General features: G+C 40.2%; 4 protein-coding genes across 4 annotated transcripts; all 4 read right to left on the bottom strand.

Annotated features, from left to right (window-relative positions):
- Positions 1–36621: 36621 nt before the first annotated feature.
- On the bottom strand, positions 36622–37392 carry LOC147603383 (polyphenol oxidase latent form, chloroplastic-like). The gene has a single exon (XM_086796954.1). It carries the CDS (start codon positions 37390–37392, stop codon positions 36622–36624), a length of 771 nt encoding a protein of 256 aa, XP_086653080.1.
- A 147-nt stretch (positions 37393–37539) lies between these two features.
- On the bottom strand, positions 37540–38538 carry LOC147603382 (polyphenol oxidase, chloroplastic-like). Its single transcript, XM_086796953.1, has one exon. It carries the CDS (start codon positions 38536–38538, stop codon positions 37540–37542), a length of 999 nt encoding a protein of 332 aa, XP_086653079.1.
- A 26093-nt stretch (positions 38539–64631) lies between these two features.
- On the bottom strand, positions 64632–65030 carry LOC147603381 (chlorophyll a-b binding protein of LHCII type 1-like). The gene has a single exon (XM_086796952.1). The coding sequence runs from the start codon at positions 65025–65027 to the stop codon at positions 64632–64634; it is 396 nt and encodes a 131-aa protein (XP_086653078.1). The 5' UTR covers positions 65028–65030.
- Positions 65031–88507: 23477 nt separating this feature from the next.
- On the bottom strand, positions 88508–89143 carry LOC147603380 (uncharacterized). Its single transcript, XM_086796951.1, has one exon. The coding sequence runs from the start codon at positions 89141–89143 to the stop codon at positions 88508–88510; it is 636 nt and encodes a 211-aa protein (XP_086653077.1).
- Positions 89144–144179: the final 55036 nt, after the last annotated feature.

Raw genomic sequence — 144179 nt, 5'->3', positions numbered from 1 at the left:
GACCGTCTTGCACATTGAGGCCACTATTCTAATTTTAAATGAAAAGGTGTCGGGCCGCCAAAAAGTTCAAATTTTAAATGAGGATTATATTGACACATATTTTGACACTTATTTCAACTTTGGGGATTTTTAACAGAATCAGTTGGGTCACTTATCATGTTTTTTGCATTTTTGCACGTTGCAAAACATAGGCTTATATCTTTGGTATTCTCTCCTCTCTCCACCTCCCCCCGTCGCTTAGGAATGAACCTAAGCCCTTTCCTCAACTCTTGCTTCTGATTTTGTGTGTGTCTGTGGTGTGTGTGTGTGTGTGTGGTCTTTCAAAATTGCTAACATGTGTTTTTTTTGTTTTGTAGGCTCATAAGTTTTCGTTGATCTCTCATGCTACAAACCCTAAACCCTTGAGACTCTAGCTAGTAGGCAACACTTCTACTTTGCCACTTGCTTTTGATTATGTGTGTGGTGTGGGGTGTGTGTGTGTGTGTGATTTCACTGTTTTGCTACTATGTCTTGTTTGTGTTTGTTTTGCATGGTTTTGACTCATTTTCTCTCAAGGCTCAAGCTCTTTTCTGGTCTCTCTCACTCAAGCCCTCCCTCAAGACTCTAATTAGCTTACAGACTCCTAATCTCATTGTCTTTGGATTTTTTTTAATGCATCTTCTTGCTTTTGATGTTTCCCGTGCATGTGGGCTTTGGGCAGGTAGATCTTTCAAGACCATGCTCCTCTCCTTATTAGAAGCATGGATGTAACGATGCCCTGTGATTATGTCATGCAAACCCTAAACCCTAAACACTCGCACCCTTGTATAATCATGTGCATAACCACCTTTAATTATGTGTGTGTAGACCATGGATTGCACACCAGATGACACACGTGCATATAGCCCCAACATCTCCACTGTGCCTACTTCATAGGCAATGTCCCGGAGTCATTTTTATAATTTCATCTCCCAAATAAGTCCCAAAAAAGGTCTATAGCTCAAGCCTACTTTGGCGGAAGGGCTGGCACTTATACACAACCATCACAACCCACCACCACACAAGCCACGTCGATGGACACTACACGGCAAGTCACATAAACCCTTCACAGCTCACTCGACTAATTTGAGTCATAAAAGATGGGATCACTCATCGAGTTTTTGCCATGGTGGTGGCTCCATAGATGCTTCTAGCCCTCCATGCAAGTGCCCACCCATTACTAGTTGTGAGGGGACACTACCCTCACACTCATCCTGCCACTTCAACACAAACCCCTCTACCCCCAATCCGGCTCATTTCAATACCAAGTAGTGGAGGGAAATGTGGTCCTCAATGATGTTGGTAATGAGATGAAGACTTGAATCCATGAGTTATGCCATATACTCTTCACTCACGACTTTATGAGTACATGGCATAAACTTGATTAAGTAAAGAAGGACCACATTATCAATCAAATTAGGAGGACCACATAAACTTGATTAGGTAAAGAAGGATTCCATATCGATAATCAAATCACGAGTGAATTTAGGCCATCACCAGGTAGCGAAGAGGTCCATCTTAGATGGATTAAAGATCACATGGTGAATGTATTGAAGCACTAGCACAGTGACGTTACACACAGGGTAAGGATAGGGGGAGAAAAACCCTACAATTATATACAAGATATTTGGGAAGATAGGGGGAGAAAAGCCCTGCTATTGTATAGAAGAGATTTGGAAAGAGGAGTGTAGGAAGCACAACACAAATCCTCGCATGTATAGGCAGTAGGAGGAGGCTACAATAAAGCAGATAGAGAGCTTAGGGATCTCCCATCTTGGGAGTGGTGGCCTGGGACACTTTCCACACGTACTTTGTAAGTATTAATTTAGTACACTCACTCACTTTTGTTGGCATAATGTGTATTTTATTTTTGTTAAGTATTCATGCTTCATGCTTCCAACAAAGAGTGTCGGTTGTGCAGCGAATGATACGGAGGAAGGGTACTCCTTAAAGAATGGCATGTATGTCCTCCTTAACCAACTTGAGAAAGTGGGCATCAACGTCAATTGGACATATGTGGTCAATATGGTAAGCCTCTACACTTTGCACCCATCAAATAGTTTTGCATCACATGCCATTTTTCAGTTTTTTAGTTTTTTAGTTTTTCAGTTATATAAATATTTTTTAAAGGGAACAATGCCAAACCCTGACTCCACCAATGATTAGGTTTATCCTTACTCACAATGCACTATGTACAGGAGCAATACCTTTAAGTACTTTTTTGTTGGCTCCATGTTTTTGAGCATATATAGTAAACATAAATAAAAGACACTAGTAACTTCTTCTAAGTAATAAAAATCCATGTTTTGTGAAATTTGAGTATAGTTCTTGTAAGTACTCTTTAACGTAAGTATAGTTCTTGTAAGTACTCTTTAACGTAAGTATAGTTGTTGTAAGTACTCTTTAATGCTGGCATAGTTCATTTAGACACAAGACTGCACGTGGATGTACCATTATGCAAAAAATAATTTAAAACCTACATCTGTCAAAGTACTAGTTGAAATAACAGTTGAAATAATCATCATTATTATTGTCGATAAAAATGTTGAAAAAAACATTATAAAATAAAAATTATTTTGACGCTTATTGTAATGCTTTTTTCGACACTATTTTGAATGCTTATTTAGGGTTTAAAGGATCTTAAGCTTCTTATGGTCACAATAAGATTATTTTTCTTTGTGGCCTTGCTTGACATTTGCTTGCTTAGTTTGAGCCATATGCTTCAACTGGTAGAGCATCGTGAAAAGCGATTTCAAGGCTCCAAAATTGGTGTTCTTGAAAAATCGCTTTTCATGGTAATTGGTGTCCAACCCTATTTGAAGCCCTCTCTTGGGGGGCATGCGTGTGTGTGCTCCATGCCCTACATTCCATTCTTGGCCATTCTAGGATTTGAGGTATTTGGTGTGTCCACCCAGTTTGCAACCCTATGTTGGCCATTCTAGGATTGCTCTTGAGCCATTATGTGTGCTCCATGCATGCCCTACAACCCATTCTAGGATTTAAAGGCTCTTCAGCCACCATGTGTGCTACATGCCTAGAACCTACTCTTGGCCATTCTAGGATGATTGAAGAGCTCTTGGACTATGTGTAATCCATGCATGCCCTAGGATTCTCTTTTTAGTCTTTATGGTGTGCTGGAAAAAATACTTTAAAAGTGATTTCAATCCTATATCAGCTCTCTATCTATGATTTCAGTCCTCTATCTCTTATACACCTTATGGTTTTCACAAGTTGCAAGTTACTAGGCACGTTTTTTTGTTTGAAGCCCTTATTCCTTATTGTTAGTTTTGGTTGAAGGATCTCACTTATATTCATGATTTCTATTGTACATAAAGATATAAAGAGTAATTTTGTATAAGGTTTTTGGCAGTTTCTTTCTAGATTATATGGCAAGAAGAAAGAAAACTACAAGGGTTGACGGAAAGGGTCCTCAAATATAAAAGATAGCCACCATGAAAAGGGCTAGGAAAGGTGCTGAAAAAGGGAAGCCTATGTCTATTATTCAAAGAAGTAGGGAAAAGAAAGTGACACAACACTTGGGTGTATCAAGGGACATCAAAAGGCAAAAAGAATGCTATGGGTTTAGCTATACCAAAGGCTCCTTTTCAAAGAGAAGTGAGGGAGATTTGTGATGAGAGAGGAGTAAAGTTCAAGTTGTTCTCAACTCCGCTATTGTGTTTATAAGATGCAATTGAGGATTTCTTGGCTCCTTTTCAAAGAGAAGTGAGGGAGATTTGTGATGAGAGAGGAGTAATGTTCAGGTTGTTCTCAACTCGACTCTTGTGTTTACAAGATGCAATTGAGGATTTCTTGATTGAGTGGTTTTAGGATACCTTTGTTCTTGCAGTACGTTCTCATAGGGTGACTATAATGGAAAAGGATATGAACACTCTGAGAACTATGAGATATAGGTATGACAAGCTTTTTACACCTTGTCGATGTTACATATACAAAAATAAAAGGCATCCTAGTAGTTCCTCTTGCAAGGAAGACTATAATGGAAAAGGATATGAACACTCTGAGAACTATGAGATATAGGTATGACAAGCTTTTTACACCTTGTCGATGTTACATATACAAAAATAAAAGGCATCCTAGTAGTTCCTCTTGCAAGGAAGCCTAAGGATGAGGTGAAGATTACAGAAGTAACACATGAAAGAGACACAAGGTTGCATGTTTAGTCTGAAGAAGATAAGAAGAACTAAAAGCTACCAATCAGTGCTCGGGGGGTGCACTACTAAGAAACCCTATGTATCACGTGCTCGGGGGGTGCACTACTAAGAAACCCTATGTATCACGTGCGTTCAAAGGGTATTTAAAAAACCTCTTAACCTGTAACTTTTTCATGAATAAAATGATCCCTTTTTCTTTATGGACTTATGGGTTCTTTTTCAAAATCGATTTTAAAAACACCTTTTGTAAATATATTTCTATAAATTTACCTTAAAATTTTGAATTTAAAAATCCCTTCATTTGAGCTCACTTGGTATGCTTACATATTTTTTAGGTGAACCCCCTGAGAATAAGTGCAACACATAATGTAGTGTAAATCAGAGTGCTATAAGGGGAAAATTGTTGAGAAATGTGGTGCCAAAGAGCACAAGGAAAGTATGAAGTAAGTGTGAGAAGGCACATCACTAAGTGAGAATTATCCCACATGCAAGAGCAAAGATAAGTTATACTCTCCTCATATAAAAGGGGGACATTTTAAGCAATGGAATACATGCACAACATGTCAAGTCTTTTTATGAGTACAATTTTCCATCTTGTAGCCTAACTGAACTTCAGTCTAGACTTAATTAGCACACACTCATCACAATGAGTCTTGTTCATTTTTATCCATCGTATATTAGTGTTGACATTAGTGTAGGATTACTTTAGGATTAGGTAAATGTGTTGTTATTAGGAGGAAGTTATTTAGGAGAGCTTGATCTATGCTTCTATGATATCAGAGCTATGGTGAGGCTCTCTATTAGCTTAGTTGTAGATCATTAACATTTGATTACGATTTGCTTAAGTTCCTTCTTTGTAACCACTTTAGGGTTTATTAGCTTCAAAACTGTGAGACCCCTACCCTCTCTGTGCATCGAACTCTTAGAGTGCTAGTAGTGGAAGTAGCAACCTCATGCGAAGGGTAGAGCTTCCCACTCGGGGCCTCACCCCCACGAATGTTTGAACAAAAGACTAATTCCTCTGTTCTTCCAATACTGAACCCGGAAAAACTTTCCTCACCCAGAAAGCATAGGCGATTCCTCCAAGAAAATCTTATAACAAAAATTTATCTAACGGGGTCAAGAGTCTAGGCTATCCTTCACTTGGATGCGCGACTTGAAGGAGAAACAATCTTTACACTTGGTTCATAAAGATCAACGCTTTTTTCCCCTCAATGACGCACAATCGTTGATTCTTTCACATAGAACAAGAATTATCCCGTGACTTACTTTAATTATCGTAACTTTGAGCTAAATTGAACTTTATTATTGGAATCCACCGATCTAGCCTACCCCATCCAATCCCATGGGTTAGCCAACTACCCAACCACTGTATTGATGGGATACTTCTATAAAAATTTGGTTTTGTTTTGTCCTGGGTACCAAGGAAAAGAGTTCACAGGCCCCCTAGTAGCCGGCACTCAAGGAAAAATTAAATAGACACACCACTTACGCACCAAATATGAAATTACCAAAACAGAATTGCAATAAAACCACAGTGTTTCCATCATAATCCTCATTATTCCAGTTCCAAGGTCCAAGTTCCAACTTTTCCAATTTCCAACCATAAAATCCAAATTCCAGTCATTCCTTCCTCTCGACGTACCTATGGCATCATCGGCGACCAGAATGCTCACCACCTGGTCAGTCCCTCTAGGCTCACCTAGTACTTCACTTAGGGGCCTTTTCAATAGTTTCTAGCTCATAATACCCAGAAGTATAATCAATTTTTTCCATAAAATCTACATGGACCCTCTATTGAAGATTAGCTATATCAACCAACAAGATCCATTTACCAGATCCATGCCCGTGTTCAGAAAACAACTCCAACTCGGTGTTCCATTTATCTTTCTTGATGCACGTGTGGGTATCCTGGGTGACCAAGAGCCCAAGCACCGTATGGTCTCAGCACACCCTCTAGGCTTCTTCACATGACCTAGCACTTCACTCTTTGACTCTCCGTCTGGCTATTGCAATCTTTTCCACTTAGGTCTCCACCACCTCATTCCATAAGATAGTCAAAATGCTTCCCGAGCATTCTTAACGTAAAAAATCTTTTAAAAAACAAGTTTCACATGCAGATATAGTCTCCAAGAAAAATTATCGTCTTTTCACATCATTCCACATCAATTGACATCATTTCACATCATTCCACATCATTCCTCATCATTTCACATCCTTCCTCATCATTCCACATCATTCACATCATTCAACATCATCGCACATCATTCCAAATCATTCACATCATCCCACATTAATTCACATCATCCCACATTAGTTCACATCATCCCACATCATTCCGCATCAATTCACATCATTCCACATTAATTCACATCAATCCAGATCAATCCACACATCAATCCACATCAACCACATCAACCACATCAATCCACATCAACCACATCAATCCACACATCACTCCACATCATTCCACACATCACTTCACATCATTCCACACATCCTACATCAATCCAATTTCTACAAACAAGATGGTCTCTTTTCGCTTTGAGCGAATCAAGTTTGATTATCAACTTTCCTTGATCTAGTTATCAGAATTTTTGTTCCACAACCAGGTTAAGAGTACAGTTACTCTATTTTTGATACTGACAAAACTTTCTAAGTCTCAGCCAATTACTTGGCTTAGTTAAAGGTAACTTTTTCTCAACTCAATTTAATTAAATCTAAATTTCTATTCACTTTTGGGATCCTTGATCCTTTCAAGAATTCCAGAATCCTTTTCTAGGGAATCTAGGAATAAGTCAGTCACCAGTATTTACATTTATCTAACTAAGCATGTTTCTGGTCTTTTTCTAGGAAATCCTTTTTCCGTTCAGAGTATACTCAAGATTGTATTTTTCGAGAATCTAGATGTATACTTCATAATTCCAAAAGTTGAATATATTCATGATTCCTCTTTTGGATTAAAAATTTATCCATGTTTTCTGGATGCATTCCTATGAATATTTTCACATTCGTTTCTCTATTTTCCCAAAATAAAATATCATGAAAATCCCAATTTTAGCATAAAATATTTATGCACACATACTAATTCATTTTTATCTAAATGAATTATATTCATAATCCTTTCCATAATTCTCATAAATTGAATAAATCTGGAAAAAATTGTGCATAACCTTCTTTATTTTTATGGTAAATGAATCATTAGGGGAAGGTTGAGGTCTATAGGGACCCTTTAAGCTGCCATATTATGATTTTAATGACTTTTTGTTAAAATGTTAAGTTTCTTTGACTTTAGATACCTTCTTATTCTTCAAATGGCTAGAAGTTTGAATTTCAAAGTTTCTCGCGAAAATTGAATTTAAGATTGAGTGGGCAAAACCATATCATGTGATATATCTATGGAAAGAGCTCAGCGAGTAGATTCTGGATCTCTAATGTGCGACAAATTTTGAGCTCATATGTAGAAGTTATGGATGTCCGAAATTTCAAAAACTTTTCCCCCCACTTTTTGGGAATGAAAAGTACAAAAAGGCATCTTCTAGAGAATCTTTTGACCACCTTTAATCACCCAACATTTTTGTATACATGGCATCACATGATTGGCCCTTTTCCTTAATAACCTTTTAATCACATGGCATCTTAAAGGGCCCCTATAGACCTCAACCTTCCCCTAATGAATGCTCAAAACTCCAATTTTAGCATAAAATTTACTATGCATAAATTCATTTTCCAATGATGAAAATTTGGCCATAGCTTTCTCGCATTTTCTATGAAATGAGAATGCTTAAAATCCCACTTTTAGCATAAAATTTATTATGCATAAATTCATTTTTTACTAATGATAAAAAGTTTGCCATAGCTTCCCCACATTCTCTATGAAATGAGAATGCTCAAAATTCCACTTTTAGCATAAAATTTAATATGCATATAACCTTCATCTCTAGCTTGATAAGCTTAGAGTTTAGGGTAGGAAATGAGATTAGAATTAAGGTTTAACCTTCCAAGAAGGATTTAACCATAATAAGTGAGTGAATATAAATCATAAACAATACACTTAAGCATAGGAGATTAACATTACTTTACCTAAACAACAACATAAATCAAGAAGGGCATGGTTTTAAAAGGAAACCATGAAATAAAATGCTTCCCAAGCATGTAGAGAGGTTGGGAAGAAGATTAACATCTAAAAAGAGAGTAAACATCATTGTTTAGGCTTACCCTTAGTGTGCTTGATTCTTTATCTTGCAAGAAGTTGTGTAGCCCTCAAGGAAGAGGCCTGGCCACCACCAAGAGAAGAGGGTAATCTTCATGAGAAGAAGAGGTTTAGTGAAGCACGAAAGCTTCACAATGGAGAGGCAAGGAAGAGGGAAGAAGATAATACACGAAAATGAAAATTACGCTAGCACCAGAAATGTTCTAAGATGAAAATACAAAGAAATGGGGTTCTTTTTATAGGTGAGGGAGGCAACCAACCAAGCCCAACTGGGATCTAGAGGCTTCCAGCTTCAGTTTGATCCAATTTGGACAAGTTTTAGACTAGTTATGCCCACTTTTTGATCTAGTTTAGAAGAGGAGAGATGAGATATGAAATATCTAGCCACTTTATGTATTTTTTCAATTAAAAATGACCTCCTTGATGTGATTTCTAGGCGCTCCTCCCACCCCCGGAGGTGTCACAAGGCCTCTAAAAAGTCTTCTCTTTAAATATCTGAAACTCATGATTATTGAACCTTCACCTCATGTGAGTCTTTCTTTACTAATTTCTTGAGGATAATTCTAAAAATTTTTATTTTTCTTTTAATAACACCATATTGGGAAATTTGGGAATTTCCTAAGTCCCACTTTGAGAAATAGACCTATTTTTTTATGCATTTTGTATAGAAATATTTGTATTTTTATAGCCAAACCTAAAAGTTTACCTTATCTATGAGAATAAAGCAAATTAAATGTTGAAAAAATAACTAGAAAACTATAGAGTATGTGTGTTTTCCTAAGGAATTTCTTCTTTACTTCACTTTATATTAATACATGATGCTTGGACATCAATGCATTCTCTCTCTCTCTCTCTCTCTCTCTCTCTCTCTCCAACCCTTGACCTTTGACTACATATGCATAGACGCCATACAATATAATAGTATGGTTATAATTCTGGTTAGCTCTTTCTAGTAAGTTGGAAAGAATATGTATGTGTGGTTAATAGTCTCGAAAAGAAAATCCCCAAAAATATTACTTAGAATTATTTGAGATCAAAGCACACTATATTCTTTTTGTCTATATTTGTGCTGAATGTTTCTAAGTTGGAAAAAGGATATCTACGTTACCCTTGAAAATAAAAATCAAAACAACAATAATGAGACTAATTTGAGATTTAATATATCTAGTATACTTTTCATTCTTACTGCAATCATTTAATATCAAAGCATAGTTGGTATATTTTTTCATCAAAGCCCGTTCTCTCCATCAAAATATAGTTAGAATATCACTCTTCCACGATGATCTTGTTTACAAAACAATCAAGTCTTCTATGAAATCACAACCCAAAAACCTTGAGCTAGTCCCCAATGTTGAAAGAATTTATAAACACCAAGGTATAAGTTAGAGACATGAATGTATTGTTGCCTTGTCACATCATTTTTGCGGAAGGTAAAATTCTAAAGTTTTTTAATGAAGTGTCTAGCTACATGACCACAAGATACTTCATAAAAGTATATTTTTGACCGTGTGGCCAAAGATCACAAAAGACAATATTATAGGACTATTGAATTAAGAAGCAACAATGCATATAGTTGCAATGAACATTTTAGAATATATTTCCATACACACATGCTACAACACTTCCCACATTAATATGCATATAGGACATATGTGTAGATCATACTTAGAAAAACATATTTTAAGAGGAAAAATATTCGACCATGTGGCCAAATATCAATAGACACCAACTTGATACCTTTGATAATATGAGTCATACCAATATTTCAATCAAAGCAGTGCAATTGCAATTGGTAAAAGCATTGTAGCTATATGATACAAAAAAAATTCTTCCTATATATTTGACCATGTGGTAAAACATCAAAAGATCCAACACTTTAGACAAATATTTGGATCAAAGTAATGCAATTGGAATTGATTCAAGCATTCTAGCTACCATAAAGGAAATTGCTTCTTCCAATATAACTTCAACAATATACTTGAAAATAAAATTCAAAACAACAATACCGAGACTAATTTGAGATTTAAACTTTTCTAGTATATTTTGCATTCATGCACGCATTCATTTAATATCAAAGCACAATTAGTATACCTTTTCATAAAAACACATTTTCTCCATCAAATTACATTTAGAATATCATTCTTCATTGAGGAGCTTGTATATAATACAATGAATTCTTCCATGAAATCACAATCCAGAAATCTTGAGCTAGTCTCTCTGATGTTGAACGCATTTATAAACACCAAGGTACAAGTTGTAGAAAAGAGTGTATTATTTTTGTGTCACATCATTTTCGAGGAAAGTATATTTTTTGAAGGTTTTTTATGAAGTGTCTAGCTACACGACCATTTATGTAGTCGTCCTTATATCCTAGCTGATGAGCAAGTTGCATTGCTTCCATATCCTTTAGAGTAGAAACCAAAGGAATCCGCTTTAACCTATATACTTGTGAGACACCCAATGGATGGGTTGGATGAATTGAGACTCTTGATGATGATCCTTGTACAATTGATGATCTCTTCAAGCAAGAAGTGATTGAAGATTGTTTCATATATATTCCATCTCCACGATTGATGTTCTTGGGTTGTACTGATGATGAAGATGACATAGCATTATCATCTCCTTTAAGCCATGTGTTAATCACAACCTTGAATTGTGTGTACAACTCATGTCCATATTGAACTGGCTCAAGTCCATATCGATCAAATTTTTTGACTTCACGTGCATCATGGGATCCACTTAAGCGAGTCAAGTAGGGTAGAAGTTCCTCAATTAAGATTGAGTCTCCTTGGTTAACATCAAATGTCTGTGGATAGATGCAGTTCTCAAGAGGGTTAGGACACCCCTTGTAGGGACTATCATCTATCAAAATAGTCTTGCTATGTTCACAAACATTGCCATATTCATTCCACACATACTGAAGGGGCTTGAACATTGCTTCTACCCCCATCTTGTCTGGCCGCCGATAGATGATCTTGAGTGGATGCGTATGGCATTTCTCCTATCCCCAAATCATGAAAAAAGGATATCTCCTTTTTGCATAGCTCTCCAAGCAATTGATTATTGTGATGACATTTTTGTGTGAAGCTGTAGACCAAACTCCCACTTGGAATCTTGCAAATGTAGCTTCAAGAAACTCAATGCATCCTGGTCGAAGAACAACCCATTGCTTGCCCACTCAAAAACTTTGGAACCTCTTTGATGTGGAAAAACAACATTGTAAAAGAAGACCATTGAGATCAAGTATCACACATAGTTTGGTAGCACTTTTCGCCAAGGCCACATCACTTACTTTGTTTGCTCTGCTCAAATCTGCCAAATATGCAAATAGACTATTCTTAGTCAAATTTGAATCATTCTATCATACAACACAAAGGTAAAGAACAAAATAGACATCTAGTCTCTTATAAGTTTTTTTTTTTCATTTTAGAGCTAGTAAGCTAAGATAAAAACATTATATATAGTTCAATAGGGCTAAGTTTATTGTACTATTCCATATGTACATTGTATAAGACATTAAATTTAATATGCAAATAGTATGCATGGATGTGGTAGATACTTCATCAAAATATATTTTTGACCATGTGGCAAAAAAATCTCAAAAAGTAATATTATATGACTATTGAATTAAGATACAACAATGTATATAGTTGCAATGAACATTTTAGAATATTTTTCCATACACACATGCTACAATATTCCATATTGATGTGCATGTAGGACATGCATGTTGAGCATACTTAGAAAAACATATTTCAAGAGAAAAAATATTAGATCATGTGGCCTAATATCAATAGACACCACATTGACACCTTTGATAATATAAGTCATACCAATGTTTCAATCAAAGCACTACAATTGAAATTGAAAAACTCAATGTAGAACTGTATGACACAAAACATTTTCTTCTAATATATTTGACCACATGGCAAAATATTGAAGGACACAAAACTTTAGAGAAAACCAATACCAACATTTGGATCAAAGTAATGTAATAGCAATTGATTGAAGCATTCTAGCTATACCATACAAGAAAATATTTCTTCCAACATTATCATGTACTTCATACTTGTATTTTAATACAGAAGCACAAACTTTTTGCAACCAATTTTAGGTACAATATGATGAAAATATTTCTAGAAATAAGGACTCTTAAACAATAAACACAAAACTGAGAGAAATAGGCTTGTAAGGCTTGCTTTAGATAGCACCACAAAATGAGAAAATATGTAAGAAATGTTATGTCATGAAATCATCCTCCAAAACACAAGTTCAACCTTACACCATAGTGTTCTCATTGACAAAAGTTAGAGATAGAGAGGTTCAAACACTTGAAGTAGCCTTCAACCTCTCTTTCATAATAATATTTGCTATGTCTTGGCTTGATTCATCCACACCCTCCGGCGGTAGGTCAAGAGCTAGAGCACCAATGGGAGGAACCTCTTGAGCACTTGTAGGTGGGTTGGCGCTCTCATGGGCTCTCCAACATGCCGCTTCAATCTCTCTTTGCTCTTGACTATTGCACACCACTGCAATAGTCTTCATGTGATGTTCCAATGCGAGCGTTGATGCAACACCACATGAGAATATATCACATACAACCTCATGTGCATCATTGAATGCCTTGATTGTAGCCTTGATGACCTTCTTTTTCTTTCTAAATATGGCCTTTGCAATAGTTTGTTCTTCTTCAAGCTCTCCATCCTTTCCTTCTTTGTCAATGGCTTCAATGGATTCATTATCCAAAATGCATGGCTTGTTGGAATTTCCAACATATCGATCTAGATTGATGAAGCTTTTCTCCATGGTCACAAGTGTCATCACAACAAATGAATCCATGGCCCCAAAAGCAAAACTCTTGGCCATTGGTAGGAAGTCAACACTTCCAACTTGCATATGGTACTTGCATGAAAGATTCTCAAGGGCCTCCTCCATAGCTACCATTTGTTTGCGGTTGAGAAATGACAACAAAATGAATTGTTTAGGCTCACATGTCATTTTTAACAATGTGAAGGCCACCTTTCCAAACATGATAGAATCCCATGTCATGCCCGCAACTCCATGTGCCGCTTCTAGAACAACCACACCAATGGTAATAGGATCTTTATACACATTGTATATAAGATCGAATGCCTCAAGGTTGCACCCCACAATATATACTTGCCAAGGTAAGCTAGCAGAAGAATGAAGAGGATCTTGCTTCTTCACAATAAGAAAGTTCACAATGTCTTTTGCACCATTTGGCAATGGTCCTGCATCAGCCCCATGTGTGAGCTTTTTTGACACCCAATCACTGCAAACACCTAAAATCTTTGTGTATACATCGTTGGTGATGTCGTATTCAGCAACAAGATCTTCCCAACTCTTCATCATACTATTGCTAGCATGAGTTGAGGCATTGAAGAGAGAAACTAGCTCCTCATGGAGCACCCTATCTTGCTTGATTTGCTTTGCCCTTGTCTCCATGTCAACAACATCCTCTTTGTCCCATTTGTTTCTAAGAAAGACGATGTGTCCATCATTAACTTCCTTTTGTAATGTGAGGATGTCCCCATCTTTTAGACCCATAAGGCAACGAAAAGTTGTGGGAGAAGGCTGCCTTCCCTTCTTTGTGGTGGTATCCTCTTGAGATGAAAGCTCCCCCTTTGAGTATCTCTTCATGATGGTAATCCAACCATCAAATATCTCTTGTGTGCTCACTATCATATGACAATCATGTGATGCACACTTTTCTCCAATGTATTCTATAAATCTCTATCAAAAATAAAAATATGAAATGAGAAAGAAAACACCAAATGCATCTTGAATAAGACAAGCTAAGGTTGTACATCATTACCTCCCATGGTACTCTTTGAGGACTACCCTTTGGAAGCCCTTGTTGAGGTTTTGGTGGAGACCCAAATGCTATCCATTGATCCCTTACTTGTTGAAGTTGCTCAAGATAAGGACCATTCTTCATAACATTGTGGGATTCCATATTTGTCACCCTAGAAAGCTCAATGCACATTTCAGCAAGACAGTCCACCAAGATTCTTACATTCCTTGTGGCATATAGATGTTTGGTTGCTAGGCAGCATCGATGAGTGCTACTTAGGATATAGATCTTTGCCGCATGGATTGAGTGAAGACCTGATATGATCCAATAGGAGTAAGAATGTAGCTTATCCACTTCCACCTCGTCACGATGCATGGGTTGCTTCACATCACTCTCCTCCACCAAAAAGGGCATGAGGTATGCTACTGTTGCTGGATTCATGGGATTCTTTATAAAAGATGATGTCAACTTTTGCACATAATCCCAACAAAGTGTTTTATAGGCATATAAAGGTGGTGCCTCATAGCATCTACCAACATCAATAGGAAACTGTGTGGTTGAGCCAAATGGAAAGTATTTTTCAAACATGTGAAATCCTGAACCATCCTTTTTACCCTTCTTCTTAACCATGTCTGGAAAGTCAAAGGTTCTTTCAACACCCTTGACTTCAAGTGACACCAAAGGTGTTGCTTGGATTACTTGTGCCTTTGAAGATTGGTTTGTGTTGTCTAGAGGAGTGTTAGGAGGTACACTCACACCAAGAGCCTGTGAGTTTGAAGCTATTGATTGTGCTTGTGCATCTTAAATCTCCCTCTTCTTTGGTCGAACACCATGTTTTGTAGGAAAAAGAAGTTCACTATGCTTGATAGACTCAAATGTAGCTATTATGTCCTGTGTGCCTGATATCTCCTCTGGGAGGCTCCAACCCATTGCTCTCAAAGAGTATACTTCATCCTCTTTTATATGTGTAGATTGAAAAGATAAGGGATCCAGGTTGTATTCAATGTTGTTTCCCTTGATCTTTACTACAGTACACGGGATCCCTTCCTTCCCAGCACATCCATCCACAATGATCCCAACTTGATCATATGTTGAATCCTCAAGCTTTGAAGCATATAAAAGGACATTGTTTGCCCTTTTTCCTTCTTTGTCATAAACATCCATAAACCAAGGCCACACAAAATCCCCACTAACTCCATCAATGATTTGATTCTCCTTCCTTGCCAAAGTAGATTTCTTTGCCATTGAATAAACCTACATAAGTACAAAAAATAAGATATATTAGAAACAAATCTCAAGTTTTGACCACATGGCCAAAGCTTTACTCAATAGTGTTATGATTACTATATGCATGCATAGGATTTGACCAATGTATGTCCAAATATCATCATAGAAAGGGTTTAAGTTAGAATTTAACCATATGGCAAGATATTGCATAGAAATATTAGGTTTTGACCACATGGCCAAAACTTTATTCAATAGTGTTATGATTATAATATGCATGCATAGGATTTGACCATATGGCAAAAACTTTTCTCTTTCTAGTTTTACTCTGAGAAGGAATCTCTACCTAGCCTTGAGGCTTTTCCATATACAAGTGATCTTGATCCATATACAATTTCAGAACACAAAAAGAACCATCTTTGTAAGCTAGGTGCTCATAGATTTTAGCTATAATTTCATGCAACAATCAAACATAGGTGAGCATGGATTTTATCCATACTCTCATGCCACAATGAAAGGTTTATTTGTAATGCCAATTTTCATGTAGACATGGTCATAGGTTCATCATGGACCTATTATAGTGGAAGTGGCCAATTGATAATTCATATTCATCATGGGCTTTTGAAGAGATGTCTTCTATAGAATTTGACCATGTGGAAAAAACTTTGCTTTGTTTAGTTTTACTCTTAGAAGACACCTCTACTTGGCCAACTTCCTGGAGGCCTTTCAATATACAAGTGATCTTGTAATTAAGATGATTGAAAAAGATTTTTAGAACAGAAAAAGAACCATCTTAGTAACCTAGGTGTCCATGGATTTTAACCATGATTCCATGCAACAATCAAACATAGGTGCTCGTGGATTTTAGCCATACTATTATGCAAAATTGAAAGAATACATGATATTCTTACTTTTTTCCCATAATTTCAAATTTTGTTTGACATGAAATAGAGAGACAATGTGTTACATGTAACAATTGAGATACAAAGATTTGACCACAAGGCAAAAGCCTATGTGTCCAAAATGTTGAATGTAATAATTATAAGGTAGAATTTGACCATATGAACAAATCTTGTGACAATGGAGAGCACCAATGTTAGAGATCACTAATGGATATACAGAAGTGAGCATGGATTTTATCCATACTCTCATGCCACAACGTTTGGTTTTTTTGTAATACCAAATTTCATGTAGACATCGTCATAGATTCATCGTGGACATATTGTCATGAAAGTGGCCATTTGATAATTTATATTCTATGTGTAGCATGGGTTTTTGAAGGAGATGTCTTCTAGAATTTGACCATATGGTAAAAACTTTGCTATGTTTGGTTTTACTCTTAGAAGAAGACAGCTCTACTTGGCCAACTTCCTTAAATCCTTTCAATGTACAAGTGATCTTGGATATAAGATGATTAAAAAAAATTTAGAACACAAAAAGAACCATCTTAATAACCTAGGTGTCCATGGATTTTAACCATAATTCCATGTAACAATTAAACATAGGTGCCCATGGATTTTAGCCATATTATTATGTGACATTGAAAGTATGCATGATTTTCTTACTTTCATCCGATTTAGTCTGATATGCAATAGAGACACAACATGTTACGTGTAATAGTTGAGGTACAAAGATTTGACCACAAGGCAATATCCTATGGCTATTTCAAAAAGAAGCTTTCATATTGACCATGGCTTTTGGCCACAGAGTCACTTTTGTTTGAAGCATCATATAACCAGAAGTATATTTTTGTTACCTCTTTTCTAAGCACAAGTATATGTGTGTCTTGAAAAAGTCATTTCATGTGAAATGCATACATATACAGAGAATTATTCTACAATGTCCAATTAGTCTCTATTGTGCTACATGGATAGATCACTATTTTCTGCATAGCGAGTGCAAGTAGTATATAGAAGTACGCTTATACAAGCAAGGTCAACGCAACATACAAGAAGAATCAGCAAGACAGAAGCATACAAGAAGAATCAGCAAGACAGAAGCATTCTCAAGGGACAAGGTCGCATCTTTGCCATAACAAGAGTGTTGAAGGTTAGTTTCATACTTGTTTTCTTATTTGTGCATTGTTTGTTTTTTCAAGTAGGCTCTTAGTCAAGAAACATTCTCGATTTTAAGAAAACTGGGTGTGAAGTTAACCATATTTTTATTTTTATGTCATGAATGTACTATATGATCTCATTTATCTAACTAGGCTAATTATGATTAAGAAAGATTAATTATGTAATTAAGTATTATGAACCAAAAAATCAAGAAAACAAAGAACATGCATGAGGCAAAGAGCCTACCTTTAAATGGCTATGGTTACGATGCTTGCTGGCAAAGTTCTGATTAGCGTCAATATTGTGAATGGCTGTTGTTGTTGGCGAAGATTGCTGGCAAAGTCGCTTCTGATTAGCGTCTAATTAGCGTGTGAAGACAAAAACAAGAAGATGAAAAGAAGTAGATATGCAGGTGAAACATACATGAAGGGTCAAAATCCTACTAAATCTTTTGATTAGAGAGCTTAGGTGAGGCGTAATGTAGAGAAAACATCACAGAGAGAGCAAGAACAAAAACGAGGGTCGAAAGTGCGAGCAAGAAGAAGAGTACGTTTTTAGGAGAAGAGGGAAACCATAGAGAGAGAAGATAGAAAGAGAGGGCCAAATTCAAATTCTTAGAAAAGGTTCACATCAGTAAAGAATATCTTCTTTAATGAGGCATATATTCTCAAGAATATATAACATTTAATGAGGAATGTTTATAAAAAATGGACGTTTGACAATAAATGGAATTATTTAAAAAATCACTTTTAGGTATCATTAAAGGATATCTTCTTTAATGAAGCATATATTCTCAAGAATATATCACATTTAATGAGAACGTTTATAAAAAATGGACGTTTGACAATAAATGGAATTATCTTTAAAAAATCACTTTTATCAAAGTTCGTAATAAGAATTAAGCAATCGATTTTTTTTCATATCACACATAGGTCTTACCATGGGGCCGGGGACTACTGGCAGCCCCCGGATCCCCCGCTGGGGGCGTTGCCCCCCGTCCCCCACCGGGGGGCGTTGCCCCCCAGACCCCCCACTGGGGGCGTTGCCCCCAGACCCCCACCAAGGGTGCTGCCTCCTAGACTCCCATTAGGGATCATTGCCCATAGCAACTAGTGCCTCAAATGTCGTTTAGAGTTTCCAAGAAATCCACCACTATAGTGAACAATATTATAATATTATTATATTTTAAAATATACTATTATAATATAATATTATTTTATATTATGATAATAAGTTATATTATTAAATAATAAATATTAAAATATTATGTTATTAAATATAATATTAATTTATTGATATATTTTTTATAAGACAACATAGAAAGTAATAAGTTAGTTACATAGGATTACTCATTTTGCATCATTTATTGCTTTGCTAAAAGAGTTCCTATGTCTACATTTTGCATCATTTATTGCTTTGCTAAAAGAGTTCCTATGTCTACATAGGAGTTCCTATGTCTACATAGATATTTCAAGAGGTGTTGAGGCTATTCTAATATTAATGCCATATAAAATACGATTCATATCTTGCTATTCAATTTTCACGACCTTTACTTTTCATTATATGGATAAATCTACTCTTTTCAAATCTACTTTTTAATTTGACACAACTCATATTAGTTACGTCTTGATGTATATTACTGACAATGTGCACTACATTTAGGCCATAATACCAACTACTGGTATATGATTATTCAATTTTGCATCCAAAATTATTGCTTGTGCATGCACTAACATTTGTGCTTCCCAATATATTAATAACTATTCTACTTACCACGTGGACATAAACTTTGCACCAACCAAATCTTATTCATACTATGCCTGCAATACATTAAACCTTGAGAGGATTTGACTATGCGGCTAAAACATTCTCTACGCAAGCACACAATAAATTGTCTTCCTTGGAAAAGTTACATATTTTAAGAACGATAAGCCTTGAGAGGATTCGACCATGTGGCTAAAACATTCTCTAAACTTGCACACCATAAATTGTCTTCCCATGGAAAAGTCACATATGATCTAAGTATATTTTAAGAATGATAATCCTTGAGAGGATTCAACCATGTGGCTAAAACATTCTCTACACTAGTTCACAATAAATTGTCTTCCATGAAAAAGTAACATATGATCTATAGATATTATAAGAATGATAAGCCTTAAGAGGATCGGACCATGTAGCTAAAACATTCTCTACACTAGCACATAATAAAGTGTCCTCCGCAAAAAAGTAACATATGATCATATATGTTTTAAGAATGATAATCCTTGAGAGGATTCAACCATGTGGCTAAAACATTCTTTACACTAGCACACAATATACTGTCTTCCATGGAAAAGTAACATATGATTTGTACATATCATAAGAACAATAAGCTTTCATAGGATTTGATCATGTGGCTAAAACATTCTCTACACTAGCACACAAGAAATTGTCTTCCCATGGAAAAGTAACAGATGATCTACCCATGTCTTAAGAATGATAAACCGTGCGAGAATTTGTCCATGTGGCTAAAACATTATGTAGACCATCACACACACCATGAATACTTTTTATACTAAAGTAAGATATGATGTGCATATATTATAGGCTATTGAAGTTTTGGCCATATGGTCAAAGCATCCATTTCAACTAAGCAATGATGACTACATAGACCTTTTTTATCTAGTAACTCAAGTAATCTAGATCAAGGATATACTACCATGTTCATTGAGAAAACAAGTTTTGGCCATGTGGTCAAATTTATTCTCTCTCTTATGATGTTGGAAAATGGAATACTGCACTAATTTTGCAATGTATACTTCAGCTTGTCATCTATTAATGCATGTTTTCATTATCAATGCTATGTGATTACTTGATGAATATAAGATCACTCAATCTCTTATGATTAAATGTCTTATGATGAATATAAGATCACTCAATCTCTTATGATCAAATGTCTTATGATGAATATAAGATCACTCAATCGCTTATGATTAAATCTCAATTTTTTTCACTTACTCAGGCAACATGGACCAAGACTTTCATTGTGGGGATCATGTCAATTTGATGATGGATCGAGATGTTGTTGCACTTGGAACAGTATGTGCAATACGTCCAACTGACACATGCCATGGGCAAGTCCTTGGAGATGGATTTTTGTCAGTTTCTATCGACAACTACCTAAATGATGTAGCTTGCTTGCCATTTCCAAACAACAATGCAACAAAGGTCATTCAGGCAGTGGGTAGTTTTGTAAAGTGAGAAAAGAAAGATGTGGTGGTTGTTGCAGGTGCCATCATGATTATTGATGATGATCATGCGGTGCCACCTTCTAATGATTTTAATGCTATTGGAGATGAGGACACTCCAAGTATTCGTGAAAGTTGGAAAAAGCGTAAAGTGATGCTCTGGACAGAAGGCAATGAGAAGTACGTTGGAACAGGGATTATTCTCTTAACATTTCCATATGATGTGATTAACTTTGATCTATTAGGAGAAGAAGATGTGGGTGTGGTGGTAGATCAGATCCTTGATCCAACCACAGGGACAGACACATGTGACATGCTTCAGTGCGTCAATTTGGTTAGGTGGCCTATCAAACAGGTCACCTTTGATGATGGTACACCATTGCTACATGAACAGGAAACACAAGCTTTCACACATCTCCAAACGAGAGCATAAAAGATGTGTGTGAGGAAACTGAGGACTTTATTTCAGGTTCAAAATCCATTTTCTTACAGAAGAGATCATATTGTATGATCAATAGAAGGAATTCTTGCTCTCAAAGCTTCAAACTTGAGAACCTCAATGGAATCAGTTTTACTTGTTGCTACAATTGATTGTTGTCCTGCAAAGTGTTGTCAATATGCTGATAGAGATGCAGTACACCAATTGCGGCTGGGGGTTACGTTTGGAAGAATGTACCAACTATGTTTATGATATTTTGGAGTCATCATGCCGCATTGACAATATGGGTATACGAAAATATAGTTTTATATTCAATGGGAAAGTTGTATGCAGTAGGGCATGGTATGGGATGCATGGCATCCCCAAAACATCTTTCTATAGGTATAGGTTGCATTTTGAGAATGGTGTAAGGAGGGTAATGCATGGCAATAAAGGAGCAATTAGAGCAGCTTGGGATCACACACAAATGGGCAGGGCAATCTTGAGAGACTTTATTGAGAAGAATGCAGAGCAAATGCCACATAAAAGTAGAACCATGCAGGATGGTTCCAGAGAGACACAATTGGTCATCCCAGATGTTTATAAGCAAATAGACATATGGGGAGAAGTGAATGCCACATTAGATGCTATTGGATGTAAGCAAATGTCTTTGTCCACATTCAATCGAATTTAGAATACAGAGTTCAAGCATGTCACCTTAGCAAAGACAAGCGAGTTCTCCAAATGTAGTGTTTGCTCAGAGATCAAAGAACAACTTGCAGCAACCAAATGCCTTGAAGAACGCAACATACTATTGAGGAAGCATCGAAGTCACATGCTGCAACAACAAAGTTGTCAAAACATATACTATGGATGGCGTCTAGCATCTGTGCTAAATCCTGAAAAGAACTTGTGCATCATACATGACAAGATGGACCAACAAAAGACAGCTATCCCGAGGTTGAGAGTTCGATAAAAAGAGACAGATAGATCCACTCAACTACCAGTTTCCTTGACAGGCATGGGGAAGGAAGATAAGGGCACTTTGCGATTGATCTTTGGCCCCATGATCCTAACTTTACAGTTGCCTCATTGTCTCTGTGTTTCAAGAACTTGGAGCGACTTGACAGGCATGAAGCTGGTGATCTACAACTAGATGGAATGCCAAGATCAAGCTCTTTGTTGCTAAATGCTTTAAACTCAAGGAAAGCACTAGACTACCATCAACAAGGTTCTCATACTACTATACAAATGGAGGACATAATACTACAGGATGGACAACAAGGTTTTAAACGACTACCAGAGAACTTGTTGCTACAGCTAGATAATTGTGGATCAGAAAACAAAAACCGTTATCTCTTTGCATATTTATCATTGCTTGTGGCACGAGGGACCTTCAAGATGATCCAAGTTGGGTTTCTCATGGTGGGTCACACACATGAAGACATTGATGCAATGTTCAGCAAGTTCTCAGAGAAGCTTAGAACAAGCATGACATTCACTTTTCCTCACCTTATGGGGCATTTTCAATTGTGCCAGTCAACAAGGCCTTCTCCTTTTTTGTTGACACATGTACCAGACTTCAAGAGCTACATTGAAGGATACTTATGTGACTCCAAGGATGCACTTGTTGGTCACTCAAAACCACTTCACTTTCGTTTCTACATGCAAGGGGATACACCTCTAATGCAATACAAGATCCATCCTAAGTCAGTAGATTGGTTGCCAAGAGAAGGCGGTATTGAACTATGGAAAAGAGACTCAACAACAGGAAAGCCTACCCTTCCAAAGGGTCTTCCAACCTTGCTACCCATGTTTGAGTATATTAAAGATCATCAAGAGGTGGTAAGTGGAATCAAAGACTATCTCAAGTATTGGGAAAGATGGTCAAGTGTACAAGGTCCTGAAGCGGAGTACACAAAGTTCATAACACCAGTGATTGATTATTAAAAAACCATGCTTGATGCACTTCAAGCTCCAAATGTCCAAGAAGCAAGAGTATTCATGGACTTTTGGCCAAGGACACAAGGTGATACATTATTTCAAGACATAGATGATGTGGATGACTTTCTTGGCTTGGAGGAGTTGAATGACCACTACTGTAGTCCTCTCAACAAGCGACCAAAAGATGCATTTCAACCAATGATAGATGTCAAGAAAGACGACTTTGTACTTGTTCGACCTTTAGATCCAATATATCCAGTATGGCTTGTTGTTGCACAAAGTGAGGTTGATACAAATAAAAAATCAAGCAACTATCAAAATATCTGTATACAATATTGGGCACCAGTTCGTGGTCGATAAAATGCTACAGATGAGGAGGTATATCAGAATTGCTGGGATAAATACTGGATGCGCAACAAGAAAGACCCTCAACATTGGGAGAGAGTGGATACAATTGTTTTCTCTTGGATAACAAAAGCTACCAAAGTTCCCAAAAAAAATAAAATCCCTCCAAAGGTTGTCTTGAAGGCTAAAGCCAATCTACAAGAATCATTAGGCTAAAGACTTCCATGCTGGAGAGGTTGCCAAAGATAAGGTGTTTATCAACACCACCTATTTAAGATTTTATCAATATCTTCTACATATACAATAAATATACTTCACCAATATTCAAGGTTCCAAATTAATGAAATTCCCAAATTCACGGGATTCATTTTGATTTGGAATTCCCAAACTATTGGGAGATTCCCAAATTCTCGAATATGGTGTTTAATTTTATTTTCCAACCTTTTTGGTTAAGAAAATCACATTTTTAAATTCAAAATAATTTAATAAGGCTTAGAACTTTGAACTAGGGGACTCCTTGGTTCACCCACTGTCCAAATCTATCCAAATCTAATGCAACTTAGAAATTTTTGATTAAAATTCTGTTTCAGGGGATCACTTCCTATTGGCTAGAAGAAAATGCTGATCCAAAAATATTTCAAATTTTTATTCTCTCTAAACAGGGTTAAACAAGATCTTTTTCCATTCTGAAAGGGGGGATGATTACAAGAGACTAAAGAGGAGGTTCTTACATCTTTACATCATCAAAAGTTGGAGGGAGGAATCTTACAGAAACTCCATCTCTCCTCCTTGTTTGCATAAACTAGAGATCATTATCTCAAATTGAGAGAGATAGAGAAAGTGAACATTTGGGGCAAGAGAGTTTTTGTTTTTTATACCCTTGAGTCAACAACAACATAATCAAGGAGGAGATATTAACACAAGAAGTCCAACCAATCAAGGGCAGCCATCTAGAGATTAATGCATAGTTCATAGCAGCAAGAAGACCATAACGTGGTCTGTTTGCACAGGCTATAAAAAGGCAACTTCTGTGCAGTTACTGCATCTCCCATAGGGTAGCGAAAGCACCTACAACACAAGTAGCCTTCAAAGAGCAAGTCGAGAAATAGCTTGGGAGAAGTAAATCTCCACAATAGTAAGCCCGACAGTATCATAGAGACAGAAAAGCATTTGTGAAAAAGAAGAGTGAAAGAGTTAAATAAAAAGGAAGAAGTGAAACAACACATCCACGTTAGTTTATGTGCAGGACTATGAGCATCATCGTGTAGAGCCACCCATTAACAACAGAAAAGACACCACACATAAGCAATTGAGATGTAGCTCAAGTAGCACTGTAAACAAGTAGCAAACATACAGCAAAGCAGCAAGCGTAACAATTCGTCGTCCATAGCCAAACACGACAAAGATTCATGCACTTGAAGAAGTAGAGCATAGAATGAGAAAGACATAGGATGCAACACATGTGTAGGACCTAATGTGAAGGAGAGAACTCAATGCCCTTCAACAACATGGTGAGTTGACAATGTATTTGGAAGCAGGTGGCCGCTGTGTGCAGAGAAAACCCAAAATGCCATCACCGATCTCTAGCAACGTAAAAAGATAAGGTTGTATGATTATTATTTTTTTTAAGGAACAAAAACTACAAGACATTGGTACTCTATTTGATGTAAATATAGATGATGGAATTGGTATACTTAGGTTTGAAAGATATTACATCCAAGCTTTGAAAATGGTTCATGGAGAAGCCACTGTGACAAAATTATCTTTGCATGCATGAGATTTATGAGGTCAAATCTCGCAGATGGTGATGAATTGTTTTTTTTTTTGAATCCCCTTATATCTCCTTTCCTAAGGTCATCTAACCACATGGATACTGATCTACAACCATGGTTTACATATTTTGACTCTTTAATTACAATAGCCATCATTTTTCCCTACCACCAAACATATGTGGTTGATAGCTTTATCTATTTATATTTTTTGAGTATTTGCATACAAATATGTTTCTCCATCTAATGTGGTATATTTATTTTATAGGAGACATTGGAGTCTAGCAGTGCTTGAGTTAGGATGGCATCAAACATACTCTCTAAAATATACACCAAACTCCCATCTAGATGTAATATTTTTAGTAGACATAAGAATAAGTTGCGACTTTTTATTTCTTTGAAGTGGTGACACTACTTATAGCATCAATACTTTTTAGCTGTTGTAAGAGAATAATTTCTGTATTGGAACTTTTTATGGAGGATGAAATCTTGCATGAGTATTGGTCGTATACAAAAAATCAAGTAAGTATATCGTTGTTCAATATTTGACAATTGAGATTCATGCCATCATTCACAATAATGTGGATAAATTAAATAGGTAGTAGAGTAACAAGACATGTTTTCTTATAGATGGAGAACACTTTTTAATGAAAATTATATTCTTCACGCTTACATCTCCCTTGATGTAGGACAACTCAATGTAAGTCTTATTACATTTCCTCACAAAATTTAATATAATGAATTTTTTATATTTATTATTGATTATATATTTATAATACAAGCTAAAGATGTAAAACATGAGGACATACAATTGTTCCATTGCAAATTGATATTAAAACTTTTGGAAACTGTATTAGTGGTGGTTGTAGAAGAGGAAACTTATATTGCTAGATAGAAACCCTAAGGTGCTAAACATGATCTAAAATCAACTATAGAAGAGCCTAAAGTGGGTGAAGGAGAATATGTAAGTGAAGAAGAACCAAAAAGAAACAAGATTAAAGACAAAGCAAAATGAAATCCAAGCCAGAGCGTCAACCAAAGGGAGAGCATGAAGAAGAGCCTAAGGAAGAACTAAAGGGAGTGGAGCATCATGCCATGGAACAGCCTAAGGAGCCCGAGCTACCTCAGACAGAGCTTGAGCAGGATTAAACGCCGAAAGCAAAAACCAACACAAGAACTTGAGCCACATGAGGAGCAACCAAAACAATATTTTGAGCCAAAGCAAGAATAGAAGTGTCCAAGGAGGATTCCAACCCATAGGCAAATAGTAATGATGAAGAGCCACAAGTAGATGATACTAGAGAGACTGCACCTATAAGAGCCTAACAAAGAAAATTTTGTATATTGTATATAAAAATTAAAGACTTGTTGAATACTACTTGTAACTAAAATACACTTACTGTTACTCACGAATCAATAAAACTAAAGACTTTTCTAGATTTTTACATGTCATTGTTTGTTATTTTCTCTTTGGTACCTGAATGTGAAAGCAATGTAAATGTCACTACTCACATAGATACAAAAATTTAAATACATACAAAACATTGTCTTGTACCTTTCGCATTTCATTTGAAAATGAAAATCTTTCTGGCAAGTTTATATTTTAATTTTATAAATCTTTTCTAACCTATATAAGTGTATAATTTTTCATAATTGTAATTATAGTTTGAACTTCACCATGCACTTTCACTTGAACATCAATAACCTACATGCTTTCTAAGGCCTAGTCAAGAAGCACAAGCAAATTTTGAACTCTATGTACCCTTGTATAGAAAAAAATAGTTTCAAATTATGGCTTCCAATGATGTGTTTGCATGATAATGTTTTTTCCATAACCATGATACAAATGTCCATGCAAGAAAAGAGATCAATAAATACATTGATTGGTGTGAATAGTGTGATTCTACTAGATTGGGATTTCAAATTATGTGGAACATCTCAAAAAAGATTTCAACAAAGACTCTTCGTACTCTGGCTACTAGGTAGTTGCCATTTTGGGCTATTAAACTCAACTAGAGAAAGATTTTTTGAGCGTACCATAGTTGTGTTTAAAAAAACTATCATAGAAAAAAACACCATTCTTTCTAAGTGACCTTCAGCTCCTCCCCTTGTACTATTGCTCACCAATGAAAGTGTGCATAACATCAAACAATCTAATTACAGATTCTATAGGTTACCATTCTCTGTAAAATAATGGATAAACATCTCTGAAACACAAATTTAGACTTTAAGATTAGTTCTCTTCAACAAATTACCTCACCAAATTACCATAAAGATACCAATAATATGTATATTCTACTTACAAATTAGCCTATTCTTCGACAAACCCTTTGGCGGCCAGCTCTCTAAGTGGGCTTCTTATGCATGCATACGTGTTGTACATGTAGATCCTTAATTTTGCTGTTGCTTCCTTGCCTAAAGTTGATCACTCTTGCCTTCCAACTTGAAAGAAACTCATTTTGAAAATCCTTCACAATTAAGATGCAAAGTATCAACAATTCAAATAATACTCGTTCACAAGCATTATTATCGATAAGAGTACATTTTCTTTACTTGGTTAATTATGTTGTAGAAGTTTGTTGAGCAATCTTCTTGCATTTGCTTCCCTTAATGTTTCTTCTTCAGCATAGTGACATGGACTAAACAACTTTGTTGCATTGAAGAGAGGAAGTCACAAAAACATTAGCATTCAATTCTTCTATAAGAGCTTGAACATATTCTTTTGTCATTTTAGGGAAAATCCGAGCTCTTTCTTAAGCCTTTTAAAGTTTGAAAAATAATATTATCCACCAATTTCAGAAATAGAGAAATATTCAAAAAAAACATAATTGTAACAGTTTTTAATATAATTTTTATTTTGAAAAAACAAAAAAGGGGAGAGAGAGGGAGAGAGAGAGAGAGAGTAGCAAATGGTAGGTACATTTAGATACTTTAGATACGTTCTGACAATCAGGCATTTTTGAGTTCTGATGCATAGTAAATGATTGAACTTTTTTAAAGCCTATTGGTTTTGGTGTCCTACCCATTTTGTATTCTTTTCTCTTTTCATTCACCATTGCCATGGCCTCACATCATATGTCTTCATCTGTGCACTTTAGTATGTATTACAAACACACATAATGAACATGGAGAATGGATACTATTAAGGGAAATTGGATTCTTCTACAAACAAGATCAAGAAAAAGGCAAAAGATTCAAAATGAGATTCTCTCAAGCTGAAAGGACAGAGTGATCAACTTCAAGAAAGGAAGCAATAACAAAATCAAGGAGTTACATATACAACACCTATCCATGTAAACAAGATCAAGAAAAATGCAAAAGATTGAAAATGAGATTCTCTCAAGCTGAAAGGCAAGAGTGATCAACTTTAGGAAAGGAAGAAATAACAAAATCAAGGAGCTACACATACAACACGTATCCATGCATAAGGAGCTCAATTTAGAGAGTTGTGGCCAAAGAGTTTTCCAAAGAACAAGGACCATAAGTAGAATATACCTATTGTTATTGGCTTTATGTTAATTTGGTGATATAATGCTGAGGAAAACTATTTTCTTAAACACTAAATTACAGATGTTTATCCATCATCTTACAGAGAATGGAAACCTATAGAATCGCTAATTGGACCGTTGTTATGCATGCTTTCATTGGTGAGCAACAATAAAAGACGAGGACAGGAAGGTCACTTGCACACAATGGTATTTTTTTCTACGATATTTTTTTTAAACACACTTGTGGTACACTCAAAAAGCTTGATCTATCTGAGTTTAGTAGCCCAAAATGGCAACTATCTAGTGTGGCTAGAGCATCGAGAGTCTTCATTTCAAGCTTTTTCAAGAGGTCCAATGTAATTTGAAATCCCAAGTAATAACAAGAGTTGTTAGAATCACAATGTTCACACCAACCAATGTATTTATTGATCTCTTTTCCAGCACAGATATTTTTATTACAAAAATAATGTTTACTTGTATGGATATTACATGGATGGGATCATAGAGAGACATATGGTATAAAATGCATGATATTGGTTTTACAAAAATAATGTTTATTTGTATGGATATTCTTGACAATGGATGGGATCATAGAGAGACATAAGGTATAATATGCATGATTGTGATAAAAACACTATCGTGCAAATACATCATTGGAAGAAAGGACTTGAAACTCTCTTTCTCTATACAAGGGCACATAAAGTTCAAAATTTTCTTGAGCCTCTTGACCGTCTTAGAAAACATACAAGTTATTGGTGTTGAATCAAGTGAAAGCACTTGCATAGTGAAGTTCAAACTATAATTTCAATTGTCGAAAATTATAAACTTACACAACTTAGAAGTACCTTCATGAAGACTAGGAGTACCTTGAAATGTGATCTCACCAAAGCAACATGCACTTGAGCAGCATATATTATGTTTAGGGTACTTTTGAGTGCCCCATAGATACTAGGTTTTTGCTAGAAAGTACTTTGGATGTGCAAAGTAGTGCCCTTCTTTTTTTTTGTTTAATGTAGAGTTTTGAAAAGGTGATGGATATTCCTTTAGATTTATTTTCACCTTAAATGTATGCTAAGAAATTGACATCAACTTTGAGAAAATGTAGCGAGATAGAGTTTCTCTATTGCTCCAAGGGGATCCTATCCTATTGCAAAGATATGCCTACTTAGAGGCTCAGGATCTCAACTGTCAATGAAAATGCATTATAAGTACCTTCATAAAGACTAGACATACCTTCATGAAATGGATTATGAATACCTTCATGAAGACTAGAGGTACCCTAAAATGCAATCTAGGCAAAGTAGCATGCTTGAGAAGCCTATATCACGTTTTAGGGTACTTTATGTGTTTCTAGAAAGGCATTACATTTATGAAGAAAATTTGATCAAGAAAAGTTTGAATTATATACATACTTTATAATGTGTGATATTAAAATCTTCCCATGAATCCTTCATGGACTTGTGAAATACTTGTAGTGTAGTCATTATAAAAATTGTTTCAATGCACTGGACTTCCAATATTTATTTTCACAAAAATGAAAGATCTTGTTAATTGACTCCCCCACATCTGCTTTTTTTGTTCTTGAATTACCGTTGTTAGCATGGTCTTTCATAGCATTATGTAAGGCATATTATCTAAACATTTTTATATGTCAAGTGCGCTAGAGACCTCTAAGATATAAAGTCTTCAATAATTTATCTCCTTAGTGAAAAAGGGAGAGTCATTGGATTAAAGCTTAGGAGTAGTGAACAGTTGGTAATTCAATGTTTTGCTGATGACTCTTTTTTTTCCTGAGCGTAGATAATGATAATTTGAGGCAGGAATTATGCATCATACAAAAATTTGCCGATGTTTCAAGCTCCAAAGGCAACATTCAGAAATCCAAGATAATTAGTTTGTCGAGAAAGATGGGGATGTGAGGTGATTCAGAGAGGTCAAATCATTAGGCTACACCTGGGAATTCCTTTTGGGGTGGAGGTGACAGAACAAAACATAACTGATTGGGCCCTAGAGAGACTCACCCTAAAATTGAACAAATTAAAATTGAAGAAATGGGAGGGGTAAGGATTCCATTTCATGGGAGGGGTAAGGATTCCAATTCATGATAGGCTAATCATCTACAATGTTATTCTAAATGCCTACATCATGTTTGAGAGCCCTGTGCTCAGGTTTGGTAAAGCCAGTGAAAAAAATTAAAGGACTTGTAAGGGACTTTCTATGGAGAAATAGGAGTAACAACAGCAGGAGAGTGGTAGCTTGGCTTACTTGGGACAAGCTGAGTATGCTGAGGATTGAAGGTGGCATTAGTATCCTGCATCTTCCCAAATGTCTACATTAGGAAGAGTCATGGCCTAGAATGTTAAAGGAATTAGTGGAAGATTCCCATGTCCTTCAAAAAAACAGATGGTTTGGGCTAAATTGGAAAGACAAGTTTTCCTATGCTCCTCTTAAAATTACAAGCTCTCCCATTTGTAACTTTCTATGTGGTAGATGGAAGGAAGTGATGAATCTGATGTGTTGGGATGGTTACCCCAAAGTTACAGGAGGCAATTCTTTTTTCAGTTTGAGGCTATGGTGGAATCCTAAATTTAATCCCCCTCTTGTATGCCTTAACATTACTCTAGCCAAAAAACTAAACAAAATAGGCCTAAGAAGGTTGGCTAATTTGTTGGGACTTGTCACTAGTGGGATGGAAGGATTTGGATCAGATGGTGGTATAATTTGGATTACTACCAAGGGAGAGGCAGTTGGTAGGATAGGTGTTGACAAAAGTGCAAAAAGAATGGGTATCCACACAAGTTGGATAAAGGAGTACCGAAGACTCTATACCTTGAATTAAGAAAGAGAAAGAAAAATGCAGTATATTGCAACAAAGTTTGGAAGGTAAGCTAGAATATTGGTTTCTAGAGGAAGAGATGGAGATGTGGGAGGCAAGTATCCCAATGAAAGCCCATGTCTTCTTATAGAGGGTATGCATGTTGGCCTTACCATTACGACTCAAGCTATTATAAAGGAACTTCACTTCTAGAATTTTCCCAAAGCGTAGAGCTGCTTTCGAAGATGGGAGGCATGCCTTCAGGGATTGTTGAGCTATTAGAGGGGGGTATGGGGTAGAATTGGGAAATGGGTATCTAAAAGTGTAGGGGTTTAGAGATTTTGGGAAGATTGGGTTCTTGGAAGGTTGGCTGATGTTGATAGAGAAATAAATCTAGTATTTAATGTCATTATATTTTGTTATTTGTGGGAAATTTGGATTTCCAAGAATAATATAGTCTTTGAGAAAGAGGTCAACATTGGGGTAGATGCCCTAGAGCTACTGTATAAAATTATCCTAGTTTATATATTATGTTAATAAACTAAATGATACTGACATATTTCAATTAATCCAAACCCTGCAAAACAGACGTGTATCAGATGATCTGTTCCACAGATTGGCACACCCTTGTACATACTAGGTTTTTCCTAACTATTGACATTATGCAGGGTTACTCAGGACATGATATGAGAGAAAAGCTTTGTAAGTTTGGTTCAAAGATTAGAAGATGGTACCTAAAGGAAAAATAGCCTACCTACACCTTTGTGGATTTCATTGAGAATCCTCTAGGAACAAGACTAGTTGTAAAGATCTGGGTAGGTGGGAAAGTTTTAGAGAAGCAATGTCCCAAAGGATGTACTTATGAAGCCATGATGATTGCCTATATGCAATCAGGTTATCATATCTCTTGGGATCAGTCTTCCTTTGTTTGGTAAGAGAAAAGGTGGGATCTCATATGCAAGCTACTTAATTGTAAGTTGAAAGATCTTGGACTGGAGAAGGACCCCTCTGGCTGATGATTCTGATGTATTCAAGAGAAGAATTGTAAATGAACTTTTTGTAAAGGATTGGATTTGTTAATATTATATATATTTACTGTTCCCAAATAAAGAACTTATAGCCTTTCATCTTTCTGGCATTTGCACGTACAAAAGGACAATAGTTTAGATCTTGTTTTCCATTAAAAGAAATATATGCATATAATAGACATTACAATAAAAATAAGACTAAGAATCAAAGAAAAAGTAAAATGTGTTACCATATAGGTCTTCAAAGAAGATGTTGACAAATTAAGGAAATACTTAGACTTGTAGCCACAAACATGCAAAGAGAAATATCATGGAAGATTATTGAAAAAGTAGAATGTGTATTCCCAAAAAGAACCTAAACACTACTTATTATCTACTCTTAAAAACATCATGCATGATTAACCTCCAAATCTAAAGTCTAAACTTAATTAAAAACCTAAAGATTGATTATTACCTACTTTAAGAAAATCCTGCCAAACATCATGAAAGTTTACCCTCCAAATGTAAAGTCTAAACTTAATTAAAAACCTAAAGAGTGATTATTTCTTACTCAAAAACAATTCTGAGTAGCAAACCTTTTGAGCACAAAAACTTCAAAATAGAAAGCTTAAACTTAACATGCATTATCAGTAACTTGGAACCTAAAAAACTAATCAAATAATGACATAAACATCAACAAGGTATCATAAAAAATTAGAATCATAAAGACTTGAAGGCTAGTAGACTAAGCAACATACTTGTAAATATTTTCCTAACAAAAGAAGGAGAAACGCAAAAGCTATGGTAGATTCGAATAAATAGTAGAAAAAAGAGAGACGAGGGGATAAGGGGGGTGGGGTGGAGGGGGGACTAAAAAAAAGAGGAAACAAAAAAAGTGGAAATGAAAGAGTTGTAAAAGGAGTAGAAAAAAGAGAGGCAAGGGAAGAGGGGGAGGGAGGAACTTGAAAAAAGAGTAAACAAAAGGGGGGAAACGAAAAGTAAGAAGATAATTTTTTTGAATTACAGTCAAATCACCTTGTTGTTAAGAGAGTATAAGCTACATCTTCCACTTCCTTATATTTTAATATAAACCTCTTAATATTTTATTTGAGAAACTTTAACTTGTCAGAGTTGGTGGTAGAATATTCAAAAAGATCCATGTTACATGGATATCTTGAATCTTAGCTCTCTCATTGGTTGGACCATTCTTTTTTTAATACTTTATTATAGGGCCCTTTTTGAGTCCAAATTTCACCTAATGAGTGCTTTGCTCTGATAGGAACATGGATCCAAAAGAGCAAGTGATTTTATATTATTACCATCATCTTCGATGCTTACCCGGATACATACACATCACTTTCAAAGGCATGATTGATACCTGAATGCCCCATTTGTATTTTAGACACACTTTATGCAATTTTTAATCACAAAGAAATCATTATAGATTCAAACTTAGCAAGAAGGGTTGTAGATTCTTATCTATACCCAAGCAAGATAAGAATCCCATGATGGTTGTAATCTATTTCATTGTTTTCAAGAATGGGTGAGTTCTGTAGAGAGAGTAGAAATAGTCCATAAAATTTTGAAAGAATTCAAGTATGAGCTTAAGACCAGCATAGAATAAGATCTTAAAAGCGCCTCTTGTTTGGATATTTAACATATATAGTTTGTTGTCCTTGTCTAGCTTCAAAATCAAAATCTTCTAGTTCATTATCGCTCATTGTTGAACATGAATCTTGACAAGCTTTGTTAGAATAGCTGTCAACTCTACCTTTTAAATGAATAGCATCTAGTCCATGTGGAAACAACCTCTTATGGGATTTTTTGGGACTCAACTAGTATAAACATTGCTCTTGTGAATACACAACTCATGGCCATGGGTTTGGACTTGGACATTCAGTGGAAATGATGAGTTTTTATTTGTGGGCTCGGGTTTTGTGTGACACTTGGGAGGTATGTTTTGGTTTTTCACCACCTAAGATAGGACTTCTAGGATGCCGAGGTCTTTACCCCCTCAATTGGACATTTTCTCCCTACGTTCAATTTATTGTGCTTGTTATTCCGAGCTCCTACTCTCGGCATTGATTAGTATTGCATCACAAAAAATGTATATATTTAATGTTATTAAATGTGCTATTTTGTGTTGATTTGATTTTAGATGATTAAAAGCTAGGAATTTGTTTAATTTTGCCTAAAGAGGTTAAAGAATCCCTAAAATGAGTGAGCAATAGATTATTTGTGATTGATTTTGATTAATCTTTTCTTTTTTATTTGCTTAATCATGTTGGTTTTGGATGATTAAAAGCTAGACAATTGTTAAATTTTCCTTAAAGAGGTTCAAGAAGCCCTAAAATGAGTGAGCAATAGATTATTTGTGATTTATTTTGATTAATAATTTCTCTTTTATTTGCTTCATTATGCTGATTCTTGCTTACTTGAGTAGTTTCGGTTTCCAATTTGTTAAGATTAAAGTATGTTTTGCTTAATGTCTAGCTTGGTCATCGTAACATTTTTATCACATTGGGACTAAGCTTAGTTTAAATCAAACGTGCTTAATTGGGTCACTAATCACAGGCCAAATTCAAAGTAATTATTTAATAAATGTGCGTAATTGGGTCACTTATTAGAGGAATCACATAAAAAAGTTCATCTTGCTGCTCAAAAAACAACACAAAGGGGATTTGAAGAAGTAGGTTCTATGCAAATACTCATTTTGATTAATAGGCTAATAGCCACATGTTTGAGAATGACAAGGTCTCTCTCCTAAAGCGGCCACACCTGTGTGCAACAACCCCAAAAGCCCTTGCAGTCTGAAGCCCTTGAGTAAAGGTAGTAGCGATGCCAAGGGAAGATGTTGAAGTGAATTTGGAGCTCGGTGAATGCATAGGATGAGTATTTGCACAATCTGCCCCTCCCTCCCTCCATCGACCTCCTCTTACAGGCATACTTGATGTTGAGTTTCACCTTTTAGGCAATGGATGCTCACATGCTACAGGATGGTCACTACTGTAGCCTGTGAGCATCTTTCTAGTGTTGTTGTATCACTAGAATAATCCATGATATAAACATTGCAATGTAGTGTGTGCACATCAACGTTTATATCAACGTTTTGAGATCGGATAATTTTTACCTTTTGTACACACCATGGTCCCGATATTCTAATTGCATATTAGAATATTCTAGAGAGCACATGCCACATATTATTCATAATGGTAGATGGTCCTTTCTATGAGATCAATGTGAGATTTTGTTTACTCAATTACTTAGAATAAATCCTTACGAGGTTATATTTAAATGGATTTAGTGTGGAAGCTTAGGAGTCTATTTTTAATTTTATGTTTCATTAGATGGCTACTTCCTATCAGAGATGGTTCATGCCACTTCTTACTATATATAAAAGAGGACACATCTCTCTCCATGTGTCTATGTATGCCAAGCACCCATCAAACTTGATGTGTCTATGTATATGCCAAGTTCAATGGTGCTTTGTTCAAAGAAAACGAAGTGCTTGAGGATCTCCCTTTGTGGATATATATGCAAAGCATAGTGCCTTGATATACAAGTATGCCAATTTTGATGCTTTCTTCATAGCCGTCCATCATTGCCAAAATGGTCTTCAAATTTAAGGCCTACTCTATGGTATCCAAACCACTCCCGTCCCGAGGATGGGTTGGGGGACTAGTATTGATAAAGATTCTATACACACCATAGTCTCTATATTAAAATTGCATTGAATTAATTCTCTTGTTCATTTTCTTATCCCTTTTAATTTTATTTTCGTCCTTACAAAAAAATGTGAATCTAGTCAAAATAACTCATGCAAGTGGAAGGAATGGGAACCTCATTTGGATTTTCAAGCATGCTAGGAAACCACGTTCACTCAAAACATAATCTATATACTATGTGTCAAAGAGTAATTATACTGTAATTATTTAGTGATCGGCAACATGGCCCATCAGCCAAGTTTAATATCCGGCAATATCCTTACCATGTCACCAATCGAGGACCACAAGGAAAACAAAAGCGTACAATATAAAGCATACTCAAGATCCGTAAGCACTGCCTCTTCCCAAGACATTCACAGCACAACGCTGTAGGTAGGCCGAGCTCTAAACATATACGATCTTAAAACCTGCTATGGTCACGGGAGTGGCGCTGGTAGCTGACACTTTCACTACGACGGTGACAGTTATCTTCTCCTGATCTTCGATGCCAAGCTTCGTGATGTTGTCGCTGATGCTGAACTTCACATTGATTCTGCTCTTCGACATGTCCATCCCGATGTGGGGCACATTCGCATAAGAGCCCACATACTCAGCACAATCCAGAGAAGTTGTAGAGTCTGCATCCGGCAGGTTAATGAAAACTGCCAAGTGGGTTGCTGAGGTCTTGGGCACCTGCACGTCTTGCAGAACCAGCACCTCTTCCACTTCGGACTCACTAAGCCCCTTGGATTTAGCATACTCTGCTAGATTAGTAGGGCGTGTTACGAGGGAGGAGAGCGTGGTAGTGAGATCTTGAGCTTTTTTACCTTCGGCAGCAGACCCCACTTCAGCAAGCTTGTCCTTGCCTTTTGGAACAACCCCTTTCACCTTAAGGAGGGGCTTGGGCTCAAGCTTGAGCCAAAGCTTGTCGCCTGGGGCTTCCTCATAAGTGACCCCTAGCTGCTTTTTAGTATCCAGGCAGTCTTTCACATACACTTGCACCAGCTCTGACTTCTCATTGTAAAACACAAATGAGGAGTTGAGGAAGTCGGAGTCTGTGTAAAGATCTTTGCGACGATTCGGCAGTGCATCCCACACGGTCCACATCCGATCAACATTTGCATGATGGCTATAGAACAAGGGGTCCCTCCCAGCAGAATAGAAGTTGCCCGTCATGATTCTAATTTTAGGCCCCGGCTACAGCTAGTCCTGCACTTTTAGCAGACGACGAGCATCACCTGGAGTACTGTTTCCAGGCTACTACAGTCTATGATTGGTAGGTTTACTTCATGTCTAGCGGCTAATTAACAAGGCGCTGATTGCTTACCCGAAGAGGGGGGCTGCTCCCATGAAGAGGGTGGCGGTGGTGGGTTTGACGGTGGACTGGTACATGACACTGAGATTGTCGGCGATGATTTGGCTGTCGGTGAGGTTAGCAGAGGTGTCGGAGACGCTGAGGGTGTTGATGGAGGGGGGCAAGTGGTTCTGGTTGCGCTTCTCGTCGTAGAGGGCAGGATAGGTCTGGGCTTGGGTGAACAGTGCAGGCATGACGTTACCGCCAAACTTCTGGTCGTCCCAGTTCCAGAAAGGGAGGGCAAAGGACGGGTCATTGATGAGGCTGGCTAGAATCTTCTCGTGGAAGTAGAGGTAGTAGCGATGCCACGGGAAGAAGGTGTAGGAGAAGTGTATTTGGAGCTCGGCGCTGCTGTTCTGCGGGGACGGATACGCCCCATTGCAAAACGCGCAGTGCACGTCGGCCTGCTGCTTGAAGCTGCGCGGATCAGTATCCGGCAACGCTCTCATCAGCTCATAAGCCTTGTTGTATTTCGCAATATAGGCAGCGTCCACCTTGTTCGCCGGTTTCCTTACCTTGAGCACCGAGCCCGGACTCGGCGTGAACACCTTCGGCGCACTCGCCGACTCCGGCAAGCAGCACGTCACGGTCGTTCCGCTCGTTGTGCTCACCGTCGCCGGCTCACATTTCGCGAGATCCGGCGGCGTCACCGGCACTCCCACTGCTGGGTAACTCAGCAACGTCGACACACCCGCTACTGATGCAGCTAGCAACTCTCGTCTCTCCAGATTAAGTGATCCATCCTCCCTACGTCCATCTCTCACATCAACTCTACTACCCTTGTCAACCTCAGATTCCTTATACCCTTCTGCTCTCCATATTAAACGCGTTCTCGAGCCTACGCCGGCACTATCACGGACCCCCCTAAAAGGGCAACGCACCTTGAGAAACGGCGACTCACCCACACAAAGGCGAGACTGGCTGGATGAATGCAAGGTGAATGCGTGAGCTGAAGCTAACGAAGCCATGGCTACGAATCTCAGAGAACACAAGCTGCCCCTCCCTCGAGTATTTATAGGCATACTTGATGTTGGGTGCCCATGATAGCCAAGAAAACATAGAGAGAGCATCCATTTGAGCATGACGTAAGCATAGCACCAGTCGTATGATGGCATGTATTATGGCCTCTCTTTACATAGCATCGTAGAGATGTTGTATAGCACGATATGACCCAATAAGAAAGGGTACAAACATTATAACTCGCAAGCTCTTGAAGCTGCAAGCTCGTGACGCTCTTGAACGTCGGGCCATCCAAAAGCCTAGATTCCCTTTGTAAGCTTATATCCGTAGTACAAAGTGTGACATACTCACGTTCTAGTTGCATGGACACCTTATAATCTTTGTTTTGGGGAAATATAGTCATATTTATATTAGTATGCTATCCATCTACATGTAAAACAATCATCCTTTTACACATACCAAAGGAACAGTTCAATTCTCAACAAAAAAAAAGGGAACCTAGCATCCCCATACTCTTCTCATATTTGCATCCATAATTCTCCCCCCCCCCCCACCTATAGCACTAGTAGAGCTCTTTATTATTTAGCAACTGGGACAACATATTAGATGGGATCAATCATCTTTTGTGTGGGACAATGAGAGGTGGGACCGAATTTCTGGGCTTCTAAATAGGACACCTTGTAATCTTTTATCACTTACTCATATTGAACTAAGAAGTACTTACCAAATATGGTTTTGCATCGACATCTTGATACACAAGAGTAGGTTGTTGTAAAATCATGCAGAACAAGCTTAGAGGTGAATACTTGGAGTTTTCAATGTTGCACACATGAAAGTTTTAAGGCATGCCCAAGCTAATAGTCATTGCTATAATCTTAGTATGCTTAATTATCTATCAAAGTATTTGCTATTATGAACTTTCCATGATACATTGTAGGCTTAAACATATAAGTTGATGAAACACATCTTTGTACTTCTCATGTTTATAGTAAGAAAAGAACGCAAAATTTTCTTCATGCATCACATCAACCTTTATTATACCCCAAGAGCATGACGTAAAATGTTGCATAATTAATATAAGGGATGGTCTCTAGATTTAGAATTCTAGGAGATGCAATTTTTTTTGGGCTTCAATGTCTTTGACTTTAATTAGAAATGGAGCTAGCATTTCATTTTAAAACTATGTGTACTTATAAGGTATCTTTTTTTAAAATCTTCCACACACTTCACATGAGAAGTTCTGTTGCAATGAGGCAATAGGTGCTTGGGTGTTGTTCGCACGTTAGGAGTTACAACTTCTATGCAATGCATGTGCTCATTCTTGGCTCTATTTAGTTGACATAAAAAATGGTCGGTTTGCTTGGGTGTTGTTCGCACTTTAGGAGTTACAACTTTTATGCAATGCATGTGCTCATTCTTGGCTCTACTTAGTCGACATAAAAAATGGTCGGTTTGCTCGACAACAAGTTATCTCAAGACTTCAAGAAGAAATAGAGTGCTATTGCAAACCATTATATTCAAGTGCTTTTACATTCCAATGAGAACTCATGGAAAGTCTCACCTCATCACACCATGCTTGTACATAATAAACTCTTGAAGAAAAACCTTCTAGGGAACTATAGAAAACTAGTATTAATACATAATGGACAACCTTCTAGGGACCAGTGAACTATAGGAGACTCGTATTGATACATAATGGACTTAATTAAAAATCCTAGGTAATATTACTTTAGTAGTGAGTTAGATTTATTAACCTATGATATTGTGTTTCAAGTGTTTATAATATTACACTCAAGTTTTTTTCTAATTTGATATGAGTGTCGATTTTTCAAAGGTATCTTTTAAACTATAAAGCTGAAGAGGTCTCGGGTGACCCTATGGGAATTAGTAGCGTCGCTACATCCAAGGACAACCTAGGCTATTACGACCACTAGGCAATGCACTACCAGGTGACGACCCCACTATGAGCATGAACACCACCCCCCTTTCGGCACTGCAGCAAAGCCCCCATCGCGCTCCCACCTCCTAGTGTGCTTCCCTCCAGAAATACCAATCGGGGGTATAACTCTAGCTTATATATGGCTCTTCGACTTCCTATGTTTCTTCAATGGGATATTAATCTAACATATCTTCCAATCATTTCATGCTCGAATTACCTCCACACCTCCTCCATTAGAGCCACCTGAAAATAGCAGTGCTAAGACCACAAGCCCGAGCTCTAATACCATGTGAAAATTCATAGTAGCACTCCCACATCCAAGCATAACCCAGGCCATTAGGATGATCAATTAACACACCACCACCAGGAGCACCAATACCACTCTCCCTTAGGTTTTTATTATATAATATAGAGTTTTAAATATTAGAACATCGCTGGGCCTGTTCTCGTGGGGTGGCCACCCGTGGTACTGGTGGTAGGTCAGTGGCTCTTTCCTTGATATTTGTTTTGCTGTAAACTCACTTGCTCAGTTTATGCAAAGCCCAAAAATGTCTCATTGGGTTGCATGCAAAAGAATTCTACCTAGAAATCAACGAGCGTTTCTGTCAATCCTGTTGGCCACTGGTTGAAAACGATGGAAAACCATCCACAGATGTGAAACCAATGACACTAACCGACTCCCGAGCCCTACAGAAACCATCCTAACTCCACGGACCATACTCCACACTGACCGTTCTCAGGAACCTCTCTGCGCCTTGTTTCAGAGGCTGTAAATGCAACCAGAAGTGAAGCAACTACCAATCAAGGCTGCTTTTGACTTCTAAAGACCAGAATCTAATTTTGAATATCCAAAGAAGTAGAATGGCCAGACTCTAGCCTGCACAATTCTGAGTAGATTTGCTCTTTCTTTTCCTCTCATTCTAGTCACAGACTTTCTAGTAAAGAGTGGAAGAAGAGTTGGCCCTCCAGCACTCAACTCTCTTTTTTAAAGAGTGGTGGGCTGGGAAAGTAGACAGGCCCTCAAAGGAGATGTTCAAACTCCTGAGGAAGAAGAATGTCAAGGAACTCATGCCAAGATTGTTGACTGAAAATGGTCCAGCTGAATCAGACACCCACAATTTGGAGTTTGTGAAAAAACACTTTGAAGCTCTCTTCAGCCCAAAAGAAGAAGTTACAGCAGAAGTAAGAGCCAATAGGGATCTAATATGGGAGGTTAGGAATAAAGTCATCCCAGCAGCTGAGGCTGTTCCTCTGATTGATTCTCTGATTACTCAGGCTGACCTGTATGCAGCTATTGAACAGTTGAAGCCCAATAAAACCCCCGGCTTGGATGGACTACCTGCTGAATTTTTCCAGGTGTATAAAGAGGAGTTAACTCCCTGCTTGCTGAAAGTGTGGGAAGAATCTGTGAAGTACAAGGCACTTCTTGACCTTATAAACACAGGAGTTATTAAGCTGATTCATAAAAGAGGTCCAAAGGATGAGCTGGGAAACTGGAGGCCACTTACTATGCTGAACACTTGCTACAAGATTTTTGCCAAAGCTATTGCCAACAGAATTTCCAGCCACCTCTCCAAGTGGATTACTGAAAAGCAGAAAGGGTTCATTAAAGGGAGGAGGATTCTTGAAGCAGTAATTGTACTTTGGGAAGGGATTGAACATGTTGAGGAGACTGAACAAGACTTTGTGTTTGTCAAAGTGGATTATGACAAAGCTTATGAGAGACTGGAATGGTCCTTCATTTTGGAAAGCCTTTCCCACATGGGATTTGGGGAGAACTTGGTGGATTTTGTCCAGACCTTGCTGGGAAATGCACATGCTAAAGTTGCCATCAATGGCATGCTTTTTGAAGCCTTCAGTTTGAATAGGTCAGTCAGGCAAGGATGGCCCCTAGCCCCACTGCTATTTGTCATAGCAGGAGATGGCTTTAACTGCTTAATCAACTGGAAAGACAATTGATAAAGGGAATCAACCTCCCCAACTCCTCCAAACAGCTTTGCCTATCTCAGTTTGCTGATGACACAAATGCTCTGCTGAAAAACGAAGAAAGCTCCCTGAAGAACTTTTGGAAGGCATTGGGTATTTTTTGCTCTGCCTGAGGCTCCAAGATCAACCACCATAAAACTGGAGTCAGGTCCTTCATCTCCCCCATTCTTGAATGGATGGCAAGTCAGGGATGCACTATTATTCCAGAAGGACAGCCCTTTAGGCTACTAGGCATCCCTATGGGCTTTGGCATTACTATGAAGCAGAGATGGGAATGGGTGCTGGAGAGATTTAAAGGAAAGCTGAACAGATGGCTGGGATATCATGCCAATATTGCAGGCAGAGTGTTTGTGCTCAACCACTTCATCTCTGCCTACCTTCTATTCTTTCTCAGCTGTTGGAGACCCCCAGATTGCCATTTGAAAGAAGTGGTCAAGATATGTAGGAATTTTTTGTGGTCTGGAGATCCTAACAAGAAGGGTGCTGCTAAGGTGAAATGGGAAATCTGCATCCTCCCTAAGAATAAAGGTGGCCTAGGAGTCAAAGATTTAATAGGGTGGGCAGACAAACTTGCTATCAAAGTTATAATCAGAGCGTTGGACCAGCCCTCTGCTGACTGGGCTTTCCTTCTGTTTAGGAAGCTGAATCAGTTTTATCTCAAAGAACACAAACAGTGGGCCAATCTCCCTTGGGTTACCATCTTTTTTGGCCCAGCTGAAGTCACTCCTATGGGGTCCCTCCTTCTCAAGTCCCTCTGGCAGGCTTGGAACAGATGGAGACATTTGCTTCAGTTCAGAAATGATAATAGAAAGGATCAAACCATCAGAAAAGAAGAATCCATCTGGTGGTCCAAGCCACCTATTCCTCTACTTCCCCCACCCTAAGTTAGAACAGCCAGAAGAGTTCATGAGAAAGGTATTAGGACCTGGTCTGATCTATGGGATGTGAACAACAACAGGTGGTATTCTTATGAATAGTTACTCATTTCTATTCCCTTCCAACCTTGGAAAATTCAGCTGATAGCTAACAGAATATCTATGTTCCCTAAAGATCTGTATTGGATATTTGAGACTGATAGCTCTCCATCCTTCAGAGATGTAATATGGAAAGGAGGCGCTCTCCTTAAAAACCCTCCCTCATGCTCAAGAGACTTGGTCCCTCCTTTACATGTCACATTAAACAGGAGATGGCACTTAGCACTGGACAGACAATAGTGGGCTTTTAAGTTCCAGAGCATCTGGCAGAGTAACATTCAGCCCAAACACTCAGTTTTGCTGTGGCTTTTGCTCCACAAAGCTGTATGGACTGGTTCCAAAAGCAAGGAAGTGGGTCAGAGTGATGGATTATGTACAAGATGTAAACAGTCAGTTGAGGATATTCCCCATCTTTTCCTCAATTGCCCAACTAACTCTCCAATTTTAGCCCCTTTGTTCAGGACATTAGGATTTCCCACCTCTTGGAAACAACTGATATTAGGAGACTCAGTGTCTTTGATTTCTGAATATTGGAACAAGTGTAGGGCAGAATTTCTCTGGGTCATATGGTCCTTCAGAAATAATGTTCTATTTACTGCTGCTTTTCAGGCTCTCGGCTTGAAAGCCTTCTTTTCTGGATGTGTAGTGCAGGATTCTACTCTCAAGATGGACAGGGTAAGAATTTACAGGCAGCGCGTTGGGGTGATTAAAGATGCAGTGAAGTTTTACAGTGAACAAGATAGTGACTCCCATCATGCATTGGAAGAGGATGGAACAATGAACATCACACACGAATGGTTACAGGAGCTTTCTAATGACATACATGACCTGGCAAGGAGATTTGAAAAAGCTCATGAATTTGTGGCTAAGCTACAGGCGGAAATTGACAATTTGTAATTCACTGCGTAAATCAAGGCTGCTTTTTGAGAGGCATCATACTCCTTCAGTCCTCGATTTTGAAGGGCCCTTCCAACATTTCATAATTCTTATTTTATCAATATGCATGCAGCATGTCTTAAATAACAATTTTATTTTTTTATAGTTAACAAAATAATTAAAATTAGTAAAAATAATTCAACACTATTGAAGTGACAAATACACATAATGGTATAGGGAGAGAAGGTTTTTAATCATTTGAAGAAAGTTAGCATTACAACTCATGTTACTTTTGAGGTTTTCTTTTTTTTATACTTTTCCATATCTCAAATATTCCATCCCAATCCACATCTCCCATGTTGAGTGGAGCTGAAAGCGAGATGAACATTACCATGTCAAGAGTTTTCAAGGCCAAACAACATCTTCCTATGCTTTTGATCCTATTCTGCTTAGAAAAACCTCTCTCATATATTGCTGAACTAGCTGGTAATGTCACAACAATTTGCCACAACTTGTATAGTGCAGGAACCATTTGTTGTTTGCCATTCTACTTCAAGTCCACATATAGCAATATTCAAGTTAGTAAAAACCTTAGAATCTATATTAATCATTCAAATGAAAGCTTGTATAACTAGTTAAACCAAAAAAAGACATTACCTTCTCATGACTTTGCCTCTCGATAGAGATCGAACACCATGAATTTTTAAAACTTTCTATTGCCTTGTCAAGAACATATCCATTAGCTTTCTCAACTCTTCTCTTCTCAAACATGAATCCCCCAACAATTCACTAACTTTATTGGCAAACTAATCCACAGATTTAAATTCAGCAAAATGATCACATGTGTCTTTGATTACATGTGCTTCCCTATGAGTAACACAATGGAAACCAATAAGATGTCCAATCTCCACTCTCATGCATTTACACTAACCGTGGCGAAGCACCATCCGAGGCAAACCCCACCATTTTTTGAAGTGGTAGTTGCATACTATTTCTTTCACCGCTTAAAATAATGTATCTGCTTTGCCATCTTCCACACCTATGAGTTTCACAAATTTTGTTGCACATTTTCCTTTCCCACCATTTGTTAAAAAGGAAATATAAAGAACCAAATGCTTCTCATATCTCTTATTCAAAATCTCATCCAATAAAATCGAGTATACGGAGCATTGATTTCTTTCTTTAATCTCTCCCAATATAAACAATATGTTGCTTCAAGAAATTGTTTATCAGCTTTAGGATTTATATAAGAAGAGTATTCATTAGTAAGGGGCATATGAGGAGTTTGTATATACATGTGAAATAAGCATTCATCTTCAAAAGCCTCTAGTGACATATCTTTCTTGTTTGCAACATGGTACAAAATCTGCATCACACTTATAATTCTATTGGGCATATGAGGAGTTTGTATATACATGTGAAATAAGCATTCATCTTCAAAAGCCTCTAGTGACATATCTTTCTTGTTTGCAACATGGTACAAAATCTGCATCGCACTTTTGGATGGTTGAACTATCTTCATGGGCAAAAATTGTTTTCATTTGACATTCAATGCAAATTCTACACTTAACTCTTTCTTTCCCATATTCATCTTTTCGTGGATATGCCCACTTAAATTGTAATTTCCACATGGGTAAAAATGTGCGCTTGTAAGTTTTCTTATCCTCAACTTTAGTCATTTTCACCATCATTGTTAACATTGTTGCTTGATACACTTGAGTGGCCATGTGATCGTGCATTTTGTTTGTCGCATTGACACACCCAGCATCGAATGTAATTTTAATTGCTTTGTATCCTTCTTCATACACCCCATTACCTATATAATTTATAAAAATAAAATAAAATTGATTAGTATGTGTGTGTGTGTGTGTGTGTGTGTGAGAGAGAGAGAGAGAGAGAGAGAGAGACTTAAAAGTATATGGTTACTTTATGTAATCAATAAATCATATTGCATTTTTTCAAGGCATTAACAATTTACATTGGAGGTTAGATCACCAAAAGGGAACTGAAACATGAAAAAAAAACAATTAAAGTAAAAAAATTACCAATTTTATAAAAATTCAAATTTATACTACACTCGTAACTCATGACTCACCACTGACCAACACTGGAGGTTAGAATCTAGATCACCAAAAGTAAATTAAAACATGGAAAAATAATAATAAAACTAAATAAAGTACCAATTTATTTAAAATCTCAATACACATTACTTAATACATTACTTAATACTCACCCCACCACTGACCAGGCGTCTCACGAACTACTGGACCAGTAGGGCGACTTGCGAGGGTGGGCCCGAGGCTGAGGTTTGGAGTCTCAAACGATCGTGGGCGTCGGGTGGCTTTGCCGTAAGCTGGTCGAGGCAGTCTGGAGAAGAGTCGTGGGCGCCGGGTGGCTTTGCCGTAAGCTGAGGCCCGACTCCCGAGGTTGGGTTTTGTAGCAGTGCTTAAATTTGAAGCCCGTTTTGGGCTTCGATGGCTGTGCAGGGCTTCATTTGAAGCCCTGCAATATTCTAAAGGCTTCAACCATGAAGCCCAATTTTTCATGCAAGGCTTCAATTGGCTTCATTTGAAGCCCTGCAATATTCTAAAGGCTTCAACCATGAAGCCCAATTTTTCATGCAAGGCTTCAAATTGAAGCCCTCCTAAATCACCAAGGCTTCAAAAAAATATAGTATGTGTGTGTGTGTGTGTGTGTGTGAGAGAGAGAGAGAGAGAGAGAGAGAGAGAGAGAGAGAGAGAGAGATTTTTTTTACATATCTTTCTAGCATGTTTAGTGTAAGAGTACATGCATGCACGTGTAGTGTGTGTGTGTGTGTGAGAGAGAGAGAGAGAGAGAGAGAGAGATTTTACATATCTTTCTAGCATGTTTAGTGTAAGAGTACATGTATGCATCTGTTGTGTGTGTGTGTGTGAGAGAGAGAGAGAGAGAGAGATTATGAATCCCAAAATTTTGTATAAGGTTGCAATTTGAAGCCCATTTGTGGACTCCACAGCTTCATTTTTTTTTCCATGAAGCCTTACATTAGGCATCAAATTTAAGGCCTGTTTTGTAGTCTAGATTATGGCATATGCAATGGTTGATACTCGAGCCAGTGAGCACTGAGCAGGCTGCAGGACTCGAGGAGTGAGCACTGAGCAGGCTGCAGGACTCGAGGACTCAGGAGTGCGCTCAGCGCTCAGGGAGACTCAGAAGCCGGGAACCTGCCTCAGCTTTATCTTACACGGGGTCTAAGGCATGGGATCAAGGGCGCCCACCAAAAGACAACCCCGTCGCTTGATTTCGTCCGTTGATCCTGGAAAAATTAATCTCGGGATAAAAATTAATCTCGGGATCTCGAGATTAATTTTTAAGTTTTGAATATCGGGTTGAAAAGGCGGCGAAAGGGTACACACAATCATTAAAGGCTGAGCATTCAGAAAAGATTTCATTCTCTTAAAGAATATTTGGTGGAATTTAATGCCAAGACCTATGGAGTAAATGCCACGAACTACCAAACTAATCTCGGGATCCCATAATCTCGGGATCCCGAGATTAATTTTTACAGGAAAAAGTTTCCTATTGCGCTTTTCTTTTTTTCTCCTTCATTCTTCTTCATGTTTGTTGTAGGGTTCTTACAAGAAGCTAAGAGGCCCATTATGGTGGTATATCTACATACTCATAAGGTACTTCACTAAATAGCATTCGTTGTTCTGTTTACATAAATGCAACAATGGATTATGTATTTGAAGAGGAGAGTAGTGATGACAACACTTCAAATGAATCTAGTGAGGATTTTAGTGATGAAGAGCTTGGGTTAAATGACACCCTAAACGAACATGAGAGTGTGTCAAATGATGAGGGTCCTCATAATGACACCCACCATGGGCATGACTCTTATCAAAAAAATTGGGTCGATCCACTTGCACATGTATCTCAAACTTATTTATATTTTAATAGAAGTACGTATGAATTAATGATAAGAGCATTACAGCATGATGTTTCCCTATCATTAGAAGATCTCAAGGTTTGTAGTCCATTGCTTGATTTGAAAAAGTGGCGAAGATTGAAAGATGCATTGGTCCTTAGAACTAAGGAAGACAATAGTCATTGTCTTTGTCTAAAAGACACGCCTAATCTGAGGATCTCATGTATTGAGGATTGGGAGAGTATTGTTGTTGGAGCACATCAAAGTGAAAGTGATAGTGCTCACCGCAGTCTCAGTGATACAATAGACAAAATCAAGTCAACATGGTACATTGGTATTCAAAAGCATGGAATTCCCCAATCCTACATTAAAGAGTTTATCAATGCATGCGGATGTAAACGCCCTAAATGTAATACCGTTCCACAATCTCAGGATCTTTCAAAAGTAATAAGCACTACTAAATTTAAGGTACAGGAGCAGTTAAAGAGTATAATGATTGAGTACAATGCTAGATTAATAATGGTGAGATCAACAAAGACATATGGTTCTTCTAAGACCATGGTAGACTACATTTGTCATAGAGGAGGCAAGCCAAGAAGAAGTGGAAAGCAAAAGCGCCTGCGAACATCCAAGAAATGTGGTTGCACATTCAAAGTGCAAGTGGAGTATATAGAAGGGATGGAAGATGTTCATTTATTTGTATATCCATCACATAACGGTCACACACCGGGCACAAGAAGTGATTTATATCACCTTCCAGTTCATCCATCAGTGATTGAGTGCTGCATTCAAGATTTGTTTGATGTGGGAAGCTCTAGACATGTTTCTCAAATATCATTATCTAAACAGCGACTCCATATGGAAAAGGCTTCTCTTTTGGATTGCAAAATCTATAGGTTTTTCATGATTCCTCAAGAAATTGCCATGTTGTCATATCAAGTCCGTCACCAAGGTACTATCTTCTCCCTACAGTTTACAACCTTTGTCATAATGTTTTTGGATATTCTCTAAATTGAATACATTGCAGCTAATGTGTCAACTGATGATTGGACATCAATGTTCATGGAGGCTTTGGCTCTACAGCAACAAAATAAGGTACCACTAACTATTATTATATTTAAATCCAATATAGTCATTGATACCGAAAGTATTATTATATTTAAATCCAATATAGTCATTGATACCGAAACTATCATCAAGTTCGCTTCGTTTCTAAATGTGTAGGTGGTTTACTGTCAACCATATAATCCCCATGCAGAGAAGATCAAAGAAAGGCCTTTCATACTTATCATTCAAGATGATTGGATGTTACAAATGGCTATTCGATTTTCTCACAATAATGCATGGGCAATTGATAGTACTTTCAAAACCAACATTTATGGATTGCCTTTATTTGCTGCAGTAATACCAAATCAACTTGGTGTTGGCATGCCAATATGGTTTATGATGTGTTCATGTGATCCAGGGTCTCATCATGAGGTCATTGCTCTAGAGATGACACTAAAAATAATTATGCAAAGGATGGGTAGTGTAAGGCCTAGTGCTTTGGTTATTGATAAATGCCAACAAGAACTTGAGGCTATAACCCAAGCTGTAAATGAAGATCCTCACTCTTGGATTCTCGATGATAATGGGATTCCAAGACAAATTGCATGTCATGTGCTACTTTGTTGGTTTCATGCAAAGAAGGCATGGGTGGAGAATCTACTTCCACAAGTATGCAAGCACAACTTTCGTCGCTCTTCTTTGGAGTTTGTTGAAGTAATACTTACTTATCCTAACCCATTTTGATATCCAGGTCCCAAAAGAGAAGCGAAATGAAATTTATTCTTTGATGTCTAATTTAATGCAATGTGCTACCATAGAAGATTTTGAGGGACGCTACCAAGATCTCCTGCGAAGGTATTCATCTCATCCTAATGTGCTTCGATATGTCACAAATGGTTGGTGCGGACCTAATTGCATGTGGAAAACACGGTGGCCAAAATTTGATGTCAATACTGCAACGTGTCATGATACACATGACCATGTGACAATAGAGGAATTGTCCAAGCATATTGGAAAGCTTAAAGAAATCCTCTCCACAATTGAGCAAGTAGCGCCTACAAAAGATCCAAGGGAGATGAAAGCTGCTCTAGCACAATTGAGGGCTACTGAGGATCTACTCTTATCCGTGATGACACCAGGGAAAATCAACATGCCAGCTCGAGGAAATGTCCGACTTATTCAAGCGCATGTGACTCAAACGCGTCTTGGCCACGGAAAACCACGCAATGAAGATGATGATGTGATTACTATGGATGTTGTAGCCTCTTCAAGTCAACCAAAAAAGCCAACATGCCAAAGTGGTGTTCTTCGAAAAAGGCATCAACGTGGTAGAAGTCGAGTTCGTTTTGATAGATTTCCTCGCATATGGTGTCCACATTGCTGCACCAAAACACTATTGGTGGATCCTATAGCTATCTTCTCATGCCATACCTGCCATGCATTACTACCTTTGTCTAGGAGACATGTTAGTGAAGGAGCAGAGAAGTGTCTTCTTGGAAAATCTATTCAAGTATGTAATGATAATGATAGTTTTATGGGTATCATTTCTTCATGTCAGTATGGGTCTTCCAAAGATGAAGAGAGAATATTCATATTAAGTTCTAATGTTGCACAATTGCAACAAATCAGGGCATCTCAATTTAGAATCATACTCATGTACACTGGACATGTACCTCAAATTTTGGATTTCATCTAAACATATATTTGACTTGATCTCAATTTTAAAGTTATATGTGCATCTTTTGTCTCTCTACTAATTTCAATTCTATTACAAAGGTTACAAGTTTAATTCATCGTTGGTTAGGGTACTTTGCTTGCATAGGTCTTGTTTAATTATGATTATGACCTCTCTACAACTGGTTTTGGTTTAGGGTCTATAAGTATTAAACAAGACCTGGTTTTGATGACTGTTCTCTGGAAAACTTAATCTCGGGATCCCGAGATTAATTGTTCCAGAGAATAGCCATGAGCATTATAGTGGTTCTGGAAAAATTAATCTCGGGATCCCGAGATTAATTTTTCCAGAGAATAGCCTTAAACAACATTAAGACTCTGGCAAAATTAATCTCGGGATCCCGAGATTAATTTTTCCAGAGAATAGCCTTGAACAACATTTAGGCTCTGGAAAAATTAATCTCGGGATCCCGAGATTAATTTTTCCAGAGCCTAAATGTTGTTCAAGGCTATTCTCTGGAAAAATTAATCTCGGGATCCCGAGATTAATTTTGCCAGAGCACAACATTAAGGCTCTGGAAAAACTAAACTCGGGATCCCGAGATTAGTTTTCACAGAGAACAGTCATCAAAACTAGAACCAAGTTTAATACTTATAGACCATAACCAAAACCATGTGCACACTTATTACCCTAACCAGAAAGACCATAATCCTCACTAGACTATAATCATAGTCCTAAAGAGACCATAATCATAAGTAAACAAAACCATAGTCATAGGGGGATCGTAATCATAGTTGTAGAGAGCCCATAATCATAATTAAACAAGACCTATGCAAGCAAAGTATCCATAACCATAACCATATTTGATCATAACCATAACCATACTTGAGACCAACAACATAACCATATTTGAGACCATAACCATATTTGAGACCATAATCATAATTAAACAAGACCTATGCAAGCAAAGTATCCATAACCATAACCATATTTGAGACCATTAACCATAACCATAACCATATTTGATCATAACAATAACCATACTTGAGACCAACAACATAACCATATTTGAGACCATAACCAACAAGATCTCATGACCAAAACTATAACCAACAAGACCATAACCATAGCCATATTTGAGACTTACAACATAACCAACAAGACCATAACCATAGCCATATTTGAGACCATTAACCATAACCATAACCATATTTGATCACATAACCATAACCATACTTAAGACCAACAACATAACCATATTTGAGATCATGAACATAACCATATTTGAGACCATAACCAACAAGATCTCATGACCAAAACTATAACCAACAAGACCATAACCATATTTGAGACTTACAACATAACCAACAAGACCATAACCATAGCCATATTTGAGACCATTAACCATAACCATAACCATATTTGATCACATAACCATAACCATACTTAAGACCAACAACATAACCATATTTGAGATCATGAACATAACCATATTTGAGACTTACAACATAACCAACAAGACCATAACTATATTTGAGATCATTAACCATAACCATTACCATATATGATCACATAACCATAACCATACTTGAGACCATCAACCGTATCCCGAATCGTCATTGACATAACAATACTATGATAATAATCCAACAAAACCATGGAAAACCACTAAAAAGACCATAACCATAAACTATAAAGCCGTAATAAAAGTGTAAAGACCATAACCATAAACTATAAAGCCATGGGATCAACGGACTGCAAAGCGGGTTGAATGGAGGCCGTCCGATTTAAAACCCAAGCTCTTCATCACTAAAATCCTCACTAGATTCATTTGAAGTGTTGTCATCACTACTCTCCTCTTCAAATACATAATCCATTGTTGCATTTATGTAAACAGAACAACGAATGCTATTTAGTGAAGTACCTTATGAGTATGTAGATATACCACCATAATGGGCCTCTTAGCTTCTTGTAAGAACCCTACAACAAACATGAAGAAGAATGAAGGAGAAAAAAAGAAAAGCGCAATAGGAAACTTTTTCCTGTAAAAATTAATCTCGGGATCCCGAGATTATGGGATCCCGAGATTAGTTTGGTAGTTCGTGGCATTTACTCCATAGGTCTTGGCATTAAATTCCACCAAATATTCTTTAAGAGAATGAAATCTTTTCTGAATGCTCAGCCTTTAATGATTGTGTGTACCCTTTCGCCGCCTTTTCAACCCGATATTCAAAACTTAAAAATTAATCTCGGGATCCCGAGATTAATTTTTATCCCGAGATTAATTTTTCCAGGATCAACGGACGAAATCAAGCGACGGGGTTGTCTTTTGGTGGGCGCCCTTGATCCCATGCCTTAGACCCCGTGTAAGATAAAGCTGAGGGGGAACCTGGGTCCTGGAAGCCATGACAAAGGACACAGGTGACAGTAGCCAGCCTTGAGAAAGCATGCAGGCGACTTTCAACTCTGTGCTCAGTGGGCTGTGCAGCAGCACAGCGCTGAGAAATGAGACTACCTAGTACTTATCGACAAGCGCTGAGCAGTTTGGGGGGCTCTTAATTTGACACTCGGTAACTTGGAAGTGGGCACTGGGAAGAGCGCTAAACTGATCTTTTTATAGGCTGAAAAAGGCGCCAATTTCCAAGCCTCAAGGCTCAACTTCCGCTCAAGGTCTAAATTGTCTAATTATTAATACTGCCAACCTAGTTTCTAGATTCTAATACTGCCAACCTAGTTTCTAGATGCTACCTAGTTTCTAGATTCTAATACTGCCACACGGAAGGCTACAACTGCCCACAGTGCCGAACGGCCACTGGCCAGTCTGTCAAGTTGCAACTTGCCAACCTAAATTCTAAATTTCTAAAAACTATTAACCTATTTAGTATCACCTAATAACCTTAATGCTTAAACCTATTAATGTTACAAACTTCAAAGTTCAAACTTACAACTTACAAAGTTGAAAGTTACATGTAATAGTTGAAGGGTATTTTTAGTTTTGATGTTTTATTTGAAGGTCATGTATCAAATGATCCTTCTTGTGAAGGGTTAGACCCCCTTGAAAGGGTACTGCAACCTTCAAATTCTGGGGCTGTATTCGTTTCTCGTTTCTGGGCATTTTGACTTTAAAATACAGTCACATATTTTTAGCGATCGTTTAAAAAAAATGGATTTAAAAAAGGGGCATTTTCTCTACTATACCCTTTATTTTGAAAGGTAACCCAACCCATCAAAAATCATCCTTGGGCCGTGTCACCAAGCACCTGTTCCCATCTGCCCATGGAAATGCATGCATTCGAGTGAACAACAGCCCCTTAGTGCTCTACATCCACATCCTTATTTCTCTCCTCCTCTTCTCTTCATGATTTCCTTCTCCCACATCGCATGCTGTAGTTTCTTTCTGTTTCTCTCTCTCTCTCTCTCTCTCTCTCTCTCTCTCTCTCTCTCTCTCACGCTTGTGTGCCCACACACAAACAAAGCTTGCATTTCTCTCTCTCTCTCTCTCTCTCTCTCTCTCTCCCACACACACACACACACACACACACGGCTGGATACTCTTTTTCTCTTTCTTACCTTTGTGACAGATTTCGGTCAGAGCAACACATGTGCCCAGCCTAGGATCTGTCTCTATCTCTCTCCCTCCCTCCCTCCCTCTCTATCTCTCTCTCTCCCTCCCTCCCTCTCTATTTTTCTATGTCCGATTGAATACACAAAAGAGAAACATGGTGGAACTACAAGAGTTGGAAGAGGTTGAAACTTTACATTAGGTTACACAGAGGCCAACAAGTGGAAATTAAAAAGGATGAAAAGGTGTCAGGGGTAAGTGGAAACTTACCTGGCAAGCCATGCTTGGGTGGAGCAAAGGTTATTTCTTCACCACAGATTGAGATTTATTGGTGAAGTAGCTAGAGAAATACAATGCACGAGAAAAGTTGCATATAGTTGTTTCTGATAGGAGAAATGGAGGAAAGACTCAATTGGAAAAGGCAAACATATGGGCTACACTTGACCAATTGTTGGTAATTCTTTTTCAAAATATGACATTTACAATGGATGATGCATTGAATTTCAAGAACGTGTTAGAAACTTTTGCAAATCAATGATAGAAGCTTGGGGTCATAGTAGTATCACACCCACTACATTGTAAGAATTTTTCCAAATTTGTATTAAACTATATTTAAAAGTGTTTTTTTTAAGTTTTAAAGTACCTATGATATGGACCTTACTTTGTAGCACGTTTTGGAGGCTCATGGCCTTACTTTGCCAAAGAGGGAAGCTTAAGCATATGGTCTTCTCAAGGCATGCAATGATCTCATTGGCAAGCTCGATGTGGTTTTCAAAAGGGGACATCACATGGAGGTGGAATACATGATGTTAATCCAATGAAGCAACTTGCTCAATGGTGGTACAAAAGAATAGAAATTAGAGGCCAAGCAAGGTATACCAAAAAGTAATATTTTTTGTCCATGTACTATGATATACTTTTAACCAAAAAATAGTACTTTTTGGCCATCAAGATTATACTTTTATATCTAATTATGGGTCCTCGACCTGATTCCAACCTCTCTCTCTCTATATAGTACATTGATTATGGAGCCTCGTAGTTTAAACTAATGATTGTAGAGCCTCCATAGTACATATAGTACATGGCCAAAAGTACATACACCTTATTGTTCCTGGACCAATTAGATATGAGAAAAAGGTGTTAAATTCTACTCTTGATGAATCACATGAAGATCCAAGATATATTGTTAATGAGAAGAAGGTGTTAAACTCTACTCCTAAATAAATAACATAAATATCCAAGATATGTTGTTAATGATCACCATTTATAAATCAAGCGATAAAATTGGAGCTTAAGTATCATCACAAAAACTTAGTATTATGAAAATTATACATCTTAAGGTAAGTACATAAAGTTTACACACTAGTGGTATGCTGATAAGAAGATGATTTCATCTTTTGGTAGCTTCTTTTACCTTTGATATTTCTTAAGGATGTAGATGTAAACTCAATTTCACCTCTAAATCTTAAAAGTTTCAGTTTTATACATCCTACAAGGATATTTTCATCCATCTCATTAGCCACTTGGTGTAATTTAGAAAATAGGTTGATCTAATAGTCTGAACCCTAAATCATAATGGCTTTAATTTTTTCAACAAGTATAAATTTATGAGTATTTCAGGGGACTATAGACCAACATAGATACTCTTGAGAAATAGGGATCAAGCTCTTATGTTGACAAAACAACTACCTAATGAACACTAATTCTACACTAATTTAAGGTCGATAAAAATGGAGAAAAATCATCATGAGTGTGTGCTAATTAAGATGAACTCAATCAAAATTAGACACCGAGGTGAATTAGCTTAGATACATAAAGACTTGAGATAAGTGCAAGTGATATATTTTCATTTCTTGAAATGACCCCCTTTTATATGAGGTGAGTACATATTATTGACTTTGTTAGCTCATGTGGGATTATCCTTGCTTGCTCATGTGGCTATTTGCTAGTTGCTTATCACTTTTGCTCACTCCCTACCTTACGTTTACTTCATGGCACCACATTTCTCAACACCTCCTTGGTGTCGTATTCTTAGGCTACTACTACAAGGTGGTTGGATGCAAGGTTTACAACTTCAAACTCCCCCTGATGCTCGACTGGGTATAATTTTTAGGATTTCACTCTTCCTCTCTCCGCCCTTATGTTAGGCTACTTTGGCCCTTGTGACACTTTTGTTGGAAGTCAAGCTCCAGCTCCACCCCGCGTGTGTTGTCTTTATGTTGTGTGATCATGACCGACACCAGCTAGGTACAGCTGGACATGTGTGTTGTACTAAATAAGTCGGTAGACTTGACTTGACCTAACCACAATTAGATATTGGTTAGTGTAAAGCCTAAGTGTAAGTCTCTTTTCTACTAGTCAGTGTGATGAATAATGTGAAGTGGAAGATGAGCATGTAGGCTCTTGGTTCTGCTCCATTCTCTGTCTGTCTCTCCCTCTCTTTCAATATGGTATCAGAGCGCAGTTAGGTGGGCTCTCTGGAGCAGGAGGCACTGAAGACAACTCTGAAGACTGAAGAACAAAAGCATCGTTGAAGTGCAGGCTGACTATCATTCTGTCTTGGAAGGCATGTATTGAATCATAGAGCTTGCCATTGCTCAAGCCTTGTTTGTGGCTTGTCTGTGAGGATACTAAGGCTTCATTGAGAGCACATTAGAGTGCTTGGTCGTCATCATTTGGAGCAACACGTGCTGCTGTGAAACCCTGTTTACCTGCATGGGCTGCACCTGGATCTTGCTGAAGCTCCATTGATGGAAAGGACAACACATTGGCTGCATACTAGGTGAGCAAATGCTTGGCTATACCTTGTGGAAAGTGTTTGATGTACGCATCGCCCACAATTGGAGCACCTAATAGGGTTTGTGTGGCCTCCTCCATGCTTGTTATGAGACCACCATTGCGACGTTTGACTGTCATGGCTGCTTCAGCGAACTTGAGATCTAGCTGAAAAACGTGTGCGCAGGAGTTTTGACACTTGTACTTGCTGTCCATGAATTGATTTGTGCCTGTATGGTTATGTTTGGACTGCTACATGTACTAGCAGATGTCTATGAAGGTTTGTGACATGTATGACATGTATACGACTCAGTTTTGGTATTGAATAAGCTGCTGGTCATCACTGACAGTTTACAGTTTACAGACTGGATGTATATACTCTGACAGTAAGGTTGCAGGAGATAAAGCTGAAGCAACTACATAGCATATGTATTGACCATTGTACCTATAGGTGGGACTACTTATTTATGGATTGTTTTGAGTTGCTGAAGGACTGAAATACCATGGTTTTGATAGTGAACTTGCTGCAGAAAAACTGTCATAAACAGTTAAGGATTGCACTTGGTCAGTCATACTTGTTGGCTTGCAAGAAGTCAGGCAGACATAGTCTACTGAACCATGGCTGCACAGGGCACCGACAATATTATCCAGATCGTTGGAGAGAAGTTGGATAACAAGAATTTTGCCTTGTGGAAATTCAAAATGAAAAACTTTTTGGTTGGCAGAGGATATTGGGACCTATGTATAGGTGATGAAGCTGAACCTGAATTGCCTGAACGACCGACACATGATCAGAAAAGAGATTATAAGCAGTGGACTACAGAGAGAGCATGCAAAGTGCTACACTAGTTTTCTTTATGTATATCTGATGCTATGGCAATACAGATCACTGGATGTGAGTCCCCAAAGGATGCTTGGGACATACTCATGAAAAACTATGGAGGCAAAGGGAAAACAGCATGGGCACTATGCATCTTCTAGTGGTGCTCATGATGAGCAGGTTGACAGATTGTTTGCCATGCAGCATGTGTCCAAGAATGCACCTAGACAGAATAGAGATGAGAGATGGTACATTGACTTTGGGGCTTCTAATCACATGACACCCCACGGAGAGTGGTTCGATGAGTTGGTTGCAGGTTCACATGGTTATGTGTGTACTGGGGATGACACCCAGCACGATATTCAGCACACAGGAGTTGTTCCGTTTTGATGATGCCTAATGGCAAGAAGAAAAACCTGCATGATGTATTGCATGTACCGTCAATAACCAGGAATCTTTTGTCTGTGGGACAGATGGCAGAACAAAATCTGCAGGTGAGATTCAATAAAGATGGATGCTTTATTGAAGAATACGGTAATGACTGCAAATTATTTGCTAGAGGCAGAAGGGATGGCAGGATGTTCACCTTGGATGCATCCATTCCTGAACTTAAGGCAGCCATGTTTGCACATGATGAGGGTGCTATTCGGGATGTTGAGATTTGGCACAAGAGGATTGGCCATGTCAATGTACAAAAGCTGAAATCTATGTAGCAGAAGGAAGTGGTACTTGATTGCCCAAATTCAAGTATAATGACTTTGGTCATGTATGTCCTGCATGTCAGTTTGGAAAGCAGGCGAGATTTCCCTTCATGAAGCATGTAAAGAATAGCTCGAGACCCTTACAGTTGGTGCACTTTGATGTTTGGGGTCCGTCGCATAATGCTTCGTTTGGAGGAGCTCGTTACTATGTATCTTTCATTGATGATTTCAGCAGGTACACTTGGCTGTACATACTGAAGCATAAAGATGACGTGTTTGATACCTTCAGAGACTTCAAACAGCATGCTGAAAATGAGTTGGGCTGCTACGTATCTTGTCTTAGGTCAGATGGAGGCAGAGAATATGTCTCTAAGGAGTTTGACAGATATCTTGCAAAGTATGGGATAAGAAGGCAGCTCACTTATAGCTATACATCGCAGCAGAAGGGTGTTGTAGAGAGGAAAAACAGGGTATTGATGGAGTCAGCTAGAGCTATGCTAAATGAAAAATGTCTGCCTAATGCTTACTGGGCTAAAGCAATGATGACTGCTGTCTATGTGCTGAATCGAACCCCTACAGCAGGGATTCATGATGTTACACCTTATGAGAGGTTGTATGGTCATAAACCTGACATTAAGCACTTACAAGTTTTTGGCTGCATTACGTATGTGCATATACCAGATGAAAAGAGAAAGAAATTGGATCCTAAGGCAGTAAAGAACGTGTTTTTGGGTTATGCACAGGAAAGAAAAGCCTATAAATGCTATGTTCCATCTACACAAGAGACACTGATAAGCAGAGATGTTGTCTTTGACGAATTAGCTTCCTGGTATGGGAATCCAGTTGTTGTGCCTACTGATGGATCAGCCAACACAAGTAATGCTGAAAATACCCCTGTAGTTAGTACAACCATGAGTGGTCAGACAGGTGATGTATCATCTACAGTGAGTCCTTGGTTTGGCAGATTGCGGAATCGCACTCCTACGTCCACTAACACGGACATGTCAGTGGGGGAGATTGGATAAGGGAAAAGAAATTTTTTTTGAAGATGTAACAGGACCACTTACTGGCAGGTTATGAGTCGTCCAGTAGTGATAGCTTCTTGGACAGTGAGTTGGGGATTCCGTCTGTCATGACGCCAGGTGCTAGGCAGAATCGTTATGTGCCGCCTCAAATGAGCCACGAAACCAAAAACCAACACAAGAACTTGAGCCACATGAGGAGCAACCAAAACAATATTTTGAGCCAAAGCAGGAATAGAAGTGTCCAAGGAGGAGTCCAACCCATAGGCAAATAGTAATGATAAAGAGCCGCAAGTAGATGATACTAGAGAGACTGCACCACCAACACGATAGAACATTATCTACAAGAGCCTAACAAAGAAAATTTTGTATATTGTATATAAAAATTAAAGACTTGTTGAATACTACTTGTAACTAAAATACACTTACTGTTACTCAGGAATCAATAAAAGTGAAGACTTTTCTAGATTTTTACATGTCATTGTTTGTTCTTTTTTCTTTGGTACCTGAATGTGAAAGCAATGTAAATGTCACTACTCACATATATACAAAAATTTAAATACATACAAAACATTGTCTTGTACCTTTCGCATGTCATTTGAAAATGAAAATCTTTCTGGCAAGTTTATATTTTAATTTTATAAATCTTTTCTAACCTATATAAGTGTATAATTTTTCATAATTGGAATTATAGTTTGAACTTCACCATGCACTTTCACTTGAACATCAATAACCTGCATGCTTTCTAAGGCCTGGTCAAGAAGCACAAGCAAATTTTGAACTCTATGTGCCCTTGTATAGAAAAAAATAGTTTCAAATTATGGCTTCCAATGATGTGTTTGCATGATAATGTTTTTTCCATAACCATGCATATTATACCATCAGTCTCTCTTATGATCCAATCCATAATCTAGAATATCCATACTTATATTTGTACAAATAGACATTGCTTTTATAATACAAATGTCCATGCAAGAAAAGAGATCAATAAATACATTGATTGGTGTGAATAGTGTGATTCTACTAGATTTTGTTATTACTTGGGATTTAAAATTACGTGGAACATCTTAAAAAAGATTTCAACGAAGACTCTTAGTACTCTGGCTACTGGGTAGTTGCCATTTTGGGCTATTAAACTCAACTAGAGAAAGATTTTTTGAGTGTACCATAGTTGTGTTTAAAAAAACTATCATAGAAAAAAACACCATTCTTTGTAAGTGACCTTCAGCTCCTCCCCTTGTACTATTGCTCACCAATGAAAGCGTGCATAACATCAAACATCTAACTACAGATTCTATAGGTTGCCATTCTCTGTACAATAATGGATAAACATCTCTGAAACACAAATTTAGACTTTAAGATTAGTTCTCTTCAACAAATTACCTCACCAAATTACCATAAAGATACCAATAATATGTATATTCTACTTACAATTTAGCCTATTCTTTGACAAACCCTTTGGCAAGCTCTCTAAGTGGGCTTCTTATGCATGCATACGTGTTGTACATGTAGATCCTTAATTTTGTTGTCGCTTCCTTGCCTAAAGTTGATCACTCTTGCCTTCCAACTTGAAAGAAACTCGTTTTGAAAATCCTTCACAATTAAGGTGCAAAGTATCAACAATGCAAATAATACTCGTTCACAAGCATTATTATCGATAAGAGTACATTTTCTTTACTTGGTTAATTATGTTGTAGAAGTTTGTTGAGCAATCTTCTTACATTTGCTTCCCTTAATGTTTCTTCTTCAGCATAGTGACATGGACTAAACAACTTTGTTGCATTGAAGGGAGGAAGTCATAAAAACATTAGCATTCAATTCTTCTATAAGAGCTTGAACATATTCTTTTGTCGTTAGGGAAAATCCGAGCTCTTTCTTATGCCTTTTAGAGTTTGAAAAATAATATTACCTATGGGAGCAACTCTGGGAATAGAAACTTTGTGCCGGGGGGGGATTTACCAATATCGCAAGGCGTCCTCTACCTCCCCCAACACGCCCATGCAGAAGTTGGGGAGGTAATCATTATGACAGTGAATGCCCTTGCGACCCGCACAAAGTCGGGTTACTACCGTTTAGGCCCAAGGGCAATAAGTTAATTATGAACGGATGGATCGACTCAGGATCACTGAGATTGAGGATGTAGAAACCTCGTTTCGACGACGAGGCGATAGCCCACCAAGGGTAGGCACAGTGCAGGCAGTACCAAAATGCATGATGGCAGCACAGTTAGCGTCAATGAAAAATGTTTATTTTGAGGCCAATGTGAATGGCCTGGAGCAAAACATCATGTTGGATACAGGAGCCACCCATAATTTCATCACCCCAAAATGCGCTAGGAAGCTGGGAGTGAAGGTGTGCGACTCCACTAAGATGTCAATGTCGTTTGCACAGGGACAGGATGACAATGTAAAGATGGCATACAATGTGCAGGTGCAGGCAGGTGCATGGAAAGCGCGACTGGATTTTATATTTGTGCCAATGGATACTTTCAAAGTGATTGTCGAGCTCACTTGGGTCGATAAATATCTCATTGCCTTTATGGGAAAAGGTGTAAATAACATGATATTAGATATGCGGGGTGCAGGAGTCAATGTGCCATGTATTCGTCCTCCTCACTCGGGGGACAAAATAGTCAACAAGAACATTGGAAGCAAAATCCAAAGCACTCCAATGTATGCAGTAGGGGCAAGTAATGCTCTCACAGTAACAGATTGTCGTGGCAAGGTGCCGGAATGGTGCAGTGCAAAGCAGGCAGAGAGGGTAGCCAAGCAAGGGTGCCAAATACACTTATGCATAATGAAGGTACAGGATGCACATCCGACAAAATGCAAAATTGGCAAAGCAGAGATACACGAAGTGCTGAGGGAGTTCCAAGATGTCTTGCCTGAAAAATTGCCAACCGGGTTACCGCCAAAACGATCAGTAGATCACAAAATAGAACTCTTGCCGGGACATAGTCCTCCGGCTAAAGCTCCTTATAGGATGGATGCTACTAAGCGGAGCTCAAGGTTCAGTTAAAGAAACTGGCCGAAAATGGTATGGTGCACTCCAGCAAGTCACCGTATGGTGCACCTGTGCTGTTTGTCACAAAGAAGGATGGGTCAGCCAGGTTATGCACCGATTATAGAGCTTTGAATAAAATTACTATCAAGAACCGTTACCCCGTACCAGTAATGGAGGAACTCTTAGATTAACTGGTGGGGGAACAAAGTACTTCAATCAGATCGACCTACGATTCGCATATCATCAGATACGAATCGCCGAAAGATGACATTGAAAAAACGGCGTTTCGCACAAGGTATGGAAGCTACGAATGGCTGGTATTGCCATTTGGGCTAACCAATGCCCCGGCAACCTTTTGCACGATGATGAATGATATTTTCAAAGAGTATCTAGATGAATTTTTGATCATTTATATAGATGATCTACTCATATACCGCAAGACTTTGAGTGAGCATAAAGAATACCTAAGCAAGGCTTTTCAAATATTACGGCATCACAAACTGTATGCCAAGCCCAAAAAATGTGAATTTGCAGTCACCGAAGTGGAATTTCTTGGCTTCGTAGTCAATCAAAAAGGGGTGCAGGTAGACCCCAAGAAGATCGAGGCTGTGGTGAAATGGAATGCACCCCGAACTGTGCGTGAAGTTCGCGAGTTCGTAGACTTCACACAATTCTGTAGAAAGTTTATCAAAGATTTTAGCAAGATCGCCACCCCACTCACTGATATAACTAAAGGCATCAAGCCTTTTAAGTGGCCGGATATAGAAAAGGATGCTTTCGAATAAATGAAAGTCACCATGTGCAGTACCCTGGTGCTTAAGCTTCCAGAGTTCAACAAAGAGTTTGAAATCCACACAGACGCATCGGACGGGGTCCTTGGAGGAGTTTTATTACAAGACGGGCACCCTGTCGCATATGAATCTTGCAAGTTCAGCAATTGTTGCGTGACAAGTGGTGATCAAGGCAAGGATGCAACACAAAGATTGAAGCATGAAAACAAGAGACTTGACATTGTTATTTAGGGCTCTTGTAGAGAGTTCCAAGTTGTAGGTGAGTGTGGGAGTGGGCTACATGGGAGGTTTTGGGAGTTTTAGGAGTTTTAGTATAAATAGTGGCTCATTTGAGAGCTCACAGACACTTTGGGCTAAGTTCATGCAAGATCTCCTTTGAGAGAACTACTCTCCCTCTTCTCCATAGAGGTGAAGACTCTTCTCTCACCCCATTTACATCTTTGTATGAGATAAATCTCTTCATTGAATCAATAGCAATGTCATGAGTCTTTCTCATCCTCTTCTCTAATCATTTTACTCTTATGCATGCTTTTAGTATTTTGTGGTTGTGTATGTGGGCTGATTTGAAGCTTTCATGGAAGCTTGATGCTTGAGTGTGTGCATGCTTGTAGGAAGATAAGAGTGGAGTGAGGTCTTTCTCTTTGCTTGCATGCATAGTGATTGTGTTCCTCTTGTTTGTATTCGTGAATGAATGGGTGTGTAGGAATGAGGGCAAGTTGAGCTTGTGTGTGTGCTTAATCTAGTGTCTTATGATGGTAGCCATAGGTATCTCTCCTTTAGAGGATAAGCTTTTGTGCACCTAACCGGGTTGAGTCCCTAGCTCGAAAGGAGTGCTTGCATTCCATTCGAGCTAGGCATAACCTCTATTCGCCTGTATTGCATCGTAGGGAGATAAGGGTCTTTCCATTGGCACCGCTGTGTCGGGGATACGACCTTAAGTTGGTTGAGGACCCTTGGCAGCCTTTACATTCTAAACATCATTAGGAGTAGGGTAATTAGACTCTAAGCTATTGCAGGGAAGCGCTAGTAGCAGGCAACGAGTTTATTGGCCAAGGTAGAGCGGGCGAAGTTGGTGGCGAGGCGGCCATCCTTGATCTCCTTTACTTTCAGCTCGGCGAAGGCCTCGGGATCGTCAACCAGGCCCAACAGGTCGAAGCTTCCGCCAGGGTAGATAGGATCGGTCACCTTCCCAAGGGGCCCGCCGGCAACTCGGTAGCCCTCCACGGCGCCCATGAGGACAACCTGGCAAGCCCAAATGGCGAGGATACTCTGAGCGTGGACAAGGCTGGGGTTGCCTAGGTAGTCCAGGCCGCTGTCGGAGAAAATCTGAGAACTAGCCTTGAACCACACGGCCTCGCCGAACCCCACACCGCCCCCGGCCAGCAGCCCCGGGGCGACACAGCCCAGCGCGCCCAGCATCGACCACCGGTAGACAGACCTGCAGTGTCCCAGCCGTAGTCACCTGGGAACTCGCCCGAGAACGTCGCCATCATCTACACGCTTGGACAGCGGCTGGCCACTGAAGGCATCGGAGGAGAGGGCGACGGTGGCGGCAGTAGAGAGTGCGGGAAGCGATAAGGTGCCGGATGATTCAGAAGCGATAAGGTGCCAGGCGATAAGGTTAGTGTTTTATTTTTTATTTTTTATTTTTTTATTTTTATTAATCTTTAATTTTTCAAAATCTACAATTTCTGCATACTAGGTAATTTTCACGTTTTTGCATTTAAAAAATAAATAAATAAATAAAAATTAAAAAAATCTATAAATTATGTGTTTTCTTTAGAGTCCACATTTTCTGCATATTCTGTAATTTTTTTAAAATTTTTGTAATTTTTTACATAATTAGTGTAATCTGCATAATTAGTATTTTTAGCATAATTCGTATTTTTGTGTAATTATTAAAAAAAATATATATATATATAAAATAAAACATGTATTTACACACATATTCATGTTAGTTGCATTTAGTGGTTAGGTAGGGTTTAAAATATATATATATTAAAAAAATTCAAAAACTGGACACTGCAACATGCTAAAAATAGCGTATGCATCTACGCTCGAGAATAATACTAGGGGGACGTAACACTAGTGCACCATCTAGGGTAACCACTCAAGGGAGCGGCACTCAATCGGTTGTTGGTAACTTGGAGAGCAATCTCGAGACATCTTCGGAGTCTCAAACAGAGAGCCTCTCAAGAACCGAGAGTGATATTTCAATGGACGTAAACGAGTCATTTGGCATGAATAGACCATCCACACCCATTGGTATGGCAGATTCTGCTAATCCATTTGAAATCCCAGATGGGGAGTTGATTGACAACATGAGACTCCATTTCTTGTATACAAACGCGCATGGCAGTGAGATCTACAAAGATCCAATGAGCCGGTTTGTTGTTAAAATTGCAGACATTCATTTTGTGTTTGAACCAACACCATGGGTAAACTACCAAGACGATATGTACATGGGTAGAAATGGAGTACGCTACGAGGTCACCAAAAATCCTGAACAAGTGGATGCTTTGGGTGTACTTCAACCTAGCGCACAAGCAAAGCAGAAGAAGGAGCTTCCATCGGACCCAAATGTGCCAGGAACATCGCGCAGACCTAGTACGCCCATTTCTTTACTTGAAGAATTGTTTTTTGACAGGAATTGGGAGGATAGAGAAAGAACGGGAAAAGAAAAAGAGACCAAGAAAAACCCATGGGACATAGTAAAAGAAATTCTAGTAGTTAAAATCTATCAAGACGACCCAATTAAAGAGGTGTATAGGGATGTGGTAGAAACCTACTATGCAACCACTAAGCACCCGAGCTTAGAGCTTCCAGTCACGCATACAATAATTGTAGAGCATCTAGAAGGTTTCACTAAGCGTGTTCATGATAGATGGGGGAACGACTTTAAAACCCTTGAATGGCCAGAGGTTAGGGAAATGACATGGAAAGGAAGGCCCCTTTTCACTGAGGTGTCTACCTTAGACATGGCACGTCCAGATGAATCTGCCTTTCGAGGAGAAACACTAGCACCACCATGGGCTAGAACCCCAAGTGTGGCTCGACTAGCACCTTCGGTGCAAGCTTTGTAAATGGAACTACACACGTGACTTCGGACTGCAATCACATTGCAAGGATACAAAGGGAACAAGCAGCCAACTCTGCACCTAGGCAGCAAGTTGTGAACCATGAGAGAACCTTAGTTGCTCAAGAGCAAGCACGGTCGGTGCTAGGAGCTCAACCTCCTCCACTTGGCACAGCTTCCTTTAGATATGTGGAATATGAGAATCCTGAATTAGGAATGGAGATGGTTAGCTCTCAACCATACTACATCGAAATGGAGCATCCTCTTGTCGAACCCTACTTTGAGAACCCAACCGGACCAAGCCTAGTTCATGACTTTAATGGAGACCCAAGCTCTTTGATGCTTATAGGATCTCAGCCAACCAAGACTCAAGGTTATCCAGGACCATATCCTACAAAGAGACTATACCCCACGCAACAAACAGGACCATGCTACGAATGTGGTGGACCACATTGGGCGAGAGAATGTCCAAACAAGAAACGACCCCTCTTAGCTAACATAGGCACAACAGCTACATTTCCACCTATAGAGATGTTTTGCCAAGGTTGTAGCATTGACCATCTACCAAAGGATTGCTTGTTGAAGCCTGTGGATCTGGCAGCACAAAAAACTAAAGCGCCCCTCAACTATGTTGAAGTGATTCTATCACCCATGACATCTGAAGAGGATAACGAACTAGTGTCGCTAAGAGTAGTGACTAGAGCCCAAGCGCAAAAGAATGTCAAAGAGGTTGTTGAGAAACCCTCTGAGAGTTGTAGCATTGACCATCTACCAAAGGATTGCTTGTTGAAGCCTGTGGATCTGGCAGCACAAAAAACTAAAGTGCCCCTCAACTATGTTGAAGTGATTCTATCACCCATGACATCTGAAGAGGAGAACGAACTAGTGTCACTAAGAGTAGTGACTAGAGCCCAAGCGCAAAAGAATGTCAAAGAGGTTGTTGAGAAACCCTCTGAGATTAAGGTTCTATCCAAAGATGGAAAAGAGAGAAAGAAATCAACTCGACGTAAACCACGCAGCAAGGGGAGTAAGAAGTCGAAGGAGCAGAAGAGCTCTGAGATGGAGGAAACTCTATCCCAAAAGAGCTAGAAGGAATGTTGAAAATGAAACAAATCGGAAAGAAAACTCAAAATGAGCAAAAGGGAAAAGCATCCGAGTCTGAGAAAAGCTCAGGAGGATCAGTCCTTGTGGACAAGGTGTACGAGCCTTTAGATGCAATGCTTCAAGCGTATAATAGTAGGATCACAGCTCTGACCGAGCTGCCTAAGAAGCTACAAGAATATCCCAACCCTCGTGAAGAGACAATCAACTTGGCTATCCATAAGAAGTTGATTAGGGATACTCAAACTCTAATAGACGGCCCACCACCTATGTACGCAAGAGGACCTGCTTCTCTGAAGCCTAACTTAGAGACGATACCAAAAGCCACTCCAAGCATGGAAAAGGGAAGTGAAGTTGTATCTCTACATTTCCCAGAAATGCTTGAAGGAGATGATTTACCTCATACCAATGCAGATGAGTCAAAACCATTGACTACCACGGATTTTGGAGATGAAATTTGTGAAATAGAGGAAGCAGTAGCAAGGGAGATGTGGGAAGTGGTGCAAAAACAAGTTGGGGATCTTGCATCTTCTGACACGTCACCACCGTTTTCTATAGTAGAATTCTCGAATCAAAGGGTTCAAGAATTAGATGCTTTATCTCTACCAGATGATGCTAAGACTGTTGTCTCAGCTCGGAGCAACAAGCTCACATGCAAGACACTGCCCTCATATTTGGACTGTACGAAGCACATAGCCAAATCATACGAGTACCATCAATGACACGACAACCTCATCATCAGGAACGAGACATAGGGAGTTTCTAGCTTTACTGTCGGCACCAGTTACGTGTACCATTCCACTCGGAGAGTTCTTAAAGCTTAGGCCAAGATTGTGGAGAGAAGTGGCTACACAATTAACTGAGCAAGGATTGTGGAACCAGAACATTCAGGTTAAGAAGTTGTTGAAGGCAAAGGCTTCTGAGCTAATGCTTAAGCAAATAATTCCGGTTCTTGTGAACAAAGTTGGCAAGCATTGTGAAGACGATGAAGGAAATACTACGCTTCCTGTGGAGATCAACAAGATTGAATTTATAGCTATTCTAGATAGCGGAGCAAGGGTGAGTATAGCAACTAAAACTGTATGGGAAATGTGGGGAAAACCTGCACTTAGAAGTACAAGGATGAGTTTGCAATTGGCAGACGAAAATCTAGAGAGTCCCATAGGATTGCTTGAGAACGTTATAGTCAAGTCATGTGGCATTGAGTACGGACATACCTTTGCTATTGTAGACTTTGGCAAGAACACAAATTACGAAGTGATCCTAAGACGGCCATTCATGCGCCAATTCAAAATGATTCAAGACTGGGGTTACAATTACTTGTACCTTAGACATGAGAATGTAACCACGAGGGTGAATCTGAAAAACCATGCTTATCGAGATGTGACCCACTCTCCTGTGGATGAGTTTGATTCCGCTTCTTCAGAAGCATCCGGAGCAACTATGTCTGACACGGAAGAGCTGATCTATGGATCTGTGGAGCATCTTGTCGAGACTTACAACTTGGAAATGTTACCATAGACGGAAGTGTGACGGATGAGGCATATATCCCTATACCTTTTCTTGATAACTTGATAGATCCCTTAGAATGGAACCATGTTTTAGCTACCATAGACACTTGTGCATTGCCAAGGCAAACACAGTTCTGTGATCCAGATGGGTATAACATTATTCCCGTAAGAATGCTAAGACCAATCTATGCAGAGGAACCTCAAGAAGCCCCTAGGAATGAAGCAAACAAATCATTATTGCTAGGAGATATGGTATCTGTAGAGGAAGTATCCCCTCTTGAGTACAGCTCAGCTGACGAAGGAGATGAGGATAGATGCTTAGAATCCTATGATGGGAAGGATTCTGATGACGATGCCATAGTCCCGGAATCAGAGTTAGAGAAGATAAGATTGTTGTTAAAGGGTAGAGAGGTCTTGCTGAGTATTCCTAGTGACAAACTGAAACATAAGTTTTGCAAGAGTCACCGGAAGTTTCGCAAACAGAAAGTCAAGGAAAAGAGACAACAACAAAACAAAAGAGAAGATGTGGTTAAAGAAGACTTTATTCCACCTCCAACCTTTGTAGGGAAGAACGAGTACTTGTACTACTTGGGAGCTGATGATTGCATCAAAGACGAGATGAAATGGAGATACGGCTTTCAATTAGTGCAAAAGCTAAACAAGAAGGAGAGTGACAACCCAAAGAAGAAGAGGAAAAGGAAACCGAAGCTAAAATCTAAGGCTTCAGTGCATTCAGTCAAGACTGAACAAAGCACAATGACGAGAGTGGAGCGTAAAGCTCTAGTGCAAGAACGGAAGAGAATGCTAGATGTATTAGCCACTAGAGAGGAAAATGTTGAGGAATTAGAATGGCTAATTCGCCTATTGACCATGACTGTAGCATGGTCTTCCATGAGTGATGACTCAAAGGAAGAAGAGGATACCACAAATATCCCCTCAAACTTCAAGAAATTCACCATACAAGATCGAAAAATAGTCTTGCAACAACCTATTCGACAGAAACCTGAGGAACTAGGAGTTTCCTATGATGATGGCCCTGAGGACGCCAAGAAAATAGACCTGGCGGGGCAGAACCAAGCGAAGAGCCACGTAACATGTGCATTGCCAACAGACTTAACCCAAGCGGAGGAAGAATTGCTAATCTCTACTCTGAGAGAGTATCGAGATATATTTGTTTGGAGTTACAAAGACCTTAAGGGGGTAGATCCAAAGATCTGCTAACATACAATTCCCATGCGAGAGGATGCCAAGCCATCCAAGCAGCGTCCTTACACGTATAACGATAATTTTGCCAAAAAAATCAAAGAAGAGATTGACAAGCTGTTAGCGGCTGAATTTATTTATGAGATTGAACATACAGAATGGGTTTCACCGATTGTGGTAGTACCTAAGAAGAATGGAAAACTACGAGTATGTGTCAATCTAAAGAAAGTAAATGCTGCTACTGTCCGGGACCACTATCCGCTTCCACTCACTGATCATGTATTGGAGAGGGTAGCTGGTAAGAAGGCATACAGTTTTCTTAATGGATTTTCGGGCTACAACCAGGTATCTATTGATCCCAAGGATCAACACAAAATCGCATTTGCTACAGAATGGGGAGTGTTTGCATATAGAGTCATGCCTTTTGGTTTGAATAATGCTCCAGCCGCCTTTCAGAGGTTGATGAGCCATGCGTTCAAAGAATACCTCCGATAATTTCTTGAAATATTCATGGATGACTTGTGTGTGCATTCCATCGACAGAGAAGAACACATAGAGCATCTTAAAAAAATCTTTGAGAAATGCAGAGTGTATCACATATGCCTTAACCCTGATAAATGCAAGTTTATGGTTAGGCAAGGGAAGATTCTAGGCCACATTGTGTCTAGGAATGGTATATCCACGGATGCGGAAAAGATAGCTGTTATTGTTGAGCTACTAGACCTTACAATGCAAAAGGAGTACAAGTTTTCATGGGTCATTGCGGCTACTATCGTAGATTTATCTACATGTACGCTGAAATAGCACGGCCATTGTACGCACTCCTTGTTGTATTTGAATGGACAGAGGATTGTGAAGAAGCCTTTGAAAAGCTGAAGAAAGCATTAGTGACGACACCTATTCTCAGGTCGCCGGATTGGAATAATTTATTCCACGTACATATAGATGTTTGGCTTTTGCAATTGGCTGTATTTTAGCTCAACTAGGCGAGAACAAAATGGACTTTCCAGTCTCATATGCTAGCCGCCAATTGAATAGTGCTGAAAAGAATTACACCACCACGGAAAGAAAAGGCTTAGCTATGATCTATGCTGTGAAGAAGTTTCAGCATTACCTTTTGGTGGCCAACAAATTTACATTCTTCGTAGATCATCAAGCTTTGCTTTACCTTGTGAACAAGCCATGTGCAACCGGAAGGATTGTACGCTGGTTTGTTATTCTACTTGAATTTGAATTTGAAGTAGTGGTAAAGAAGGGAAAAATGCATCAGTGTGGGGGCTGATTATCTTTCCAGGATAACTTCACGAGAAGCACCCACCATTGGTGTAGATGATGATATTCCTGACGCTACTCTATTCTTGGTTGAGACAGCACCAAGATGGGCAGAACCCATCATTCAAGTTTTAATGACAGGATTTGTTAACTCCATTAGTCCCACCAATGAAAAGATAATGACCTTAGAGCATTGTGCTCCTTATAAGCTTCTTTCTGGACGATTGTATAAATTAGGAAAAGATGGAATACTTCGTCTATGCCCTGACCCTGATCAATATGATGAGATTATCTCATATGTCCACGTGAGCTTAGGAGGCAAACATGTCTCTGGAAAGGATACGGTTAAAAGAGTTTTGTGGGAAGGATATTGGTGGCCAACATTTCATGCTGATACAGAAGAGTACGTACGGAATTGTAAAATTTGTCAACAAAGGAAACCCATTCCTCATGTGACTCTATTTTATATTTCAACAACACCCAATTGGAGTTCGTACATTGTGAAGTATTTGACACAGGGTCATACGGACGATAAGATGCCTAGGCATAGAAAGAGAGCCATAGAGGTAGAAGCAGCGAGTTTTCAGATTATTGAAGGCCAGCTGTACAAAAGGGGAAAAGATGGAAACCTATGGACTTGTGTTTGTGAGAGTGACTACCTTAGCGTATTAACTCATGCACATTCAGGAGTTGGGGGTGGACATTTCTGTGGAGAAACAACTGCCAAACTTATACTATGGTCAGGACCATGGTGGCCTACACTTTTTCATGATGCAACAGAGTATGTCAAACGATGTGATCAATGTCAAAGAGCCAAACCTCCTACCAAGTATGAGGACATGCCATTGAGACCAATTATGGGGGTTAGAGCTTTTGCCAAATGGGGAATTGATTTTGTGGGACCGATTAAACCACCAGCATGCCATACACATGCTGAGTATATCATTGTAGCCACAGATTATCTTACGAAGTGGGTAGAAGCAAAAGCCAGAGTAAAAAACGATGCTAGGACCACTGCAAAATTTTTATCCGAACATGTGTTTACACGCTACGGTTTACCTATTGAGATTGTGAGTGACCAAGGTGTGCATTTTATCAATGAAGTCATTACCTTTCTTTTGGAAGACTTTATGGTCATCCATAAGAGGTCAGCGCCTTATCACCCACAAGCAAATGGTCAAGCCAAGAGCACAAACAAGACTCTTTGCACTGCGCTTACAAAGATTGTTGAGGGACATAGAACAGATTGGGAACAGAAACTTCACTCGTTCTATGGGCTTACCAAATTGCTTACAAAACGTCCATAGGCACGACACCTTTCAATCTAGTTTTTGGATTAGACGCTATCCTTCCGATAGAATTTATTGTACCTACACTTCGAGTTGCAAAACTTGAGTGGACGGATCATGAATTCTCTACACGGATCGATGAATTGGAGAGGCTAGATGAAGACAGACTATTGGCAGTCATTGGCATGTATGCTGAAAAACGACGCCAAAAGCGTTGGCATGATACGCATGTAAAGAAAGGTCACTTCAAGAGAGGTGATCTAGTGTTGCTTTACACATTGAAGAAACAAAAACGCAAGCTAAAAATGCAAGGACTTGGTCCATTTGTGATCAACGAGCTTAGTGCGAGTGGTGCAGTAAGGTTGGAAACCTTAGATGGAGAGCCAATGACTAACTTCATCAATGGTAGCCGCTTGAAGCGCTATGAAGAACCTCTAACAAATGATATGCTGATACGCATACATGCTAGTCAGACACGTAAAAAAGCTCAAGCTTTGTTACAAAGTCAAGCAAAAGAAGAAGCTAAGGCTAGAGTAGCACTAGCACGCGAGCGCCGCAAGGCAGCTATCATGGCCATCCACTTGAATGATGATGAAGACTTTGTAGATCCCTTTCATATTGAAGTAAGGATCCCTACTCAAAGAGCAATCTTTGCAGCGTCTGCACTTATAGATTCGAGAGCCGACTGCAATGTTTTGTCTTATGAAGCGTGGACATCATTAGGCCAACCTTTGCTCACCAATGCATCATTGAACTTCCAGAGTTTCTCTGGTGATGAAATCCTAGCCCTAGGCAAGTGCTGTATTAATATGTCCATTCAGGATCAATCTATGCACGTGACTTTTTATGTTGCTAACAAGAGCCAAGCAGTGGTCGATGTTGTTTTAGGCAGATCATGGATTAGAACCACCAGATGCGGTATGGACTGGAACTCACGACAATACACCTTGTTGGTAAATTCTACTCACCTTACAGGATCAAGTACTTTGGCACTCCCATCTTTTCAAAAGGTGGAAACCATCACTACTGTGATAGAGACAACCTCAAAAGATCCAATGATTTGGGTGAATAATGACAATGACAATGACAATACTCAAGGATGGCATGTGCCAACATCTCTCTTATATGCACAAGGCTACGGAAGGGGGGAAGCACTTAGAATTCAAATCTGGTTACCTAAAGCAGCTCGCAAGCCAAGACCCAATGTTGCCAAGGAACATCCAAGGACTACAAAGCTAAAGAGGAGGTTCACCAAAACCAACAGTTCCACCTCCAACAAGACCACTCAACAACGGTGGATCCCAAAGAAGGTTCTACAAGCACAAGGCTACTACGAGGGTGCTACTACCTTGTGGCTACCAAAGAAGAAGGCAGGGACTACTGCAGCAAAACATAATTATGTTCTTGAATCTACTCAAAAACAAAAGCAGTCAATACCACCTCACTTACAGAAACCAAATCAATACTGGAAACCATGCCTTACCAAGCCTGAAAGAGTCCAGGTGGAAACACAAGCTGACGCATCAATCGGACATCATCAGAAGGTCTGGAACAAGAAGGGATACTCCAAACTCACATGGGAAGAAAAAGGCAAGTGGGTACCTTTACTCACTTCTATCTCAGAGGCAACACATCAGAAGGAGGATATTGCAACCGAATCAAGTTCAGAGTCTATTCCTCAAAACACAAGCAATGTCAAAGTTTGTCTTACAAAGCCGACAACTTTCAATCAGGCTCCTACACAAGTAGACTCCCTGACTATTAAGGAAAGAGCGTTCTTCCTACTACAACTCCAACTATTTGGAATGTCGTCGGTATTCTACTCTTTCCCTAATCAAATTACATTACCAGCCTTAAGTCTACAGGCATAGGTGTTAGAGTTGGGCACTCTGAAGACCCAAGAAAATTTTGAAAGCCCAATGGGATGGCAAGAACACAGCTGCCATATGGTTGCCAAAGCTCAGAAGTGTTCAAACATCTCCATTCACACCTCCTCCTATTTGTCCCAATGCATTTCCTATGCCTATCGCTAAAATCTCACCTCCGACTAAACTTCAATCTCTTCCACGTACTCTGAAATGGGTACCAAAAAGAGTCCAACAAAAAGGAACCTATGCCATACGTCAACACCCCACAAACAATTTGCATAATGTTACATCCAAAAGCAAACTCATTCTTGAAAGAGCTATCATGCTACAAAAGCTACTTTTTGGCAACTCATTGATCGAATCTATTAGCTCTATTTCTATCATGCCTGTATATACTAGCATTCTTCGTTCAACTTGCATTAAAAAAAAAAACTGAACACTTACTTATGTGTTGTGTAGAATAACCAAATGGAGACTTGGCTTGACACATGCAGTCCATCTTTGGACCTAGATAGCACTCACCCTGACCATCAAGGGGGCTACAGCATTGCACCTTTTCAGACGCACTCTTGATATTTTTATGCCCCAGTGGGTGAGGATTGCTGTGGAAGACAATTTGTGGAGTTATACTACCAGCAACATCATCCGTTTCCACACTGCCGTGATTGTGCTCGTATGGTATTGGGGAATGGTTCCCATATATGTTGGCAGTGTCGCACATATTTCCATCGCTATGGCACTGGTATGATGCAGCAGATCATGGGGGTCACACGTCAATGACATAATCTCTAGGCAATTTTGATGCCGCAACGTGGACCCAACCAACAAAGACTCCCGGAAGAGGAAAGAGCTCAAACATGGCGCGAGGACACCCTTCGTTTGCTAACCCCTCCCATTTTGCAGGTTCTTCTTCCCCATGAATCTACATGTCAGTTTTGGCTCAATGTGAGTGAGTCTTTAGAACAGTTTCAAAACCATAGGTGCCTCTTTAGCCTTCCTAATGTGCCCATACCATATGTTAGTAAAGATGCACTTCTTCCCTTGCCATCTTCTCCCTGGGTAGGATTACGTTCTGGGTTATCTTTACATCCTGAAGCTATTGATGTCCACCCACCTGAGAATGCAGACATACATCCACCCCCAGTGCAAAACTAGCACTTGTACTCTCTTAATAAAAACTAGAAGCCAGGGCACTTTTTCCCATTGGGTTTTTCCCCTCGGCCAAATCCGGTGTTTAGCATCAATGTTTCTTATTTTTTATCTTTTTAATTTTCTTTCTCTTTAGTTTGTTTTGTCGGAATAAAACAGATACAAGCACCAAACTACTTCTTCCGCTTCAGTACCGCAACTGACAGTCATACAATCAAGTACAAACAATTCTTCACCAACCAGCGCTTTAACAGAAACAGGTGAACTCATGCCAATCTCTAATGTTTTTTGTATTTTTCTTGTTGCTTGATTGTTTATAAAATTCACTTTACTAAGCATGGCAATATGCATCTCCTTTGGTCTAGAGTAGGGATAGCATTTTAGTGGCTTTAGACTTGATAGTGCAAGTTTGACCGTAATTGTTTTTACCCGTTTTTAGCAATACAAAGTAATTAGTGTTTTGTGCTAAAGGTAGAGTTCCAGACCTAGGACAAAGAAACTAAATTAATCATAGGACCGTCAGTGGATATCTTGCCCTTACTAGGACATTGCTTAGGGACAATCTAATAAACCTTCCATAACAAAAATTGGCATGACAAAAATAAAAGAAAAGTGTATATGTTTGTGGCCTATTGCCTTGTTATTCATGGTAGGCAAGGGAGGTCTATACCCTTCCCAGACCAATGCCTTGTGTACTAAGGAATAGCCATACCGTGGCGGCGGGTGCGCAAACATACTCTTCAGGAGAGCCCTGTCCAAAAAAAAAAAGAAGTAAAAGGGACAGAAAGAGAAATGCTTGTCTAATCCAGGATGGTCGCCGTTGTGATTAAAATATTAAACCAAAACACTAAGCAATATCAAGAGTCTGCCACTACATAATTATGTTAGATTTATTAGTGTTGAACCGACATCTTTGACTTAGCATAGGCTCAGTATACTAATTGATAGTCCCTCGATTAACTGTTGTCTTTTGCCTTCTAGGAAAAGAATAATACATTTGGCATAAAACATTCTTTACTTTAGTTAGCTCTGCAGGTAGTAATTATTAAGGCTTGAACTAACCTATTCAATCTCTACACTGCTTCAATGTTTCCTTCCTCTAGCTAATTGGACATTTATTGCCATGTTTTATCAAGTAAAATTACTTGTTTTGTTATTGTCTGTCAGTACTTTTGCTTTCACACAAACCACCTATCGTTTTGCTTGCAGGTACACACTGGAGATGCTATTCTTCCTTGGCATCTACGCGCTCGAGGACGTGCGCAAAATAGAAAGGGGGGAATGTTGTGTGACAAGTGGTGATCAAGACAAGGATGCAACACAAAGATGGAAGCAGGAAAACAAGAGACTTGACATTCTTATTCAGGGCTCTTGTAGAGAGTTCCAAGTTGTAGGTGAGTGTGGGAGTGGGCTTAAGAATAATCCCACATGGGAGGTTTTGGGAGTTTTAGGAGTTTTAGTATAAATAGTGGCTCATTTGAGAGCTCACAAACACTGTGGGCTAAGTTCATGCAAGAGCTCCTTTGAGAGAACTACTCTCCCTCTTCTCCATAGAGGTGAAGACTCTTCTCTAACCCCATTTACGTCTTTGTATGAGATAAATCTCTTCATTGAATCAATAGCAATGTCATGAGTCTTTCTCATCCTCTTCTCTAATCATTTTACTCTTATGCATGCTTTTAGTATTTTGTGTTTTTTTCAGCATTACTTGTGCTGGGGGCTGATCCATCAGTAGGCACAGCAACTGGATTCCCATACCAGGAAGCTAATTCGTCAAAGATAACCTCTGCTTATCAGTGTCTCATGTGTAGATGGCACATAGCATTTATAGGCTTTTCTTTCCTGTGCATAACCCAAAAACACGCTCTTTACTGCCTTAGGATCCAATTTCTTTCTCTTTTCATTTGGTATATGCACATACGTAATGCAGCCAAAAACTTGTAAGTGCCTAATGTCAGGTTTATGACCATACAACCTCTCATAAGGTGTAACATCATGAATCCCTGCTGTAGGGGTTCGATTCAGCACATAGATAGCAGTCATCATTGCTTCAGCCCAATAAGCATTAGGCAGACATTTTTCATTCAGCATAGCTCTACCTGACTCCATCAATACCCTATTTTTCCTCTCTGCAACACCCTTCTGCTGTGGTGTATAGCTGCAAGTGAGCTGCCTTCTTATCCCATACTTTGCAAGATATTTGTCAAACTCCTTAGAGACATATTCTTCGCCTCCATCTGACCTAAGACAAGATACGTAGCAGCCCAACTCATTTTCAGCATGCTCTTTGAAGTCTCTGAAGGCATTAAACACGTCATCTTTATGCTTTAGTATGTACAGCCAAGTGTACCTGCTGAAATCATCAATGAAAGATACATAGTAACGAGCTCCTCCAAACGAAGCATATGCGGGCGATAGACCCCAAACATCAGAGTGCACCAATTGTAAGGGTCTCGAGCTATTCTTTACATGCTTCATGAAGGGAAATCTCGCCTGCTTTCCAAACTGACATGCAGGACATACATGACCAAAGTCATTATACTTGAATTTGGGCAATCCAAGTACTACTTCCTTCTGCTGCATAGATTTCAGCTTTTGTACATTGACATGGCCAATCCTCTTGTGCCAAATCTCAACATCCCGAATAGCACCCTCATCATGTGCAAACATGGCTGCCTTAAGTTCAGGAATGGATGCATCTAAGGTGAACATCCTGCCATCCCTTCTGCCTCTAGCCATTACCGTATTCTTCAATAAAGCATCCATCTTTATTGAATCTCACCTGCAGATTTTGTTTTGCCATCTGTCCCACAAACAAAAGATTCTTGGTTATTGACAGTACATGCAGTACATCATGTAGGCTTTTCTTCTTGCCATTAGGCATCATCAATGGAACAACTCCTATGTGCTGAATATCGTGCTGGGTGTCATCCCCAGTACACACATAACCATGTGAACCTGCAACCAACTCATCAAACCACTCTCCGTGGGGTGTCATGTGATTAGAAGCCCCAGAGTCAATGTACCATCTCTCATCTCTATTCTATCTAGGTGCATTCTTGGACACATGCTGCATGGCAAACAATCTGTCAACCTGCTCATCAATGAGCACTGCTAGAAGATGCATAGTGCCCATGGTGTTTGCCCTTTGCCTCCATATCTCTCTCTTGTAACAATCATTTTCAATGTGCCCATATTTGCCGCAGTAATGACAGTCCTTATCCCTATTGGATTGATCATTCGACTGCCATGATCCACCACCTCTGCACAGGGTGATCTCCCCCTGCCTCTAAAGCCGCCAAATCCACGCTGGCTCTGTGTATCTGTGCCATGCCAATTACTCTGTTGTTGCTGTCCATAGGTGTTTCGAGTATCACCACGACCTCGAAACGAACCATGGCCTCTACCGCCTCTGCCACGCTAGCTAGAGTACAAAACAGTGTCTCTACTCTGAGACGCACTAGAACCTGTATTCAATCCAAGCTTTACCTCCTCATGCAACATCAAAGCAACTAGCTCATCCCAGTCAGGGGGTTCAGCTCTAATAGAAATAGATGTATCAAATGCTTTGTATTCTTTGCCAAGTCCATTCTGTGTGACAGCAATCATATCATCTTCAGATACCTATGATCCAATGGTGGCAAGCTGGTCTGCTATGGTCTTAACCTCTGTCGTATAAACCTGGATGTTTATGCCACTTCTAGACATGTTGTTGAACTGCTGTTTCAGTTGAATCTTCCTTGCATGTGTTACATTTCCATAGTTCTTCATGAGTATGTCCGAAGCATCCTTTGGGGACTCATATCCAGTGATCTGCATTGCCATAGCATCAGATATACATAAAGAAAACCAGTGTAGCACTTTTCATGCTCTCTCTGTCCACTACTTATAAGCTCTTTACTGATCATGTGTCGGTTGTTCAGGCAATTCAGGTTCAGCTTTATCACCTGTACATAGGTCCCAATATCCTCTGCCAACCAAAAAGTTTTTTATTCTGAATTTCCACAAGGCCAAATTCTTGTTATCCAAATTCTCTCCAACGATCTCGGTAATATTGTCGGTGCCCTGTGCATTAGCCATGGTTTAGTAGACTATGTCTGTCAAATGCCTGACTTCCTACAAGCCAACAAGTATGACTGACCAAGTGCAGTCCTTAACTGTTTATGACAATTTTTTTGCAATAAGTTCACTATCAAAACCAGGGTATTTCAGCCCTTCAGTAGCTCAAAACAATCCATAAATAAGTAGTCCCACCTGTAGGTACAATGGTCAATACATATGCTATGTAGTTGCTTCAGCTTTATCTCCTGCAACCTTACTGTCAGAGTACATACATGCAGTCTGTAAACTGTAAACTGTCAGTGAGACTAGCAACTTATTCAGTACCAAAACTGAGTCGTATACATGTCATACATGTCCCAAACCTTCATAGACATCTGCTAGTACATGTAGTAGTCCAAACATAACCATACGGGCACAAATCAGTTCATGGACAGCAAGTACAAGTGTCAAAACTCCTCTGCACAGGTTTTCAGCTAGATCTCAAGTTTGCTGAAGCAGCCATGACGGTCAAACGTCACAATGGTGGTCGTAACAAGCATGGACGGGGCCACACAAACCCTATTAGGTGCTCCAATTGTGGGCGATGCATACATCAAACACTTTCCACAAGGTATAGCCAAGCATTTGCTCACCTAGTATGCAGCCAATGTGTTGTCCTTTCCATCAATGGAGCTTCAGCAAGATCCAGGCGCAGCCCACGCAGGTAAACATGGTGTCACAGCAGCACGTGTTGCTCCAAATGATGATGACCAAGCACTCTAATGTGCTCAATGAAGCCTTAGTATCCTCCCAGACAAGCCACAAACAAGGCTTGAGCAATGGCAAGCTCTATGATTCAATACATACCTTCCAAGACACAATGATAGTCAGCCTCCACTTCAACGATGCTTTTGTTCTTCAATCTTCAGAGTTGTCTTCAGTGCCTCCTGCTCCAGAGAGCCCACCTAACTACGCTCTGATACCATATTGAAAGAGGGAGAGACAGACAGAGAATGGAGCAGAACCAAGAGCCCACCTAACTACGCTCTGATACCATATTGAAAGAGGGAGAGACAGACAGAGAATGGAGCAGAACCAAGAGCCTACAGGCTCATCTTCCACTTCACATTATTCATCACACTGACTAGTAGAAAAGAGACTTACACTTAGGCTTTACACTAACCAATATCTAACTGTGGTTATGTCAAGTCAAGTCTACCGACTTATTTAGTACAACACACATGTCCAGTTGTACTTAGCTGATAGGGATTTCATTAACGTCTTCACAATTTCGTGATCACATTAACAAAACCTATTATTAACATATTAAAACTTGTGATCACATTGTATATTCACATGACCTGAGCAATGACCTGCCAAAACCTACTAGTCCCGTAACCCCAACAGGTTTTTTTGTTTCCCGACAGGCCCGTCGGGCGGCGGGCCTGCCGAGAAAACAAAGAAACCCGGCGGGGTTCTGTCATATTTATAAACATTGCCCGACACCCATCATGCAACTTTTGGGAAGATAGTCCTTGTTTTGGGGGCGTGATATCTCTCCTCAAAGTACTTGTAGAGCTCTCGAGTTACTAGAAGTGTCCTCTTGGGAAGAACGTCCTTATCTTAGGGGTTGTCGTCTTTCCTTGTAGGCACTCCTAAGGCTATTAAGCCACTCGTCCTATTGGGGGCAGGGTGTGGTTCGTAGCTAATACTTGCGGAGATTTAGGGACAAAGTTGGAGTCATTCAGCTTTGCATTTGAGCTACGTAGGTAATCTACCTCATTCTGCTTTATGAATGGTTTGATGGAGCCAAGAGTCCTGCTTAGGGTATTGGTTCTTGATACTTGATATAGTTTAGAGTAGACAAGGGTCTATTGTCCTTTACTAGAGTATTGGACAAGCATAGATCTTTGATTTTCTTTGTGAATGTTAGAGAAGGTCTATTGTCCTATACTAGAGTATTGGGCAAGCATAGACCTTTGATTGTGTAAAGTATCCTTAATTGGGTACAAAAGGCATCTTTCATTGGGGGTGCAATGTGCATTGTATGCATGCTATCAATTATATGTATCTTAATCTTAGAACACATATTTATGCATTCGTCTTGTCGTGATGCTAAAGGTTTAGCAAGGATTAATATTTATGGTTATGTAAGTATCCAAATAAAATAATTCATGGTCTAAAAACTTTCAGTCATCCTTTGCATTTAGCATGAATCGTCATGGATATCTTTATTTTCTGAAGTTAAAACAATAAACTACGTATATGATGATCATCCTTCATTGGGGGTGCAATGTGCATTCTATGCATGCTATCAATTATATGTATCTTAATCTTAGAACACACATTCATGGATTTGTCTTGTCGTGATGCTAAAGGTTTAGCAACAAGGATTAATATTTATGGTTATGTAAGTATCCAAATAAAATAATTCACGGTCTAAAAACTTTCAGTCATCCTTTGTATTTAGCATGAATCGTCATGGATATCTTTATTTTCTAAAGTTAAAACAATAAACTACGTATATAATGATCATCCTTCATTGGGGGTGCAATGTGCATTGTATGCATGCTATCAATTATATGTATCTTAATCTTAGAACACACATTCATGCATTCGTCTTGTCGTGATGCTAAAGGTTTAGCAAGGATTAATATTTATGGTTATGTAAGTATCCAAATAAAATAATTCATGGTTTAAAAACTTTCAGTCATCCTTTGCATTTAGCATGAATCGTCATGGATATCTTTATTTTCTAAAGTTAAAACAATAAACTACGTATATGATGATCATCATGATGATCATCCTTCATTGGGGGTGCAATGTGCATTGTATGCATGCTATCAATTATATGTATCTTAATCTTAGAATACACTCTGCTCGCACGAACACACACACCCATCCACACACACACATCCAAAACTATCATTACCTGTGTATACTGTCAGCAATGAACTCCCAAAGGGTCCCTCGGGCCCGTATATATACAAAAATGTAGCCCGCTGGGCTAAATGACGACCTCGACGGGCCCGTCGGGGTTTTTAAATTCCCAGCGGGATTTTAGCCAGTTACTAGGGAACCTCCCACCAGCTTTTTTGGGAACATGTTAACATGTTAATAACATGTTAACACATGTTATTAACAAAAAAAAATTGTGATCACGTGAATATAAAATCATTGCTAGCTGGTGTCGATCATGATCACACAATATAAAGATGACACACGTGGGGTGGAGCTGGAGCTTGACTTCCAACAAAAGTGGCACAAGGGCCAAAGTAGCCTAACATAAGGGCAGAGAGAGGAAGAGTGAAATCCTAAAAATTATACCCAATCGAGCATCCAGGGGGAGTTTTAAGTTGTAAACCTTGCATCCAACCACCTTGTAGTAGTAGCCTGAGAATACGACACCAAGGAGGTGTTGAGAAATGTGGTGCCATGAAGTAAACGGAAGGTAGGGAGTGAGTAAAAGTGATAAGCAACTAGCAAATAGCCACATGAGCAAGCAAGGATAATCCCACATGAGCTAACAAAGTCAATAATATGTACTCACCTCGTATAAAAGGGGGTCATTTCAAGAAATGAAAATATATCACTTGCACTTATCTCAAGTCTTTATGTATCTAAGCTAATTTACCTCGGTGTCTAAATTTGATTGAGTTCATCTTAATTAGCACACACTCATGATGATTTTTCTCCATTTTCACACACTCATGATGATTTTTCTCCATTTTTATCGACCTTAAATTAGTGTAGAATTAGTGTTCATTAGGTAGTTGTTTTGTCAACATAAGAGCTTGATCCCTGTTTCTCAAGAGTATCTATGTTGGTCTCTAGTCCCCTGAAATACTCATAGATTTATACTTGTAGAAAAAATTAAAGCCATTATGATTTTTGGGTATCCACCTAGGGTTCAGACTATTAGATCAACCTATTTTCTAAATTACACCAAACATGCTATAGTGGCTAATGAGATGGATGCAAATATCCTTGTAGGATGTATAAAATAGAAACTTTTAAGATTTAGAGGTGAAATTGAGTTTACATCTATTGAAGAGCCGTCAACATCCTTAAGAAATATCAAAGGTAAAAGAAGCTACCCAAAAATGAAATCTTCTTTTATCAGCATACCACTAGTGTGTAAACTTTATGTACTTACCTTAAGATGTATAATTTTCATAATACTAAGTTTTTGTGATGATACTTAAGCTCTAATTTTTTCGCTTGATTTATAAATGGTGATCATTAACAACATATCTTGGATATTTATGTTATTTATTTATTAGGAGTAGAGTTTAACACCTTCTTCTCATTAACAATATATCTTGGATCTTCATGTGATTCATCAAGAGTAGAATTTAACACCTTTTTCTCATATCTAATTGGTCCAGGAACAATAAGGTGTATGTACTTTTGGCCATGTACTATATGTACTATGGAGGCTCTACAATCATTAGTTTAAACTATGAGGCTCCATAATCAATGTACTATATATAGAGAGAGAGGTTGGAATCAGGTCGAGGACCCATAATTAGATATAAAAGTATAATCTTGATGGCCAACAGTACTATTTTTTGGTTAAAAGTATATCACAATACATGTACAAAAAATATTACTTTTTGGTATACCCTGCTTGGCCTCTAATTTCTATTCTTTTGTACCACCATTGAGCAAGTTGCTTCATTGGATTAACATCATGTATTCCACCTCCATGTGATGTCCCCTTTTGAAAACCACATCGAGCTTGCCAATGAGATCGTTGCATGCCTTGAGAAGACCATATGCTTAAGCTTCCCTCTTTGGCAAAGTAAGGCCATGAGCCTCCAAAACGTGCTGCAAAGTAAGGTCCATATCATAGGTACTTTAAAACTTAAAAAAAACACTTTTAAATATAGTTTAATACAAATTTGGAAAAATTCTTACAATGTAGTGGGTGTGATACTACTATGACCCCAAGCTTCTATCATTGATTTGCAAAAGTTTCTAACAACGTTCTTGAAATTCAATGCATCATCCATTGTAAATGTCATATTTTGAAAAAGAATTACCAACAATTGGTCAAGTGTAACCCATATGTTTGCCTTTTCCAATTGAGTCTTTCCTCCATTTCTCCTATCAGGAACAACTATATGCAACTTTTCTAGTGCATTGTATTTCTCTAGCTACTTCACCAATAAATCTCAATCTGTGGTGGAGAAATAAATGCTCTCACCTTTGCTCCACCCAAGCATGGCTTGCCAGGTAAGTTTCCACTTACCCCTAACACCTTTTCATCCTTTTTAATTTCGACTTGGCCTCTGTGTAACCCAATGTAAAGTTTCAACCTCTTCCAACTCTTGTAGTTCCACCATGTTTCTCTTTTGTGTATTCAATCGGACATAGAAAAATAGAGAGGGAGGGAGGGAGAGAGAGAGAGAGAGAGAGAGGGAGGGAGGGAGGGAGGGAGAGAGAGAGAGAGAGAGAGAGAGATAGAGACAGATCCTAGGCTGGGCACATGTGTTGCTCCGACTGAAATCTATCACAAAGGTAAGAAAGAGAAAAAGAGTATCCAACCGTCTCTGTCTGTGTGTGTGTGGGGGAGAGAGAGAGAGAGAGAGAGAGAGAGAGAGAGAGAGAGAGAGAGAGAGAGAGAGGGAGGGAGGGAGAGGGAGAGAAAGAGAAAGAGAGAGAGAAATGCAAGCTTTGTTTGTGTGTGGGCACACAAGCGTGAGAGAGAGAGAGAGAGAGAGAGAGAGAGAGAGAGAGAGAGAGAGAGAGAGAGAGAGAGAGAGAAACAGAAAGAAACTACAGCATGCAATGTGGAAGAAGGAAATCATGAAGAGAAGAGAAGGAGAGAAATAAGGATGTGGGTGTAGAGCACTAAGGGGCTGTTGTTTAATGCATGCATTTCCATGGGCAGATGGGAACAGGTGCTTGGTGACACGGCCCAAGGATGATTTTTGATGGGTTGGGTTACCTTTCAAAATAAAGGGTATAGTAGAAAAAATGCCTCTTTTTTCTAATCTATTTATTTTTTTTAACGATCGCTCAAAATAAGTGACTGTATTTTAAAGTCAAAATGCCCAGAAACGAGAAACGAATATAGCCCCAAAATTTGAAGGTTGCAGTACCCTTTCAAGGGGGTCTAACCCTTCACAAGAAGGATCATTTGATACATGACCTTCAAATAAAACATCAAAACTAAAAATACCCTTTAAGAAGGAAAGACAAGGTGTTTTTTTAATTATCAAAAGAAGGGTAATACATAAATTTTTCTTTCTATAGAAAATCATAGTATTATTATTTATAATAGATATATGTATATTAATTATTATAATACATATTACATATTACATGTAACTTTCAACTTTGTAAGATGTAAGTTTGAACTTTGAAGTTTGTAACATTAATAGGTTTAAGCATTAAGGTTATTAGGTAATACTAAATAGGTTAATAGTTATTAGAAATTTAGATATATGTATATTAATTATTATAATACATATTACATATTACATGTAACTTTCAACTTTGTAAGATGTAAGTTTGAACTTTGAAGTTTGTAACATTAATAGGTTTAAGCATTAAGGTTATTAGGTAATACTAAATAGGTTAATAGTTTTTAGAAATTTAGAATTTAAGTGGGCAGACTGGCCAAAGGCCGTTCGGCACTGTGGGCAGTTGTAGCCTTCAGTGTGGCAGTATTAGAATCTAGAAACTAGGTAGAATCTAGAAACTACGTCGGCAGTATTAATAATTAGACAATATAGATCTTGAGCGGAAGATGAGCCTTGAGGCTTGGAAATTGGCGCCTTTTTCAGCCTATAAAAAGATCAGTTTAGCGCTCTTCCCAGTGCCCACTTCCAAGTTACCGAGTGTCAAATTAAGAGCCCCCAAAACTGCTCAGCGCTTGTCGCTAAGTACTAGGTAGTCTCATCTCTCAGCGCTGTACTGCTGCACAGCCCACTGAGCACAGAGTTGAAAGTCGCCTGCATGCTTTCTCAAGGCTGGCTACTGTCACCTGTGTCCTTTGTCATGGCTTCCAGGTTCGCGGCTTCTGAGTCTCCCCAGGGCCTTTATTTGACGGGTTACTTAAAATTTCAAGTGACATACACTTTTTCAAACTGCTTTTCATATGACATGAATTTTCAAAATCATGTTATTCAAATGGCAAGCAATTTATCAAAATGAAAAGCTTTTTTAAAAACTAAAAAACTATATGTAATTAAACAATCAATCTACAAACAAGCTTTTTTTTAAAGTGAAAATTTAGGTATAATTGTTGATGAAACTTGTATTTACATAAAGCATCCAATCTACAAACAAAAGGCTTCAATGTAATACTTATGTTGTGAAAGTACTAATGTAATACTTATGCTGGAGTGATGTCAACCATCTTATATACCCATACATTGGCCAACATGCTGCCCAGACAAGATGCCTTGCATGTCCAACTTGCCAAAATTAGGCCTTTGACTATTGTTTAGTTGTGTTGCACTTCATGGAATTAGTGAACAAATCACTCTAATGGCATCGCCCTCCTCTTTTTTCCTTGTAACCAAATATCAAAAACATCTTTCCAACAAACTTGTGATGCATCACTTGCATTAAGTGATAACAACATCAATGCATCAAGCGTCTCCAGACACATGCTACTTCTCAAGCTACTCTTTATGTCATTTTGTCGAGAGAAACCTCGCTCACATGATACTGTACTCGCTGGAATTACTATGCTTGCTTGCCATAAATGCATCAGTCCTGGAAATGTGTCCTAGCAAGTCTTTGTGTTGCTGCAGATTGCCCAAGCATCATGCATACCTCTACTCCTAGCAACCCTGTACAGCATGCCAACAAAATCCTCCCGTTCACCCAAACATTTCCTAATGTCAATTGTTGAATCATCAACATTAAGCTTGCCAATAAGCCTCTCTAACCATTCTTCAGTCCTTTTATCCCTTTCAATTACATCTGAAGGATAGGCAGAGGGATTAAATAGCTTGACCGAGTTGAAAACCCCAAGATCAAGAAACCTATTATTTAAAGCATTCAAAACATCTTGTACAAATGTCCTTCCAATGCAAATACATTCAGCGAGGGAACCACTTGCACTTCCAGCATCATGAGGCAGTACATTGAGATCAAGAGTTGCATCCTCCTCTTCTGAATCACTTACTACTCTGTCTCGTTTCTCTTTTGGAGCTAATTTTGGAACTGGCACAAAGTGTAGCACATGCTTATGAGTAAACCCATTAGAATCAACATATAACATATTCCCATCTTTTGACATGTTCAAAAACTTTGTAAGTTGTTTTGAACTAGCACCAAGTTGGCCCTCATAAGATATATACCTTTTACTGAGCTTCTCAAATGTCAAATCCAAGTAGACTCCAATCATAGTAACATCCATGTTCTCCCTCTAAAATTCTACATTTAATTTATTCAATTCAACCAAAACATCAGCCAGCAAATGCATCATAAACTGGACTTGAAAGATTGTGGCATAATTGTACCATTTTTTCTCATGCATTCTCCATTGCTCCAAAAAGGGAACCAATCTTTCCATTACTTGGCCTCTAGATAGCCATCGAATTGCATGGATTTGTAAAACTTTCAAGTCTGCAATATGATACTCATGCATCAAGTTTCGAAGTTCGACATGTCGATTTGTTGATTTCCCTAGCCATGCATATACCTTGTTTGCAACCTTATCAACAAAAGCAAACACATGAGGATTCGATGCAAAACCATCCTTTGCTGCTGCAAGTGCCTCACGGTGGGCAATACAATGCACACCCATAATTCGTGAAGCCGATGCTTGAAACCGTGCCACTACACTTGTCTTATGACCTGTCATTGCTGAGGCACCATCCGTTACAAATGCAACTAGTTTCTTCAAATCCAAATTACTCTCTAAGAGCATGGCATGGACAGCATTGTAGATTGCCTCCCCAGATCCATTATCAACTGGTAGCAATCTCACAAATTTACAATTGGGCTCTCCTTTGCCATTCCCAGGCAAGTACAAAATGTAGATAATCAAATGTTTCTCCATGGTTCTATCTGTACTTTCATCAATGAGGATTGAAAAAAATGGACTTTCACAAATTTCAGCATACAAGTCTTGCCTAGTACAATCTCTTAAAGCCATCAAGAACTAACTCTCTTCCAGATACCGGATTGGTATATGCACCATACTCATCAGATGATGGCATATTAGGAGTGCCAAGTTCCCTTTGTAACTTACTGTTACATTCCCGTAACGCCGCTACGGGCATTACCACAAGAGGGGACGGCCTCTGGCTCACCACCCAGCCATAGAGGAAGAATGAGGATTGCCCCTCATTCCCCAGGCTATATAGTGTGTGGCCTGCCGTCCACACTAGCCTGGCCGCCCATGACTCCGCATGGGCGTCCTCTCCCACTGAACCCCGGATATGGCCATCCGGTCTGCCGTCGGTCCTCACAGGCATTACAGCCTACGTGACATTACCCCCCCCTTAAGAAGAGTTTTCGTCCTCGAAAACAAACTAGGGAAACCTTTTGGAAATTGCACTACGGCGTTCCCAGGTTGACACCTCCTCATCCCTATCTGTCCATTTAACAAATACCTCCTGGTACACTTTATGTCGGGCTTGTCTGTCTCGATACCCAAGAATCCTTTCCGGTTCGTGTGGTATCTTTGGTGGTTCTATCAAGTCCACCAAAATCTCTGGAGAAACTGCGTTCTCTAACCCGTGAACTGATTTCTTCAGTTTACTGACATGGAAGACAGGATGGACTTGAGAACTCTCCGGTAACTCAAGTTTATATGCTACGTCCCCAATCTTCTTAAGGACCTTGAAAGGACCGCAATATCTAGGAGAAAGTTTATCACACTTTCTCGTTTTCATGGTTGCTGACTGCGCAGGAACCTTTAAAAATACAAAGTCACCTTCTGCAAAGGTCACTTGTCTGCGTCCTTTATAGGCAAATGTTTTAGCGCGATCCTGTGCGCTACGAATGCTCTCGCGTGCAGCTTTGAGCATATCATTCATATCTTCAAGGAAATCCTTGACAGATTGAATCTTCTCCTTTTCTAGGCCTACAACCATCGGAGATCTCGGCTGGAATCCATACATTAACATGAATGGTGTAAATCCAGTCGTCGCTGAATGCTTGGAGTTGTTATAAGCAAACTCCAATATGGGCAAATATTCTTCCCAATTTGATTGCTTCTTACTTACATAAGAACGCAACATATCCTCGAGTATTTGGTTAACTTTTTCAGTTTGACCATCAGACTCCGGATGATCTACCATACTCATACTCAGAGTAGTATCCAATTTTTTGAAGACTTCCCTCCAAAAATGACTGTTGAACTTTCTATCTCTATCCGACACTATATCTGCGGGCAGGCCATATAGCTTGTAGAGATGTTCAATAAAGAGTTTTGCCAACTCTGGCGTTTTAACAGTTTTCTCGTGGTAATAAACTTTTCCAGTTTAGTTCACCTGTCCACTACCACCCACACCGAGTCATTCCCTCGACTCGTCTTGGGTAAACCGGTAATGAAATCCATGGAAATTTTTCCCATTTCCCTTGAGGAATCTCCAGCGGATGGAGTAGTCCTCCAACTTTAAGACGTTCATGTTTATTGACCTGGCACTTACTGCATTTCAGCACATAAGTCTGGACGTTCTTAAACAAACTAGGCCAATAAAATTGTCTTTTTACTAGTGCATAGGTCTTCTGAATCCCAAGATGACCCGCACTTGGATTATCAAAACTATACCCCGAAGGCTCGGCTAGCCTCTCCGGACTAACTCTCGCCTCGTTACTCATCGCACCTACGGCCAGTCTCTCCGGACTAGCATTATGTGCCGGCGAGGAAGGTGGGCGTGGCTGTGATAAAGTGAGTACGCGTACAGCACGCCAGACCGCTGTAAAGACAGGATCATGCTCACACAAGCCGATTTGGTATTTCAACCAAAATCCTAAGGCAAATTTCATGCCTTGATTTTGCATCATGTCATTAGCACCGAAGCTAATGTACTGGAGAGCACTCTAGTAGCGCAAGTTCTCAGACTATGCTACTAGATATTACGCTACCATGTTGCATCACCAACTTGTTAAAACTTCTCCTTGGAAAGCTCTACGGCCATAGGAGAAATAAACTAGAGCCAATCTAATCATGCATTACGAGGATTAGTTCCAAAGCTGAGAGATACTTTCTCTCTTAGAGTAACCTCTTTGCACAAGCATATGCTCTAGAATCTTGTTGAGTTTCTAACTACCATCAATCTATGGATGGTTAAACTCCACTCCAACTCAGAGTAAATGTAAGTTTTGAAAATTTCCATTCAAATGTAACAATCAAACTTCCTATCTCTTATGCCATACTATATATGCGAGTAGACCATATAGTATGTGGAGATGTTTGATAAAGATTCTTGCACCACTACGGTTGTCTGGAATTACATCCATTCACTTACAACTCTTTGTTGCTATTACCAGACATATATCTTCAAGTATTGTCTGGACTCACAAAACTATTCGAGTTTATGTGATATTTGAGGATATCCCTCCTTTCCCTCAAGAAAGGTTTTTATCCTCAAAAACTCTACTCTCAAGCGGACTACGCGCTAGTGTCATGGGTCCAAGAATAAATCTAGACCATGTTTAATATCATATGTTATATTCTTGAGTCCTTCCAAGAAACTTTTAAACATCTTGCAACGAAGATGTGGTATAGTGTCTACGCACATATGGTGGTACTATTGATAAATTGCTTTGCAACAGATCAGTGGTTTCACACTTGTAACAAAGTGCTTCATTGTTGCATATTATTACCCTTTATCAAGAAAATTCCAAACTACTAATAACCACATTATCAATCCACAGATAATGACTGAGCTTGCTGTGAAGCCATAGGTTGCTAGATAATTGATGGTAATTACACAAGCTCAATGTCTCATTACATCATTCATTCAATATAAATGCAAACATCACAGTACTTCGTGATGATGAATTTAGGAATTTCATCCTATCCCTGTTTGGTGTTGGTATGAAGTATAACTATGAGAACATTATTTGCTGCCTCCTCATTATAGCGGCAAAGCTACCTACCCATCACAGGTGGCAATCTCTACCAAGCTATAACCAATGACAAGCAAATAAACGAATACTCTTGTAAGAACTTCATAACCATATGTCACACCAAACTCATAATCACTTCGGATTAAATGCCAGGGCTTGCAAAATTGAATGTTATCTGATAGGTAGAGGGGATCATCAAACTACGGATGACCTCGACAACTCACTAGGACTAGTGATGTGTAACTTTTAAGTTACCACTCTCCTTGCTTATTCCATACCATCGAACAAATCAGTCCCTCGATTTGAGCAACGTCAACATATTTATGAGTACCTCGATACTCATGGATTGTGGTTCGGTAATTTAAAATGTTGATCTAGAGTATCTTTCACTCAAGGATCTTAATTTTTATTAGCAGCTATGTATTAGTAGTGAGTAACTACGTACCCACTATCATCACACTAGTAGCTCCATACTAGTCTGTGAGTAACTCCGTACCCAATGGCGTACCTCCCCCGAGTGGGAGTACCATATACAACCATCTATAACAAGATGCTTAAGTCACTTGCTGCTAAGAAGTGACTACACAAATTGACCCCTCCATTGCACATTGCAGTACAATTTCTGGTATTACAACACGAATTTTTGGACGTCCTTATCATAGAGGTCAACTTAAAAACTAGTGCATAGGTCTTGTGGAGTCTCGGCCGACCTAACCACACCACTGGTGACTTTCTACAAAAAATGTGGCGCCGAAGTCACCACCTATGTACTTTAACTCCGTAAAGTACATGGTCTTCATCTATCATTTATGGAATGTTGTAAAACATTCCCGCGAGATGGATTTTTATCACCCTAAAATTATTGTGCACTATTTTAGTGTGAAGAGCTTTTTTCCTGGGTACCATGGTTCACCCCAAGCTCATCTTTTGCTAAATTCTCCGATTTAACAAAAAGATATGTCTGCCTCCGAACACTCCGGTTCAGCCCCAGACTTTGAGTTTACTTCTTAACACTCCGGTTAAGTCAAAACTCACCAGATACAGTAGGATTTACCACTAAGCTCTCCGGCTTAGCCTCCTATCCTAACTCAGCCCGAGTTTATGTACACTACATATGTCGGATCCGATACTAACAACAACCAGGCTCATCTGGAGTGAGATACTACTCACTATTGCCATGTAAAACCTTATTAAATCCTAGAAATGCTCCACTCATTTCCCAGGGGTCATACGACTTATAGGGTTTACACGCACATGAACTTTGTAAGCAAAATAGCCGATCATGCAATATTACAATTGCTTATGTAGGAAAGTAATATATTTCCCAAATTCATATGGTAGCATTTAAAATGTGATCACAATTGCACACTTATGTTGAACATAGGCAAGACTACGCTCTTAAATGCTATAGGGCGTCCCCCATGCATGAAACTGTCCAACCAAGCTAGTCTTACTGCTAACCTCTAGATTTAGATCACTCCGGAACTAAATCACTCTGTTAGCACTAGTAAACCATCATGGTCTTGCTACCTAGAGCTTCTCCGAACTCTGTAACTGGGTTTTATCCCAACTCATGGCTATATTTGTAATTTTCAAAGTTCAAATTTTATCTTGCACACTTTATCACTACGGACAAGTGTACATACAGACCTGCCAAAGAGTCAAGTTACATGCACAAGCCTTGGCGTCCCATTCCACCAAGACTACAATCGATTCCGTGAGAATTGATGTCCCATACCATCAAATTACCACCAAACCAATTGATGTGACATATAAAAAGGCTCTTTCCCCCCTCGAAAGATCACCACAAACTCTCGAGCAGTGGGATGTCGACGCATGGCAATAAAAAGAAGAGAAAACCATGCTTAGTAAGTTTAAGAACAGTTCTCTTCGATCAAATTGTATAAGGGCATTGAGCATTACATCTCAAGACTATACCCCTTCAGATTTGTTTGTCACTACAAAACAAACATAAATTTGTCCGAACAAAACTTTAACTCTAGCAAGACGACGCTCGCAAAAGTGGAAATTGAAATCTGGCGAGGCTACGCTCCCAGAGTCTAACACTAGTCATGTCTAGAGAGTACGTTGCTAATGGGGTCATGTGATCAAGGCTACTAGCAACGTGACCTCAATCCCAGCTATCTTAAATGCCATTGACCAATTTTAGAAGTCATGACCATGGCAAGACTGCGCTTGCAAAAGTGTCTCTACGGACTACATTTGTTCGTCACAATGGACCACATCCAAGTAGTCATTTTTTAATTGGGTCTAAGCACATTGGAGTCACGAACTTCTTCTTGTGGACTTTCAACAAGAACAATGTGTCTGATCTGCTCTCATATTTACTTTGTGGTAAACCACATGGTTAAACCACTAACAGAGAGAATTTATATCATGTATTTATGTATTGTCAACGAATACTTCTCGAACTACGCGAGAACATTACCATCGATTTTTCTCTTGCCACCTTAAAAAAAATTCTAGTGCACTACGGCACAATGTGGATATGAGTGCACTTACGACGTGACACCAACATGTGCACGCCATGACATGACGTGTGTGCAAGACTGTCAATGGTTCAGCAGACATGGGCACGCTACGGCACCCTTAGACGTACGTGCACCGCACGAGCAAGTGCGTTATGCCACAAATGGCCAGGGTGCACTACGGCACGACTGGATTGGACTATACCAATGCGTCCACAACTGGTACCAAACATTGGAGGATGCAGGCATTGCGCATATTCTCGCGGGCTACGGTCATAGACGTGTTCAGTAGGCACAACGGCCATAGAACGGCTTTCTCCGAAGGATTCGGCACTACGGCCGTGGGACTTGTCTCTCTTTTAGCACGCGACGCTACGGTCGTGTGCGGTGGGTCTCTCTCGTGGAAAACAGGCACTACGGCCACACGGCACGACGACCGTGTTGGGTTTGTTTGCGTGGGGTGTACCATTGTTTTGTGTTTTTTTTTTTAAAAAAAAAATAAATAAAATAAAATAAAGTAACGGGCCGGCCCTTGCCGCTTCGGGCGTGGCCGCTGCCCGTGGGGAGTGTCCAGGCTGGCCGCCCGTTGCCAGGTGTGCGCTAGGCCTGCCTAATGCGGTATCAAGGGCTGGCTGCCTATATTTTTATTATTCATAAAAATGAATAATTAAAAATATATTAAAAAAAACAAATGGGTTTTTTTTTTTAAAACCCTTTTTTTTTTTTGGGCCGCCGCTGGTGCCTGCAGCGTTTGGTTGGGCTGGTGGCTGGGTTGCTTTGCCCGCCGCCGCCGCCTGGCCGGCCGCCCTTGGCTGGCCGCCGCCGCTAGCCGGCGCCGCCGCCGCCGCTGGCTGCCTGGGCTGCCCTGGCCGCCGCATAGGCTGGCGGCCGTGGGGCTCTTCGCCCCCCCCTTTAGACGGCGCACGCTCCTTCTTCGCACGACTGGCGCAGGCCCTCTACGTTGACGTGAGCAACTGCATACAGCAGTCCGAAATGGACGAAGCATTCTCCCACTCCCACGCTCTTCAACGGAATGCTTTTCGTTCCAGAAAAGCTTCAGTCAAATCTTCGCCCCCCTCCAGGCTCTACACACAGTGAGAGTGGTCCAGGCTCTGACGAGGCGACTGTAAAGTAGAGCTTGCAGAGATGGGTCGGTTCGCTGCCGTCCGTGGCAGGGGCGGGTCCATGAGCGTGCTGGAGGCGGCGGGCGTTGCCTGGTGTGAGAGGGGGCCGTCCATGGCCTCGGCATCGAGCGAGTAAAGAATGGCCTGGCTAGCTGGCCTGGCCGCCTACGGCCGCCTGGGGCTGGCCTGGCCTGGCTGGCTACGCAGCACAGGCAAAGGCGTATCGCCTGGTGTCGCCCCCCCCAACACATAATTGTTTTCCAGCAGTTTCGCAGTGGGCTGTTGCTTCGCCCCCCCTCCATTCCCCCACACAGTATAGAGAGTCGTTTTTTCTCTCTTACCAAACGAATTTTCCTACCAAACGAATTCAGTTTACAGACCATTGCAACGCAGAGAGAGAAAGAAAACGAAAATTGCTTACCTCCATTGCTTGCTGTTTGTGACGGGGAGAGAGAGAGAGAGAGAGAGAGAGTTCTTCTTCCTCTCCATTCTTCCATGGCTGCCTCCCTCCACACCCTCCATTCCGGATAAGGGTGAGAAGATTGTGGATGAAAACCATCGAGTGGGCTCCGGTCCCCCGTTCACGCGCGGACTCTCACGATTCCCTCGAACCACGCTCTGATACCAGTGTTACATTCCCGTAACGCCGCTACGGGCATTACCACAAGAGGGGACGGCCTCTGGCTCACCACCCAGCCATAGAGGAAGAATGAGGATTGCCCCTCATTCCCCAGGCTATATAGTGTGTGGCCTGCCGTCCACACTAGCCTGGCCGCCCATGACTCCGCATGGGCGTCCTCTCCCACTGAACCCCGGATATGGCCATCCGGTCTGCCGTCGGTCCTCACAGGCATTACAGCCTACGTGACACTTACATTGAGTGGGATATTTCTCCAATGCAATATCATTGCATGCACAAAAGTGTACCAACTTCATACAAGTGATTATTCTAAACTGTTCAGAATGCACCATTGTGTCAATACCCCCATCTATTGGTCCTTTGCCACCAATAGCCTTTAGCTTTGCATGATAAATACTTGCAGCTCTCCTATGATCTGCAAATTTTGCATGCCCATTCAAGGCTGAAAGTTGAATGCTTTAGGATCCACCCATTGTGAAAGTATTCACTCTTCCATCTTCTTCACACCAAGTGCATTTTATGCGGTCCTCATTACATGTAGACTTGCATAAATATGCCTAAGGATGTAGTAGAGTCCATTGAGTCCTCCACTTCCTTTTGGGTTTATTGGAAGAAGACTCTTGGGAAACCTCATTACAAGTTTTCGAGCTCCCACCACTACTCTCATGTCCTACATTGGCAATGGTCTGTCTTGACAAAAAAGAATCTATTGAAGGTTGTGACTTTTTCTTTTTATTGCGTCCTCTATGAGGCACTAGATTGGGACGGTAAACCATCACTGAAAATTTAAGAATAAAATAAGAAAAAGAAGCCACATGTTAATAAAGAGAAGAGAGCATACGGTATACCTTAACGGTTAAGCACGTTCATTTATACAAGGCCGTTATACTCCTTACCGATTAAGCATGTTCATTTATACAAGGCATATATACTACTATAGTAGGGGAACAACAGACTAACAACAAAAACAAGATACAAAAGGGAATAGCTGAAGATAGCTTAACAAAATGTTAAAACAATCCAAATAAGAATCCAACTTAGGAATAAATTGCAGCTAGCAGGTCCTTCCTCCACCAAGATCGGAAGTAACTAGCTATGATCACAACTCACTAATCAAGATTCAAGAAATCATAAAAGTAAGTTAAGAGAGAAAGACAGATAGAGAGCAATTTCATTTAATTGTACACAATCATACAATACAAAACCACCTCTATATATTATAACATTTGTCATAAGTAAACAATCCACTGCTAGATCTGTATTAGATTAACAACATGGCTATAAGTAAACAATCCATTTGTCAGATCAACAACATGGCTATAAGTAAACAATCCATTTGTCTAATCTGCAAACTGAAGCAGTCGTTCAGTAAATCTATTTTTTTTTAAGATTACATATGTTAACACATTAATTCCAAGATAAGTCATCAATACATATTCGCCCATCTATAAGCAGATTCAAAGCTTTTAGAAATCAAAGAATGAAGAATCATACCCATCATCAGTCATAGTCGCCCATCCATAACCAGATTCACAGCTTTCAGAAAACAACAAATCATGCCCATCATTAAGTAATAGATTTGCTAGGATTCAAAGATTATAGAAACCTTCAATCGTATATTATAAAAAGTATAATCAAGCAATAGCTAGATACCTAAGAGTCAAGACAAGTGCTGAGAGGCTGAGAGGATGAGCTCCCAATGGATGCTAGGACAAGTGACATGTTAACCAGTCATCACCAGTGAATCAACAATGCAGACTAAGTGAGCAGTGAGTATAACTCACCCAAATGAAGCCATTTTTATAGTCGGAGCCACACGTGCTAGCTAGTAGCGGCCAACTATCACTGATTCACTGCCATCTTCATTGAAAGAAATCTGCGAGGACTCTCCCTCACACTCAGGAGTCAGGAGTCACTAGTAACTACTCACGAGTCACACTGTACACACAGCTGGACAGAGAGGTGGCCGCCGTGGCCGGAAGAAGAAACGGGTTACGGAAGTGCCACTCAAGCGGTGCTCACTGCTGCGGTGGAGGCTGGAAAGCAGCGCGCTCAGGCTTCAGCATTGGAAATTGGCACCGAATCACTCCGTGGGATGGACCCTCCACGGGTAGGTGGGGCCACCTCTCCAGATGGGTGAAGTTTGAACTTTGAATACTACTGCAGCAGCAAACGCAGAGTTCTCAACTTCTCAGTTAACGTCCAGGGTCCTCAGTCCTGAATCTTGATCAATGATAAACAAATCAAAAATTACAGAAAATGCAAGTAGGGAAGAGAGACAGAAGTGACAGCCTACAGGTCGACCGTCGATGTATACAAGAGCAGCCATGGAGGATACGAATCACGATGAGATCTGTAAGAACCTTTGTGTGTTTGTCTTGCACATAATGATGCCATTTCCTAAGGCAATGAACCACTGCTTGCATTTCCTTTTCATGTGTGGTCCATCAGCATTCTACATTGCTGGAAAGACCCTTATCTCCCTACGATGCAACACAGGCGAATAGAGGTTATACCTAGCTCCAATGGAATGCAAGCACTCCTTTCGCACTAGGGACTCAACCCGGTTAGGTGCACAAAAGCTTATTCTCTAAAGGAGAGATGCCTATGGCTAACATCACAAGACACTAGATTAAGCACACACACAAGCTCAACTTGCCCTCATTCCTACACACCCATTCATTCACGAATACAAGCAAGAGGAACACAATCACTATGCATTCAAGCAAAGAGAAAGACCTCACTCCACTCCTATCTTCCTACAAGCACGCACACACTCAAGCATCAAGATTCCATGAAAGCTTCCAATCAGCCCACATACACAACCCCTGCAGTTAGTACAACCATGAGTGGTCTGACAAGTGATGTATCATCTATAGTGAGTCCTTGGTCTGGCAGATTGCAGAATCGCACTCCTATGTCCACTAACACGGACATGTCAGTGAGGGGGAGATTGGATAAGGGAAAAGAAAAAATATTTGAAGATGTAACAGGACCACTTACTGGCAAGTTATGAGTCGTCCAGCAGTAATAGCTTGGACAGTGAGTTGGGGATTCCGTCTGTCATGACACGAGGTGCTAGGCAGAATCGTTATGTGCCACCTCATGAGAGGCAAGCTCATGAGTTGGGGATTCCGTCTGTCATGATGCTAGGTGCTAGGCAGAATCGTTATGTGCCGCCTCATGAGCCACAGTTGAGGAGATCTGAGAGGGTCAGAAGACCCGTTGACAGGTACACTTATATTGGATATTCAGCCCGTCATTATGCTTACATGACGAAAGTGACAGGTTTTAAAGAACCCACTAAGTTTGATGAGGCAGTTGCAGATGAGAAGCGGTGTGCTGCCATGGATTCAGCTTTGGCTGAAAATGGAACATGGGATTTAGTGCAGTTGCCTGATGGCAAAGTCTCCATTGATTACAAATGGGTGTACAAGGTTTAGTGCAAATCAGATGGGTCATTAGAGTGCTACAAGGCCAAGCTGGTTGCAAAAGGGTATGCGCAGCAGTATGGTCTTGACTATGAGGAGACTTTCAGCCCTGTAGCTAAAATGGCTACGGTCAAAACTGTCATTGCATTGGCAATAGCTAAAGGCTGGAAGTTATGGCAGATGGATGTGAAAAATGCCTTTCTGAATGGTGAGTTACAGGAAGAGGTTTATATGGAGCAGCCTGAAGGCTATGTGCATCCGGATTTTCCAGCACATGTATGCAGGCTGAAAAAGGCATTATATGGGCTAAAATAGGCACCCAGAGCATGGAATGCTCAAATTAGCAGCTATTTACAGCAACATGGGTTTAAGTTGGTTGATGCAGATCACAGTTTGTTTGTGAAGAAGACAGATCATGGCTATGTATTTCTGGTTGTCTATGTCGATGACTTAATCATTATTGGAGATGATGAAAGCGGGATTGCTGAAATTAAATCATGTTTGCAGGCTAAATTCAAAGTCAAAGATCTTGGTGAGTTGAAATATTTTCTGGGAATTGAGGTAGTGTCGACACCTCAAGGCATATGGTTGCTACAGAAGCAGTATGCTCATGTACACAGAAGTATGGTATGGCTGAATGCAAGGCTACGGATACACCCCTAGCAAAATGTCAAGCTACAGATTGATGTTGGGGCTGAAATAGAGAATGTAACCATGTATCGTCGTCAGATGGTGAGCAGCTTGATCTACCTGACTATTACGCGACCTGACTTGAGTTATGCTATGGGGCTGATCAGTCAGTTCATGCAGAAGCCTCGCAAGCCGCATTTGGATGCAATCAGGAGAATCATGAGATATGTAAAGGCTAGGACAAATTATGAGCTATTTTATGCATATGGGAAACCCCTTGATTTGACAGGGTATACTGATGCTAACTGGGCTGGTTGTGCCTATGATAGAAGGTCAACAGTGGCTATGCATTTGGATTGGGCAGCAGCATGATGAGTTAGTAGAGTAAGAAACAGCCTACAGTTGCATTGTCTAGTACAGAAGCTGAGTACCGTGGTGCGGCCTTAACGGCCTATAAAGCTGTTTGGTTACAGAAGTTACTGAATGACTTTGGGATCCACTTGGACAGCAAAGTGAAGCTACATTGTGATAATCTGAGCAGTGTTATGCTTGCAAGCAATCCCGTCTACCATGCAAGATCGAAACACATTGAAGTTCATTACCATTTCATCATGGAAATGGTACTAGCAGAGCAAATTGACTTGATGCCTGTGAAGACTGAAGACCAGGTAGCGGACATCTTTACCAAATCACTTGGTAAAGATAAGTTCATCTATTTTAGGCAGCTACTTGGAGTGTTGCAGGCTTGAGGGGGAGTGTTGGAAGTCAAGCTCCAGCTCCACCCCGCGTGTGTCATCTTTATGTTGTGTGATCATGACCGACACCAGCTAGGTACAGTTGAACATGTGTGTTGTACTAAATAAGTCGGTAGACTTGACTTAACCTAACCACAGTTAGATATTGGTTAGTGTAAAGCCTAAGTGTAAGTCTCTTTTCTACTAGTCAGTGTGATGAATAATGTGAAGTGGAAGATGAGCCTATAGGCTCTTGGTTCTGCTCCATTCTCTGTCTGTCTCTCCCTCTCTTTCAATAACTTTGGCACTATAGCTACTTTGGTTATATATTCCACCTTAAATGCATCATATGGCCTTAGAGGCTCATTACAACACTTTTTGTAGAGTTAAGAGGGGTGAGAAACATCATGGTTCTTTTTCTAGAAGAGTCTTTTTTTTAACCTTGATGTAGCTTGCTTGATTATTTTTCTAGGTAGCCTTAATAAATTTGATTTTCACTCCCCTTGGGTGCAAGAATTGCTACTCTCACAGTGGTCAAGTAATTTACAACATTTTGGTTTATTCTGCCTACTCATTTGGTGGCCTTTTTAATAACATGTTGGCTTGGGTAGTGAGTTTTGTTTGTTGCTTGCTTATGCTTGTTATTTAAGCTTTGTGTTGATGGAATGTCCAGCATTTGGAGTAGCCTTTTTCATTGTGTCTTTGGTGTAGACCTTGTTCTTTTTGCCACTTATGCTTTGTGTATGCACATGCATGCTTGCATACTTATTTGGTTACATGTTTTTATAAAGCTTTTACTAGACTTCGTTTTTTTGACACATACATTAGCGTGATCACATACTAATTTGCTGTACTCTTTTTTTTTTATACACACATACACTAGCGTGCTCATTTGGCCACTTTTACATTCCATTTTTGACTCATGGTCAATAACACATCTTTTGTGAATTGTTTAGTATTGGTGAAAATGTTCTTGATGATGTTGATAATGCCAATGCCAATTTAGGACTTGATGGTGTAGCCCATGCGAAACTTGAGGCAGCCCACGTCATGAACCACATAAAAGCCATGCATGTAGCCCGTATATAATATGTTACCCTTATCTCCCATGAAATTATGCCTTAAAGAAGACAATTTCTTTGCCATCATGTGAATAAAGGCTTATTTAAATCAATTTACACTCAATCTTAAGTTTCCTATGGTTGTACCTTTAGGGTTTAATGCCTTTTTTTTTTTTTTTGGAGAAATGGCTACGAATTGGTGGCCAACTACTATCAAGAAACGGTTGTGAAGAAGCGCTCCATGACTTGCGGAATGTGCCACTGCCACTAAAGATGTAGATCATCACACGTGCCTACTGTTTATTGCTGAGATATAGAGTCTTTTCGCGCCTGCTCCTGCAGAACTTTGGAGTCGGTTGTTTTCTCCTCTTCTATGCTTGCATGCGTTACACAGTGATATGCTTTCTTCACCGTGCGCATCCTCGTGCTTTTCTCATCAGCAACAACGGTGTGCACTTGTGGAGCTAGCTAAATCGTGAGGTCACCGCATGTTGGGCAAATGGCACTGCGGTGGATGGGAATGGGGTCTGTTATGTAGAGGGGACAGAAGTAGGCCATGCTGTTATAGGAGTAAAAGGACGAGGAGTAGTCAAAGTGGAAGTGAGAGGGGTAGGGAAGCTGGTAGGACGTATGGAAATGGGTGATTGCAAGATAGATGAAGTCTTTGGCACATACAAGTCAAGGGATACACCCGAGTGGCTCAACAGCTCAGCCCCATACTTAGAGTTCAAAGCCGCTTGTGCCTTATAGATACTACATAAATTTGGGTCATCCTCTAGTATATAGGAAGTGTACTTGAGGATGCCTCTCCATATGCTGAAACATTCTCTGGTGGTGGACACATCTATAAAAATTCATACCGCTAAGATTAGCATAGACAATAACTTAAGACGAGGAGTAGGCAAAGTGAAAGGGAGAGGGGTAGGAAAAGTGGAAGTAAGAGGGGTAGGGAAGCTAGTGAGGGAAGCATGGAAATGGGTGATTTCATCATAGGTGAAGTCTCTCGTACATAGAAGGCAGGGGATATGCCCAATTGGCTCAATAGCTTGGATCTATACTTACATTTTAGCTACCACACCAAGCCACTAGTGCCTTATAGGCACTACGTAAATATGGGTCATCCTATGGTATAAGAGGTATGGTATAAGAGGTGTACTCTTGAGGACTCCCCCCATATGCCACATCATTCTCTAGTGGTGTCCATACCGTTAGGATAATGTATTGAACTCTATGCATAAGCTTATGCATAGGCTTATGTATTAAGCTCATGCATAAGCTCAATACATAGGCTTATGCATTAAGTTGCTCATGTATAGAGCTCTATAGCTCTGTGCATAGGCTTACTCTTAAGCTCATGCATGAGCTCAATGAACTTATGCATAGAACTATGAATTACACTCATACATAAGCTCTATGCATTGATCTTATGCATAAAATTAATGTTGGATGAGGGAGAAAATGCTCTGCACACACTAACACTCCCACTCACACTCACACTTACACAAGCACACAAGCACACAAGCACACATAGTGGCAGACAAGCTCAGATAGTGAGAGAGATGAAGATTGATGTTGGAAAGTACTCAATGATAATGATATGAGTGGAATACAAGAGTACTAATAGAAGCCCTAGCCCTAGGGCTGATGTGGCTAACATACAAGACTGTGTTCACATGGAAAAAAAACCCCTACCAAGCAAGCACATGGTAAAAAGTGCCCATGTATAGGGTTGTTCACACTAGGGACTTATAGGCTAACAAAGCTAACAAATGGTTTTGCGAGCTAAGGTCCACTTGGCACAAAATGTGTAACATTTTTTACTCATGCGAGTTTTTTAAAATTTTCACCAATGTAAATATATATAACACGACTACGGGACTATTGATTTTATTTACAATACATGCACTAGAGTTTCAATAGTCCTACTCTACTTTAACTAATGTTTACTTCACGATAGCTCAAACTACAAACATAGAGACTATGAGAGGTAAAATCATAAATATTCATTCCTTGTTGTTGGATAAGTTTTTTTAAAAAATTCTAAAGTATTATTTTTGTATATTGCAATTTAATCCTTGCATTTTATGTGTTTCTCATCGGCACCTTGTTGCGCAAAGAGAATGCCAAAGAGAATCTTGGAGGCATCCTCTTCACAAATTGTATAATCTCTCTTCACTATTCTTCTTTTCGGAGGATGAGACAATTCCTTCAACAATAGAGAGAGATTAAAAATATATAACATTTGTTTAAATGCAGGTTTACCTTGTTGTTTCACACATGATGCAGTCAGAGGATGTTGAAGAGTTAATTATAGAATAGATTCTTGGGGAGAAGCTATTCGGTTTCCTTTACAAAGTTGGTGTAGATGCAAAAGTTATAGCTATCATAGAAATATTCAATCCCAAGATTAATCTACCCAACCTAATAAACAAGGACTTTAGCTTACTATGATGACCTCTTTTCAAAGTTTCAAAGGATTACATATGGTCATTTATCAGTTATTGAGTCTAAGGGTTGTGTACATGTTAGTGATCTTGTGTCAACTACCCAATGAGAAGTCAAGACTCACAAAAGGATATATTTCCCTTTGAGAGGATGTAAAGTACACACAAATATATATGGCATATTGAGGCAAAAAGTGCAAGTTTCTATTCGATATCTTAAGATGCTTTTGAATTTCAGAGAACTTTTATTCACATATGGAATCTCTTCTCTATAGCTTTTGGATTTGTTGTAGCATAACTATAAATGTATTCTTGGGATCAACATACTTTGAAAAGACATCCTCAAGAGTAGCATACTCATCTCCATTATGCTCAACAAACTGCTAGCGTATAATCTTCCTGGATATTAGACATTACTTGTAAGTGGAATAATAACTCATACTCCTCACCCTCAAAATTAAAAGATGGAATAACTGGAATAGCAATACCCCTTTCTGACGCTACATTGACATTCTCTTTAGCTTGTTGTATTGTGTTGATGAGGCTCTTCCCCAAAGTCAACCCACTTCTCTTCAATATGCCTCCATGCTGGACAATTAGCAGGCACATGCATAGCATCATCTGTGGATCTGTTGTTCTGGTGCCAAGTCATTAGAGATGCAATGGATTTGCATTTGAACATTGTTTGAATATGTGGAATGATGGGTAAGTTTTGCTTCGTAGGGACCCTTTTTCCTTGGACATCTTTCTTATATCTTGTTGAACCACACTGCCTACACTCGTGAGAGTAGCGTACTCTTGCCGAAAGAGAATGCAATTCTTTAGACAAGCATGGTGTGTGTTCCCTATAGAGTGCAACATTGATTTTACTCATGCATGGTCCGAAGGCATCTCATTGTATTCTAGTAGAATTTGATCCTTCAATAAACTATATGGTATAACACAATGAAAAATAAAGGAGAAAGAGATGACATTCATGCAAGCATGTGAAACATATAGAGGGGAAGGGACACATACCCCATAACTTTTTGTAACGCTCGCATCAAACCACCCATATATTGATTTTTGCAAGTTCAATATGGAGAGGCAAGTGTGCAAAATAGAAACACGTGGTCCATGGTAAAGTGGAAGACACGCAAGTCTACATAGCTCTTTCTCCTCTCGAGAAAAGCATGCTTCATAGGTAGTTTGATGTCATCTACTTCTTGAACCATTTCATGCTCCACAACATGATTGTCCACTCCATGGGTTGTGGCATGTAGAGTATCTATCATGTCATCCGTGCCATGCTCTAGAACTTGATCTGAGTCCTTCAAAGCTTGTTTGAGTTCCAATCTCATTGTCTCTGCCCTTGCTCATTTTTTCCTCGTAGGTTGGATATCCACCTGAAGAGACCCTCTTGCACATTGAGGCCACTAAGTAGATGTTGCAAGAGCTCCACTAGAAATACACTCCATTTTTTGGAATGCTCATTCGACGTCGGGCAACTTGGTACTTGTAATGATTGCATGGGCACTATGTTTTCTCCTCTAAATTTGTAAAATTTGAAATGTTCATAGTAGGGCTCCATGTATGTTGAATATGCATGCGAATGTTGGTTTAAATGACGGAGAGGTGGAGCCTCTTTTATATTTCATGCATGGCCTAGTTGGTATATTCTAGTTTTAAATGAAAAGGTGTCGGGCCGCCAAAAAGTTCAAATTTTGAATGAGGATTATATTGACACATATTTTGACACTTATTTCAACTTTGGGGATTTTTAACAGAATCAGTTGGGTCACTTATCATGTTTTTTGCATTTTTGCATGTTGCAAAACATAGGCTTATATCTTTGGTATTCTCTCCTCTCTCAACCTCCCCCCGTCGCTTAGGAATGAACCTAAGCCCTTTCCTCAACTCTTGCTTTTGATTTTGTGTGTCTGTGGTGTGTGTGTGTGTGTGTGTGTGTGTGGTCTTTCAAAATTGCTAACATGTGTTTTTTTTGTTTTGTAGGCTCATAAGTTCTCCTTGATCTCTCATGCTACAAACCCTAAACCCTTGAGACTCTAGCTAGTAGGCAACACTTCTACTTTGCCACTTGCTTTTGATTATGTGTGTGGTGTGGGGTGTGTGTGTGTGTGTGATTTCACTGTTTTGCTACTATGTCTTGTTTGTGTTTGTTTTGCATGGTTTTGACTCATTTTCTCTCAAGGCTCAAGCTCTTTCCTGGTCTCTCTCACTCAAGCCCTCCCTCAAGACTCTAATTAGCTTACAGACTCTGTGTGGTAAGTGCCCTAATCTCATTGTCTTTGGATTTTTTTAATGCATCTTCTTGCTTTTGATGTTTCCCGTGCATGTGGGCTTTGGGCAGGTAGATCTTTCAAGACCATGCTCCTCTCCTTATTATTAGAAGCATGGATGTAACGATGCCCTGTGATTATGTCATGCAAACCCTAAACCCTAAACACTCGCACCCTTGTATAATCATGTGCATAACCACCTTTAATTATGTGTGTGTAGACCATGGATCGCACACCAGATGACACATGTGCATATAGCCCCAACATCTCCACTGTGCCTACTTCATAGGCAATGTCCCGGAGTCATTTTTATAATTTCATCTCCCAAATAAGTCCCAAAAAAGGTCTATAGCTCAAGCCTACTTTGGCGGAAGGGCTGGCACTTATACACAACCATCACAACCCACCACCAGACAAGCCACGTCGATGGACACTACACGGCAAGTCACATAAACCCTTCACATTGGACCTTTGTGTTTGGCTTAGGTTTTAGCATGGAGTCACACGAGGAGGGCCACGATGAGGGCCGCTCATCTATTGCAGACCTCATCGCGGAGATAGACCGCGAGTTAGCGGCTATCTGTAGGAGTGCTAGAGACACACCGTCTACATTACATATCGTGGCAGACTTGGAGGCGATGCTTTCGTCCCTTCGTAGCCTTCACGATATTGTTTATGTAGATGAGTGGATAGCCCACCATCGCACTGCTCCTGTGTCACATGGCCTGACATATCGTCAGGTCTGTGATCTTGCTCCTATTAGGGATGGAGCCTACCTAGATCTTTTCCTCGATAGTCGTGGGATGAGGCCTGGGGGCGGGCAAGCCCCTTACTATTTCGCGGTGTTCGCATCCTCGTATGGCGGCACATATCTATAGTCGATATGTTGCCGCATATGGGAGGATGCCGAACAACCGCCAGATTCCCATATACTTCGCAAAAAGCAGTTATATGCGGAGTTTGTCTTAGGGGAGGAGGTGAATTACACCAGCCATCGTCCGGGTGGTGGTGCTGGCTGAGGCCGTCCCAGGACCAGGGTAGGCGGTCTCCACCAGCCCTTCGTGTAGCACCTACCACAGATCCTTCATTTGTGCCATTGTCAACAGTAGAGACTCTTGGCACCCAGGTCGGCATTGACGTACGGAATACCACGGAGAGCATCCAGCACGTGGTGCGCCTGTTCTCACGATCTATACCGACGACAGATGTCGAGGTATTTACATATATATTACGTCTTAAGTTTTTTTGGTCATTTATCTACATGTTTATATATACTTTTCTATATTTTTACATGAGCAGCATGGTTGATTGTGTCACGTAGGTTCCCACACCTACCACTGAGAGACTCACTCAGGAGTTGGTAGAGGCGAGAGTGAAGATTGACCGCCTCAGAGTTGCATTACAGATGGCAGAGGCAGCTACTGCAGAGGCACAACATCTGAGAGAGTCCGACATCAGCAGGTAGGTTTCTCTTACACGTAAAAGAGTTATAATTAAGGTCCTAAGTTATAAATTTCTTTAAGTAATACCTAATGAGAGACTAATCAATTATTTTAATGCTTTACTTTTTTGCGTAGTCTCGGACCGAGGTAGAGAGCTCTAGAGCTGAGGCACAGCATCATCAGATTATGGAGCAGATTGCCCAGCATAGGACAGAGCAGTTGATGCTGCATGTTCGAGAGCTTCGCAGATCCTCGGACGTGACAGTGCCTTACCTACCTTTATATCCACGGCCTGTCTCACAGAGGTTTTTCGACGACCTCTCCCGCAGGATGCACCACCCTTCCTACGTGATGCGTGCTGCGCTTTATGTATCGACCGAGGACATTGATAGTACAGGTGGATATGCCCTAGGATGTGGACATTTTTTCCACTTGTCTTGCATCACCCAGGAGCTAGTACGGTTCTCAGCATGCCCCTCCTGCCGTGCACGCATCGACCTAGCAACGTACAGAGTTTTGGGCATCGATGATCTTCACCCAGGCCTCGTTCGAGTAGATGCTAGGACTGGTAGGCCTATTGATTTTACATCAGCTATCGACTTGGGACTCGACGCCTTCAACGATAGAGCCCAGGAGCCTGAGGTGCCTCCTGAGATTGAGTGGAGCTCACATGAGTTTGATGCTTACCAGAGAGTCCTACATGAGAGCCAGATCACAGCATATGAGCGCGTGGGTGGTGCTGGTCCTAGTGGCACCTCTGGTGATGGTGCTAGCAGCAGTGCTGCTTCTCATGAGCAGCGTGTCCTTACAACAGAGGAGCTTTCACGAGCAGAGTGGCAGACACGTACCATTGCAGATTATAGATTTTGGGTTTACAAACAGAGGCATCTTGCATTAGCACGACGTAGAGAGAGAGAGAGGGCCATAGCAGCTTTTGGGACTCGTGAGCTCCCGAGTACACCGGCACCAGCTCACGATCCTACCTTTGAGGCAGACCTCCCCGTAGACATTCGACGACCCCCGTAGCTGGCACAGCCTCCTCGACGTGCACAGCAGCCTCGACGCGCACGTCGACCGACAGTTAGAGATGACGATTTTGATTGGGTTGCCGTTGATAGTGACTAAACTCAGACTAGCTGGGTAAGCTCACTTACATTGTACTTAGATTTTTGGGCAGTGACTAACCTTAGACTAGCTGGGGTAGCTCATTTTCATTCTGATGTACTTATTTGATGTTTATATCATTATGAGTTTTTTCATTATTGAGTATCATTATATTTTAGTTGATGTTCTTGATTTCATTATATTTTTTAACACTTTGGCTATCATATTGTTTGTTGAAAATCTCCATGCCATCGTACCCAAACATGCTCTGATGGGGACCAAACTTTGCAAGCATGGGGGGGGCCCACCCCCACATGCTTGCAAAGTTTGGTCATAATCAGAGCATGTTTGGATTGGTAATTAGCGCCCAGTGCGGGTTTTTGAAGTCTCTTGGTGCTTAAGAGGCCATGGAATATCCGGGCCTTCCCCATACCATCGTACCCAAACATGCTCCGATGGGGACCAAACTTTGCAAGCATGTGGGGGTGGGTCCCCCCCACATGCTTGCAAAGTTTGGTCACAATCAGAGCATGTTTGGATTGGTAATTAGCGCCCAGTGCGGGTTTTTGAAGTCTCTTGGTGCTTAAGAGGCCATGGAAAATCCGGGCCTTCCCCATACCATCGTACCCAAACATGCTCCAATAGGGACCAAACTTTGCAAGCATGTGGGGGTGGGTCCCCCCCACATGCTTGCAAAGTTTGGTCACAATCAGAGCATGTTTGGATTGGTAATTAGTGCCCAGTGCGGGTTTTTGAAGTCTCTTGGTGCTTAAGAGGCCATGGAAAATCCGGGCCTTCCCCATACCATCGTACCCAAACATGCTCCGAAGGGGACCAAACTTTGCAAGCATGTGGGGGTGGGTCCCCCCCACATGCTTGCAAAGTTTGGTCACAATCAGAGCATGTTTGGATTGGTAATTAGCGCCCAGTCCGGATTTTTCAAGTCTCTTGGTGTTTAAGAGGCCATGGAAAATCCGGGCCTTCCCCATACCATCGTACCCAAACATGCTCCGATGGGGACCAAACTTTACAAGCATGTGGGGGTGAGTCCCCCCCACATGCTTGCAAAGTTTGGTCACAATCAGAGCATGTTTGGATTGGTAATTAGCGCCCAGTGCGGGTTTTTGAAGTCTCTTGGTGCTTGAGGCCATGGGAAATCCGGGCCTTCCCCATACCATCGTACCCAAACATGCTCCGATAGGGACCAAACTTTTCAAGCATGTGGGGGTGGGTCCCCCCAACATGCTTACAAAGTTTGGTCATAATCAGAGCATGTTTGGATTGGTATCTAGTGCCCAGTGCGGGTTTTTGAAGTCTCTTGGTGCTAAGGAGGCCATGGAAAATCCGGGCCTTCCCCATACCATCGTACCCACCGATGGGGAACAAACTTTGCAAGCATGTGGGGGTGGGTCCCTCCCACATGCTTGCAAAGTTTGGTCACAATACGAGCATGTTTGGATTGGTAATTAGTGCCCAGTGCGGGTTTTTGAAGTCTCTTGGTGCTTAAGAGGCCATGGAAAATCCGGGCCTTCCCCATACCATCGTACCCAAACATGCTCCGATGGGGACCAAACTTTGCAAGCATGTGGGGGTGGGTCCTACCCACATGCTTGCAAAGTTTGGTCACAATCAGAGCATGTTTGGATTGGTAATTAACGCCCAGTCCGGATTTTTGAAGTCTCTTGGTGTTTAAGAGGCCATGGAAAATCCGGGCCTTCCCCATACCATCGTACCCAAACATGCTCGGATAGGGACCAAACTTTGCAAGCATGTGGGGGTGGGTCCCCCCCACATGCTTGCAAAGTTTGGTCACAATCAGAGCATGTTTGGATTGGTAATTAGTGCCCAGTGCGGGTTTTTGAAGTCTGTTGGTGCTTAAGAGGCCATGGAAAATCCGGGCCTTCCCCATACCATCGTACCCAAACATGCTCCGATGGGGACCAAACCTTGCAAGCATGTGGGGGTGGGTCCCCCCCACATGCTTGCAAAGTTTGGTCACAATCAGAGCATGTTTGGATTGGTAATTAGCGCCCCGTCCGGATTTTTGAAGTCTCTTGGTGCTTAAGAGGCCATGGAAAATCCGGGCCTTCCCCATAGCATCGTACCCAAACATGCTCCGATAGGGACCAAACTTTGCAAGCATGTGGGGGTTGGTCCCCCCCACATGCTTGCAAAGTTTGGTCACAATAAGAGCATGTTTGAATTGTTAATTAGTGCCCAGTGCGGGTTTTTGAAGTCTGTTGGTGCTTAAGAGGCCATGGAAAATCCAGGCCTTCCCCATACCATCGTACCCAAACATGCTCCGATGGGGACCAAACCTTGCAAGCATGTGGGGGTGGGTCCCCCCCACATGCTTGCAAAGTTTGGTCACAATCAGAGCATGTTTGGATTGGTAATTAGCGCCCAGTCCGGATTTTTCAAGTCTCTTGGTGCTTAAGAGGCCATGGAAAATCCGGGCCTTCCCCATACCATCGTACCCAAACATGCTCCGATGGGGACCAAACTTTGCAAGCATGGGGGGGTGGGTCCACCCCCCCATGCTTGCAAAGTTTGGTCCCCATCGGAGCATGTTTGGGTACGATGGTATGGGGAAGGCCCGGATTTTCCATGGCCTCTTAAGCACCAAGAGACTTGAAAAATCTGGACTGGGCGCTAATTACCAATCCAAACATGCTCTGATTGTGACCAAACTTTGCAAGCATGTGGGGGGGACCCACCCCCACATGCTTGCAAAGTTTAGTCCCTATCGGAGCATGTTTGGGTACGATGGTATGGGGAAGGCCCGGATTTTCCATGGCCTCTTAAGCACCAAGAGACTTCAAAAATCCGGACTGGGCGCTAATTACCAATCCAAACATGCTCTGATTGTGACCAAACTTTGCAAGCATGTGGGGGGGACCCACCCCCACATGCTTGCAAAGTTTTGTCCCTATCGGAGTATGTTTGGGTACGATGGTATGGGGAAGGCCCGGATTTTCCATGGCCTCTTAAGCACCAAGAGACTTGAAAAATCCGGACTGGGGGCTAATTACCAATCGAAACATGCTCTGATTGTGACCAAACTTTGCAAGCATGTGGGGGTGGGTCCCTCCCCATGCTTGCAAAGTTTTGTCCCCATCGGAGCATGTTTGGGTACGATGGTATGGGGAAGGCCCGGATTTTCCATGGCCTCTTAAGCACCAAGAGACTTCAAAAACCCGCACTGGGCGCTAATTACCAATCCAAACATGCTCTGATTGTGACCAAACTTTGCAAGCATGTGGGGGGGACCCACCCCCACATGCTTGCAAAGTTTGGTCCCTATCGGAGCATGTTTGGGTACGATGGTATGGGGAAGGCCCGGATTTTCCATGGCCTCTTAAGCACCAAGAGACTTCAAAAATCCAGACTGGGCACTAATTACCAATCCAAACATGCTCTGATTGTGACCAAACTTTTCAAGCATGTGGGGGTGGGTCCCTCCCCCATGCTTGCAAAGTTTGGTCCCCATCGGAGCATGTTTGAGTACGATGGTATGGGGAAGGCCCGGATTTTCCATGGCCTCTTAAGCACCAAGAGACTTCAAAAACCCGCACTGGGCGCTAATTACCAATCCAAACATGCTCTGATTGTGACCAAACTTTGCAAGCATGTGGGGGGGACCCACCCCCACATGCTTGCAAAGTTTGGTCCCTATCGGAGCATGTTTGGGTACGATGGCATGGAGATTTTCAACAAACAATATGATAGCCAAAGTGTTAAAAAATATAATAAAATCAAGAACATCAACTAAAATGTAATGATACTCAATAATGAGAAAACTCATAATGATATAAACATCAAATAAGTACATCAGAATGAAAATGAGCTATCGCAGCTAGTCTGAGGTTAGTCACTGCCCAAAAATCTAAGTACAATGTAAGTGAGCTAACCAAGCTAGTCTGAGTTTAGTCACTATCAAGATAGAGATCTAGTCAGCAGCACCCTCTCTAGCTCTCAACTGCTCTAGAATGCTCTCATGCTCTAGAATGCTCTCATGGTCATCCACTCGAAGCAGAAAACGAGGGTGAGAACTGTGTTTTCGGCTCTGTACTCGAACAAGAGTGAGCCTGGTAGCAACCACTAGATGAGAGAACTGAAATGCCTCTAACTCCCACTTCCACTGCTGGAACTCAAGACTCCCCCCGATGAAGTCGAATCTGCTGGTAGAACCGGCCTGCCACAATCATGCTATGGGCGTCATAAGAAAACCCATGATCATCCACTGTATCCTGGTCAAGCATGCACTTTGGCCTAGTGCAACTCATCAGATAGTAGTCTACTCCCTCGCTATTTCCCTCACTGGAAATAAGAGCAAATACATCACCCTCCTGTAGCAAATCTGTCAGGTCATCATAACTGACCATGAACGCAGGACCTGTGTGCTCATCAGACACCACTGGGATGTGAAGGATGCTCGGGGGAGAGGAATGTCTGTATCCATGCATCTGCCCATCCTCTCGAGGCACAATGTGACCAATCGCCATCCATACATGCTCCACAGAAGCATGCAAACCGTCGTGTGTAAATCGTGGGGGCCGCCATGCACGTGCTCCTGATGGAATGTAAGCCCAAGGTGCCAGGTACTGTGTCACAATCATGGGAGGCTCTACGGTCAATCATGCCACCATCCACATGCCAAAAAAATCTCCTGACAATCCGAGCATCACGTTTGGGGTACGATGATGCTGCACTCCCACACAAATGTTGGGAGCACCACTCGACTACGTGGCCCGCATCTCTGAACCGCTGAGCATCCTGTTCGCAGCTGATGACGCCTCAAGGCACGTTTCACACACGCGCCCGCACCATCATGCTCTCCCTTCCCGTGACCAGTCTCAAAGAATGACCAAATCACTGGGATACTAGACTGCACATGCCACCTATAAATCCATAAAAGATAGTCTTAGTTATTGTTTTCTTTAAGATGTTCTAGTGAATTTAGTTTAATTGTAAATGTAAGAAAGCCATAAGTACTACCTGTAGAGCCAATAGAATTGACGTGATGACTTGAACTGTGTGCCACAACCATCCGACCAAACCCATCGCTGGACATGTCTGATCCCACAATCTCCTAAAAAATCGTCATGGAGACAAAAATAGTGTTGCACAAAATGTGCATCATGTGAACGATCATCACTGATATAGAAATGATACTCTCGAATAATGACACGGGTCTCGGGGGTACTCGCTATCCCATCTACATGAGCCTCTGCATGTCGATAGCTAATGTGGACCATAATAGCAACCTGGTGAGGTAAACAATACATATGTTTAGGACACAAAAAATCAAATAAGTAATGTAGCTCAAACATAAAACAAATATTACAAAATATAACCATTACCTGCTCTGAGAAGTAATACTCAGATTGTATCTCCTGAAAAGGTGTGAAAGTGTAGTTCTCTGCAAAATCAATCACAGAGACGACCACACCAATAGGAAACTCTGCTAGGCATGCTCGGAACTGACGATCCTGCCACTTGGCACAATGACTGTGCCGTATGTAGGGGTAGATCTGCTCCCTAAATGTGGCTGTGAAGTAACAACGTGGTGTATGTTTGTCCACGAGCTGCAACTTCCTGGACTGTCCACCAGAGCTGGTGTGTCACATACTCATAACGTTGCCATGCCACTATCTCTTGGTCACTTGCATCAAGATCAACCATCTGTAGATGTGCAAGTGAACCACATGATGTGCAATTGCTCTCCACACAAGGCATCCTATGGAACTGGGCATCCTCCGTGCGTGCACACAAAAGAGAGTGGATGAAATCACGTGGACTACGAGGCAACTCTCTATGCCCACTAAGAGAACGGAACACATCATAAAAAAGTTTGAACTCAACATGGTAGCGACAACAACATGTGTCACGCTGATGTGAGTACCTCACAAACCAAGGCTTACACCCCTCAAATGACCTTTGCCCAATTTTAAGCTCTGGATACGAAGCCACAAACTGAGAATACAACTCAGTTTGGGTCATTTCAAGAAAGCAAGCACCGTGCTCAATGAGCACTCCTCTTGTCACTCTCTTATGCAAAGCTTTCTTGAAAATTGGCGATGCACGACAATTCTCCTCCCAAAAACTTTCTATCAAGGTTCTAGTGGTTTCATCTAGTAGGCGATCATGCCTAGCTACACGACCACTACTCGCCCACATAGCACCAACCTCATTGGCATCTGAACTTTGTCGCCTAATAGACCCAACTCTAAGTGCGTGTGGTGCTATGGAAAGGATGTGAGATGTGGCACTAACCTTACCCTTCATTTGGGAGCTACTTATGGCTGCCACAATAGCCCGTCGAGCAGCCAAAGCGTCCGCAGAGTTCCTCTTCTTGTTAACTATATAGGAATGACGAACACTTTGTAGCACCGCCATGCCAGCTCTCCTCTCTCTTCGACCTCCAATGTCAGAAAGCACCCTGCAGTTGGCCATGTTGGGCAGATCAATCAAAGCATCAAGCACACATGCCTGTGATGAAGGCGTGAGGTCTTTGAAATAGGAATGGAAGATTGCATGGGCACGACGATGTGCCCCTGACTTTGATAGTTCTTTTCTATCCACACGAAGGGCGCCCAAAGGTTGGGGGGTGGGCTCTTGTAGAAGAGAGGACTCAAGAAGGGCGGGTTCATGTGGATTATCTAAACTAAGGGGTAGTGGAGGGGAAGAGGGCGAAGGGAGAGGAAGTGGAAGTGGAAGAGGAGGAGCAAGGCTTGGATCATCGCCAACGGAAGGTGTTGCTCGTTGACGTGCTCTCCACTCTCTCTTTCTCTCACGAGCTACCCTTCTCCTCTCCTCCTCTTGAACTTGGTGGATAGGGGGGAGTCTAGTCCTATCACGTTTCCGACTCCTACGACTTTGAGAACCCATTCTCAAGGAAGCTAAGAGAGAAAATATTATAAAGGCTCAATGATGGGATAGTACTAGAGATAAGTGTGGGATAGTACTAGAGATGTGTGATTATATAGGAAAAATAGGTTATCCACTTCAAATCTCATTGGATTTCCTATCTAAGATTGATTGGATAACTAAGATAAACATAAAGATAATTAAAGATAAACTATTATCCACTTAAAAATCAATATTATTTATAATATTTATTAACAAGTCTAAATATTTATCATTACTAGATATATAAATATATCTTTAAAGATATCTTTTATTTTATAATTATATAACTGCTTTTTTTTAATAAAGTGTTTTTTTCAAATTTTATTCAAAGGTTTATTCTACATAAATTTTTTTTAAGAAATATTAAATTAAAAAATTTATTTTTTTTAAAATTAATAATATGATCTTTAATAATATTTTTATTGATCTAATCCCAAAATATAATCCTTTAAAATTAGTGATTTTAAATTCTTTTATTTAATAAGTTACATATATTTTATTATTTAAATTTCTATATTCTATTTCTCTAAATTACTAAATTAACTTTTCCAAAAATATGTTTTTGAAAAAAGATGGGAGGTGGGAAGGAGATGCCACGTGTCACAAGCGTGCATGACACGTGGCATTCTCTTGACATGTGGCACTATTATGGTTGATGTGGCAATTCCATGATGTGGCATGCCATGTCACCATGTGCGAGGTGGCATGCAAAGGTGGCAAGATGATGTGGCATTAATGATGACTAGGATGATGAGGTGGGGAGTCAACTAGGTTGACCATGTTGACATGGAGGGTGGAGGTGGCAAGCTGCTTATGTGGATCCTCTCGATGCTCATGTGGACATAAAGTGGCATGCATATATAAGATTTGTGCCTACCCAAGCCTCACACATGGAATGAAACCTAAGCTGTGAAGTTTACCAAGCCTAGATTTCCAAACCTAACTAGGATTGGTTTTAGACTTGAAAAGGGGAGAGTGGACACAATATGGGAATTTTCACTTGGGAGGATTGAAAATGGACCTTCCCATACTCAATTCAAGCTAAATTTTTTTTAATAAATTCATGGCAACAAGAGTATTGATCCCTTGAGTTTTTAGATTGAAAGATTCAATATTTAATTTTCTAGAATTAAATTACTATTGATTTAATGGGCCTCTAACAGTCATAATAAATTTTCCAAAGTAAATCTACAAAAATCCAACTGTTAGATTTGTAATTTTACCTTATACCCACATTATACTAATCTTTTCCAATCTAATCATCACTAGATCCATACAATTTGAGCATTTTAAATGGTAGATGTGGTGGGAAGATAAAATAGTATGTTTTTTTTAACAATTCTAATACCTTTTAAATAATATAAAAAATAGTAGAACACATCAAAAATTACTCGATAAATCAAGTTAAGCTCTATGTTATTTGTATTTGTGATAAGTAAAGTGGGAACATCATATGAGTAATAATGTAAAAGTTATAGGCAATTTACTCACATTCACTGTACCTGTCTAAACCTAGGACAGGGCCTGTATACAAACTTGGTTCCCAAAGAAAAGGGGATTTGTAATTATTGGATATTCGATCAGATTATAGTTTTAGGTGCCCAACTTTGTATATGATGTTTCGTTAGAAGACCTTGACGTGAAACTCCTTGGCTAACTATGAGAGATTGGCTATTCTTCTTGAAAAAATGCCTGTTTTCCAGCTAAAGCCAAGGGCGCCCACTACATGAAACTAGATAACCTCATCTTGTAACCACCCTGTACAGGAGTAATACCTTTAAGTACTTTTTTGTCGGCTCCATGTATTTGAGCATATATAGTAAACATAAATAAAAGACACTAGTAACTTCTTCTAAGTAATAAAAATCCATGTTTTGTGAAATTTGAGTATAGTTCTTGTAAGTACTCTTTAACGTAAGTATAGTTGTTGTAAGTACTCTTTAATGCTGGCATGGTTCATTTAGACACAAGACTGCACGTGGATGTACCATTATGCAAAAAATAATTTAAAACCTACATCCATCAAAGTATTAGTTGAAATAACAGTTGAAATAATAATCATTATTATTGTCGATAAAAATGTTGAAAAAAACATTATAAAATAAAAATTATTTTGACGCTTATTGTAATGCTTGTTTCGACACTATTTTGAATGCTTATTTTGGTGCGTATTTCAATGATATGATACTGATGCTTTTATTGATGTGAATTTTGACACTTTTGAGGTTTTTTTACATGTTCATTTTCATTTAAGAAAGCATTGCAATTAGGCCCGCTTGTAATAATGGCTCCTCTATCATTTTCTAGATGCTTGGCTCAAAAGACCTGGCAAAAAGGAGAAAGAAGAAGAAGAACGAGGGTCTGCTGGCTCTTGGCTGTTGGTTGTCGAAGCCCCTTAATCTCATTTAAGTGGTATGGCATTTCGTATGACATTTTTTTTCCATTTTCCTACATTTTGTTCTTGGATTGAGGGTACTTGGTGTCCAACCTAGTTTTCAACACTCTCCTATCCATTCATGCCCTACAACCATTTAGGGTTTAAAGGATCTTAAGCTTCTTATGGTCACAATAAGATTATTTTTCTTTGTGGCCTTGCTTGACATTTGCTTGATTAGTTTGAGCCATATGCTTCAACTGGTAGAGCATTGTGAAAAGCGATTTCAAGGCTCCAAAATTGGTGTTCTTGAAAAATCGCTTTTCATGGTAATTGGTGTCCAACCCTATTTGAAGCCCTCTCTTGGGGGGCATGCGTGTGTGTGCTCCATGCCCTACATTCCATTCTTGGCCATTCTAGGATTTGAGGTATTTGGTGTGTCCACCCAGTTTGCAACCCTATGTTGGCCATTCTAGGATTGCTCTTGAGCCATTATGTGTACTCCACGCATGCCCTACAACCCATTCTAGGATTTAAAGGCTCTTCAGCCACCATGTGTGCTACATGCCTAGAACCTACTCTTGGCCATTCTAGGATGATTGAAGAGCTCTTGGACTATGTGTAATCCATGCATGCCCTAGGATTCTCTTTTCAGTCTTTATGGTGTGCTGGAAAAAATACTTTAAAAGTGATTTCAATCCTATATCAGCTCTCTATCTATGATTTCAGTCCTCTATCTCTTATACACCTTATGGTTTTCACAAGTTGCAAGTTTCTAGGCACGTTTTTTTGTTTGAAGCCCTTATTCCTTATTGTTAGTTTTGGTTGAAGGATTTCACTTATATTCATGATTTCTATTGTACATAAAGATATAAAGAGTAATTTTGTATAAGGTTTTTGGCAGTTTCTTTCTAGATTATATGGCAAGAAGAAAGAAAACTACAAGGGTTGACAGAAAGGGTCCTCAAATATAAAAGATAGCCACCATGAAAAGGGCTAGGAAAGGTGCTGAAAAAGGGAAGCCTATGTCTATTATTCAAAGAAGTAGGGAAAAGAAAGTGACACAACACTTGGGTGTATCAAGGGACATCAAAAGGCAAAAAGAATGCTATGGGTTTAGCTATACCAAAGGCTCCTTTTCAAAGAGAAGTGAGGGAGATTTGTGATGAGAGAGGAGTAAAGTTCAAGTTGTTCTCAACTCCACTCTTGTGTTTACAAGATGCAATTGAGGATTTCTTGGCTCCTTTTCAAAGAGAAGTGAGGGAGGTTTTTGATGAGAGAGGAGTAATGTTCAGGTTGTTCTCAACTCGACTCTTGTGTTTACAAGATGCAATTGAGGATTTCTTGATTGAGTGGTTTTAGGATACCTTTGTTCTTGCAGTACATTCTCATAGGGTGACTATAATGGAAAAGGATATGAACACTCTGAGAACTATGAGATATAGGTATGACAAGCTTTTTACACCTTGTCGATGTTACATATACAAAAATAAAAGGCATCCTAGGGATGGTAATCTAGGAAGACCTCCTCCAAGTGCATTGAAGGCAAGCGATTGGAAGATCAAATGGGAGGAATGTGGCAACTTAGCATGTCCTGAGATGAAGAGGCTCTCTATCTTTCACCAACTCCCCTATTGGGGTGATCTCCTTATAAACCATTTGCTTGACCCGATGCATATTTTCAAGAATGTAGCTGACATTCTGTGGAAGACCATGACAGGAAAAAAGGAGACTAAAGGCCAAAGGGATGACTTGGAAGAGATTGGTTGCATGCAAGAGTTGTGGGCTCGCACTAGACCCAATGGAAAGGTGCTACTTCCCAGAGCCCCATGGGTTTTTAGTAAGATGGAGGAACAACAAGTCAAGAGGATAATTTCAGAGTTTCGGACTCCTACAGGTTGTATGCATTGCTTGAAAAGTGCATTTACAAAGGATGATGATCTTAGTGGCCTCAAGAGTCATGATTGGCACAAGTTTCTACAATTTGTGCTACCCATAGCAATAAAAGATTGCCTCACTGAAGACATTAGAGCTACTATCTATAAGATTGGCACCAAGGATTTCACTGACGTAAATGAAAACATGTGAACATGTTAATAACATATGTTAATAACACAAAAAATCTTGTGATCACATGTTATATTCACAAAGCTTTCATAAGGGCCTTAAAAAATTATCTTTGTCGAGCATAAAAAATCTTCTTAGGTGGCCACTGACCTGCTATTATGTGAAGATGGTAACATGAGAACATGTGAATAGATTATTCCCATGTGTAGCCAAGCTTTTAAGGGGTTCCCAAAATGGCAAGTGACCTGTTATTTTGTGAACGGTAACATGAGAACATGTGAATAACTTGTTCACATGTGTTATTATCACAAAAAATCTTGTGATCACGTGAATATTAAATCCCTGATTGGCACATTGGTGCACTAGATTTCTTCAAAAGAGATAAAGAGAGACTTTGGAGACAGCGCGTTTAAACTCCATAGAGGCAGTCTGCATGGTAGAGAAGTTTTTCCCTACAAGTTTATTAACAATCCAGATGCATCTGCTAGTTCATGTTGTAGATGAGGTTGCAGTTGCTGGAAAAGTCCATTCAAGATGGATGTTCTTTTTGGAGAGGTTTATGAAGACATTAAAGGGATTTGTTCGTCAAATGGCTCGCCCAGAGGGTAGTATGTCAGAAGGGTGGCTGATACAAGAGTCCCTTGTTTACATCTCTGAATATTTAAGTTCCTCAGATCCAGAGATACCTCGACTATGGTCTCAAGAGTCTAACAGGCGAGTCATTGGTGAGGAACCTCAAGGCCAAGGCATTAAGAGAAACATGGATAACAATTTGAGGAAAAAAATCAACAAATTTTGCATCTTGAACTCTCATGTAATGGAGAAGTGGATTGAGACATATGAAGCTCTCAAGCGACAGCGAGTACAAGATCGTTTAAGTTTCAGAAGGAATCGCACTACAAGAAATCTCTCATATCCAGAAGGTATGCAAGCTCTTCCGGACTTTCCCACAGGTAGATGGATAGAAGCTACAATTTTAGAAGCCAAACGTGCTGGTTTAACTATAACAGAGGAGGAGGAGGAGCTTACAAAAGGATGCGATTGGCATGTAAGTGTTTAAGTTCTACATGTCTCTCTTTTTTTTCTCTACATGTCTCAGTGTTTGTTTCTCCATCAACAATCTTTATGTGCTATTTGTAGTATCACAAATATGGGGCGTTTTGGTCACATGGACGTCATTTTTGGGTAGAACGAATAGACCAAAGAAGAGCAACCTTTGATTGTGGTGTCACAGCACAGTTTGTTCAAGAAAGTCGTGCAAGTGCAAGTGATGATAACACAATTACTGGAATGCTTGACTACTTTGGAACCATTCAAGATATATTAAAGGTTGGCTTCAGAAGTTTTGAGTTGTTTATTTTTGATGTGAAGTGGTTCAAGGTAATCACGAATGGGCCACATGCAACTGTACCTAGAGACAAGAGTGGCCTCATCCAAGTGGACTCCACAAAGGTATGGACCGATCAGCAAGATACTTTTGTGCGCCCAGAGCATTGTGAGCAGGTTGTCTTTAAAGCGGATCCAAAAGATCCACGCTGGCTATTTGTGGTTCAAGTCGCCCCCCGCCGCAGTAAGAAAATTTTTGAAGAATTTGAGATACAACAGGGTGATGTGGATGCACAGGGTGCTGGAGAGTAGCAAGAACAAGCCGATATCAACAATGAAGAGGAGCAAGCAAATGAAGAGGAGCAAGCAAATGAAGAGGTGCAAACCAATGAAGCTGAAAAACATGTTGAGAAAGAAGACATAGATGATGAGGACATCCTTCATCAAGGGACTTTTAATGATGAGGATGCTGAAATGTACATAGACATAGATCTCTTTAGGGCTACTGATCTTAATGAGGATGATAGAATAGATAATGATTTTTAAAATAATGTATCTTAATGATTATGCAAATAGTTATGACATATTTGTAATGATTTTATGACATTGAAGGTCCTTTCATTGTTTACCATTGTTAATGTTTTTACCGTCATAATCACTAATGTAGGTGCAAGTTGATATAGTTTTACCATTGTTGTTTATCATTGTTAATGTTTTTACTGTCATAATCACTACTGTAGGTGCAAGTTGATATAGTTTTACCATTGTTGTTTATCATTGTTAATGTTTGTCATATGGTTCTTTCATTGTTTACCATGTAATTTTCATTTCGCACAAGTTTGTCATATGGTTTTTTGTCCAATAGGCCATGGGTGATGACTCACCGCCCTACGACTACAGTCCTGATTTCTCATTTAATCCTACACCGCAGGGCATGAGTCCCCAGCAGTTATATGGTTTTCTTTCATCCATGACTCCAGAGCAGAGAGCCATGGCTCAGAGTTATTGGGGTTCTGGAGCAGGGACATCAAACATGGCCTTGTGGCCTTATTTGAGATGCTTGAAGAAGAAGGAGAGACCGTCAATTATTGGGAGGCATTACCATGATGTAAGATGACCTTCAAATTAATGGTATATGATCAAAAGATTCTTGAGTATTAATGTTTAATTTAATTTCTTGTTTAACGATCTGAAAAATAAAAAAACGAGCACGGTTGTTTTTGTGCTCTATTTTAGACAGAATGGTGCTGTCTGTTTGCTGTTGTTGATCCTGTTCATTTGTAGGCAACCAAGCAACAGCCAGGCAACACTATTCTGTCCAAAAAAAAAATTTGGTACAGCGTCGGTATATTCCCCGGTATATACATCGGTATATTCACCGGTATATGTGCCGGTATACATGCCGGTATTACCGTCGGTATAGATGCCGGTGAACGTCGGTATAGGGACAGGTATACACCCCGGTATAAGTGCTGGTATAGTAGCCGGTATAAACGCCGGTATGGCCGTTGGTATTAGCGTCGATGAAACGTCGGTATAGACACCGGTATAGGCACCGGTATTGTTCCCCGACGCTTATACCGACGTCATCGTTCCGGCGCATATACCGGCGTTTATACCGATGACGGGACTTTTTTAGACCCCGTTCAATGACGTCGGTGTAAGTGCCGGTATTAGGCTACCATGTAGTAGTGATTAAATTTAATATGCAAATAGCATGCATGGATGGTAGATACTTCATCAAAATATATTTTTGACCATGTGGCAAAAAAATCTCAAAAAGTAATATTATATGACTATTGAATTAAGATACAACAATGTATATAGTTGCAATGAACATTTTAGAATATTTTTCCATACACACATGCTACAATATTCCACATTGATGTGCATGTAGGACATGCATGTTGAGCATACTTAGAAAAACATATTTCAAGAGAAAAAATATTAGATCATGTGGCCTAATATCAATAGACACCACATTGACACCTTTGATAATATAAGTCATACCAATGTTTCAATCAAAGCACTGCAATTGAAATTGAAAAACTCAATGTAGTTGTATGACACAAAACATTTTCTTCTAATATATTTGACCACATGGCAAAATATTGAAGGACACAAAACTTTAGAGAAAACCAATACCAACATTTGGATCAAAGTAATGTAATAGCAATTGATGAAGCATTCTAGCTATACCATACAAGAAAATATTTCTTCCAACATTATCATGTACTTCATACTTGTATTTTGATACAGAAGCACAAACTTTTTGCAACCAATTTTAGGTACAATATGATGAAAATATTTCTAGAAATAAGGACTCTTAAACAATAAACACAAAACTGAGAGAAATAGGCTTGTAAGGCTTGCTTTAGATAGCACCACAAAATGAGAAAATATGTAGGAAATGTTATGTCATGAAATCATCCTCCAAAACACAAGTTCAACCTTGCACCATAGTGTTCTCATTGACAAAAGTTAGAGATAGAGAGGTTCAAACACCTGAAGTAGCCTTCAACCTCTCTTTCATAATAATATTTGCTATGTCTTGGCTTGATTCATCCACACCCTCCGGCGGTAGGTCAAGAGCTAGAGCACCAATGGGAGGAACCTCTTGAGCACTTGTAGGTGGGTTGGCGCTCTCATGGGCTCTCCAACATGCCGCTTCAATCTCTCTTTGCTCTTGACTATTGCACACCACTGCAATAGTCTTCATGTGATGTTCCAATGCGAGCGTTGATGCAACACCACATGAGAATATATCACATACAACCTCATGTGCATCATTGAATGCCTTGATTGTAGCCTTGATGACCTTCTTTTTCTTTCTAAATATGGCCTTTGCAATAGTTTGTTCTTCTTCAAGCTCTCCATCCTTTCCTTCTTTGTCAATGGCTTCAATGGATTCATTATCCAAAATGCATGGCTTGTTGGAATTTCCAACATATCGATCTAGATTGATGAAGCTTTTCTCCATGGTCACAAGTGTCAATACAACAAATGAATCCATGGCCCCAAAAGCAAGACTCTTGGCCATTGGTAGGAAGTCAACACTTCCAACTTGCATATGGTACTTGCATGAAAGATTCTAAAGGGCCTCCTCCATAGCTGCCATTTGTTTGCGGTTGAGAAATGACAACAAAATGAATTGTTTAGGCTCACATGTCATTTTTAACAATGTGAAGACAACCTTTCCAAACATGATAGAATCCCATGTCATGCCCCTAACTCCATGTGCCGCTTCTAGGACAACCACACCAATGGTAATAGGATCTTTATACACATTGTATATAAGATCGAATGCCTCAAGGTTGCACCCCACAATATATACTTGCCAAGGTAAGCTAGTAGAAGAATGAAGAGGATCTTGCTTCTTCACAATAAGAAAGTTCACAATGCCTTTTGCACCATTTGGCAATGGTCCTGCATCAGCCCCATGTGTGAGCTTTTTTGACACCCAATCACTGCAAACACCTAAAATCTTTGTGTATACATCGTTGGTGATGTCGTATTCAGCAACAAGATCTTCCCAACTCTTCATCATACTATTGCTAGCATGAGTTGAGGCATTGAAGAGAGGAACTAGCTCCTCATGGAGCACCCTATCTTGCTTGATTTATTTTGCCCTTGTCTCCATGTCAACAACATCCTCTTTGTCCCATTTGTTTCTAAGAAAGACGATGTGTCCATCATTAACTTCCTTTTGTAATGTGAGGATGTCCCCATCCTTTAGACCCATAAGGCAACGAAAAGTTACGGGAGAAGGCTGCCTTCCCTTCTTTGTGGTGGTATCCTCTTGAGATGAAAGCTCCCCCTTTGAGTATCTCTTCATGATGGTAATCCAACCATCAAATATCTCTTGTGTGCGCACTATCATATGACAATCACATGATGCACACTTTTCTCCAATGTATTCTATAAATCTCTATCAAAAATAAAAATATGAAATGAGAAAGAAAACACCAAATGCATCTTGAATAAGACAAGCTAAGGTTGTACATCATTACCTCCCATGGTACTCTTTGAGGACTACCCTTTGGAAGCCCTTGTTGAGGTTTTGGTGGAGACCCAAATGCTATCCATTGATCCCTTACTTGTTGAAGTTGCTCAAGATAAGGACCATTCTTCATAACATTGTGGGATTCCATATTTGTCACCCTAGAAAGCTCAATGCACATTTCAGCAGGACAGTCCACCAAGATTCTTGCATTCCTTGTGGCATATAGATGTTTGGTTGCTAGGCATCGATGAGTGCTACTTAGGATATAGATCTTTGCCGCATGGATTGAGTGAAGACCCGATATGATCCAATAGGAGTAAGAATGTAGCTTATCCACTTCCACCTCGTCACACGATGCATGGGTTGCTTCACATCACTCTCCTCCAAAAAGGGCATGAGGTATGCTACTGTTGCTGGATTCATGGGATTCTTTACAAAAGATGATGTCAACTTTTGCACATAATCCCAACAAAGTGTTTTATAGGCATATAAAGGTGGTGCCTCATAGCATCTACCAACATCAATAGGAAACTGTGGTGTTGAGCCAAATGGAAAGTATTTTTCAAACATGTGAAATCCTGAACCATCCTTTTTACCCTTCTTCGTAACCATGTCTGGAAAGTCAAAGGTTCTTTCAACACCCTTGACTTCAAGTGACACCAAAGGTGTTGCTTAGATTACTTGTGCCTTTGAAGATTGGTTTGTGTTGTCTAGAGGAGTGTTAGGAGGTACACTCACACCAAGAGCCTGTGAGTTTGAAGCTATTGATTGTGCTTGTGCATCTTGAATCTTTGTCCTCTTCTTTGGTCGAACACCATGTTTTGTAGGAAAAAGAAGCTCACTATGCTTGATAGACTCAAATGTAGCTATTATGTCCTGTGTGCCTGATATCTCCTCTGGGAGGCTTCAACCCATTGCTCTCAAAGAGTATACTTCATCCTCTTTTATATGTGTAGATTGAAAAGATAAGGGATCCAGGTTGTATTCAATGTTGTTTCCCTTGATCTTTACTACAGTACACGGGATCCCTTCCTTCCTAGCACATCCATCCATCAACCCCTCAATGATCCCAACTTGATCATATGTTGAATCCTCAAGCTTTGAAGCATATAAAAGGACATTGTTTGCCCTTTTTCCTTCTTTGTCATAAACATCCATAAACCAAGGCCACACAAAATCCCCACTAACTCCATCAATGATTTGATTCTCCTTCCTTGCCAAAGTAGATTTATTTGCCATTGAATAAACCTACATAAGTACAAAAAATAAGATATATTAGAAACAAATCTCAAGTTTTGACCACATGGCCAAAGCTTTACTCAATAGTGTTATGATTACCATATGCATGCATAGAATTTGACCAATGTATGTCCAAATATCATCATAGAAAGGGTTTAAGTTAGAATTTAACCATATGGCAAGATATTGCATAGAAATATTACGTTTTGACCACATGGCCAAAACTTTATTCAATAGTGTTATGATTATAATATGCATGCATAGGATTTGACCATATGGCAAAAACTTTTCTCTTTCTAGTTTTACTCTGAGAAGGAATCTCTACCTAGCCTTGAGGCTTTTCCATGTACAAGTGATCTTGATCCACACGTGAGCATGGATTTTATCCATACTCTCATGCCACAATGAAAGGTTTATTTGTAATGCCAATTTTCATGTAGACATGGTCATAGATTCATCATGGACCTATTATAGTGGAAGTGGCCAATTGATAATTCATATTCATGGGCTTTTGAAGAGATGTCTTCTATAGAATTTGACCATGTGGAAAAAACTTTGCTTTGTTTAGTTTTACTCTTAGAAGACACCTCTACTTGGCCAACTTCCTTGAGGCCTTTCAATATACAAGTGATCTTGTAATTAAGATGATTGTAAAAGATTTTTAGAACAGAAAAAGAACCATCTTAGTAACCTAGGTGTCCATGGATTTTAACCATGATTCCATGCAACAATCAAACATAGGTGCTCGTGGATTTTAGCCATACTATTATGCAACATTGAAAGAATACATGATATTCCTACTTTTTTCCCATAATTTCAAATTTTGTTTGACATGAAATAGAGAGACAATGTGTTACATGTAACAATTGAGATACAAAGATTTGACCACAAGGCAAAAGCCTATGTGTCCAAAATGTTGAATGTAATAATTATAAGGTAGAATTTGACCATATGAACAAATCTTGTGACAATGGAGAGCACCAATGTTAGAGATCACTAATGGATATACAGAAGTGAGCATGGATTTTATCCATACTCTCTGAAAAGATGCAGGGGGGAAGAGAGCTTAAGCTCTTGCAAGCACACACACACACTCACAAAACCCTAATAGAGAACATACAAGGTGAGAGGCTGAAAATCTTCTTCTTCTCTACTCAACACTCAACACACCATATACAAGAATAAGAGTACACACAATATGAAAGGTACTCAACCAATACATACACGGGTTCTCTATAGTGTGAACCCGACTAAATGAGCTAGTGCTATAACTATGCCAGTCTCTAAAATGGCTGTCACACAGCCTGTCATCCCACTGGCCGCATATTTCCCATGATCTCACCAACCATGCCAGTGGTGTAAGTGTGGGGCCTATCCCCCAGGCGGGTCATCAGTGGCCACCGCCTCACTAGACGAGCTCGATATCTCAACACTCCCCCTCGAGCTCAACTCCATCTCATGTACACCAAGCGAAGCCCTGAATCTGCGGAGCTTCGCTGTACCCAATGCTTTGGTGAAGATGTCAGCTACCTGATCCTCTGTGCTGACATAAACAAGGTCAAGATCTCCTGCCAAGACCTTCTCTCTGATGAAGTGGTAGTGGACCTCTATGTGCTTCGTACGAGCATGAAAGACTGGGTTCCTGGCCAACTGTATACTGCTAATGTTGTCACAGAAAATGACAACTTGTCTATCCACTGATAGACCCAAATCTGCAAGTAGCTTTCTCAACCAAGCTACCTCACATGCTGCCATAGCAGCTCCTCTGTACTCGGCCTCTGTACTCGATAGAGCAACCATAGGCTGCTTCTTGCTGCTCCAAGTCACGGCAGCACTCCCCAAAGAAAACATGAATCCACTGGTAGATCTTCTATCTGAGATACTACCAGCCCAATCAGCATCTGTGTACCCATGTACACATATCTCTGTCCCAGTCTCATAGAATAGTCCACAATACAAAGTAGACTTCACATACCTCAGTATGCGTCTCACTGCATCCAAATGCGATTTCCGTGGAACCTGCATAAACTGACTCACCAACCCAACAGCATAGCTTAAATCTGGTCTGGTGATCGTCATGTAGATCAAACTTCCTACTATGCTCCTGTACATAGTAGGATTCTCCAAGATCTCTCCTGAATCTGCACTCAACTTGCCATTCTGATTCAATGGCACAGAAATAGGCTTACAACCTGTCATACCATACTTGGACAACATGTCCAAGCCATACTGTCTCTGCAGTAATCCAATACCATATGGTGACCTAATCACCTCAATACCCAAGAAATATCTGAGCTCCCCCAGATCCTTCATCTCGAACTTCTGTCTAAGCAAGATCTTTACATCAAAGATCTCTGCATCATGGTCCCCCGTAATGATCAAGTCATCTACATAGATGACAACAAGCACAACCCCTCTTTCACCATGTCTCACATACAATGAGAAATCTGCATTGGCTACATGAAAGCCAATAGTGATAAGATATTCAGAAATCTTGTCAGACCATGCTCTTGGTGCTTGCTTTAAGCCATACAAGGCTTTCTTCAACCTGCAAACATGCTCGGGGTGACCCACATCCTCATAACCAGGTGGCTGCAACATATACACCTCTTCTTGCAAATCCCCATGCAAGAATGCATTCTTTACATTCATTTGATGTAAAGACCATTGCTTTGACGCAGCCTTTGCTATCACAACTCTCACCGTTGCCATCTTGGCAACTGGGTTGAAAGTTTCCTCATAATCAATCCCATATGTCTGCGCATATCCTTTGGCTACCAATCTAGCCTTGTACCTGTTTATGCTTCCATCACTGTTATGTTTAACTTTGTACACCCACTTGCATCCAATGGCTTTCTTGCCTTCAGGCAATTGCACTAAATCCCAAGTTTCATTTCCATATAGTGCATCCATCTCCTCATTCATAGCTTTCTCCCAACACACATTTCCAATAGCCTCATCAATGCATGTGGGCTCTACAACCTGCACAACCTTTGCCATATATGCATAGTGATGTGCCACATAACCATCATAGGTAAATCTCTGCACAGGATTTTTCACTCTCCCAGATCTTCGCAGCTTTTCATTCATGGCTTCCATAGCCTTCTTTACACCAGGTGTTCTCATAGCTGGGATCCCAAGCTCCTCATCAAGGCTCATATCTGAGCCACTAGACTCTCCATCAACATGAGAATGCCCTGTAGAAATGTCAGGCATACCAAGGGACTCAACCACTTTCTCTTTTCCTTTACGTGATGTAGTAATCACATTTGCAGGGCTGGTATTATGACGCAGCCTGCCACTCCATGGTCTATCAACAGACCCACTAGATGAGGACTCTCCTGGTCCACTCAAAGACTGTGATTGCTGACCTGCATTCTGTGCAACCACACTTCCACTTACATCAGCCCCAACAGCTTCTTTTTCAGCAGCATACCAGCTGCTCATCTCATCAAAGACAACATCCCTGCTTACCCTCAACTCACGTGTAGCAGGGTTATAACACCTGTACCCCTTTTGCTCAAGGGAGTATCCAATAAACACACATTTTTCAGCTTTTGGATCTAGCTTAGTTCTCAACTCATCTGGCACATGCACATATGCAATGCATCCAAAGACTTTTAGATGAGACAAATCTGGTTTTCTGCCAGTAAACCTCTCCTCTAGAGTTACATCATGTATGGCTGCAGTTGGAGTCCTGTTCATGATGTATACTGCTGTAGAAACAGCCTCAGCCCAATAGCAATGCGGCATATTCTTCTCTTCCATCAATGCTCGCGCAATCTCAACAATGTGCCTGTTTTTTCGCTCAGCAACTCCATTTTGCTGCAGAGTGTATCTACATGTAAACTGTCTCCGAATACCATTCTTCTTCAAAAATTCAGAGAACTCATTGGAGAAGTACTCTCCCCCTCCATCTGACCTTAGGCACTTTACATATTTCCCTGTTTTCTTTTCAACCAAAACTCTGAAATTTTGAAAGTGAGTGAACACCTCACTCTTCTCCTTCATGAAATCTACCCACACTTTCCTTGTGTGGTCATCAATGAAAGTCACATAATACCTGCACAGCCTCCCATAGATATGGTCTTCGTAGGACCCCATACATCTGAATGCACAACATCTAGTGCATTTCTGCTCACATACCTGTTACATGGAAACACATGCTTTGTTTGCTTCCCAAATTGGCATGCTTCACAGATTTTATGCATACCTTCCACTTTAAATTTTGGCAGCCCTGTCACAATTCCTTTTGTCTGCATAGACTTCAATCTCTGCACATTCACATGTCCAATTCTTTTATGCCATATGTCTGTGTCTGCAACAATTCCTGAACCATTTGCAAACATCGCAGCACTCATCTCAGGAATATCTACATCCAACGTAAACATTCTGCCCACTCTGTTGCCTTTTGCAACCAACCTGCACTTGTCTTTAAAATCTTCAACATAACATCCATCAGGGTTAAACCGAACCTGCAAACCTTGCTCAATCATCTGGCCAAGAACCAAGATTCTTTGTTATGTTCGGTACATGAAGTACATCTGCAAGGTACTTCACTTTGCCATCCTGCATAGACAATGGCACATCTCCAACGTGGGCAATTGGATGAGCAGTGTCATCCCCTGTTTCCACAAAACCTGGTCTTTCCGGGTTTTTCATCTCCTTGAACCACTCCCCATGACTCGTCATGTGGTTCGAAGCGCCTGAATCCACATACCATACATTATCTTTTTGTGCTGCATCAACATTTTCAGACATGGCATTCACAACATGCTGCATAACAAACAACCTTTCATAATCCTCATTATTTCTGCTTCAGGATGCATAGTTGTTTTGCTGCACTTTTCCATTTTGCATGTCAACCTGCTTCTTATAACATTCTGACTGCACATGTCCAGGCTTACCACAATAATAGCATTCGCGTGCATCATTATATTGCCTTTGCCAATTTCCACGGCCTCTTTGACTCCCCCTGCCTCTGAATTTGCCTCTTCCACCTACGTGTTGTTGTTGTTGTTGATTCTGGGGCTGTTGTTGTTGCTGCCTGCTGCTGGCCATAATTCTGATTACCTGTTCGGCCACCTCCTTGACCGCGTCCACGGCCTCCTCTACCTCGTCCTCTTCCTGAGCTCGTGTAGAAGGCCTGTTGCTCTAAACTGTTTTTGCTTTGTGAAGACTGTTGGTCTTCACCCAAGTTCTTCTCTTCGATAATCAGCATAGACACCAAATCTGTAAAGTTGGGAATGTTTTCCCGAGTCTGAATAGACGTCTTAAACGCCTTGTATTGTGGCCCGAGACCACGTAGACAGACTTCCACCTTGTCATCATCATCATCTACTGACACACCAATAGATGCAAGGGATTCCACAATACCCTTTATCTTCAACGCATAGTCATTCATCACAGACATGCTCTTTTTCTCCACAGTATGAAGTTCATTCTTCAACTGTATCTTACGTGCCTTGGTATTTGTTTCATAAAGCTTTACCAAGGTGTCCCACGTCTCCTTGGGGGACTTGGCATCCTGAATGTACCCAATCATGGTGTCCTGTATACTAATGGAAAGCCAATACATTACTTTCCTGGCTCCTTGGTTCCAGTCTTTAAACTCTTTCACATCTGCAGCAGTCGGATTTATATCCGGTATCTCCGGTGCCTCTTCATGCTCACCGTCTATGTAGTCCCAATAGCCTTTTCCCATCAGGAAATTCATCAACCTGAACCTCCAAGCATGGAAGTTATTCTTATCCAGCTTCTCAGTCACAATCTGTGTTATGCCATCATTAGACATCTTGCCAAACACACAATTTTACCAGAAACTGCACTCTGGTTTTTCTGCACAAACTGCTATATTTTCTGCACAGCGGTACTGTAGTACTCTCAAATGTCACAACCAGTGACTTCAATGTGCATACATACACCCAATGGCAACTGTAGACCTCTTTTTGCAGCACCCACAGTGTCTGCACAGTCAATCTGTCTTCCTGCAGTTCTTAAAACAGAGTTCTGCAGAGAATCGATGACTTACCCGCAGTGCTCGAAATCGCCTGCTTTCTGAAAAACGGAGGTCCAGACGCGCCCGAAACGCGTTTTCGGCTTGAAAATTTCAGTCCGTAGAACAGTCCGTAGGATTGTATAGTTGCCCAATAGCTTTGCTCCCGCGAAGAAAGCTCCTCAATCAGAGATCGTTTGCCGGTGCCTCTCGTAGAGCTCCCGACAAGAGTGTAGTCACCAACACAATAGGGAAGAGTAGTTGATGCTCTTATCCTCGTACCGCTTCCTGTGGTTCTCTTGCTTGCAGCTCAGCCCTTAGCACGAACCAGGCTCTGATACCATGAAAAGATGCAGGGGGGAAGAGAGCTTGAGCTCTTGCAAGCACACACACACACACTCACAAAACCCTAATAGAGAACACACAAGGTGAGAGGCTGAAAATCTTCTTCTTCTCTACTCAACACTCAACACACCATATACAAGAATAAGAGTACACACAATATGAAAGGTACTCAACCAATACATACACGGGTTCTCTATAGTGTGAACCCGACTAAATGAGCTGGCGCTATAACTATGCCAGTCTCTAAAATGGCTGTCACACAGCCTGTCATCCCACTGGCCGCATATCTCCCATGATCTCACCAACCATGCCAGTGGTGTAAGTGTGGGGCCTATCCCCCAGGCGGGTCATCAGTGGCCACCGCCTCACTAGATGTGCGCTTTTGTCGCACAGGTCGTAGCTGGGGACTTGCCAGACACCGTATGCGAGCCACGAATGGCTGCAAGCATACAACCAGGGAAGGAAGCTCAAACAGAATGCCAAAGGGTGTGTCACTCACCGCTCAACCGCCGCCTTGAAGGATTCCCGCGTCGCAGCCGTGAAGGAGGAGCCGTCGTCGCTCGTCGCTCTACCGCCTCTCCGCCGCCGCCGTGCCGCTACACAGTGCTCGATCGCTCTCTCACTCACTCTCTCTCTCTCTCACAAACGCAGGAGAAGGAAACCAAAGAGATAAGGCAAGAGCACTCTTGTATTCACAACACATGAGAATAAGGATTTTAGGGTTACATTTGACTCATATAGGTGACTTGGCCGTTCACACTTGGGTGCCCATACATGGCCGACCGACCTTAACCCTTATCCTACTGATATCCAAGGTGCGCCTCTCATCGGCGATCACCCAATCCCTTTATCCTTAACATATGGTGCCGACAAGCCCGGCCCATGACTCAGAATATTTAAATTAATGACGTAAAACATAGTGCGTCCGCCATGGGTTAACATGCCCCCCTTCCTGATGTAGATTCCGTCCTCAGAAGCTATGGTATGGTAAGCTCGAGAGGGTTGTTGTGGTAGACCGTCTGCAAAATAGGGAAGTAGAGTGAAAGTATGCTAGAATTCAAAAGATATAAAGTGTAGAAATTCAAGCATGCTAGAACACAATGGATGATGAGAACTTAGTTTAAGGGTCACATGAATGAGCTAGTGTAGTAAATTAACAGGAGTTTAAAATTATTGAAAGTAAATCAAGAGTTAGCAAGGTGTCAAAGGTTAATCAAGGTTTATAACTGGCCTAAGTCAAGGAAAAGAACCAAGCTTAATAAATAAACAGATGACCACACTGTGTCTACTCTAAGAACAAGTTGATACCACGAGCTTAGGGACACAAGAAACATTAGAGTTACAGGAGCCTTTTGCCTTTATTTCTTCACACACGTGACAATTTTTATACACAATGGCGACCTTCCTAAGGCAAAACTAACATCGATCCTGGTACCATGTTTAACACAAGGCATTATCCAGGAATCTATTAGCTCACTTTAGGCAAGGCTACCCCCTACCAACCAAGGCATCGGTCTGGAGTAGAATACTCCTCGCCTACCAAGTATCAATAAGGCGATAAGCCAACATTAAAGCACATCATAGACTTGTATTGCCATTTATTGTAGGCTTGTTTTTTTTTTTTTTATAAAGTTTCTTTTGATCTTCGCTCCTGAACTAAAATGTGTTCTTACATCCTTTCGACAAGGGGTAAAAGCTATGTCCTAGAGGTCAACACACACACAGCCAGGTGTTCAAACATTAAGATGGTTTGACCTTAGACCTAAGACAATCGTATTCCAAGGTTAACTAAAGACGTCATGCTGCCTAGGAATATTTCCAATAAAGTTAAGCTCATTAATGATTTACACTAGCATGCAAGCAACTTCAAAAACTAAGTAGTACATTGACAATTTCCATGTGGTCATGCCTTATAGTTTATGAAATGAATTGAACAGTAAAAACGAAAGAGAGTGGGTATGGAAGAATTACACCTGTAATTGGAGATCTCCTTGATTTGACGAGACAGCTTGCAATTTGATGTAGATATATTTTGATGAACGTTGCGGCAGTCTCAAGACTTGAAAGCGAACCCACCTCAAACTTTTTAACCTGTACAATCAACTAACAAGCACTATACCTCGAGAGGCACATCAGTGTGAAAATTTCAAGACTCGTTTAAAGAATCTAAACTAGAAAAAACTTGAAAACACTAACCTACCTACCAGTCACCACACTACTACTGAGGATACGGTAAGAGGATGTTGTAGAGTCCTGGCTCTAGCCCTAAGGCTAAGCCTCTATCCGCATCATCCAAATAAATAAAATCAACCTCAGTAGTGCCATGAGTTTCATCCGTCCATTCATCATTGTCAGATATTTCCTTTTCATTTTCCCATCCACATAGACTCATCAAGAATGTAACCATGCGAGGATAGTCGTCTTGTGGAAAAGGAAAGTATTGGGCTATCGGGGATATGTCCTCTACGGAGTAGGGGTCAGTCATGGTCAATAGGCGAATGAGCCATTCTAATTCCTCAACATTTTTCTCATTGGCTAGTACATCTATATGATCCCATTCAGTTTCAATTACAGGATAGCACATGTGGAATATCTGAGAAAGGTACAGATGATACCTCTCACCAAAGGTAGGAGTGGATGAAGTGTATGATGATCGTGCATCTGCCATATCTGCAAACACAGATATAGCATCAGTAGGTTTGTGACAGGTCAATCTAGTTCTTGATTGTATACGGATATCTCTGCTCTTAACGTGCTCTTGCTCTTTTTACTATTTTTTTATTTTGTTTTCTTTGTTTTGTTTATGTATGAAGCTATATATATACATCCCCTTGAATTTGGCAATTACATGGTCAGGGGAGAAGGTTAAGGAGGAAGCATTAGAATGTCGAGCGTGAGTACATGCTCCCCCTTTCCTTGGGTAGATCATATTATTTGCAATGATGTTGCAGCCTCTTGGAACCAATTTGTCCAGCGGGTCATAGGTTGTGATGTGGGCAGATAGCTTTTTATGACCCTTGTGGCCACATCCAATTGTAGAGATGGTAGTGTACGCTCCCATTGACGAATGGAGGAAATGGTTTCCGACGATACTATTACAAGGGGAGACGTAGACTCATCGGTTTTTTGTTGGGTGTTGACAAGAGTAGGTGTAGAGCATGTAGAAACTTCTATATGATTGTGTGCCTGGCATGAGGAGCTAGAAGCTTCATGTGGCTCCCCCCTTCCTGAGCTAGGTGGTAATGATCGATATCGTTTGGGAATCCAAACTAACTCTGGAAGTGGTGCGGAGCACTCTGTTACCTTTCCCTTACCACGGTCTTGAATTGTCATTGGGGTGGCAACAATTGGTTTGCAAGGTTTTATAGGTGATGTAGAGGGATTCACCTTATGTTTAGGGACCCAAATCTGGTCATTCCCCTCGTAGTACCCTTGGGCTACTAATAATTTTTTAGGGATCCATCGCGATGTTACATTGCCCTTTCTCGGGTGGGTAGCTACTTTCCTTTTACGAGGCTTCTTGGTGGCTGAACGAGATTGAGCAGGGGAAGTAGCTGTTTAAAACGAAGCTTTGGGGACCCATTTGTATGTACTCTTTGGCATAGTAAGCGAAGCTTTAGGGACCACCTTGCCTGTTTTCACTCTTGGCGTTGAAGCGTTAGAGGGGTGGCCAACAATCGAAGATGGTTTTGCCACTGGACTTTGTGATTTTTTGTTATCTAATATTTGAGTGGATGACTTAGGTGCGGGATTTTGAGCGATCAGACCTAGTGTTGGTTCTTGCGTTGTGACTTGTCTGGTTGCCCAATCGATATTGCACTTGGTGGCCATCATCCATTTGCGCCCTAAGATTACAGTCCCTTCCATGGTACCAGCAGGCATAACCAAAAAGCTTTGAATTATGGTTCCCTTGTCATAAGCAACCGGAGTGTGCAGAATTCCTGAGACAGGGGTTTTCTTCTTGTTGATTCCTTGAACTTGGATAGAACTCTTGGATAAAGGTGGTTTTCCCAGTTGACACCACACGCCATATGATAGCAAATTGTGTTGAGCTCCTGTATCCAATAATGCATTATACAGCACCTCCCCGTAAGGACTCTGTAACTCAATTGGGTATCTTAGAGGTGGGTCAGATTCCAATGCATCCTCCTCTGCTTCCTCGAAAAATACTTGCGTAATTTCCAAGTTGGCTTCTCGTTGTCTCCTAGCACGCTGTTGACGTTCTTTGGCTTCGACTCTTGCTTGTATCTTTTTAAGCTCAGCCTGTTCTTTAGCTGCCTTCTTTTGATGGATTGCGTGTAACTCCTCCTGGCTCAGGGGGTCATAGTATCTTTTGAATTTACTCCCATTAAGGAATCCAATGGTTTCAACTCCGTCGAGAGTCTCCACTCTGATGGTACCTTGCGGTGTAATTTCACATACTCTATACGGTCCCTTACCAGCATATTTGAGCTTCTTCTTTTCGTTTCGCACTCCATACATCAAGACTTTATCCCCAACCTTGATGTCCTTGTCCTTTAGATGGCGATCAAACCATTTTTTCCTTCTATCCTTCTCCACAAGGGCATTGTATACAGCCAATTGTCTTTCTTCGTTTAGCCGCTCAAGGATATATAGACGCTCTACTAAGGGATTACCATCCCAACCCTCTTGAGTAGAAACACGAAGACTAGGAATGACAAATTCCCACGGCATGACTGCCTCTTGGCCATATACCATTTTGAATGGTGTGCAATTAATAGCCACTTTGTACGCAGTACGATAGGCCCATAAAGCTGTCGTAAGCTTTAGATCCCAATCTGTGCGATGAGCTTCAACTGTCTTTGTCAAAACAGAGATTAATGTCTTATTTGTACTCTCGGCTTGGCCATTCGCTTGCGGATAATAAGGAGTAGATTTATGATGGGATATCATGAAACTTGTTGTGAGCTCCTTAATCACTTCATTTATAAAATGCGTACCATTGTCGCTCACAAGTTCAAAAGGACAACCGAAGCGTGTGATTATATTTTCAAAGAGGAACTTGGCTGTTGTCCTTGCATCTGCCTTACGTGTCGCTTTCGCTTCAGCCCATTTGGTCATATAGTCAGTGGCCACAATGATATAGCGAGATTGTGTGTTTCGGGCCGCTGGGCTTATTGGACCTACAAAGTCTAAACCCCACTTTTCAAATGGTTGGTTTACTTTGATTGGATGTAGGGGCATCTGATCTTTCCGTTGGGGTTTCTTGTATCGTTGGCATTCATCGCAACCCTTCACAAAGAGTGATGCATCTTGGAACATAGTGGGCCACCAATACCCTGATTGTAAGATCTTTCGCGCAGTTAAGTCTCCTGAGAAGTGACCACCGGCTACGCCCATATGTGCCTCTTGCAAAATGTATAGATACTCATCCTCTCGGGCACAACGCCTAAGAACGTCATCCTTTCCTCTTTTATAAAGAGTCCCGGCTATCAAGCAATAGGGTTCGCATTCTTTGATCAGCTTTCGAGCTAGATCTTTACGAAGCTCTTTGGGTGGAAAGCCATTAACCAAAAAGTTAACAATCTTCTCACTCCATTCAGGCATTGTCTCCACCATGAACAGGGAAGTGTCAGGTAAGTCATCATCAACCCCCGTAGGAGCCTCACCATTAGGTATGCGAAACAAATGATCAGCCATAACATGTTTTTTGCCAGGTCTCACAACAACAGTGAAATCAAACTCAAGAAGAATCAATAACCATCGTGTGATTCTTCCTGTGGAGCATGGTTTGTTTACCAGATACAACAATGCTTGATGATCCACATAGAAAACAAACTTGGTGGCAAGGAGGTAATAACGAAATTTCCTTACTGCATATATCATTGCCAACCCTTCTCGCTCCGTAGTGGTGTAGTTCATCTCAGCATCGTTCAACTGGCGACTGGCGAAGCTAATGGGGTAGTCTAGTTTGTGTTCTCCAGGTTGAGTTAACACACACCCAATAGCAAAGTTTGATGCATCAATATGCACATGGAAGAGTAAATCCCAGTTAGGCATTCTCAAGATTGGAGCACTCGCCAAGGCCTTCTTTAATAGCTCATAGGCACGGTCATATTCTTCGGTCCAAATAAACTCGATGAGAAGCTTATACAATGGTCGAGCTATCTCGGCGAAGAAGAGAATAAACCTTCGATAATAACCAACGTGGCCCATAAAGCGTTGGACTCCCTTGTAGTTGGTGGGTGGTGGCAATTCCAGAATGACCTTGATTTTACTCTCGTCAGTGGAAATCCCATTTTTGGACACTATATGCCCTAAGATAACTCCGTGTTTAACCCAAAATTGGCATTTGAAAGGATTCAATGAGATGCGATATAATCTACACCTTTCAAATATTTTTCGTAAACACATCAAGTGCTCGTCCCAAGAGGAATGAACACAAAGATCATCTAAGAAAGCTTCACAGAAGTCCCTTAGATATTCCTTAAAGGCCGTGTTTATCAATCGTTGGAATGTTGCAGGTGCATTGGTCAAGCCAAAAGCCATGACGCGAAAGGCAAACACTCCAAACTCCGTGATAAATGCTGTTTTAGCTTGGTCCTCGACTGCAATTGTGATCTGATTATAACCCGAGTACCCATCTAAAAAGCTATATGCCTCCTTGCCTGCCACTCTTTCAAGCACATGTTCAGAATATGGCAAGGGGTAATGATCCCTTCTGGTGGCCGCATTAACCTTTTTGAGATCAACGCACACTCTGAGTTTCCCATTCTTCTTTGGCACGATGACTATCGGAGAAACCCATTCTGAGTGCTCAATTGGGTATATGAATCCACATTTTACCATCTTTTCAATTTCCTCTTGTACAATCTTTGCGTACTTAGGATTCATTGGGTAGGGACGTTGCTGGACTGGTTTAGCAGTGCTAATCATTGGAATCGTGTGTTGCACCACCGAAGGTGGAACACCCTTCATATCATGATATGTCCAAGCAAATATATCCTTGAATTCTTTAAGAAGCTTCGTAAGTGCAGCTTCTTCCGCCTTGGTGAGGTCTTGAGCAATAAAAACTAGTTTAGACTCCTCACCCGGATCTGCTAAGTCTATCTCCTTAACTACCGCAGGGCCATCGTAGACACCGCTACTCCCATTGGTAGGCGTTCGTTGGGCTTTTGTGTAGACTACTTTACGTTCCCCTGTGGTGAATGATTTGAAATGCTCGGGTGCGGGGTGTAAGTCTACTGGTTCTTGTTGTGCCCGGTTTTTTTCTTTTAATTCCGCCTCCTTTTGTTGTTGAGCCAACTCTTGGTTTTGCCGCCTTCTTACAGTACGACTTAGTTTTGGCTTCTCATCAATTTCTAATTGGGCGACGTCATGAGGTTGCGGAATACACCACATGACACTTTGGAGATATTGTCCCCAATTATCAGCTATCTTTCGATGAGCATCAATGGCTCCTACATAACTGAGCCATTCTGCAGTGGATCTTTCCTTGTTTATTGCAGTGCGTACATTAGCTCGATAGCGTTGGCGCTTATGTCTCGTTTTCTTCTTACCAAGTTTTTGATTTTTGTTTCTATCAGATTCAGACTCACTTGGTCGATCTTCACTTGTGTCGACCTCACTTTCGGAAGAACTGCAGGTGGTCACTGTCCTAGGCCTTGAGCACATTGCTTCCACATTTGGGTGAATATTTGATTCGTTTTTTTCATGAGGCTCAGGGTCAGTTTCTTCTTGAGATTCATACTCAGAGTTACATTGGTCAGAGTCTTCGCTACTTTCAGTGTCGGTGGAGTTTGTCACGTTCTCGCCATCAGGAGTCAAGTGCATAACACCTATCATGTTTATTGGCACTAACAGTGGCATATCTTGCCCCTCAGGTGTTACCCAGCTTGTGCCTCTATTCCCCCATGTGTCTATGGTTGCCGCTAGGTGTACCCAATCCACGTTATTCGACTCAGTCATACCCGGTAGGACATCCATATAAGGAGAATCTTTCCCATCATCAGTCTCTTTTTTGCATGTATAGCAATATCTTAATGGGGCAGAGTGAATAGTGGTATCCGATCGATTATCAATGATAACCTTGCTTCCTAAAGGATGCGCACGACCATTCTCAAGATCAACTCGAATGACAGAGTCCTGGAATTGTAGATAGACATGGTTTTTCGACCAGTCATGCACCATTTGTGCTTCCCTCATGAAAGGACGTCCTAAGATCATTTGATATGACATAGGATGCTTGGAGAAATCCATTACAATGAAGGTATGTTTTACCTTGTATCCCAGGACCTTGATCTTAAGGTCCCTTAACATTCCAATAGGTTTAGCTATGGTTCCGTTTGCCATCTTAACCACTATGTTTGTGACTTCGAGGTGAGGCCTTCCCATAGATTCCCAACAGTTTTTAGTCACAATGCTCACTCCAGCACCACCATCAAGGATTCCCTTTAGAGTTAATCCCTTGGCAGTAATGGGGAGGGTGGCATTAGATTCGTCACCTTCAAAGTACTGTCCCAACTTGTTCACAGGTATTTCAACGACCGAATCTTCATCTAGGTTGGGTTGTAGATCCCAATGCTCCCCTTCATCTTGAAGCGTGTCGGGTCTATCCATATTTGCAAATTGTGGTAGCCCCGCCTTTAGTTCTCCATTGAGAAATGTCCGAAGAGCTAAGAATAGCTCAGGATCTCCGTATAATTTGGATATGATCGTGGTTCTGATTCCAGAGGACATGAAATCCACTAGCTTAGACACATTCAACGGTACTTTTCGAGACATCGCCCCTTGACTAGGGACTGGTGAAGATGGAATCACTTCCTCTTCGATGGGGTCAGGCATTCCCTCACTAAACATTCTTTCCAGCCAGGGATTTTATATTCACGTGATCACAAGATTTTTTTTGTTAATAACACTTGTGAACATGTTATTAACATGTTCACATGTTTTCATGTTCTCAAAATAGCAGGTTACCAGGTCATAACCTGCCGAAGCCCGCCGGGCTTTTTGTTTTCCCGGCGGGCCCGCCGGGAAAATCCATTTTCCCGGCGGGAAAAAAAAGTTAAAAAAAATGGTCAAAATATATTCATGTTCACAGTCATTCCTACCATTTTTGGGCCTTCTGGACTTATTTATGATGTCAAAAGTTCAAAATTCTTTGAACAAAAAAAGTTATCTCTAAATTTATCACCTTAAGCTCGATTACCATCAATTAGATCTTATTATACTTCCAATTGAGTCTAATTGACATCAATTAATATCCAATTGAGTCCAATTGGTATCAATTAAGTCTAATTGGGTGTCAATTGATCGATTGGGCTCAATTGACATCAATTGACACCCCATTGGACTCAATTGGGCTTAATTGAACTTAATTGGATTCAATCAATTGACACCCAATTGGACACAACTGGGCTTAATTGGACTCAATTGACATCGATTAACACCCAATTGATGTCAATTGAGCTCAATTGACATCAATCCTAGTCAATTGATATCCAATTGATGCCAATTGAGCCGAATTGACACCAATTGCACTCAATTGGTACCCAATTGATGTCAATTGAGTCCTCAATTAACATCAATTAACACCCAATTGAGTCCAATTGACATCAACTAATACCCAATTGAGTCAAATTGATATCAATTAAGTATAATTGGGTGTCAATTAATCACTCAACTGATATCAATTGATATCCAATTGGACTCAATTGACATCAATTGGGTGCCAATTGAGTCCAACTGACACCCAATTGATATCAATTGCATCCAATTGGACTTAATTGACATCAATTAGGTGCCAATTGAGTCCAAGTGACACCCAATTGATATCAATTGCATCCAATTGGGCTTAATTGACATCAATTTACACCTAATTGATGTCAATTGAGTCTAATCCAGAACATTTCACACCCAATTGATGTCAATTGGGCTCAATTGACATCCAATTGATGTTAATTGGACTCAATTGACATCAATTAACACCCAATTGATGTCAATTGAGCTCAATTGACATCAATCGTAGTCAATTGACACCCAATTGATGCCAATTGAGCCGAATTGAGCTTAATTGATATTAATTACACTCAATTGGCACCCAATTGATATCAATTGAGTTTGATTAGACTCAATTAACATCAATTAATATTCAATTAAGTCTAATTGATATCAATTAATACCTAATTGAGTCAAATTGATATCAATTAAGTCTAATTGGATGTCAATTGATCAATTGGGCTCAATTGGTACCAATTGACATCCAATTGGACTCAATTGACATCAATTGGGTGCCAATTGAGTCCAAGTGACACCCAATTGATATCCATTGCATCCAATTGGGCTCAATTGACATCAATTCACACCTAATTAATGTCAATTGAGTCCAATCACGTTCAATTCACACCCAATTGA

The sequence above is a fragment of the Cibotium barometz genome, chromosome 64, assembly GCF_041138505.1.
Source record: "Cibotium barometz isolate CiBa-2024 chromosome 64, ASM4113850v1, whole genome shotgun sequence".
NCBI classification, from domain to species: Eukaryota; Viridiplantae; Streptophyta; class Polypodiopsida; order Cyatheales; family Cibotiaceae; genus Cibotium; species Cibotium barometz.
The sequence above is the reverse complement of the archived record's forward strand: the minus strand, read 5'-3'. Positions and strand labels throughout refer to the sequence as shown.

Coding starts and splice junctions, on each gene's coding strand:
- LOC147603383 (XM_086796954.1), bottom strand. CDS start 37,392: ATGACGGGCAACTTCTATTCTGCTGGGAGGGACCCCTTGTTCTATAGC.
- LOC147603382 (XM_086796953.1), bottom strand. CDS start 38,538: ATGGCTTCGTTAGCTTCAGCTCACGCATTCACCTTGCATTCATCCAGC.
- LOC147603381 (XM_086796952.1), bottom strand. CDS start 65,027: ATGCTGGGCGCGCTGGGCTGTGTCGCCCCGGGGCTGCTGGCCGGGGGC.
- LOC147603380 (XM_086796951.1), bottom strand. CDS start 89,143: ATGGAGAAACATTTGATTATCTACATTTTGTACTTGCCTGGGAATGGC.